At 41.3% G+C, this 128,307-nt stretch overlaps 9 protein-coding genes across 20 annotated transcripts; 3 read left to right on the top strand and 6 right to left on the bottom strand.

Moving 5' to 3' along the window:
- Window positions 1-38,879: 38,879 nt before the first annotated feature.
- mylk4a (myosin light chain kinase family, member 4a) lies at window positions 38,880-62,345 on the bottom strand. Of its 7 annotated transcripts, XM_030403240.1 has the most exons (16): window positions 62,019-62,345; window positions 60,671-60,906; window positions 47,348-47,548; window positions 46,439-46,535; window positions 45,817-46,249; window positions 45,334-45,695; window positions 43,877-43,982; window positions 43,337-43,430; window positions 42,854-42,963; window positions 41,965-42,106; window positions 41,805-41,875; window positions 41,596-41,724; window positions 41,361-41,513; window positions 41,188-41,266; window positions 41,038-41,092; window positions 38,880-40,750 (listed from the first exon to the last, which is right to left on the bottom strand). In XM_030403240.1, the coding sequence occupies exons 2-15, from the start codon at window positions 60,749-60,751 to the stop codon at window positions 41,039-41,041; spliced, it is 2,112 nt and encodes a 703-aa protein (XP_030259100.1). In that variant the 5' UTR covers window positions 60,752-60,906; window positions 62,019-62,345; the 3' UTR covers window positions 38,880-40,750; window position 41,038. The 7 variants fall into 7 exon arrangements, with proteins under 7 accessions (XP_030259100.1, XP_030259099.1, XP_030259094.1 ...); XM_030403239.1 differs by lacking the exons at window positions 60,671-60,906; window positions 62,019-62,345 and adding an exon at window positions 59,105-59,279; XM_030403234.1 differs by lacking the exons at window positions 60,671-60,906; window positions 62,019-62,345 and adding an exon at window positions 50,801-51,637 and having other exon boundaries at window positions 45,334-45,692.
- Window positions 62,309-71,175, top strand: wrnip1 (WRN helicase interacting protein 1). Its single transcript, XM_030403241.1, has 7 exons — window positions 62,309-62,980; window positions 64,509-64,703; window positions 65,676-65,914; window positions 67,299-67,513; window positions 69,078-69,233; window positions 70,298-70,377; window positions 70,493-71,175. The coding sequence occupies exons 1-7, from the start codon at window positions 62,339-62,341 to the stop codon at window positions 70,793-70,795; spliced, it is 1,830 nt and encodes a 609-aa protein (XP_030259101.1). The 5' UTR covers window positions 62,309-62,338; the 3' UTR covers window positions 70,796-71,175.
- Window positions 71,176-71,177: 2 nt separating this feature from the next.
- On the bottom strand, window positions 71,178-73,032 carry LOC115572793 (chymotrypsin-like elastase family member 3B). Its single transcript, XM_030403242.1, has 7 exons — window positions 72,976-73,032; window positions 72,691-72,862; window positions 72,353-72,478; window positions 72,048-72,184; window positions 71,567-71,709; window positions 71,331-71,483; window positions 71,178-71,246 (listed from the first exon to the last, which is right to left on the bottom strand). The coding sequence occupies exons 1-7, from the start codon at window positions 73,013-73,015 to the stop codon at window positions 71,229-71,231; spliced, it is 789 nt and encodes a 262-aa protein (XP_030259102.1). The 5' UTR covers window positions 73,016-73,032; the 3' UTR covers window positions 71,178-71,228.
- A 1,142-nt stretch (window positions 73,033-74,174) lies between these two features.
- Window positions 74,175-82,976, top strand: dhx30 (DEAH (Asp-Glu-Ala-His) box helicase 30). Its single transcript, XM_030402235.1, has 19 exons — window positions 74,175-74,346; window positions 74,549-74,685; window positions 74,785-74,895; window positions 74,986-75,249; window positions 75,337-75,486; window positions 75,571-75,723; window positions 76,046-76,513; window positions 77,187-77,570; window positions 77,666-77,744; window positions 77,836-77,940; window positions 78,037-78,212; window positions 78,299-78,505; window positions 78,612-78,693; window positions 78,795-78,988; window positions 79,090-79,249; window positions 79,363-79,520; window positions 80,582-80,685; window positions 80,773-80,912; window positions 81,735-82,976. The coding sequence occupies exons 1-19, from the start codon at window positions 74,175-74,177 to the stop codon at window positions 81,992-81,994; spliced, it is 3,504 nt and encodes a 1,167-aa protein (XP_030258095.1). The 3' UTR covers window positions 81,995-82,976.
- On the bottom strand, window positions 82,919-98,944 carry LOC115572309 (alanine aminotransferase 2). 4 transcript variants are annotated; one of them, XM_030402236.1, is made up of 13 exons: window positions 98,291-98,944; window positions 95,814-96,135; window positions 87,934-88,023; window positions 87,753-87,842; window positions 87,530-87,638; window positions 86,507-86,640; window positions 86,182-86,425; window positions 86,009-86,088; window positions 85,768-85,904; window positions 83,865-84,039; window positions 83,634-83,789; window positions 83,427-83,539; window positions 82,919-83,097 (listed from the first exon to the last, which is right to left on the bottom strand). In XM_030402236.1, the coding sequence occupies exons 1-13, from the start codon at window positions 98,449-98,451 to the stop codon at window positions 83,007-83,009; spliced, it is 1,902 nt and encodes a 633-aa protein (XP_030258096.1). In that variant the 5' UTR covers window positions 98,452-98,944; the 3' UTR covers window positions 82,919-83,006. The 4 variants fall into 4 exon arrangements, with proteins under 4 accessions (XP_030258096.1, XP_030258097.1, XP_030258098.1 ...); XM_030402237.1 differs by having other exon boundaries at window positions 86,182-86,422; XM_030402238.1 differs by lacking the exon at window positions 95,814-96,135.
- On the top strand, window positions 89,521-95,584 carry sharpin (SHANK-associated RH domain interacting protein). The gene is made up of 4 exons (XM_030402241.1): window positions 89,521-89,818; window positions 93,977-94,151; window positions 95,221-95,313; window positions 95,424-95,584. The coding sequence occupies exons 1-4, from the start codon at window positions 89,555-89,557 to the stop codon at window positions 95,567-95,569; spliced, it is 678 nt and encodes a 225-aa protein (XP_030258101.1). The 5' UTR covers window positions 89,521-89,554; the 3' UTR covers window positions 95,570-95,584.
- Window positions 98,945-99,153: 209 nt separating the features above from the next.
- On the bottom strand, window positions 99,154-104,157 carry gpaa1 (glycosylphosphatidylinositol anchor attachment 1). Of its 2 annotated transcripts, XR_003982073.1 has the most exons (14): window positions 104,041-104,157; window positions 103,557-103,667; window positions 103,269-103,448; window positions 102,962-103,073; window positions 102,692-102,839; window positions 102,502-102,603; window positions 102,189-102,385; window positions 101,871-102,067; window positions 101,592-101,745; window positions 101,348-101,419; window positions 101,044-101,240; window positions 100,132-100,302; window positions 99,738-100,046; window positions 99,154-99,363 (listed from the first exon to the last, which is right to left on the bottom strand). XR_003982073.1 is itself a non-coding variant. In XM_030402240.1 (13 exons), the coding sequence occupies exons 2-13, from the start codon at window positions 103,628-103,630 to the stop codon at window positions 99,803-99,805; spliced, it is 1,848 nt and encodes a 615-aa protein (XP_030258100.1). In that variant the 5' UTR covers window positions 103,631-103,667; window positions 104,041-104,157; the 3' UTR covers window positions 99,154-99,802. The 2 variants fall into 2 exon arrangements, 1 of the variants encoding a protein (XP_030258100.1); XM_030402240.1 differs by having other exon boundaries at window positions 99,154-100,046.
- A 1,154-nt stretch (window positions 104,158-105,311) lies between these two features.
- On the bottom strand, window positions 105,312-108,094 carry exosc4 (exosome component 4). Its single transcript, XM_030401866.1, has 3 exons — window positions 107,861-108,094; window positions 105,959-106,165; window positions 105,312-105,846 (listed from the first exon to the last, which is right to left on the bottom strand). The coding sequence occupies exons 1-3, from the start codon at window positions 108,029-108,031 to the stop codon at window positions 105,487-105,489; spliced, it is 738 nt and encodes a 245-aa protein (XP_030257726.1). The 5' UTR covers window positions 108,032-108,094; the 3' UTR covers window positions 105,312-105,486.
- Window positions 108,095-108,955: 861 nt separating this feature from the next.
- Window positions 108,956-119,881, bottom strand: prkacbb (protein kinase, cAMP-dependent, catalytic, beta b). 2 transcript variants are annotated; one of them, XM_030403461.1, is made up of 11 exons: window positions 119,283-119,881; window positions 116,208-116,216; window positions 115,513-115,574; window positions 115,313-115,441; window positions 114,853-114,951; window positions 114,678-114,760; window positions 114,463-114,589; window positions 114,274-114,369; window positions 112,849-112,971; window positions 112,532-112,696; window positions 108,956-110,477 (listed from the first exon to the last, which is right to left on the bottom strand). In XM_030403461.1, the coding sequence occupies exons 1-11, from the start codon at window positions 119,326-119,328 to the stop codon at window positions 110,352-110,354; spliced, it is 1,065 nt and encodes a 354-aa protein (XP_030259321.1). In that variant the 5' UTR covers window positions 119,329-119,881; the 3' UTR covers window positions 108,956-110,351. The 2 variants fall into 2 exon arrangements, with proteins under 2 accessions (XP_030259321.1, XP_030259322.1); XM_030403462.1 differs by lacking the exon at window positions 116,208-116,216 and having other exon boundaries at window positions 119,283-119,880.
- Between the last annotated feature and the right edge of the window lie 8,426 nt (window positions 119,882-128,307).

Genomic DNA, 128,307 nt, shown 5'->3' with positions numbered 1-128,307 from the left:
ATCTCCTGTTCATTACCAATCTTTCAGGTTAGAGACTGTTCTCTTTCCCGAGCAGGGATTTAAAAAACAGCCTGTTGGCCTCATATGTACTCCAGTCCCGCTCACACAGCTGTCTCCCAGGCTACAAGCACAGCTCCATCACCTGCATCCAGCTGCAAACCACAAACAGATTGAAGTATTCCCCTGAAGGGGGATTTTGTGCAGTCAGGCCATCATCGGCACGGAAGATGAAGAGGCAAAATATTAAGTCAAAGCGGCCTCACTGCCCATGAATAAAGGACAGTTTGCACGACTCCGAGCTTTTGTGCCAGTGAGGGCAGATACAGTAGTAGCTTGGAATGCTGTCTGAGCATGTGACAACATTTCCCAGACCGCCAAACATTGAAAACAGACCGACGAGGCAACATGTTGCATTAATTTAGTAATTTTGACAAATAGCTTTGGTATGAGTATCCACGTCCAGTCATTTGTAAAGCAGCTGCCATATAAGTAGTGGATAAAAGGAAAACATGGTTTCTAAATTTAAGAACAGGAAATGAGACAATGACAGGAGACAGACTTATCACACATTGAGACCATTGTGGTAAACGTGGCAAGAAAATGCTGTCTGGATGGTGTCTTTATTGTCTCTGCGTGCTGCGATGTGGTCATCCCCATACACAAAGATTTTCATTGCATCTGGTAAACTGCTGCAGCCCATGTCCACATGTTTACAGAGCAGGATCACACTATTTACTGTATTTGTACCAAGAATTTTTCGCAATAAATAACCTGAAATTAATAATATCCTCCCGTTTTGTTTGTCTCACAGTGATTTTCTGCCACATTTGTTCTAACGCGTGTGACGGTTGTTTCGTCTGTCTCCATTTTACCGCAGTTGTTTTGAATGTGCCAGGTTAGCCGGGCGTTCAGAGAGTCCTTCAGCTAAAAGACTGAGAACCGGTCTTTTATGGCAATCTGAACTCCTAAGGTATCTTTGAGCTCTGAATCTTTATACCAGTACTTGGACTCTGGTGTGTTGCCAAGCCTGTACTCTTGACCCTGTTGGGAGCAGGCGATGGAGCAAGAATTTCCGTGTGCATTACTGTGGTGTTTTTCTTTTATCTACCCTCAACATGCAGTCACTATTGGTAGTGTTTCAATTAAAAGGTCATATGTACATGTCCAGCTTTTCAAATCCCCCCCCCCCCCCCAGTGTTTCTCGCGGTATTACTGCAGTCGCAAAGACAGTGTTAGCAACACGGCTACAGTCCAAAGTCAAAAACAATAGTAACAATCCCAATATGACCTGGAAACCTCAATCTCAGTATAAAAAGGTAGAGTAAAATACTGTGTTAGAATGCCAGTTGGGGGAACAGATCCACAGGGAAACAGACCTTGACACAACACTTACACTCTCCATCACCCTCCTCCATCAGCGGGGGTCTTTTGCTGTGTAGAGTTTCATCAGTTAGTCCCATTCTTCCACTGTTACCTTGGAATAGCTACCAGGCTACACAATTCCTCTTACTGTTTTGAGCGCACAGTGGCAGACTCCCCTCCTTCAACCTTATTTTTTTCTTAGGGATAATTCATCCCAAACAAAATACCATAGTAAAAACAAGACGTTCAAGGACCAATCTATGAGAGGATTGTGTCATTTTTCTACAGCCATTGACCCACAGCAGCCATTAATGCCTTAATGTATAACAAATTGTTATCAATTTACCACTTACCGGATGACCATCAACTAAAAAGATGATGGATAGTGAAAATCTGAAGGGACAGCGGGCCATACCTCAAGGTAAAACAACATATTTGATAACCCATTAGCAAATGTTAGCATTCAATGAATTCCAAGCTAACGTTACAGTGCGATAACATTTGCTGTGTTGCCTTTCCAGGCTTAAATAAATGTGTCCAACAAGTAATTTATGTCATGCCTTTGCTATCGTATCGTATAACTATCAACAGTATTGTTAGCAAGGAGGTGGTTTAATGCTAACGTAAGCTGTTGGCTAACGAAAGGTAAGAGTATATTATCCAAAATGTGGGTCCATTACCATAAAAAATATTTGCCAGATTGTCTATGTTTATCTGTCCTGCAACCTGAAAAAAGCAGAACAACATTTGAGTGTGATGTCATAGAGTAGTGGTCGCTGTAGGAATATGGTAATATTAGACTGTGCGATCAGTATTTACTTAAAACTGATAAGGTTGAGCAAAAACGGTATCTATTGCAAGTTTGAATTAAACCATAAACATCACATTTTAATTTCAAATTTGTCGACTGGATAATATTGTATGCATGAACACAAGACAGGCTCTTACACCCACCAAGCTACCATGGAAGGCTTGCAGAGTTTGGCTCATCAAAACACAGTGATTGCCCTCCATTAGATTTTCCTAAACCCTGCAGACTCCAGTGTGGAACCTCTGTCAGCTAGAGCAGTGCAGTTGAGAAAACAAGATTACTTGCTATGGCAACACCTGGAAGCAGCACGTGCACGCAGGAGCGAAAAATGATCCTGGTTAACTGGTGCAGATAATGACACTGCTATATTTATATTTGTCTTTGGCGAGGGACAAACCCAGCCGCTTCGCCACTAACCGCAGCCAGCTTTTTTTGTCTAAACAGTGCCAGTGTGACTCTTGACTCGGCGTCGGGGTGAAGTGTAAGAGAAGAGTTTCCAAATACTAACAGGGTCAGTGGTGTCAAGTGACTTAGAGTCCTCAGAGTTTCTAATGACTGGAAGTTGCGCTCCACAGCATGTCAGTGAGTCAGTGCAATAATGTGGTTGACAAAGAAGGAGTCCTGGAAAGTGAAGACAATAGAGGGTGTTTCATTATGTAAGTGACATGGTGATTAGCCCATGTGTTCTCACGGGGTAACACATTAAAGACACATTTCTTGATTGCGCCGTAGCACCTGCAGAACATCATGTTTCTGCCGGAGATCGCTGTTTATGTTTTGAAACGGACTGACATTAGTTTGATTTGTTAGGTTTGTCTGATATACTGACATTTTCCTGGGTAAGGACCCAACTGAGGAAAAGCTCCGAAGCCAGAAGGCAGTAAGTAATTGTGTGTGGTTGTCGAGAACACATCCTGATGTACTCATGCATGTAGGCAGAGTAGAATGAGCTTACAGATGCAGAAGAGGTGTGCCCTCATGTTTTATTTTAATCAGAACAAGAATGTCTGAGGCACAATTTAAGGGGAGAGCAAAATGTGAGTGCTTGAGGTAAGGTTTGACAAAACCCAACCTCTTGCCCTGGCAATATGGCCACATTTGAGCTGCAAAAGCACATTCAGTCTACGTTTAATATCTTAATTATTCATCTATATCAGGGAGCCCGAAGCGATGCCCATGGGCCAAATTTGGGCCATCAGATGTTTACAGCAACAAATGCTGAAAATCTGTTGTTAGGTAAATATGCTTTATGTAGGATGCCTAATTATGAATATTTTCACATTATTTTAACATTGCAGGCAGAGTGGGACTTTGTGCAGGAAAAGACAATTAAATAAACTTAGGAGCCTAGTATATCCACAAGTTTGCATCTAAACAAAACAATACGTGCTTGCCTTTAGCCCATTGCACTCTTTTGGCCCTTCCGAGGAACATGTTCGGCCACGCTAATGTGACTAAATATGTGGCAAACAAAGTTACAGATCCCTTGCGAACATGATTTATGTTACATAACGTATTTTCTACAAAAAAGAATATTTAACCAGCACACTTCAAGATAAATATGCAATTATTTTTTGTTTGGACGCAACATATCGCTTACTTTACTACAAAAACTCTATCCTCACTGGTGCGTCTATGTGCAGGGAAGCTTTCGACATCACACTTTGACAACGTTTGATGTCACAAAATCCCACTCATACCGACACATGTTAAACTCCAATTTAAACAGGGGCAGACAGAATTTTTTCATTTTGTCAAACTCTGCACAAAAATTCTGTGTATCCAAGTTTAGTATTGATAAGAAAAACACATTTTTGTGTGGCTTATTGGCATATGGGTGTGTTTTGCTCAGATTTGATTGGCAGCGATACATTTGTTTGGATGTAGACAAACAACCGATTAGATTCTGATTCTTATATTAATTGATTAATTCATATATTAGGTTACTGGGTCATCAATAATAAAGGTTGTACAGCAGTCTGATTTGTCGCTGCATGTTTTTGAAAATGGAAACCACGTAGAGACATCTGAACAAGTTATGTGGAAAACCACAGAAGCGTCTCGTTTCACTGATTTCTCAAGGACGACCCTCCTGATTTATTCCTCACTTCCATCCAATGCTACTGATGATGCCTGTTTCTACCCTCCCAGGTCTCAGGTCACATTCAGGTGGAGCCTCTGTTTGACGCCACAGGGCCACGATCCCAATCTGACGGACCTCTTCTTTTTTCATAATACCTCTGTGACCCACAGGCCCCAGACAGTATCCCCAGGCTGTGTACTGTACAAGAGCACGCTCCGCTTTTGTAGAGGCTTTTCCGGTCCATCGCTGTGCGCATTGTGCCAAAAGGATGGCAACTATCAAAAGAGACGGAGAGCCCGAGGTGAGAAAGGGCAAAGAGATGTACAAACAAAGGGAGCGAACGAGAGATAAGGCGTCAGACCAAGAGATAGCGAAAGCAGCGGCAGCGAGGGACGTGTTATCGCCGGGGCCTGTTCGTCACAGACTCGGGTCAGAGGGGTGTGAGACATGAGTTGGCAGAGCTAAGAGCAGAGGCTTGTTGGAATATGTGTGGGGCCGTAGGAAGTGCTGTGTGGAGGAGATAACGGCGTGTGAGTGTGTGTGAGGAGGCAGGCGGAGGGGGGTGGTGGGTCGAGAGAGTAACAGTGTCCTCAGCCCTGCCCTGCTTTCCTCTATTCACTGCCCGCATCCTGTCTGTGTGCTGCTCCCTAATGGCTTTTAATGAGCCACCGGTGAATCCCTCTCCTTCCTGCCTTCACACAACATGCCAGGCGAGAGAGAGCGAGTGAAAGGAAGAGACACACAGAGAGAGAGAGCGAGAGAGAGAGTTATTGAGGTTGAAATATTGACATCGCTGCCTCCAGTGGCGGTCACTTGTTCTCTCCCGCTGGTCGGCTAGGAAACCACCCATGAAGGCAAGATGAGTCCACGTCAGAAAGGGTACACAGGGTAGTCCCAATAAACTGTTAAAGTCATCTTAACAAGGCAGTTAATAAACTATATATTAGCATCTAATTCCCTTGAGAAAAGAATACAATCAAGAGCCAGTGGTTATAATTATTCTTCCCATTTCTTCATCAGTTTCACGTGTTTTAATAAATGTTTTCCTAATATGCACAAAAGTTGACAATACCTTGGTTTGTTTTGGGGGAAAGCAACTCATTCCTGAAACAAGGACATTTGCAGGGAAAAGAAAAATCAGATATATTGATGCGATATACAGGTATTGATAACTAACACATATGTTAGGCCTTGTGGATCTTTTATCAGTTCATCCCGTTATTTTTTTACTATTCAGGAAAGTGTAATTGTTCTTTTTTGACTCTTTTGCCCCGTTATGCATTTACAGACTCCCTCTGCAGTACACCACAAGTACTTTTGCAGAGTATGTGCAAAGAAAAGAGACAAAAAACACAGTTAACAAAGTTAAAAAAATTAATTTGACAGATAGCTTTTCACATTCTCTATAGATATTGTGCTTTCATTATTGTGATTTTTTTTTGTCAATGATGAATCTGATGTTGTGACATCTCTATTGACAACTGTAGAAGTGTGGTCTCTGCCATGTCTATCATCCACAATCTTATTCAGATGGATGTCCCTGAAATTAAATCTTAGGGATCAGACAGAAAATGCACTGTAGATACAGGTTGAACATTTGTACTTGCTCACCCATGTAGAAAGGCATGACACACTACTTCTCGTGGCCGGCAGGAATCCATGGCTGTTGTGTGAGCTGTGTCTCGTCCCTGTGATAGATGACAGGTGAGAGAGTCTCTCTGATCCCCCTGACACTCGGTAATCGAGTTAAGACGACTGGATTAGAGGCTCCTTTTGAAAAGGGCTGAGGTCAGCTCTCCATTCTGCCTGATGCATAGCTTCAGAGAGCGAGAAAAGGTCTGACTTTGATTGCAGGAATGCCAGTGCATGAGAGACATAGATAGATGGAGGGAGAATGGGGGAGACAGTTACAGTGCTTGTGGAGGAGATTGTGCGGGCTCTTGAGGGTGCTCGTAGGTTACCATAGGAAACGAAGTGTGCGGCCCTTACTGTTTTGCCTGTCAAGCTTTCGCCTTCACAGGTACGTAGCTTACAGAGATAAATTTGTGTATTTACCGCTCAAAAGCATCCATTAAGTTTAGGTCATAAATGTTACGAAGATGTAAACTAAAGCAGGCTTCGATTTCTGAGCCAACAGCTGTAGATTTTGTCAACCGAAATTACATCTGTTGCTATATCAGATTTTATCAGCTGTAGCAAGTCAGTGTAAGCTAGTGCTAGCATGAAAACATTCTGAGTTGGTTGAATTTGATTTGTGTCTAGCTTTGTTTTTAATGTTTTTATGTATTTGTTTTAAACAAGTAGCCTGTATAAGACTCTTAGAATTGTGCAATAACTATAATAACTATGTGTTCAGTAATGCTAAAAGACTGAAGGTTAATCTACATGTTCCAAAAAGTCAGCTTTCCCACCATCTGATGATAAAGGAGCAGCCTCATTCATGTATTGCAATGTACAACTTGTTAGCTGTGGATTAATAGTACAGTAAACTATTGTCAATGAAAACTGTAATAAGATTATTACTTACGTGCTCAGATTATCATTGGATGTGGTTGGCTGCATTCTTTGTATTTTTGAGTATGCTTCACTTTATCGAGACAACAGGATTTGACAATGAGGAACAACCGATGAGTTTGGCTAACATAAGGCTGTCTGGCTGGAGTTTCTGGCGTGCAAACGTCTCCAAACTGTAGAGGCTAAAGAGCAGGACAAAGACGCTATAGATGATATGCTTGCATCTTGGGTGGATGTTTTTAACCAGTATTTGTAGAAACTATAACCTGACAAAATAATGCTCCTTGCTTTTTTGAAATAACTCTCATGGACTACCAAGTAAACTAATTAGCCGGATGTGGCTAACATTTGTAGCTTACATTGGAGCAGGTAAATTTGCTGTTTGATTCATTACTTTTGTTCAACGTGTATTTTTATTTTCTGCAGCCTACCATAAACAACTTTTATTAATAACTTTATTTTCTGAAAACAAATAGAGGGTAACATATTACCAGAGTAACTCCAACTGTAGCAATTTGCTAGTTAGCTCAGTTAGCCGCGCAGCTAGCATTTCTGAATGTCATGTCATTATCTGTAACTTTATCCCTTTTATGGGGTCGCGGGGTTTGTTGCTTGAGCCAATCCCAGCTGTCTCTGGGATAGGGCAGACTATTCCCTGAACAAGTTGCCAGCTCATTGCAGAGTCCTCACTGATGACACTGATGCCAAGTGCACATCAGGAGCAATTTTGGGGTTCAGTATCTTGAATTTCAACAGGCAGTTCAGCCGAGCCCGGAGCCGGGATTTGAACCACTGACCTTCTGATCACTAACCGACCTGCCCTACCTGCTGAGCTACAGCCGCTCCCTGCTGTTCTGACTGTGAGTGCTAATTTTTACACCGCTAGCAAAGCAGTTTTGGACTGGGATGGGCTAGCTGGTTAGCATGCTAACTTAAGTAGATATCTCTGCAACACAATACAAAGACATCATAATGCTAAAACTGTTATTTATTAACATTCTGTTGATTATTTTAGTTAACTTATTAACTTGTTAACTGAACTAATTCAAATCCTTACATATTGCACGTAGAAACACAAAGCAAGACAATAAGGCCAAAGTTTCAGTGATATTATCCTTGTTTTAGCGGGACAAAATATGCAGTATTTCATCCTTAACTACAGTAGAAAGATTTGTTATGGGCCAACAATTGAGTAGTGACCGCAAGAGTCCAGGCCTAATTCTTAGTGTGGGCAGTAGCAATAAGCCAGGTATGTGAGAGCCAAACAGGGTGATGTACGGCGGGATGTTTACTGCTCTGGCTGTTACACAGTTGCAAGAAAAACCTGGTGAAGCGGGACGGGCCAACCCCCCTGCTGAGATCTTAACCATTACAGCAACATCCACAGTGCCGACAGAAACATAAAAGCATTGCACTGTAATGCCCCGTGCTTCACAATGACAGACAGAGTTTAAGTGAAGTCAAGGAAGTCAGCGATAACAAATATACAGCACACCGTGGTATGACAGCATACTAAAATCCATCCACACAGCCCCTGCTTCCAGTGTGAGTAATAGAAGGAACAGTTGTCTTTTCATTCCTTAAAAATCACCCATCATTTCTTTAGGAAGATCTTGAAAACAAATGGAGCGGATTTCCAGTCAAGTCAGTGCTGTAGTGGTGACAGCACCTAACAGATGGTGGTTAGGTTAACATTAGTCATAATGCTCATGATGGCGATGATGATGACAATAATAGCCCCAGACGGTTGCAGGTGGGGGGATACATGGAGCAGGAGGAAACGTGCATATGTGTGTGTGTGTGTCCATGCAAACACCTGAGTGTCTTGGCAACCCTCAGAGGAAGGGTCCCGGTCGTCGGACATCCCTGTCCCACTCCCTGCAGCAGACCCCCTAATCAGTGGGAACAAAGGGGGGAGGAGAGTCTAAAAGCTCCAAAATAGCATGGGTAGCAGGAGGAGTGGAAGGATGTAGAGAATCTGATGCAATGCCTCATTGTGCACGTATTAGTTGTGGACTAACGACACAGTCCAACTGGTTAATATCTCTCTTATTAAAGCAAAAAAGCCTCGGACTGCACACAGGAGGCCAAAAGATTAAAGGAAAACAGACAGTGAGGCTGTTGAAATGAGTTGAAGGACTCACGGTTGAGGTCTGAGTTTATCATGCGTTTGATAATGTGAATCTTGTGGATTGTGTGTGTGTGTGCGTGTGTGCGTGTGTGCGTGTGTGCGTGTGTGTGTGTGTGCATGTGGATGCATGCGACTTCCTCAGCTTCTTACTATGAAGTGACAGCCTGACAAACTGTGGCTCTAGTGGTTTCATCAACTTCCTGACCCCACACGCCACAGAGCTTTTCCCTGATCGACTTTTCCTCTCGAATGCCGCACAAGATGGGGGAAAGAGTTTACAGTTTTATCTTGACGTGAATCGGTCATATTAACTACAGCACATATGCAATTATATGTATTTTATGATTATTTTCTTCCATATTTCAAAGAAAATACCTTCAGATGTTCGCAGAAACTTGATGTGATGACACGTGCGAGCTTCCTTGTAAGCAGCTCCCGGCTGTCTCCTGTGACTCTTTTTCATGATAAGTCCCTGTCTGTATGGAGAAAGGCCCATCAAAAGCTAGAGATGATAAAATGGACAATAAGCGGGGGCCACCAGGTCCCCCTCCTCTAGGGGCCACAGATTAGGCCTCCTGCACTTCCTTTGGAAAACAGGCACCGGACCCAGAGGAAGCTCCTGTCAGCTGCGCTCCCTCACCTCCCTGGCCTCTCCTGCTCTAACTTCTTATTCCCTCCCTCTTCTCCGCCACTCTCTCTCGCTCTAATTCCCTCTGTCTGGGAGATTAAACGCAGGCCTTTCCATCCACAACTTGCCACCATAGTCCACCCGGATACCACGGGCCAGGCCTCATCGGGCTACGGCAGCATGTCACACTGACACTATCCTTTTTTTTTTTTTTTTTTTTGCTTTTTTTGCATTGCCACAGGCTTTGGTGACTGAAATTTAAGAACCTTTTTGTGGATAGCCTTCATCAGTACATCTTAAACCATACCGCTTGCGACGTGTGTGGTGGGAGTGTAATTACAGAGCAACACAAATCTGTGAATAGAACAGCGAATCCCCTGCTGAGAATATCCTGCTGCCAGGGTCGGACAGTCAGACAGTGGAAGGGTGGAGGAAGTTGGGGGTCAGGTGGTCAGCAGTGACTGAGTATGGACACTCCCTCGCCTGCAGGGCCAAATCGCTGTTCAAGTCATCCTCCACCCTTCTACTGTCTTGACCCAGACAACTCTGCCAGGACTAGGTGGGTCTTTAGCCTTGAACATCGACACCAGTCTTTCCTTCACAAATGAAAAATGAATAACCAGTAAAACACATCTGATTCAACTCAATACACTCAGTCAAATTCTATTCAATTCAATTTGCATTGATTTTCTAAATCTACTCGCTCCTACTCAGGTCACACAAACCGACCTTGTCTTTTCATGACCATTGAAAGCACTGACGAGAAAACTTGCGATGGGCTCACACCAGCTGCGACGCCAGCCAACAGGTTTGCGTTTCCACCAGTGTCTACTCAGTAATCATTACATCACTACATTAATACTCTATACTCATTGGTAGGGCCAGACCCATCTTCTCGAACTGCACCTTAATTTTGATCCCGGCTGCACACCTGTAGTTTCATGACTCCGTCTTGCACAGTTGCGACTCTGTAACTCCATATCAATAGGTGTTTCCAGGACAACATTCATGTTTAAGGCTGCCGTGGCCAGCAAAAATGAGAAATGGAACAAATTTAATGCAGTGCCTATTCTACAATCAGCATGCATCTGTAGAATCACACATTGACTCCCCTTTGTTTTCTAAAAAACGTCCTCTTCCAGCCTGAAATATCTCCTTTTTCTGAAGTTACATTTAACTGCTTGAACTGTGGGACTAATGAGCAGCACTTCGGTGACAGTACATCACTCCCAGTAATTTTAGCACACTTTACTGGTTCTTGGGTGGAGAAAAATGTAACTGACATAAGGACTATATTCATGTACGATCCCCGTGAAAATTTGCCAAGAAGTGGCAACAAAACAGCTGCAGTTGATCACGCTGCTCCACAGTGAAGATCATATAGCCGCAGCAATGCCAGGTGAGCAAGAAGGACAGGGAGCGAGTAGCTCTGTTAAAACAGCAAGAGTCTGGGAATGACAGCTTGATTTACCGAAGAGAGTCAGTCTGTTGAAATGTCCACTTAGCGTGTAAACCATTTCCAGTCTGGTACAAACAGTACTTTCTCTGCTAATCCTGTAATAGATCAGGAAGAATCTTGAGCAATGAAGGAAACATGGCGGTGCATTAATTGCTTGAAAGTGTTATATTTTGAGGGGAAAACCAAAGATGAACACAGAGTTACCATCCAAATCAAATGTGCAACTGTCAAATTTTACAAATAGTTTTTAATAACAATGTTATCATAATTGGCCCCAGACACAGAAAGGAAACCTAAATTCTAACAAACTGTACTTTTTGCAGCATATTCAACTTCACTCATGACCAGACTTCAACTGAACCTCGTGGCTGTATTCGAGGCTGTATCCTGTCTGGCGCATGGTACCAAAAAATCATGCTGAAGTCACAGACCCCGATGATTGACATGTTTAGTGTCACGTGTGTGGTTATTATTCCATCCAGGGGTCGGGTTCTGCTCTTTGTAGACATGACAGGCATTTCATAAGACTGCAGTCCTGTAGGTTCTATTTCCAGCAGAACCGCCACAGGCAATTTGGATCTCCCGCTGGCCGAGTAGTGCGCCTGGTGTGGGCGCGCATGGAAAGCCTAAGTAGGTAACTCTGTCAGGCTTCCCTGCAGGCCCAGTGGCCACTGAAGGCTGGCACACAGTGTCCTCTTCACCACAAACATTGCCACAGGTAATGTTTTCCTGAAGCCATGCCAGTGTTTTAAGAATTTCCATGCATCGAGGAAAAAGACCCTGAAATACAAGCAGCCTTTTCAGCCAAGAACGGCACTAATGTAGTCTGCCTTCACAGACGGCGCGCAGACTAAAGCTCTCCTGTCTTGGAACCGAAGAGGTGAGAGGATTAGGGCTTGCCACAACATTTAACGACACCAAACCTTGTTTGATTCAATCAAGCGTGGTAAAAAGCAGGCGCAGAAGACTCTGACCCAAACCTCCTGTTTTTGACCCTGCCGTGCAGTGGGTGATTGCGCACATGCGTGTGTCCGCTGAGCAGGAGACTCCTGGCGCTCGGCCCGCAACATCAGCGAGCGGAGAGGACAGATTGATCTTGGAGCAAACGTCATCATGTTTTCCCCCTGACAGATGTGACAAATTCACAGGAAAATCCTCTCACCGGTAGTCAACGTGCACCTCTGATGAGATTAAAGGTGAGACACTGGTCCTTTCAGAGGAGCACTTACTTCATGTCTGAGTGCTGAACAACCCTATGCTAACATATATCCATGAGTCATTTTGTGTCAAAAAAAAAAGTTTTGTTTTACTGCTGAATGTGTCAACGCTTTAAATGCTAGATCAACATTTTCTTAAACTATGCTCCCAGGAGTCACATGCCAACCTTGCCACCTAAATACTCATTCCAAGTGAGTTTCCTGCATGTGATTTACTGAAGTAAATAAAAAAAATAAAACATTTAAAATGCCCCCCAAACACCACTCGCCACTGAACTGAGTTCCACGTTTTCAGCTCCTGACTGAGATGTGTCTCACTATCATTCCTTCCATTTCATATGAGCCAAAAGCCAGACCTCAGCCAGACACCAGTACACCCTATTCCTCTGGAGACAGGTTCCGTGATTTGACAGGGTCTGGGCCTCAATCTGGTCAGGCCCGAGCCGAGCGAGCCGCAGAGGAACGACATGTGATAAATGAGTCTTATCTGGAGGTTGTGGCGTTGGGAAGCTGACTCTGTTTCCCTCCGATTACATTAACAGGCAGGAAAATAGGACGGGGGGGGGGGGATGACTGGAATTCCATAGAACGAGGGGCAGACGCTCGTTTTCACTTGTTTGCCGACTGATAAAGAGACCAGGAGGAGGCACGGAGGAGGTGTGCCGGACACAGTCTGAGCCCATATGACTGTTAATTGCCAGCACTGTAGTTTTTTATCTGATGACGCATAGTATACAGTGGAATTAAATCACATCAGTTTCGGGTTTAGTTTATCTGTGAGTGCAAAACCCCCTCACTCTCATTTTTAGGTGTTTTTGTGTTCCTGTTAATGAGCCACAGACCTTCGCAGTGGTGCACAATTTGGTTCGGCACAGATGACACAAGGTCTTGTGTCAGCAAGTTGTTGCTCACAGAGCTGGACAGAATTACAGTGACCCAATTACACACAATGAGAACTTTAGTAGGTTCGGCTACATGGACCCAAAAGGCAGGTGGGCGTGTCAGTGGCACAAGTTTTATTGCAAATGAGCAGCAGGAGCAGGCAAACACATCAGACAACTCGTCAAAGACTGAACTGAACACTGGACTTACGTGCAAACTGAACTGACGAGGGGATGAGCTGCGGGTGGAGGGAGGTGGGAAAACACAGGTGAGGAGAGAGCGAGGCGAAGGACAGGAGAGGAGCGGATAAGCAGAGGGAACAGGGCTAAGCTAATGAGGCTGGTGCAGAGCAGGTGTGGAGGAAAATCAGGCTGAAAAAGAGAACAGAGACATAGGAAGGAAACAAAGTGCCAACAGCGAAGACTCCAGAAAAACACAATAAAATCAGACCAACATGATACAGTGATTGAAAACATGTATGGATTTATAATCTGTTGCTTATCGCTAGATGGTCCAGGGTTGGTGACTGTTTTGAATCACTTGCCGATTTATGTAAGTGTATTTATATTTCAGAAAGTAGCTAATAGGGAGCTAAATTACTGAAATGCTGCAAGTAATTAAATTCATGTAATTGTTGATTTGTTTCATCGTCATCTATTAAATAAGCATGTGCTCATGTCTTGACTTTAAACTATCTGTGGTTAAAACATTGTGTCAGTCACGTCCACATGAAATAAGTTTGTTTCTGCTTCGGACAGTCATGTTGAGGCGTGGCTGACCTGGGACTGGCTGACCACCTGCCTCTTAAAGATATGTGCACGATTGTATGGAACAATTTTTAAAAAGTAGCGCCATTAATGTTGAAAAATTCAACAGAGTGAAAGAAATTATTTTATTCCCCCCCCCCCCCCCCCCCAAAGAAAAATAAAAGTATACTGCATTAAACCTATTCCAGGTACAGTTTATTCAAAACAGCTAGTTACAGTACAGCTGAAAGCTAAAGGTATACCAACACAAATATAATCCCTCTCAATCAGCACTCATGACCAGCTTGAAGTATTGGACCGTATGGGTATTAGCCCTATTACAACATCTCTGCCTCTAAAAAGAAATAACATTGTTTCAAGATTCTGGACGGATAGAAAACACAGAGATAGAGTATGATATCGAGTGAGAGGGGAGAAAAAAAGGAAGAGAGAGCGATTGTGATAAGAAGTAGGCAGCGGCCCAGACAAACATGGCGTGGCCCTTCCTTACTGACATCCTGAGGAGGAAGCTGTGGTGCTCTGGCCCCTCTGCTGCGATCCCTCAGAGACGAGCTCCTCCAACGGGTCATCGAAGTGATCCAGGATCAGCTCTTATTAACACTTTCCCTTCCGCTTTTTTCCTCTCTGTCGGTCCCTCTTACTCATTTTTCTACTGTAACCACCCTCAGATGAAACGCATACGTGCCTGTCTGCCTTTATGTCTGGCTGTCCGTATCTCTGCCTGCATTCTTGCTTAGCTTTTTTTTCTGCTCACACCATTGTCTTCTTTCTACATTCTATCTCTCCTTTTTCCATATAATTTCCACCAACATGGGGGAAGTTCCACAACTTCCCCCACGTTCCCTTCCTTTCCACTCTCCAAGTCACTTTATTTCCACACCTGCTTGTCATGGCTCTGAATGTAACTCATCCACCAAATAACTGCAGATATCGACCAGACATGCAGGAGAGCAAGGCAGAGGGAAAATCCTACCCTCGCCTCCATAAATCACCATTCAGACAATCAGGCTAATTGCCGCTCGCATGGCCTCTAACGAAGCTCTAATTGAATAAGGTGGCTGGTGCGTTTAAGCAGCGCAGAGAGCCGAGTCTCTGGAAAGGATATCTTGGAGAGTGTGTTTTTTAAACGAGGCAGGCCCGCTGGCACCAGAGACACAGTGGTAAACGGCTCAGTTTAGCATTACAGCGGTGGCTCCCTGCGGGCCTGTCCTCCGCTGCAGCAGCAACCTGAGGAATTGCAGGCACTCGGAGAAAAGGGCTGGAAAATAGAGAGTGAGACCAGAGGAGAACCAGGTTGTGCCAGTAAAATATGTACACCGCAAACACCCAGGAGTAAGCAACGTACTCACAAAGTGCTTTTTTTTTTTTGCTGCAAAATATAAATGTGCCCCCGCAGCCCAGGTCCTAAACCTTTATGTAGTTTTTTTTGTTGTTGTTGTTGTTGTTGTTTAGAAAATTCATACTGTCAGCTTTCAAATACGTAGGAGTTGACAGATGTGTTTTCAACAAGGCGTCACCGTCAAAAAACAAAACTAGTCCAAAAAACAATGAGGTAATCGTATTTTGTTCACCACGCTGGGCACATATGGCTGCTCCGTGTTGTTATTCTCACATCCATTCATCCTCCACCTTGGTTATCTGCCCTCTGCAAGCCTGTCCAGCACAGCAGGGGTCCCCCCGGGAGAACAAACCCACACCGGCGGGTATAGAGCCGTCCCACAATCCCCTCTTCCTCCCCCCTACTCTGTCTGCCTCCTCCTGTCCCACCGTGTCCCTGCCTATATGCCCCGCCAGTCTGCCTTATGACCTGGCTGCTGATAAGACCAGAGGCCCCGCGGTGCCCAGCGGCTGGTGCCAGCACTTCCCTCTCATACAAAGTCAGTCGCACTGTGTCACAGATGGGATAGGTGATCAAAAGCAGCAGCCCGGCTAAAAAAAAAAAAGAGTAAAGACTGTGAGACAATAGAGGTCCATGACATGGTTGTGTGACCCTTTCAACCCTGTGTGCAGGTTCTTTTTCACTATACCGCTTTAGCCGTCCTAGTGGCATGACTATTGGAATAATCTGTTGTTCAATCCAACCACTTCAGCTGTAAAGGATATCAAACGTTTTACTGTTCCTGGATCATCTCAAGATTAAAATCACATCAGCAAGGTGCAATCAACAAAAAAGGTAACAAACCATGCACAAATTTATGTCACCTCACCATTAAAGTGTCTGGGTGTTTCAGTAGTGCATCAAACTCCAACAGAAACAGTCTTTCCTTATTACCAAAAGTCCACAAGATCCATTTAAGTGGCACACACTCCAAAACAAAGTATCTATTGATTAAACGGTGACTAAATGGTATTATAGTAGTATAGTATGTATATAAAAACATCAGCTCCCTCTACACCAGCTAGATCCTGAGATTGCAGCCATTTGATTGACAGCTCATTTGTGTCTGTGCCTGCCCTAGAACCTACAAATGCAAATGAGTGATGGTGAAGACCAGTGACCCAATCTCTCTTCTTTTTCCTCTGTCCTGAGCCACTCACACGCTAGCCTCCAGATGATCTATGCAGCATGTAGTGATTTCAAATCTGACAACATATAGTTTATTTAAGTTGTGTTTATCAGTAAGTTATTTTAACTCACTAACCGTAACGTAAGCTGTATTGGTCAAGGTCTTCAAGGACAACTCTGACTTTTTTCGCCTCACACTGACACCTATACAAGGAGGCACACACCTTCACACACGCACACTCCTATAGATACATGTTTACATACAACCCTTCACTCACTCCCCCACTCAATCACTCAATAATTCCCTTAAAAAGCACCCCTATAAAGAGAGAGGGAGAGTGTATGTCGTCTGGCATGGCTGAGTGCAGTTACTATTTGTCTGGACATATATAACAAGGCTCATCAATCTTCTTCAGGGACTGTTCGAGTTTGGATTAAAAACACCTGGGCCTCCGCGGGCTGACTCATGAGGTGGAAACATGCTCCTACCCTGTCAGAACAGCGAACAGCGGCCAGTCTAACACAACCTCAGACAGATAGAGATGGAGACCTGGGCAGGGTAGAGGACCAGGCTGGCGCTGGGGTGCTCTGGGAGCTGTCTGAAATATTATCCCTTCTTCCAGAGCGCCACTGGAAAGAAAAAGAAGGAGCGAGACAGCTTAGCATATGAATCTCTTCATTCAAAGCCATAATAAATCTGTTGGAAAAGATTAGAGGCGGAGGGAAGCAATACTCGTGAGCCAGCAGTCAAAAACATGCACGTTATTGATGATAAAACTGTGAGTCACCACACAATGCACCTCCTACTGGATGATGATTGAAGCAAAACATTAAAAAAGACCCAGCAGTGAGAAGGATATTGGCTTCCTTTGTGGTCTATTTGCCTTCCTGAGCTGTTCTTGGCTCTCACAAAGATTAAGTCAACTACAGAAACAAGGAAAGGTGAGACCTGAGGTAGACTTTAAAGCGTGCCCATGTTGAAAGGTTGGTATAATCCACGGAGGAAGGAAGAACAGGCGGTCTGAGGGTGTTTCATAAACACATTCCTGAGCAAAGCTGAAGCAGCGCCGACATTAAAAGGGAGAAATTGAAGGCAGTCCCTGCAAAGACAGATGATAAAGACATAGGCAATCATATATGTGTGTGTGTGTGTGTGTGTGTGTGTGTGTAAGACAGAGAGAGAGAGAGAGAGAGAGAGGTGCTTTGACCCCGGTCAAGTCACTTGACTTCTCGGCACCTCTGCCTACCCCAGCTGTATCAACACATCCCCGCTCTACCCAGGCAGGCAGGCAGTGGGCCGGCAGCGTGTCAGCAGCCTGGCTTCAGCCCATCACACGCTGACTGGGTGTTTGTGTGACTATGGTGGAGGGGTGGTGGAAAAGGGCCTGCACCCCTCACCACAGCTTCGCTCTACGGAATTTAAATTATTCCTCCCCCCCCCACTGGCAACCATGCCCTGAGTAAACAAGCAGCTGGGGTCAGGGGCAAAGCAATCAGCACCGCTGGGTAGCGCTTAATGGATTGCTGTGTTTGCTGACAGGTGGTTTGGTGGTGCCTCCAAATCTATGTGGAATCAGCGGAGGAGGGCCCTTTTAATGATAACAGTGTAACATCAAATGATTTAACATGAAAGAGAACTGGGAGTGTTTTATATATTTAATTAAAAGTTAGATTAACTAGAGTTGTTTGGTCCAACACCATTCTTGTTTTATCATTTCCCTACAGAAAAGACACTTAATATTACTTCTCTAGCGGTTCATTTTATAAGAACTTTGTTAGGAATGTGTTATTAAACGTAAAGTCAAGGTCTTGAGTTACTTACTGTCAGAAAAAGTTACTCTAAATATCGGAACCGTAAATGTTAACAGGACATTCGTTAAGCATTCATACATTAGCCAATCAAGTCTGCATTTTTTGATGACTGTTAATTAATGTATTTGTTCTCCTGGCAAAGTGATCAACTGTCCGTTGAGGGTTCTTCATGATTAATGGCACCGAACAAAGTGTCATGGAGGAGTCGCAGCTGCTGCAACTTGGCAGCCCAAAGGTTTTTCTCATAAATGACTCATTACCGCTACATAAAGCAGTAGCATAGAATGTATTGCCATTTGTTGCCCCTTACAAATGGTGTCACAATGGAAAGGTGTATCTATGACTTCTGTAGACTCAGGATGCACCGATTTATCGTTGACCGACATCGTCCAATCAGCAAATATGGCGGCATTCACCGATGTCAGTGGAAGATGTCTATCTATTGTATTTCTTTGATTTTAATATTCCATTTCATATTATAAAAAAATTAATACTTTTTTAATTAAGATCGGTTATCGGACAGTTTTTACCAGAAGCCGAGACCATTAAATTTACTGTCAAGAGGCGAGTCCAGTGGCCACAACAAGTAACACCAGATTACAAAAAGTTTAAATTAATGTTATTGGTGAGCTTTTATCTTGGAATTTGTACAGTAAAGGCTGTGAACACGTATGTTATAGATAAGAGATTACAGAAGATGGGAAAAGAAGCGAGCCCCGGGTGATAGCACTCTTCATCTTCTTTAAGTATAAATTGTAGTATAAATCAATACAGGGAGATTTGGTATAACCCCAGGAAACAAAAACACTTTGCGATTCTCTTCTTACCCACCTGAGATCTCGGGGGTTCATAACAGTCTTCATATCGTGCTTCACTCACTCACTGCAGCCGGTATACGGAAGAGGATGTGGATATTGGTGGAGGAAGAGAGTGGAAGAGGTGAACTCTGCAAGGGAGGTGTTCGTCTAGACATAAAATATGAACAGGACTATCTCACCTTCAGATGACAGATATAAAAACAATCAAATTATAGTATATAAGTATATAAGCGTAGAGAGGCTTCTTTAGTGTACAGTTTTAAAATATACGGTACCTGCACCATTTAGCAACCTGACTACCTCGCATAACCTCAGTATGGGCTGACTCATTTTCCATTTGTACGAACAGATTTGTTAAGATGATAAGACACGGCTTTCGTTTCAAGGGGTGACACAAAAGTCACACCACAGGAAGGCTGACTTTCTATACAGGCGGCTCTGCTTGAGCAGCTGTTAAAGATATGATGCATGTTTAATTTCTATCCACTGGGTCCCTTCTCAAATGGATTTAAGGATGTTGGATGCCCTCAGCAGTGACATTAAAAGAAAAAAAGTCTGCTACTTTGCTAATCCTCTCTGAACCTCTAATATCATTACTGCGGTAAATTCATCTTGGGGGAGGAGGAATGAATGGGCCTCTTTGTTTTATTATTATTATTTCTGGCAAGAGGAACCACACACACGTCTGTGCAGCGCTGACCGAAGGTCTTTACCCAGATGGCAGCAGTGCTACAACTTATTGTACAACAAACACATCTTTCAGGCTTTCCAGCCAGCACCGGCCTCACTATGGACTGGGACCAGGGCCAAACAATGCATTACCTCTCACCGCCTAACCTCCACTACTTCCATCCCACATAGTTAGCCCTTCTCTGAACAGGAGCATCCCAATCCCCAGGCTGATTTACTGTCCGGGGGATGCTGTGGGTTTCCTGCTCCAGAGTACACAGAAGCCACAGCAGGACATGCAGACAAATATTCTTTAACACAATAGTACTGTATGGAGAAGGGTTAGACATTCAGACTTTTGCTTATCAAATATTGCATGCTTTCCATTGGATGACAAATGACTATTTGGAGTTGAAAGCGTTGGTGGGGCCTTGAGTGCTTGGGTGTGCTGCTCTGTACAGTCTGTGTTCTGACAGCTGGCAGAGGAAAAAATTAACCTGGCAGAAACCTGCTCTCCACAAAAAAAGCAGTCAATAACAGGAACTCAATCAAACTGCCCTGGTTTCCGGTAAGCTATGCACTCTGGACTGCCTGGTCTGACAGAGGCTGGCTCGTTGAAAGACTGGTTGGCTGCAGGTCGGCCCCCACCGCAGCTCGGAGAACTCTCGGTTGGCTCTGTTGTACCACACTCATTTGTACCTCATCTGAATGAGGTTTCGTCTTTTATTCAGCGAGGTAAAAAAAAAAAAAAAAAAAAAATGTGCCTAGAGCTGCAATCATTTGCCAAAGAAAGTACTGAGCCCCAGCCTCAGGTTGGGTTAATGCAACATAAAGATTTGAGTTATCCTCTGCTTGCTTTTTAAGAGGCATGAGTGATTAAAAATAGAACTTTTCTGGAAACAGACACTTGCTGTATATGTCAGACAAATACCAGAATTGAGGAGTGCTGACTTTTTAAAGTGATATTCTGCCAAAGTGTATCATTTATGGAATAAAAGGGTTAGTGTGAGCAGAGCTAAAATGCTGTGAAATGTTAGATTACAAATGTAACATGTTAAAGAGCAGAGGAAAACTATCAAAACATCCATGGAAGCTCATCCAGCCGCCCCTGCTGCGTAATCTACGTCCAGTTCTTCCACAGTCAAGCCGAGGCCCGAGACGCTCTGTTGTGGTGGAACCCTGCCTCCAAGTGTTTGAGTAGCAGGTAATGTTTTGTTAAAAAAACAACAACACATGAACGTAAGTCATTCAATGCAGTGCCATCAAATATTTTTTACAGATACGTTCAGTATTTGAGACGTGGCAGATACATTTATTGACAATAACCAAAAACCAAAAAAATCAGTTTCCCAGCACACACCAGGATAGGACTGACACTATTTCAACAATCACAGTAAAAACAACGAGGAACTACGCCTGCTGCATGTTACTTCATCAGATTTGATTTCACTGACAATGTTTCCTTTCATGTTTGGATTTTTTTGGTTTACTTATTGCTCCCTGTTTTATTTTGAAAAGGTTCGTCCGAATGCGTCTCGCTGTGTTACTTCCTGTCTCTCTCTAGTTTTCCCTCCCTTGTTATTCTCCTGATTAGTTTCACCTGTCCCCGATTAGCCTCCTGTGAATTTAAAGTCTGTGTTTTCCCCTCTCCTTGCCAGTTTGTCTATTTTGCCATTGCACTTCAGCTGTGTAAGTGATTTCTCTTTAAGAAAAGGGTCGCCTGTAGCTGCTTTACCACCCCAAATAAAAAAAACAATACGCGAGGCACAACTTACTGAGTTGATCTTCCATATTTAAAAAAAAGTAGCTCCCTTGAGTCTATAGGAGAGATATAATTGGAATGCATGAACTGAATGCTCCCATGCTTCCCCCTACTTACTGTCCGTCTGCTACGCTAGGCTAAAAAACAAGGATATTTCACAAAAAGTCACATTTAAATCAGTATTTATTGATGTTTTGACCACTAAGCTGCAACAAAAGAAACTATGAACACAGCATCAATATGATGATCACCCTCCTTTTAGTTCTGTTGTTGGTCTCTCCTAATTCACAAGACAAATCTCTGGCTCTTTTGAAGCTAAATCCGCGATTATGTTCACTTACTCTTTTTTTTTTTTTGCTGGAGACTGCTGCTTGCTGAGGCCCAAATTGACACTTCGAGAGCAATGAGACTTTAAAAAAACAGCTAAGTTGCAGGCGAGAAAATAGAAACGGTTAGCAGAAAGACATTGAAATATTCGGTCCAGCTGATGGGAAAGTCCTTGCTAATATAAGAATATTGATTAAGTGCAAAAACTCTACGGTGTTAAAGTACAAACAGGTTGAAGTTCTGCATGAAGTGATGCAAAGAGAGAACGATGGCGGTCAGCGCCGGGGGTGAGGTGGACGCAGCTGTACACGTGGCATCCAATGTCACAGTCAGTAAACCTCCAGAGTGACAAGCAATGTTGGCAGGGGTGAGCTCTCCCTCGCTTGGATTCCACAGCTCCTGTCATCACCTCCACCTTGTTTAGTCTAAGTGTCACCGTCTATCAGATCACCGTAACACAGAAATGTTCCTCTTTTTTCCCCGCGGACAAAAGACGAGGCAGCGCTGCGAAAATCAGATCCAGACCCCGAGTAATAAGAGAGGTGTTTTTATGAACATTTAAAGGTCGAGGTTTTTTCACATTTTACCCAAACTGAGATGCTTCGCTGTGAGTTTGCCCCATTTTGATAACAGATAAACCATTGTTGAACTTTTGAACTCCGAACAAGAATGATAATTGTGGTTAATTTCCCTCCCGAGTTTCAAGAAGTTTTGTCTTTACAGTTGTTCGAAGGCACACAACGGATAAAGACTCACAGGTGGTCATTTTCTCAACAGTCTCCACCAGCTGTTTTACTTGTTCGTGGCTACTGTTTCAGTTGCGAATCGGCTTCATTTCATCAGCGAGCTCGCCATCCAGGAACCACTGCATCCTCAGTTAGCACGTGGGCTTTATGCATTTTTACCAGTCCTCCCGGAGTGAGTGATCAGTTGAGAGACAATTTGTTTAAAAAAATGCTTTTTAACTGCTTGTTTTGGAGTAAAATGGAGCTGAACATATTCATGTATTCCACAACAACACAAAACTGCAAGCACAAACGTTGTGTGTTTGGAAAGCGATCGATGAATTCACTCCGAAACGTACACATTACTCAACACAGCTCTTACACATTTAGTAATTTATTCAATTATTTGTGTGTCTCAGTTTGTACCGCATGCGCCCCGCGTAGAGAGGCTGTGTTCTCACCGCAGCTGCCCAGGATTCAAATCCAACCTGTGGCTCACTGCTGTCATCCTCTTTCTCTCTCTCCCCACTTTCCTGTCAGCTCTTCAGCTACCCTTTCATAGAAAGGCATGAAAATCCCTGAATTATAATAATAATAAGTGTTAAGAATTATTTTGTCTTCCAAAGAAGTAATATATATACAATTGTTTGGTAGAAAAATTATATTCTTACCTTTTTGAAATATGGTCAAAATTATGACTCAAGTTAAACACAACAAGAAATCATGGCAGCCAGACATCAGCGCCCTTAAAGTTCCTATTTGGGAGATACTTGGATTTTATCTCTCAATCCCAGTGTTTTCAAGTTTAAGGATTGTAGGTCAGGTTAGGCGAGTTAGGAATGAGACTAGAAAAATCAGCTATAGGACCTTCAAACTGCCGTGCTCTGGTGTGCTTCAGAGCAGCTTCGGGTCCTCTGAGTAAATAGTTTCCCCCATTCGCTGTAGAAGTAGCTCGATACACGGTGTGCGTATTTGAATCATTCGGACAGAATCACAAGTGTGATAGAATATAAATTTTCCTTACATTTTCCAAGTCTCATTAATACGGATGGACCCGCTGTAAATGGACATGTCACTGTACACAAAGGCTTTAGAAAACCACAGTGCTTGTAAGTTAAGCTTTGGCTGGTATTACTTTTATATGTTATATTATTAACACATTTAGACTACTGGTGTTGTTCTGATCTTTTGTTTTTATGTTGTTATTTGAGCCTCTTGTATTTAATTGTATCTTACTTGAGTCATTAATTCACAAGGTTCCAATAGTTAGAGGTGATTCTACCACAGACATGTAACATTCAGCTGCTGCTGCCTTTTGCAAAGTTTCCTTACGAATGGAATAAATGTGTTGCCATTTTTTCAGAGAAGAAGAGGAAGAACTTGATGACTTTGCAGAGAGCTGAAGTGCAAAGCTGGTGACTGCGGGGGGGCTCCAGGTACCTGACCAGCTGCCTCAGGGCGAGCGGTTTGGGCTTCTGGCTTAGCGATGACCACTCCGGAATGGGCCGCGGCCTCTCGTGTCCCTTGTATCAAACTCCCAAAGTTATTAACACCTACTTACGAGATGTCATACAGGCGCCACCCTCTGGCAGAAGACCTCAACTACACCTCTGTCACAAAATATTTACAGCCCTTTTGTCCGCCTGTCTCGGATGATTCCCGCCTCTTCAGTCCAGCGTGATAAAGGATAGAATAGTTAAAGGATGCAGAACGTTGACCTCCAACATATGCACACAGAGACCACCATCGTCCTCCATCTCCACACTTTCTCACACTCTTTCTTGCCCTACCATGTTTAGAGCCACGGCTTCGGACTAATTGAATAAGCAGCGACCCTGTGGACGGCCTCTCTGAGGGATTAGGATATGATCTCAAAAGAGCACTCCTCTGAGGGCAAACACAGCCAATTTAGAGCCATTTCATGCTCTGCGCTTCAGCACACGAGAGGCCGGCATGAAGGCCACACACACACACACACACACACACACACACACACACACACCAGAGAAAAGTAATTTATGGGCTCTCAAATCAAGCATGCCTTAAATTCTGGTCTTTCTCTTATGAAACACAGCTGTTTTTTCTTTCTTTTTTTGTCTCTGCCGTGCCTCCCTAAATACTGCAGAGAACATTAATTATCATAAAATACCTCAGCATGAAAGACACCTGAATTACACATTCTCATAAACCAGCAATTAAATGTTGAATAATTATCACCATCAGGATCTCAAAAGTGATACTGCTGTATTTAAAAAAAAAAAAAAAAAATCAACTGTAGAAAAGCTTGCGATTTTGTCCATTTAAGTCTGTTTTTGATTTGATTGTATTTCTCGAATCACCCAGCTGTGACCCCTCGAATGCTTTCACCCTTCTGGCTCAACGCCAAGGCTTTGTTTCATCAAATTAATTGTCTGAATCCTGTTTTTAATGATGCCTGCTCCCAGGCCCCTCTGCGGACTGTTTCTCGTAATTATAAGAAGTGAAAGGATTTAATTTACAGATACGAATCCCCTGGAGATCTTATGACCCCATATTTTATTTTGAAAAACCACTGCAGTCTGTAAGCATGGCGGAGAGGAATTCCAGCTCTGCAGCCTTTACTTAAAGGTGCAATGTGTAAGATTTTTTGTTGAAAACTATCTGAATTTAAATAATTGATCAAAAGAATCTCAAGTTTTTTTTATTAAAAATTGACTTTTGTGACCTACATGTACTGTCATGCAGAGATATTTACTGATGTCAGCATGCTAACCAGCTAGCCCCACCTTGTCTCTGTCCAGTGATGTAAACACCAACACTCCCCCGGCGCCCTGAGCTCCCAGACTCATCTACTAGCTGCACAGCTAACTGAGCTAACTAGCCAACTAACTAGGGAGCTATAGTAGTTACTCTAGTAATATGCTGCCACCTTATTGTTTTGAGTATGAATATGTGGCTAATTCTTACATATTGCCCCTTTAATTATAGACATCCTGATTAGTATTGTCCCGGATAAGAGAGGTTTATATTCTTTTGAACAACTTATCAAATGGAACTAATTCAAAAGAAAATTAGTTGCCAACTATTTTGATAATCGATTAATCATTTTAGTAATTTTGCAAGCAAAAATATCAAACATTTTAAGCTTTTGCCTTTTTGTCATTTATGAAGAGTATAATGTGAGGAGTTTGTTTTGTTTTTTTGACAGTTTCTTGAACCAACAATTAATCGAGAGTAATCAGCAGATTAATTGATAATGAACACAGTCATAACATGCCACTTTATCCCAGAATATAGTTTAGAAAATGCTCTATTTTCATCCTGATCCATCCTGTTTTATTGAAACCACAGCTGCATCTAAATAACGTCATGATGTGGCTTTCATGCGAATGTTAATTCAATGATAGTAACAGTGAAAGAAGTTCTGTAATCCTCCATTCTTAGAAATATGAAATTCATAAGCATTCCCATCACCTTAAACACCGTTTCTAGGGGCTCTAGGGTTCAGAGGAAGCAAGTCAAACAGTGTGTGTTTTATTACATGCCTCAGTAATCCAGGAAAGGGGAAGCACATGTCCCGGTGAAATACGATCGAATTCAGATTATCTGTGGATATTTTGCCCCGTTTTAACCTCTCACATAAAATGAATCATATAAAAGTCTGTCCTAATTCAGCGTAGGTTATTTGTTATGTGGAGAGAGAGTCGTCCTCTTCTTCTTCAGAGAGCAGCCAGTGCAGTAGTTTATGTCGGCCTCTCTTTTTCCAGCTGCCTATTAGGATTGTGGCTTCCCCTGTGGCTGTGTATTTCTCCCCCCGGGCAGAAAGAGAAGTATGCCATTAGTTCACCAGACCTGCCATTGCTGTCAAAATACGAGTGGGGAGTAGATCTATTAGATACCTATATTTCCTGGTAGAACAGCCTCAATCTCTGCCTTCCCCCTTGGCACATTAAATAGAGAGACAAAACCCAGATGACTGGTTCTGAATCTATGAAAACACGGACTAAGTACACTGCTTTGGATGTGGATTCTCAAAGAAAATAATGAAAAAGCCACTCACTGCTGGAAAAAAAAAAAAATGGCTTCTCAAAGGACAATTCAATTGAGAAGACACAGTTCGCTGTCATGCCCAGCCATGATGCCAACTGTTGATCTGTGTCGTCTTTTTGACTTATTACTCTTGATTTTATTAGTTTCACGCTTTTCTCATTGTGTCCGGAGAACTTTTATTAAAGAGGTTTGCAAGAGTCAAACTTCAACTTTCCTACAAACAAACTTAATCATTTTTCCGACGACAGTGCCAGTTGCGAATCCTCCACACCCCATCAATCTCCATCACGAAAGTCAGAAACAGTTGGACGCCATCTATGGTATTTAGCGCTGGGTTTCAGTTCAACAATGAAGCGAGTCTGATTCCTTAAGTAGCAGGAGGGAATGGTGCAAGAAAGATTTGTAATAAAAGCCCGCTCAGGTAAATCACTTTTCAACCTGTCATCACCCGCAAGGGTAATATTATTGGAAACAGGCGGTGTGTATAACATGTGGATATTGGCTACTCGTTTCACGGCCCCTTAGGAATTGGGCACTGATGAATTCCACACTTCTTTATGAATTATCTCGAAACTGGATTTGGCAGAAATATTGATGTCTTTTCCCTTTTATGTATAAACATTCAAATTGCAGCTTATAGCACCTTAAAGTCATCATTCATTGAGTGTTATTGTTTTTTTGGTACGCTTTTTCATGGTTACGGACGCTCTCCATCTCCCTACAGTTGTATTTTGATGGTAATTCATTTGCCAAAATGAGAACAAAACACACAGTAAACAACGCTAAAGACAAATTTGAGTGTTATCTTTTCGTTTTTTTCTAATTTTTATAGATGTGGTATTGTTGTTGTAATATTGTATTTGCTTGGCACAGCTTATTATATATCTGGTCTTCTATAAAGCACCAATGCAATGCAGGGTTAACTTTACCCAGCACTAGTAAGTTGTTTTGACCCATGTTATTTATATTTATATAAAAGAAAAAGTCAGTCTTATCAAAGCTTTGTGCAATTATTTTTAGATTTCTATACTTTTCTTTAGTATATCACTACTACTACAAAGTGTGTATTACAATTACTGGTGCATCATGTACAATTTTTGGTCACATCTGCATGTGAAAAGTGAATAGAGTAAATCTTTATTATTTGTATTTTTTATCCTTTTATTATTTTTGTCTGGCTTCATCTTGTTTGATTTGTATCTGTCTTTTAAACACTTTTTTCCCTCATAGCCGCTGTATCTCTTGAATTGCTGTAACAAATAAATGTTGTTGCATCTTTACGGTTATTTTTACCCAGTTTTATACACAAAAAGCTGAAGTTTGGCCTTAAAACTGCGACAAATGTTTAGTTGTGCATACCGATGTGGATGTGACACTTAAAACTGACAGAGATACACATTAAAAATCAGTAAAATAACTGTGACATGTAAGTTTAACAGGAACTAGAGGACATTATAGCCGTTCACAACTACAATTCAGTTTATGTAAATGGCCAAACAGTAACGTAGAAAATAAGACAAAAACTGGGTCAAAACAACAACACATCCATGATGACTTTCAAACCATGAAAACTAGTTTTACCCGAAGTTAACTCAATATTGCAGTGTTGACCAAAATTGTTGTAAAGTTTTAAAAATGTATTATAGTTTGTAAAATCATCTTGTGTTTTGTATGTAAAATCTTCATCTGCAAAGGAGTTTGTAGTCATAGCTGTCAAAAAATATACAGTGGAGTCAAAAGTACAATATTTACCAATAAAGCGTGGGGGGAGTTTAAGTAAAAAGTCTTATTTACAAGTACTTCCAACTTTTACTTATATATGATCATGAGTAAATGTACTCCATTACATTCCACCAATGCAGGAAACAGAAAGTTAGTGGTGTAAATAATCAACAAAGTAATTCGATTGCTGAATCATCACAACTCAAACAACCAGAAATAGTTCTCTCTGATAAAACAATCAGATCTAGTTAATTGGCTTCTGGTGAAAAAGTCAAGTTTTTGCTCTCAGGAAAATTAATTCAGCAGATATTTGACTACCCCCTCTGTCTGGCCAAAGCCTTATCCCCTAAGCTGAGTCTCAGGGCGGTCCACTGTCTGTGTGAGCTCTGAATCTTTGGGCTTTACAGAGCTTTCCTCTTCCCCGGGCATGGCGGAGAGGCTGCTGACTCCACATTCTCATCCCTCTATCCCTCTTCCTCCATCCCTCCATCCCCCAGTGTCCTGTTTACTCTCTGCAGCCCTGCGGCCGTGCCACCTCGGAGACACTCCAGACCACCAAGGCCCTGGCGGCCCGCCTCAGATTGCCCGGTGACGGCGCTCACCATGGGAACAGCAGGGAGAGAGGTGCTGGAGTGGGTGGGGGAGTGGTGCTGACGGTGGCTTAGCGGTGGGGATTTTTTTTTTATGGTGTGGAGGGTGAAGGTATGATTACATATGGCCAAGGCCTTGACATTGAAAATATATAGATGCTGCTGCATTGTGTGGCCAGGTGACCTTTTTAGAAGGCTCTTTTACTGAGAAGATGTTGTGCCTCAGTTTCTTCTTGCAGACTGAACTGTTACATTTAGTCTCAGCTCGGGTGTGCAGGAGGCTTTCATACCATCCTACTTAAATTTCCTCCGTAGCCATGAATGTAATGGGAGATGTTATTTTTGACACTCTGAGAAAACGGGAGGGAGGTCACGCTGGCCTAATAACGTCCCGGGATTCTTTCCAGAGCTTCGGTCGCCCTCTGCTGGCTGACAACCTGCACTGGTCTCCTTCTCCCAGTCAGCAGTAATGTCCTGGTTTGCACAGAACTATACAGCGTACCACAAAAAAAACTCCATCATGACATCTATTTTTGCATGGGTGGTCCCCTTTACATCGTTGAACTCAGTGACAGCGAGCTCTTGCGAGTGTAAAATAAAATTTTTGGGCAGCAACTCAAGTTCTGCTTAGGTCAGTCTGTCAGCGACCCGTCAAGGCAAATAGCACCGGCCAAGCAGTGCATGCAACTATTGAGACGTTTCTCAAAAACGCTCACTGGCAGGACATTGTATTCGGGAGAGGCTGCCATTGTGGAATGACGAGGGAGTGAAGGGGATATTTGTTTTCGGCATTGGACGCGTCGAATATGAGGTGTTCGAGGGCTACTTTCTCGGGGCAGACATCCAGACGAGGAGAAAGGGAGGCCGGGAGGGGAAGAGAAGGAGGGGAGGGGGGGATACAGGTGTTTGTGCATTAGCCTCAACATGGAGCCACTCTGCACTAATTTTTCTGCTGAGTTTTTGGAAAGTGGGTTCCTGCTCTGAGGCAATCAGGGTGTTTTCCCCATGCTGATGTGTGCCGATGTGAGCTCTACAGGTTGTGATGGCCTCTCCTTTTTCAAAAGGGAGGGAGGGGGGGTGTCTGCTGAGACAGCACATTAAGAAGAGGGGCAAGGCTCGGAAAGGTCCCCGGGTGAGCGAATATGTAGAAAGTGTTGTTTGTGTACTTCTAGTGAAGCGCTTTCCTAAATGGATCTGCATAAAAAATGGATTTCTGGACTGTATTCCGCTAAGATTCCTCAATTCCCCAGCGAGCAATCCTCACTTGTCTCCAAAAAAGCTTTTCCAACTGAGGCAACAAACAATCTCTCATTTCAAGACAAAGGAAACACCAAAACAAAAAAACAAGTTTTTCTAAAACAATCCATGTGTCTCTTAGGAGAACAAAAAATGAAAAACAGCTTTCAAGTCTCTGCAGAAACTCGCCCCAATCCGAAAACAAAACCTGGAACACTGGAGACGGGAGCCCACAATTCCTCCTTTTCCCCTCAAAGTGTTTGTGTAGGGTCTTCAAGATTTTGACAGCCACAGGATATGTGTGGGCCATTGTTAGTCACTCAGAGTGCTACCTCAGTGGTACAACTTCCTCCTCCTCCACTGACCTCCATGCCCACACACACACACGGAACACGCACGCATCAATCACGGCTTTCTGTTGTGTGTGTCTAAGTTTTATTTTGAAAGGACTGACACAAAATATATGATATTCGTAACTTTTTTCTTTGAAATTTGAGATCAAATTAGCTGTTTCAGTGACAATAAAGCATTTACATTAACATACTAATCAAATGTTTTCGTCATTAAAACTAAAGAAAACATTTTGAGTGAAGGAGTTATAATGAACCAATATCCCAGAAAACTGCTCAAAAGTCAGATGCTTACTTTCAATTAGATTAAACAATTAATAAATATAACTTTTAAAATGAAAGATATAAAAAACTAAACTACGATTGATAATGGTGTATAATGGTGATAATGGTGTATAAACTAAATACTTGATGTCAAGCAAGTGAATTTCCTGTATGAAACACAACCCTTTTAGAATCACATGAATTAATAATATATTGAAATTTTGGTGCAAAAATAAACTCGGATTACAGAAGAGGATTAGGGTCACTGCAAAAACAAAAACATTAGATATCAGAATAGTGATTTCGTTCTCAGAAATGTGAGATTAAAGTCGGAAATCTGACGAAAAAAACTCAGATCTGGCGAAAAAGTCAGATTTCTGAGTCATAACTCAAATGTTTTTACAGTGGCTCTTACCCCCTTCCATATAAAACTTATGTAAAACAGGTGAAAAAGAATATTAAAGAATAAAAATCTCATAAGTAAAGTAAGTAAAATTATTATTATTTTCCTTCTTCCAGGTTGCCTTTGTACATGTGTAAATATGTATTAGACCGACCTTAAACCTGTGTTTAACAGGATTTGGACCACAGGATTCAGAATCACAGAGATGATTGTATGTTAACAACCTCTCGTGGATTGGGCTGTTACGATATAACACATCACCGTTCAAACATCCACCTGATAATATTTCCCAACTGCAATAAATCCCCGGGCCTCTACCAGTAAGAGCATGAACATCATCCAAAACGCCCCTGAATAGACACAGACACAGTAAATCTTTTTGGGCCTGCGCTGCTGCCTGCCACACAACACATAAAATGTCTCCCTCAAAATGGGCTCTTTGTGTGGTCAAGTGAATATGGCCTGAAGAATGAACCGCAGCACTGTGACTCTTTTCCTGTTTCCCCTGTCTAAAAGCAGACTGGACTAAAACGAAGGCAAGCTCGAGAAAAGAAAAAAAGCCAAACCAAGAAGTAACCAGCAATGCATTTTAAGCTTAAATATGGTCAGATATCAGTGATTCCCCCTCCAGGTTTACCGACCTCCCCCCGGTGATCAAAACCCCACTGGATGTTGATGTTGGTGCACAATAATACAAATGAGGTTATCTGGCTGCTGTGGTTGTATCGTGTTTCTCTAAATCTGCAGCGTTGCAAAAGCCGTACACATTTTCTCTATCGCCGTGCTTCTGCACATCTCCCCACTCTGAACCTTGTGTCTCTCTCTTTCAGGGTCATCCATGGAGTCCTGTCTCAATTTCGTGGGAAACGTTTCACACTACAATAGCAGCAAACCGTACGCGTTGCCATTTGGGTGCCTCGCGCTGTGTTTTTGTTGGCCATGGGAGCTGCTTTTGGGAGTCGGACGGAGAGGCGGGCTAAAGGGTCTTTTCCCCTCAGCACGGTCGCTGCTGCAGAGAGACCAGCTCATCGATCACTGAGCGCCGGGAGGGAGGACAGACGCAGTGGGTGGGATGGGAGAACACGACCGAGGGATGTGCAATATGGATAAGTAAGTCTCTTTGCTGTAAGATATGAGAGTAAGTGTAAGTAAGTGGGGTGAGTTTGCGGGGAATAAATGAAGAGGACGCGGTAAAACATGACAGGCGTATGTTGTGGGGATGTTCGCACAGCTACAGGGTCAAGGAGGAGTTCATTTGTCTGAGGTCTGAAGTGATAAAACATGCACACAAGCAGCATGTTTCGTCCGCCCACGCCTGCACACAAGCTTGTATTAACACACTAACCTCAGACAGAGAACATGCTCCTTCGGTCTGTTTGAACAAGACGCTTGGCTCCATTTAGTTCCCTCAGCAAAGGCTCCTCAGCGAGAGCTAAAGCATAAAAGAGCAGCGCGTGTACACACACAGAGGTCTGATGGATTGCGGCTCTCTCGGCCACAGAGCCCTCTCAGCAGGACTGGCAGACTGAACAGAGACCCCGTGCGGGCCGAGGGCTGAGCCAGAGGGACGAGTAAATACAAAGCTGATAGAAAGGGCCCCATTGTGGGACCGCCTGACCAGCAGCAGGGCCCAACCTGGAGGTGATATGGAGCCAAGCAGATGACCCGACAGCGGGGAACCTCCAAGATCATTAAAGGCTTCAGCGTGGCCATTTGATCAGTGTTGAAACCACCGACAGAAAACACTGGACACAGCAAGCTGCTGTGTTTCCCCCTCATCTGGAAATCAATCCGCGTGTGGGTGGGAGACGGCTGTTTTCATTTCAAAAGTCAGGTTGGACTGTTACTGAAAAAATGGGTCGCAGAGTAAAAAATCACATCATTGCTGATCTACTTCAAGCTCCTGAGACTCATTAGAGCATTTTATGAATTATACAAAATTATTCAAATACAGAGAATCCCTCATAAGAGTGATACTCAGGTTGGGACACTTGGGATTAGAGGAGACATGCTGTAGAGGCAGCCCCAAAAATTCTGACGCTGTATAACATTTTTTTAAAAAAAAGAACAAGATACAAACATTTCTAAAAGAACTCTGTTGACTGACAATATTTTTACAGTGTTCCTGAGCCCATGTAGTAAAATCCTTTACACATTTATGTTAGACCATCCTTGTTTGCGAACGACCGAGCCTTTCACGCCCAATCACAATACTATCACCTGCTACAAACGGACCTGTTTACCTGTGTAATTTTCCAGTGTTGCCCCTATCCCAACGTTGTTCGAACAAAATTAATAATACGCATATCTTTTTGCACATATCACTCAGCCACATGGGCCCGTACACACCTTTAATCATCTACTCGCATCTTGTGCAAAAGAACTGCCACCCTGTCTTTTTTAAATAAGCCTTCACAGACACATCAAATACATTCAACTCACACACACAAGCTCTTACACGAGCGAGAAGCACCTTATTTCTCAGATCTTGATGTACCATTTCTTTTTTTAAATCCGTTTATGATGCTTCTGGACATGATTCTGGCCCCATTTCCCTCTGCCTGGCCCGACAGTCCATTGGTCCAAAAAGCTGGGTCCAAACTAAAGCAACCGCAGCTTTCTATCTACAGGGCTGACATTCACCGTGGAGGTTGGATGGTTGCATGTGTGCTTGTAATGGAATGCAGAAATCATCCCATCCAGATTCTACCTCAGTCTAAATGTCACACTATTTCCCTGTAATAGTAATAGAGTAGGTACCCAGTAGTTGAATAACTACAGCGTAAATTCCCTCTACGTACGGAGCTGGTGCACCATAATTCCACATGTGGTACATTGAGGGCTGTTACTGAGAGCATGGGGTGACTTTTATTGCTTATGATTTTAACTTTTCACTCGGAAAAAGATAATTTTTTTGTTCTCTCAAAAGTTGAAATGTTTTCAACAAGATCCTTTGTAAAAACTGGACATTATGAGTGATTTTGGTGAGGACCATAAAGGGATAACTGGACGTTGTGTTCTTATTGGTGGCAAACCTCAGCGGTGTTAAAAACAGATCACTCACCCAGCATGTTCCCACCACTGGACGTGACGACACGTGTACTGCCATTAACTGAACATAAACGTGGTCTGTTCGCCCCCCACCCCTCGCAAATCAGAACCACCTGCCCCCCGGGCCCTGAGAACTGGCTGGTCCTCTCTTTCGGACCTCCTTGGAGAAAGAGAGCGTCTCATGTTTGGACAAACGTCAGGGCCAGCTCCGGGGCTCTTACATGAAACGAGGAGTGGAACAGGGGAATCTTAGCCTTCACATAGCCTCCTGCAACCCCCTGGCCCCGTCCCCTCCTTTCTGAGCATGGCCCAATATTTTTTAATTACGTACAGGAAACTCCTGTTACAAAGGACACTTTCTTAGTCGATCTGCAGGGAGGCTGTGAAGAGTTCTGGGGTCACCCACCTCTTTTTTCTCCCTCTGTCATTTCTTACTAAGTGCGGGTGTGTGGGCGGTAGGTGTATCGGCTAACAAACTGGAGAGCATGCCACCCAGTGATTCGGGTCACTGCCGACAGCCTACCTTCCCGAAGCAAAGATGGCACCTGGTCTTTTGAATGCAACCCCCATCTTAACACCAACACCAGAATTTGCCAGCCTCACTCCAGAACCTTGGCTCCAGATTCTCGGCCACATTTACTGTACTATAATACTCGTCAATATTAATAATATTTTTTTTACAGCAGGACAAAGAAGTCGACTTGTCAGTAAGCTTTTCCCCTCAGCCTCAGCTTCTTAGCTCCGGTGGTCTCTAACTGACAGGAACTCAGGCACTATTTGTTATCTTTAGGCTCAATAAGTCCATCTGGTTTTGGTTTGGCTCCTCGAGATCGCCCCTGGAGATGAGGATGGAGGGGACTTAGGGGTGAGGCGGGGTGGTTGAGGGGCAGTTCTAGAGGGCTTTTTTTTCTCCTCTTAAATTGAATTTCTCACCATTCCAACCTGGGCCGCGGACCAGGGATAGAGCGAGAGCTTGCGTTCGGCTTCCAACCCTCAGGCTCCTGAAAAGCTATGTTAAAAAAGTAAGGGGGAGGGGGGATACTTGGAAGAAATCAGTATCACCTGTTTTGCCAAACGACTTGCATGTTCAGAGAAATTGGCTATTAACTGACTCAGACTGTGCCGGTGTTTGTAATTGAGGAATGCATGAACTCGCCCTGAACCATTTCTGACATTAAAACCTTTTTTTGTCTGATGAAATGATGTGTGAACATTAACAAACAGTAGACTAAACAAAGCTGTCAGTCCTCAATCGGAAAATCAGGCTGGAACGTATTTGAAAGTCACAATTAGGGGTGTTATATTTAAATGTTTTATTTATGTTTATTTTTTTTATGCATGTGAGCCAGGGGCCAAATTAGAAAAAAAAGGCAACTTCAGTAGCGAAAGTGTAACAAGTGTACAGTAGCCAACATGAAAATAATGAAGCTAGCTAGCCACAGCATGCTAGCCAGATGTGGTCAACTGTGTTTCCTCATCACTGCTGATGGAATATAACCAGCCACATTTACTCAAGTACTGTACTTTTTGAAGGTACATATACTTTACATGAGTATTTCCATTTTCTGCTAATCTACACCTCCACTCCATCACATTTTGTGGGCAAATACTCCATTACATTTATTTGATACATTTAGTGACAAGTTACTAGCAGATTTCATGGTGCATCAGAGCATACCACATTTTTAAATTGATTCATTTATTTTGCAGTTGGATTTCACTAATCAAATACGCTCAATATCAGATCCAATAATCCACCAGAACAATAATCAATCGACCCATACAATACAGTAAAAACATGTCAATATATTTTGGATTTTACTTGTAATTCTACTTTTGATATTTAAGTACATTTATTACCAAAAAATACTATTGATAGTTAAGGACATTTGATATCGATACTTTAAGAATTTAAGGACATTTGATATTGATACTTTAAGAATTTTACTCAAACACTATTTATATGTCTGACTTTCACTTTTACCAGAGTCACATCTTAACGTAATATGTTTCCCTTTACATAAGTATGACTTTCGGGTTCTTTTTAAAACACTCATCGCGTTATCTGCAAAGGTAAGGTGAATTAAAGGTGCAGTATGTAAGAATTGGCTAACTGTTAAATTCAATCTCCAAATATTCGATACAAATAAGAGGCAGCAAATCAACCACTAACCACTAATTGTAGTTGCCGTTAGCTACTTAGATCAGCTAGCCATGCAGGTAGTGGTCCAGACTGGGAGCTTAAAGCACTGGAGCTTTGGACCCCAGGGGGGAGGAGGTTTCACATTCTATTAATAATTTTACTTAAGCTTTGTATTGCTAAAATCCTTACATATTACACCTTTAAAGTCTAAAATGATTACCTTTCACTTTTAAACCTTTGTTATTTTGTTTTTCAGTGTTTAAGGAGACTCCAACTTATCCACCACATAACTCTTTACATTTTCTTTCGCAGCCGGTTTAAGGCAGTTGCTCGTTTTTAGCTGCCCATCTGCCTCCTCGTCCACTTTCTAAGAAGAGATTCCACAAAAGCAGCTTGAGCTCATGGCGATTTCAGGTTTTCATTCTGATGGAAGACAGCTTGTCTTTCTCATCCATCTCTCCTGTCACTGTCCAGTGCAGGCTGTAGCCTATAAATCAAAATATAATGAAAATAACCCAAAACTGTGAATTATTTTGCTGGCCCTTACAATTTTATGGCCATGACAGTCTGAAAGTACTGGATGTAAAAGTGGTCAACTACTGGGTTTCTATGCTTTTTGGTGGTACAGTTTGCTTTACTGGTATTTCTGTACAATTAAATACATGTTTCTGAAGGTACTCCCCCATAAAGTCTGCACTTATCCCTGACTAACCCTGTGGGTTCTGTAAAATAAGACCTTACTGTCTTTTGAAGGATAGAGCAGGCTGAAAGTTAAGGTATACTTTGTGGAAATGTAGCTTGAAATGTGTCCTCACAAACTCACATTGTTGTTTCCTCACTGCCATTCTTCTTCATTATTTTCCAGTATCTCAAGCCTTCCTGTGACCCCTGTGATAAAAAACCATGGATACCCACTTGTTTTTCTCTGAAATATCTGAGGAAAATCCCTGTTGCCCCCGACATCATCATCATCCCACACACGCAGTTTATTATCTCAGGTGAACAAACTGGATTGCTCACACTGGCTCCCTCAGTGTCTCTTTATTAGGCTCCTGGAATCAGCTGTGCTTTCATCTCGAGCGAGAGCGTGTTTGCGTGTTCAAGGTTTAAATAGTCCTGGGTTGAGACTGTAAAAATTCTCACCAAAAATAGTTCACTACAGTGTCACAGCAATAACAAATCTTTATGGAGATTGTGGTTGGTTTTAGACTTTTGGGGGTTTAGCATCAGTGGCACAAAGCCCCAGAGCGTGCTAGCTATAGTTATAAAGCGCACACACACACACACACACACACACACACACACACACACTGCTAGGAATAGCTTACCTAGCAATGACTATGCCAGTGCTTCTCAAACTTTCTACACAATGCACCACCTCAGGAAATATTAGGCTTTCCAAGTACCACCATTATGACCAACATTAAAATAGAGTAGCATAGGTCTACTCTATTCAACATAACTGTTTTGCACCGTTTGCTGCTAACATGCTAACATAACATGCCGTTTGCTGCCATGGACATTTCAGCGGCGTTGCTAAAGGATCCATGAGCGCTAATGTTCAGGTAACTATCCTCAACTTGAGTTCCAAAAGGGACTTGCATGAACTTCACTTTGTTGCAGGGTGAAACAAGAATTTAATTTATTTCAAATTACATTTCAGTTAAGGTTTTCTGCAGCATTTCGAGAGTGTTAACTGTATGTGTTTAAATTATCTAAGATTCCTTGTGCATCACCAGTGGTAACTAACCCAAGCTGTGGCTGAATATATTCACCAAAGTGTATGTATAACCTGTGTTGAATTATATCCAACACAATGGCCAAAGACCACTGAGCTCTAGAATTATAACCCGTCTCAATGACCGCTCACTTGTGTGACAGTCTTGACTGCTTGTTCTCGCTCAGCCTGATCGCTCAATCTGTTTTGAAAGATTCTCTGCCTGAATCAGCGTCTGTACTGTTTATCATATCATCACATCACACGATCAAACAGAGAGACTTGACGCTGGACAACATTCATACGTATATATTACACAGCAGCCACAATTGCATCTCTGCTTATGACCAAATTACCAAAGAAAATAAGGAATTATCAATTTAATGTGATATCATTTGATTATTCTATTTATATTTTAAAATAAGATTTTTATTTTGTTATAGATTGCGGCTGGCTATTTTACCAAAGTAAAAATGAAACCCATGACGAACGGGTTTGCATTTTCGAGGGCCTATTGCAAATAGTTTCCTTTACTTCAGTATGACTGGTTCTGTGAACACTACAGACGAGTTACCAAAGAAGATGTCTGATTTGTGTGGAAGGCTTATTTTCCTCCTAAAATAAAGAGCCTATTCCCACAATTGATCCCATGTTCCTCATACCAAAGGCTTTAGTGCTCCTGTGATACCGGACTATGCTGTATATACACTCCTGTTTAGCATTAAGAGTATAACACCACCTCAGTAATATACCAAAGTTTTTGAAACATATTGGCTAGTTATCCGTTGCAGGGGGAATTGCAGCAGATAAAGCGATCCCCTTTCACAAAGACCTGGATGCTTTACACTGTGTTTTTGAGCTGAACTTCAAATAACAGTTATAAAAGGAAACAATGCTCTCATTAAAGACACAATTTCAGTTTAATGGATGTGTACACACTTCTCAAATACATGCTCAATTTGAAACTGTTAACACTCTGTGAGGACAACTTCTTTTACTAGCACTCGGTGTTCAACAACAGTTAAGGTAACATTCATCATAAGGTTAAATTAAAACCACATAAACGTAGCTCTAACAACATTTTATCAACGTAGGCAACAGTAGGTAGGTTGTGTATTACTTTCAGTTAGTGGACCTTCACAGAAGGCATTTCAAAGACAACACTGTTTTGTGGAAAAAGCCTCTACAGTAGCATGAATATGCGGCTAGAGTGGTGCTAGAGGAGTCAAGCATACAGTACAATTTAAAAAAAGAAGTTTAAAAAAAAAGTCATTTCTCTGTGTATCAAGTTAATGTCTGCTTTAATAAAACACAAACTAATAGAGACATGCAACAAAGAATTAAAGTAGTATACTAAGCTGATAAGACATAAACTGTGTTGGTGAACGGTTCTTTATAAAGTAAAAGCAGGACGAGAAAGATCAGACCACACAAGCTTCTTCACTGGAACTATGATAGCTTCATGTATAATCTATGTTTAAATAAATAACATTATAAAGTGCAACATACTACAGCTCAAGACACCAACCACACGTTTCCTTTTGTCCATACATACTCTATATCCAGCAGTTCTACCCTGTACGATACAAGAAAAAACTGAATTTTATTCTACAGCTCAGCGTTTATTTACAGCCCACAGAAAGATGTTGGATGATATTAGTAACTGAGCGGGGGAGAGTCGCATTAAACAAGTCACGCCGTAGCCTTTCTTATCGAAGCAGTTGAGGTATGTTTCTAAAGTTCTTATCTAGCAACAGAATGAGAACGAAAGCAGCAGCAAACACTAACAGCACAGTGTTTTTGGTTAGAGATATATGAGGGTGGCTCACGGTGTGGATATTTCAAAGTGAAGTAGATAGAGTGCGATGTGCACATGCGACTTTCAAGGCAAAGGTGCAACACACAATCAAGATCTTATCATATAATACACATCTGACGAAACTAGGTAAGATTATGAGATTAGCACCGTTTTGAAATGCCAAAAACACAAGAGGATTAAAACACCTTACAATATAATGCAATCCGATAAAACACTGCAACAAACCACCAGAACAGGTGAGTTGCGATTCCTCCGATACAGTTTCAGCTTGGGCTGTAACTAATGATTATTTTCACTGTCGATCAACCCACCAATTCTTTTCAAGATTAATAGATTGACCATTCCGTCAATAAAAAGTCCAAAAACTGTGCTCTTAAATTTACAGTCCAAAACCCAAAAGACTGGATTTTGATTAATGTTGTAAGGTGTTCTTGTTATTTTTGTCGAACAATACAGATATGAATTGTACATCATTTCAAGAAAAATACATTTTCATCATGAAGCTTCAACCTAAAGCATGATGGGATTTTCCACAATCAAATTCCAATCACAACCGTGACCCCAAAAAAGTTGGACACTGTGTAAAACATACATAAAAACAGAATGCAATGATTTTCAGATATATATATTTTTTTAATTATTAATGTGAATCTGAATTAAAACTGAAAAACGTTCTTGTTTTTTGTAAATATAAGCGCAAAGTGAGAAGAACCACAGCATCCCAATTTTTGGGGAGAATCAGGGTTGTGAGCAAAACTGTTTTTGTCCATACATCATTTTTGTTTACTTCTCACATAGACGTGACACAGCGGATCACATGTCAGGAAAATGGTTTGCGGGGTAGCCAGAATTTCAGCCCGTGCTTTAGGTGTGTGGACTCAAATTAGGTAATTAACATGGACAGGAGGGTTGGTCCAAGTGGCCACAGCTGGAGCCATCGCATCACTGTAGCCCTACAAATAAAAACACAGTGTAAAATGGTATTATTCACTCTCAGGTCACAGTTAGTGGTATATCTGTGACAGGCAGGGAGGGAATCTCTCTTGCTGCTCTGCACAAAACTTGAGCGATGCTGCCACCTGGTGGATATTTAAGAAATATTTCTGTGAACGTTGAATGTTTCACAATCTGGTCGCTTTTTACAAAAGGGCCCAAAAAAAGACAAAAAAATACTGAAAATTAGCCAATAAAAATACAAATGAAAAAGAATAAATAAAGTAAAAAGATGCAACAGACTAACCTCAACTATCAGTTGTGGGTACACACGATGATCGCCGTGATCTGCACATAGTTTTCTGTGAAATAAAGCATGACACAAAATTTAGTTAGTTTAAGGACACTAACTCAATGTTGTTTCTCAGTTTATGTACGATGTATGTATGTATTCTACCTTCATGTTAAGGCGATGATGAAGGACTGGGTCAGATAGCCAGGGATGTCTTAAGGCCTCGGATGCCCCGATCCTCCAACTGATGAACAAACACAATAATATATTTTTTAAAGCCACCACATGTTAACATCTGCACACAGAAAGATGTTAAATCATGGTAAAAAGAAAAATACCCTTTATTGGTGATGAGCATCCTGGAGATGAAGTCTTTGGCTTCGTCGGACGTGTCTACGAACTCGGGTTCGTCAAAGCTCCACTTGCAGGCCAAGATGTTATTCAGAGTCTCGTTGTCATCGTCACCAAGGAAGGGACAGAGACCGCTCAGACTGTCAGGAAAAACGGGCGAGAGATGGTCATTATGGTTAGTGTATGGATGTGTTTGTGCATGTCATGGTCATGTTTACTTACAGCATGTAGGTGATGACGCCGAGGCTCCACATGTCAGTGTTGAACGACACAAAGTCGTAGTTGATGACTTCAGGAGCGAGAAACTCTGGAGTGCCGAAATTCACACGCAGTTTCTCCCGTGGTTTATATCTATGTGGAGAATATCACTAAAGTCACATTTTGAATGATGACAGAATTGAATAAAAAGAGAAACAAATGCTGGTACTTACATCCTTGCCAGACCAAAGTCGATGATTTTGATCTTATTTGTGACTCTGCTCACACACAGAATGTTCTCCGGCTGAAATTTACAACAAAACCCCGATTAACTTTGAAAATGTATATTGCCTAAAACTATTACGACATACAGTGTATGAGTTGAATTGTCACCTTTAAGTCCAGGTGCAGGATGTACATTTTGTGCATGTGCTGCAGGCCTTCACAGATCTGCCTGATGAACACTACAGCGTCCAGCTCCATTAGCGTGTAGTTTTCATCAATGATCCTGTCAAACAGCTCCCCTCCACCAACACTAAGGTCAAAGGGGCAAATGCATTAAAAATCACCAATGAAACAGTTCAAATCTGAAGCAAATGTAATGCTTATTGTTTTATATTTGCACAGTTAACCAGACTATTAATTTTTAGCAAAGTTAAGAATTACATTTATCAAAATTCTACTAGCTTTTATTGAAGTTACTCTACTTTAAAGGTCCAGTGTGTTGGATATTAACAACAAGTTTGCATAAAACATTTACTTTGTTTATAATACATGTCTGAATAATCCAGCAGAGATGTTTGGCCTGATGCATCTTTTGTTTATGAGCTCATCTGGTATCTTTTTAAGAGACATTTTTTTTAAGTTATGGTTACAGACTCTCTCCACCTTCTTATGCTTGAATTTCGGGATTTTCTTCCGAGACAAAACACACAGTAAACAAAGTTAATGAGAGATTTGATTGCTCGCTCGGATTTCAATAGATGTAGTGATTAGATCACAATCATATTGACTCCATTCTGCCACAATAATTGTCTAGTGAAAATCGGATATTGTGAAAGCCCTAGCCTTGCTTATATCCTGCGTTCGGCCCGCTCGAGAGCCAGTGTTTGGTTTGTCCGCTCTGGGCTACTGTAGAAACATGGTGGCACAACATGGCAGACTAAAGAGGACCAGTCCCTCAAATCCTACACACTGGACCTTTTAACTACTTGCAGACGTTCAATAAGCTATCTAGAAATGAATAAACATATGTGCTGAAAATATAAAAGAAGGAGCATACTATTCAAGTACAAGGATGATGTCATTCCTTGACTCATAAGCTGCATAGAGCTGGATCAGGTTGGCATGGTCCAGATTATTCATGACCTGGATCTCATTCTTCACCACCTCCTACCAAAGACACAGGTGCAGACACACAGACAGACAGATGCAGAGGCAGACAAACACACACAGAGACAAGTGGTCGCGCGCACACACACAGACACACACACAGACACACACGGACACACACGGACACGATGAGAGGTGTCAGCTGTTCTCTGCTATGAGACAATGCATCTTCTCTTCTAGGTCAAATATTTCTCACCTAGGTGAGAAGTATTCCCTCTGCTTCTGTTCCAAGTGGCCTTGTCATGTACTAGTATGTACTAAAACTCGCATGTGAGCCCCTGCTTTTTATATCATGCGGTGTGGCTCTCACTGTAGCATCAAAAAAATAGGACTAATTCGGTATCACGACACTCGACATGAGGCGCTCGCTTACCTTTTCCTTCAGGCTCCTGGCTTTGATGACCTTCGCCGCCATAGTGAGACCTGAAGAGTTTTCAACACATTTGTGCACCTGGCCGAAACGACCCCTTGAAGAGAAAAAAAAAAAAGGTTTCTCTACACTTTAGTTAAATCATTATGAAACAGGACAGGAGATGTATGTTTCCATGACAAATCAGAAAGTGATCTTCCATCAAACGGAGACGTTTTATTGTAGGACTGTGTGTGTGCTTTATCTTTTATTTCATTAAATCTGAGCTGGGCTGTGTCTCTTCTTTGAAGACTTGGATTAACACTTAGTGATTAGCTACCAGCTGGCACCAGGGATACAGTTTCACATACCACCCAGTCCTGATGTAAAAATAACTGCCGTGACTCTGAAGTTATGACCCAGGGGGGGAGGAGGAGGAGGTGGTGGAGGAGGAGAGGGGCGTTACGCAATTAGGCCTCATGGGAATTCATGCCTTTCACCTGCGATAGATCAGCTGGTCATCAATAGCTGTTTTTTTTCACAACATAGAGATTTGATGCTCACCCGCCCAGGACCTCCTGCCAGTTGATGGTGTAGAAGTTGACGATCTGGTTGGGCTTGGCCGAAACGAGGCGGTGGTTAAAAGGAGCCCCTGGAGGAGGAGAGGTGTCTGAAGGAGGGAGGGGGTGAACCAGAGAAAAGATATAATCCGTTTTAATAAGTTATGAGGAATGTGAGAACACAGGAGCAGCAGCTACAGGAACGGCTACTATAATCAAGTTATCACATTGTGCATTAGCGCGCGATGATAAACATCAACCACAGGAGCAGTTGTTGTTTAAATACTACAGAGGAGCAACAAAGTTTTAGCACAGCACCTCATTTAGTCTGAGTGCCAGAGCGTCTCGGGGGCTTTATCTTATTTCACACTATTGTACAGTACTATTGTTGGGATTCTCAGATCACTGATAGACAGACAGATCCCCTACATTTTTTTTTTGTTAAGAAGTGTAACCAAGACAGAACAACTATGTCCCCCAATCTGTGTGTTTTTTTACTTTTACTTGTCATTATTATCAATATTACTATTCAATTTGTGAATATATCCTCTGTATAAGACTATTTATATAGGTATATTTTTGTATGGCTTTCTGGCTGTATGCAAGTTTATTAATGGCCCAGTACTTTGAGGACATGTTGCTTTTTTTGGGGGGGGGGGGGGGGGGGTTAAATTACATCAACCTTTCCTGATATATTTATAAAAATTAAAAAAAAGACCTCGATCAAAATGGATGACCAAGACAACAACTTGTCAGCACTGATGAGCACACTATAAAATGGGAACACTATTTCTAAGATAAATTATTAGTATTTATTATTGGTGCCTCCTTCTTATCAGTGACAGATACACCAATACAAATACATCTGCCATAAACTAATAGTAGGGTTTGGTAGGAGCGGATTATATGTAATCAGGGTTACCTAATCAGATATTTTAAAAAAATGAAACAACTTTAATCAGCCTTGATTACATTTGAAACACTGTGTAATAAGATTATAGTTACATTGTCAAGTGTTGCTCGAAAGATTTTCGATTACCTATTTGAAAGAACACATGCTGTAGAATATATACTGTACATCTGTAATTGGTGGCGTTACTGTTTTTGTAATGGTGATTTGATTTGACTCATAGTAAATCCAAAATGTAAAATGCATTTTATTTTTTAAGAAATTTGTGGAACTCAAGTTCTAATAGTTGGGTCCATTTACCGTACACTGTGCAGTGTTTGATTTTGAAGCAATCCAAAAGTATTCAGATTACAATACATTTTTGTATACCTTCAGTTTACTTCAAACTACTGAATTCAAGCTCCATGTACAGGTTCTTTAACATGTGGAGTTTGTAATGAATGATCAACTTATTCTGGCACTGCCTTTTATGCTGGAGGACTTAACTGTGTTAAAACAGGATCAGGATTTCAACTTCCTACCACAATTAGCATCGCGGGCTCCTGACTCACCAATGAAGTAGCGCTCTGCATCGTCATCATCCTCCTTTTCCGCATCCTGCTCTGCATCATTGTCCTTTCTCGCAGCCGCCACTCTTTGTTTGAGGTTTAACTGGAATTCAACTCCGTCCGCCCTGAAGACCGCCCAGCCTTCTGACTCAAGCCTCTGCTCATCCTCCTCGCTGACTTTCTTCTTTTCCGCCTCCTCCTCCTCCTCCGTCACCTCCACCACCTCCACCACCTGGCGCCTCATGTGTTTCTCGACGACAAAGTGTTCCTTGCTCACAAAAGACTTGGTACTTGTGCTGCTGACCTCTGACATCTGGTCCTGCTTGGCCTCTGGAGGTGGGGAGGCGTCTTTGTGGTCATCGCTGCTGGAATAAAACAGTTGTGTTGTTTATTTTCAGTTTTTTTTTTTTTTGCAGATCATCTTATGGATGAATCGATTTATTGACAAAATATTCCAGGCACCTATTGGGATTAAACATTTACTACCTCGTAGTGGTCGTTTCTTCCTCATCTTCTTGTGCAACAGGTAACTCTGAGGCTTTGGCTTCTTCTTCAGAAGAAATAACCTCTTCCTTCTTCTCCTCTGCGACTGGGAGCTTTTCTTCTTCTTTTTCTTTCACTACATCCTCCACCTCAAGCTCGGGTTCTTTCTCTGTAACCAGTGCCTCCGCCTGCTGCACCTTTTCCCCAACCATCTCCTCACTAGTCGCCTCAACAACCTCATCTTTCTGGGAGTCCTCGCGCAGGAAGTCCACCAAGTTGCAAGCAGAGGCATCGGGCAGTTGGTCTTTAGGGGGCACTCCAGCCTCAAGATCCAGATGTCCAGGGGTGAGCTGCTGACCTGATTTCTCTACATTCTCCTTGTTGAGTTTCTGCACCTCCTCCAGAAGCAATGCCTGCTTCTTCAGGGAGACATTTTCTACAAAAGAGAATTTGGATTTAACAATTAAATATTCACCATAGCTTCCCAACATATTACAATGCGCAGGATTTGGCTGTTCATGTAAAAGAGTAATTGTGCCTCTCATGGAAGCTTTGAGGGCAAATTCATGAGTCCAAGCACTGACACATTTTTGTAACATTAAACACTATATATTGATCTAACCACCTGTGGTGTCCGGTGGCTTCATCTTCTTCTGAGTTTTCAGAACCTTGGGGCTCAAAGAGGGCTTATCTGTCCCATCTTTAGCTTTGTGGTCCTTCAGCTGTGAAATGGAAATTAAAAAGAAACAATGTAAAGAGAAATCTGGGGAATATATCATAATTACATTTTCATATTCTCAAAGAAATTATTGCAGTTATAATGTTATATTAAAGGAGACCTATTATGCTACCCCCCTCAATTTCAGTGTGTTATATGGGTGATTGTGCATCTCAAAGGTCTTGAAAAGTTAAAAAATCCAAAGTTTGAACCAACAGAAGCTCCTCTCTCCTGCAGAATTAATTCTGTGACTTTGTGACATCACAATACATCACCATGTCAAAATTAGCTATTAATTATGTATATTTGGTAAATTTCTAGTCAAAATATCTCATTCCAATAAGTATAAGAGACAGTCACAATACATATAACATATCAGTGAGATACAGTATATAACATTTGTTTGTAGACAATTTGCACTTGTTCCATTGGCAGATTTTTTTAGTTTTTACAAAAGAGAAAGTTTTCATTTTTTCATTTCATTCAATTTTTTTTTTCAAGTGGCATTTTTGCAGTACAGAACTTTATGCTTGCCTAATTCTGTCTAAAATACACTATTTAGCTCGTTCACATTGGTAGCATTTACACAATAGTTAAAATTGTGTTGTTTTCTTTAGAAATTGCAAATTGGCGTGGCTCTATGTTACACATTTCTCATCAGGAAAATCAGTACAATAATATCTTTAGCTTAAGGGCCATGATGTATTAAGAGTTTTTGTAATTGATTCTCATTGCAAAAGTAAATTATGGAGGCAACATGAGGAAAAAGGCGCCAACCTGAAGCCAGAAATGTGAAAGCACATAAAGTATACTTACGTAATATAAATAAAAAAGGACAAGTTCCTGTATACATACAGACTGTAAGCACAAAAAACGTACAAAGTTTCCACATTTGCGAGAGGCGAGGAAATGCTTTGGTCCGTGGAGCTTTATCTTGTGAGAAGGCTGAGGAGAACTGGGCTCACATGCAGGAATTATCCCATGATTCCCTTTACTGGCTTTATTAGAGGTAGGTTTCTAGTAGAAAGACAAGATGGCAATACTTAGTAGGGTTAAAGGACTGCACATTGAAGGATGGATCAAATATCACATGTTAAGAATAAATGTCACAAAGAGAGACAGTAGGTAAGTCACAAAACATGACAGATTAAAAATGAAATGGAAAATTGAATTAATACATGAATGAAATGAAAACAACAGGTTGATTTGATCAAGTTAGCGTCACATGTAAAACACACAGCACGACAACAACAACACATTAATCACATCAATGAACTGACAGTTAAAATACTTTTTTAAAAAAAGGCAAAATACAGGGCAGACTTCCTCTGTTTTCAGCTTACACATTAGCACATATGCACGTCTCCATGCACAGACTGACACGTCTAATGGCATGCCTTTGATTATTCATGGCAGATGGATAGACAGCAGCAGGGCAGTGAATTTATAGCTTATCACTTGTAGCACTCGGCGATGGAATGCAATGCCGACCCTGAGCGGAAAATATTACAAGAGACCGTATGGCTGTTGTTCAAATTTCTCTGCTGAGGAAACTCACTAAACACTCTCTGATCGGGTTAGCATGGAAAAACCTGTCTTGAACCCGAGGGTGTCTCACATTTGTTCTCTGGATGCTGGCGTGTGGTAAACAGCGAGGGGGATATTTCGAGTGCAGTGTTTCCCCAGTGACAGCAGTTTGAAACTCTGATTGGGAGATTGGGGGAAAGTGTGGAGAGGCCTAAATAACAGGGATTACATGTAAGATATTTCACGCCTCTTGAGGTGGAGGAAGACGGGGGTGCCACCTGACAGGTGCTCTGACGACCACAAAAACCCCCTGAAATGCGAGTCACAAGCAAGCCATCAGATTGGTATTCGGTCATTAATCATTCGGATATAATAAAAGCCACAAAATTAAGACCAACTTTGAAATTGGCTTGAATCCAATCATTTAATTTATCTCAATTATGATACTGAACTGTGATGTGATATGAAGTATGTGATAACCTTGTCACATTACATCACAACCACTCAGGTGAGCTTGTTGGAAAAGAGATATGGGTCTAACCTCGGGAGCTACGCAAGCGATTGGAGTGTGGTGATAAAGTGCTTTAGGGTGTCTGAATGCGCAATGCATGCCTTCAATGCCAAGCACCACTTAGTGAACTTTATACAGGGTTATGATCCGTCCAATGATTGTATAATGAAGACAAAACACATCAGGTGTGATTTTGAGGTGACTTCAGTATCACAGGAATTAAAAAGAAGGCTTTTTAAAGATATAATGTGTAAAATGGAGTGAGCCGATGTCCCTAAGTGACTCATTTTACTCAAGGCAACAGTGTGTCTTATTCAATATTGTTCCTACAACCTCAGGGGAAAAAATCAGACGATACGTCAGAGAGAGAAGTTTGACTTAACACAACTGTAAAATATTTCTATGCGTGTCGTGGCAGATTTTCATTAGCATTAATGGTTGCTAAACACTGATCCTATGATTCTGCGCTACTTATATCTCTTGTTTGTTTTGACTGAGAGACCCCTAGTGGCAGGAATTATATATAATGTTTGGTGACACCGAACCAAAGTTGAAACTAAAGTCATTACACTTGCAATTAATGCTTTAATGTATAATCAAAAAGTGAATGTTGATCGCACAATGTAACTGCTACAGAATGACGAGACCATCGGTGCTTGGATTGGTTCCCTATTTTGTCTGCAGCCAGTTACAAAATCTGGAAAATTGAAGACTGACTGGTGAGTCCAGGCTGACAGCCTTACAAACATGTTTTTGTTTCCACTGACGCTGGCAGTCGCCACTATGACAAATAGCAAAACAACCCCGGTTGTCTTTATGACAGCGCCAACAATATTACCATCGGGAAACAGGAGAAGCTGGGAGATTACTGTTTCATTTTAAGGTAAGTAATAAATGTATGATTCGCATCCTGACATACAAGTGCAAAGCATTGTTGAGCTACAGTAACCCCGCTGAGATTATTTTTACATACATATATTTTTACTTTTCTGAAGTTGTACCAGCAATTCCTGAAACCCAGCGTGCCGTGTTATATACAGACGTTTACTGGAACCTCTAAATCAAACGTACTGTGACAGCATTATCAGGAGGACCGCCAATAACATTTTATATGAAGAGCTATTTTGTGCTGCAGGAAGTTAAGTAATTTGCAAAGAATCACATGGCGGAGACTGTAGGCAGCATCCGCTGTTACCCATTTTACAGCAGAGGGGTAACTACTGGAAACACACATGTCCTTACTGGCCCAGACTCGAATTGGACAATTGAGACTACCGTAACAGATACGGAGCACTGATGTGTCTTGAATGAGTCACTGAAAGAAACAATCTGCTGAGGAAAGACAGGGAGGAAGACTGACTCATCACAATTTTTTGTCGACACCTGACTCCCGATGAGCTGAAGGGGTTAAAGCCCTTTTAGACCACAAACAAGACAGCCCCCTCGATCCAAAAACAGCATTTCTAAACCAGGCCACTCGCATTTCACCCCTGGCCTCACACCGGCCCTCTCGTGCCCCGCCGGGGGGGTCCCAGAGTGGGCCTCATGCCAAGGAGGCCATGTCGCACTTGGCATTAATAGAGATCCAACATGTGTATATGTGAGTTAAAACTGGGGTTGTGATGGTGATATATTGATTGCACAGTGACGTACACAACACTATATAATTAGCGTTCTTAATTACTTTACCTTCATTCAGCAGTTGGCAGGCGTAAATCCCAGAAACCACCTATTACCCCATCACATTATATGAGGGAATTTAAAACACTAGCCAAGCCACATTCGTAGGCAAGGGGAACTGCTGGAGTGGTCATCTTTGTTGCTATGATCATTTTCACATGTTCTGCCAAGGCCAACAAGATCTTTGTAAGATCTCAGAAATCAGGGTCAGCATTTTGCAACACTGAGAAGAACATGATTAGTCGTCCAGACTGATGGGTAGACTGTGATACCTGGAATGTGGACTGGTATAATACTAAACCCTCAGGATCAACCAATATGGTTTCTTCAGGGAGGATAGTAGCGTATTTTTAAATCAATTAGTTTTATAGGCAATCAAACAAAAAAAGAAAACCACACAAATTCTGTAATCAGAAAAATGCTGAATATTTGATCCGATAATTGGTGTATCATTACTACAACCTTAATCACTATAAACAACTACCAAATTTGGATTATACTTCCAAAAACTGAGGTAAAGATATTTTTGAGTTTCAGCATCGTCGCCTCACCTTGTCGAGCTTCTTGCTTATTGTGTCTAAAGATGATTTTCTCTTAACAGCTTGCTTGCCTCTACTGTCTTTGTGTTTGGAGCCCTTCCGAGCCGCGTGGCCCTTGAACATCAGCTCGATGACCCGGGAACTCTTCACCGTCTCCCCAATGAAGCTGATGACTTGCTGCATGCTGAGGACCAGTTTCTCCATCCCCTCGAGCTTCTGAGCCTGCTGCTCGGACCGCTGGTTCACCACCGACATTATGGTGCTCATCTCCCGGCATATCTCCCTCACCTCCCGCCCCACGACCTGGGTCTGGTTCATCATCCTGGGTGGAAGATGGATCTCCTCCTTATCAACCTTCAGAGTCTCCATATCCTTTTCGATGTCGTCGATGTCATGAGACATTCCGTCTAGCCTGTAGAGGACCTTTTCTTGAATGTTGATGAGTTTGTCCATCTTGCTGCTGAGAGTCTCGATCCGATTTTGGATGAGGTCAAAGTTAGCGCCATTCGCGTCTCCTGCTGTGTTCTTTACCGAGGAACTCATGGCTTCCAGTGATATAAAAATCACGTTAGGACACCAACTTGAGACAAAAATCTGACAGAAAATGTCCGTGAAACAGACAAAAAGTCTTTTTCAAAAATCGTAGCCAGCTCTACCCTTCAGTGCTCCCCGTTGGTGTGCAAACTAATAAAGGTACAACAAAGGTGGAACAATGGAATAGAAGTGATTCAGGATTGAAAATCTCCAATCACCAGCAATGGAGGTGATGTTTTTAAACCTCTACAACTGAAACTGAGCTTGTTTCTTCTCACACGTTACCCCCCGTGCCTGCTCCTCTCCACACTAGAAATAGTATTAAGAATGGAGTGAGCCGGTGTCCCTAAATGTAAATGGATGGCCTACGTCAGCAGGGGTCAAGTGTTTGGGGAGGGGGCTTGGCACTGCTCTGGAGCTATGAGACATTTGAGAGCCTTTAAGTGTTAAGCCCAACACCGTCACTCGCCTGTTAGGTGTCAAAATGGTCACTGTACACAGAACGTCTCCGGTGTGTAAGTGTGTCAGTGCTCATTCATTTGTGCAGATTTTCCTATTCAAATGACAATGACATTAACTCGTCGTAACAGATGAACACGTCTGGTCCACATTCTTTGGGTGGACTGCACTGGAGTCCAAAAAAGGAGAAGCAGCTCACAGGTGGGTTTAATTTGTTTTTTTTAAAGTCAAAGGACTACTGCTGTACGTGCATTTGTCTGTGTACAGTTACGAATGAGAACCATGTTGCAATGTAAATTCCCCGTTGATCTCCTGGATATCAGTAGGTTACTTGCACCTAGTGTCATGGGAAAGGGGAAGCCTGAGATTCCTAGCCACAGGAAGATGTTTAGCCCTTCTGCTGAAAGGAGAGAAGGTTGACACAGATGATTTATATGATGCCTAGTCACTGACCAAACATCCACTGATAACCTCCCTTAAAAGAGTAAGGGATCAATTTCAACTTAGTTCTTGTAATATGACCAGAATTTATGTTCCCTGTATATCAGACTATGCATGATTTATTCATGTGTCACGTGTCAACTCACAGGGTATTAAAATATATCAAATTAAGCAAACACCGAACTACAAGCTATTTCCTGACAATTTTGTCTTCACAAACTTTGAAAACTCAATTTGTCCCCATTCATTCATGGATGACGGAGCTTAGGAGGAATCCAGCTTTGTTCAAGCCACCATGAAACACTTTTGACAACACAGGCTGCAAACTGAGCCACGGTGACCCCAGCCAAACTCGCCCCACTCGGATGACTCAAGCCAAAATCTGGGCTCACGGGTGCAGTAGCCGAGAAGGGATGTGAACCTGGCAGATAAAGTGCAGCTGAGCAGGGTAAGGTGAGGGAAGGGAAGGATTTCACCTGTCAGATCACGACAAGTCACCGCATGAGCTTGCACATTACATCTCTCTCTCTCTCTCTCGCTTGCGCGAGTTAACCACAGCGGAAAGAACAAGTGACTCTGACGGGGTCGAAACAGATGGGAGCGAAACCAACCATCAATCACTTGGGGAGAGACAGGGACGCTCACACCTGTCCTTGGATGCCAACAGATGACAGACAGCGTAGGTCATCTGCAGCATGTTGTGTCAATTTGAGGGGGCGCAGACAGTCATCTTTCTTATGCAGCCGTGTGTGTGGAACAGAGATTTTTGTCCACACGCACTGCAGGTAGAATGTAAAGTATGTTTGAAAAGACAACAAGAAGGTACTGCTGTTTGAAACTGTTATTTTGCTGCACATTAAAGGTTAGCAAACCATGAAGGGGATATAAACAGACTCTTTGGCCTCTCAGGCTTATGACACAAAGCAAATATCGAGTGTATATCACTTACACTTTACAGTGAAACTAATGCCAAAGAAAGTAACGGCATCATGATCGCTGCTCCAAGTCCTCTCTCGCCTTCGTTGCCAAGCGCAAGTATGCCTGCTGGCAGCTGGAAAAATCACTGCCCTGTCTACTGGTGCACGACTGAAATGTTGTTTAGTTAATGTGACAGCAAAATGATCAGGATGTTTGGAGGCATTTCCGACTGCATGAATGTCCAGAAAGCAAATAATAAACAAATAATTTCATGTTTGTGTGAATGTGTGTGTCCTGGCTGACCTTGTAGTTTGAACACCGTCTGAATTACAGACATCAAGAGTGGAAAAATTTAAAGGTAAATTGATATACAGCTCAGGGCTTAGCCCCTTCAAACTTTTAAGGTCACCATGCTATGTACATAGAACTGTCAGTCATGCTAATGGTGCTAGATGAAAGATTTCAAGTTTAAAAACATTAAAAAATTAACAAAATTTGAACGAATAAGAGATTGGACATTATGTCACAAAAGCCTTTGTATTATGTTGCAGCGATATCTACAGAAGTTAGCATGCTAACCACTAACGCTAGCCCATCCTTTCTCATAACAACACTCAGGGCTCCCAGTCCAGACCGCTAGCTGCACAGCCAAGTGAGCTAATTGTTAGCAGGAGTTAGCTGTTAATCTGGGACAAATAATTATTTTTTGTGTATCTGCCAACTATTTATTAATCTTGATGAATTGCTTTGTCTATGTAATGTCAAAGTTCAGTGGGAAAAAAACGTCACCAGAAGATATTCTACAATGACAGACTGAGAAGAAGGGCAACATCTGTGGAGCAGGCACCAGATAATATTTGACATTTGCGCTGCACCCGATAAGATAAGGCTGTGGCCAAATAAATGGAATCCTTTGGCACATGTTTATGCATGCAAACAATTGTTTGAAGTCTTAAACAACAAGTTGAGCCAGGTGGTATTGCTCTATATCACTTCTTGTGAGATAAATAATGCACTTAAATGCATACATGGTTTAAGTTTAGATCTTATCTCCTTTTCCTGAACAATCAGTACTTGTGGGAGGTTACGCAATTAAATAATGGGGGTTGCACGGCCTTTATCAGGCTATTTGTCCAGCGACGGGACAAGGTGAACTGATAAAAATGGAGCGACGCCTCCCTAACGGAGAACACAATGTCCTGGGAGGCACTGAGGCTGTGTGCTGTGGCTACTGTCCAGTCACCTCTCCAAGTCTCCACACACACAGACACACACACATACAGACAGAGCCTGCCAGCTCTGGCTACACTTTCTCTCGGAAACTTGTGGGCTTAAATGTGTGTGGCAGCCGTGAAACTTAACTCCTCTTGCTAATGTCTAAGACGTCTCTTCTGTTCTTTCCCCATCATCTCATGTTTGCTCTTGGCATGTAAACACATTTTGCTGCCATGCTTTGAGAGACCTTTTGGTTTTGTTTATATAAGGTCATTAAAAGCTACATTATGCTGATTAAATTCATTGAGTCTCCATATATATGTATATATATGCATAGTGTTTGCCTTTTAAAATGTGTACATTTTATGTGTATGTGTAAATTTGTCCAAAAGAGACTGCAGAGGATATGGACTGATGCCTTTGGGAATCGGCTTCATTATGTGAAACTGTACGCGTCTCGTCCAATTAGTCTCTGACTGAGTTTCTGCTTTGAACAGCAGGTGGAATCTGCGCAAAGGATGAACAACTCAACTCAAGCGCAAATGTCAGACCTGAAGTGACACTCTACTCATTATCTTTTGAGCTTGAAAAACCCAACTCATTAGCTACAAAATCAGGAAGGAAAAAGTCTATATCCCTAATAGGAGGGATCCTGCAGCACATTCCTTCTCCTAATACAGATAAGTCTTCCTCACCAGAGGAAGGGCAGGAGGCGTTCACTACAATGTTTGCAAACGAAGATATGTAGCTACTCTTGAGCTAGACATCTAGACTTAAACCAAATTAAGAGACACATGTACAACAGAGAAGTAAGGACTGCATTTCAGGATCACCTTCATGAATGCTTTTAATTAATGTCATATTGTGATTATTTTGACAATTGCGATATGATTCATGATTGAAAATACCACATTAAAATCAGATCAAGTGACATTTGCTGGGGTCTGTACTTAAAAAATATATGTTTTCTTACATGTGGAGAACATGATTTTCAGTCCGGGGGGTCTCAGGAGCACTACATTACAATGCTTTATCCAACAATCCCAGATTCTGAGATCTGGATATTGCACTTGTTTTACAATTCTGATCATATTTTGTGCAGCCCTAATTTTCATTACAGATTAAATAATTTTCTTGATAAGATCTCTGGTAACTGTAAAAGAGTTATATAACAACTTCTCATTGCCCTATTTAACATGTTTAAATTGCCAGTCGTACTCAGTTTACCACCACAGCGGACTAAGAAATGCAGCTAAAAATTAAGTTTTTCATATTAATGCAAGATTATGTAACTTTTCTACCTTAAAATAACAGCTTCAAAATCATGTTGATGGTACAGTGTCTTGTAACAGGGTGAATGGTGTCTCTGTCTCAGCCACTCAGCCCCCCATCACTTGTTTCTGCATTACGTAACTTCAGTGAGAGGGTGGGATCACAGCGTTACATACATGTTTTCAGCACATGACATTGTTATGTTATGCTCTTCTTTTTGCTTTAAAATGCTTCGAAAAACAGTAAGAAAGAGCCGCTCCCAATCATTTCAAACTACCATAGTACTTCTATTTCTATCCAGTACAGATAATCTTCCTTGTATTTGAGAAAAACTCTGAGTCAAGCGCAGTGCCTTAACTTGAGTAAGGTATTCCGAGATGCACTATTATTATCAGTATTGAAATGTAAGAAGCGCTATACATTGGCGATGTCATAAAGGGTATTAGAGGTCAATGTCAGAATGCAAAGAAAGCTTAGTCACATACTGGTGGATCTACTACAGTAAATGTCAGTGTGTATCTCCAAAATGCCAAGAGAGGAATGGAAACACGAGAGGGCGGGCACTTCGGCCTGTCTCTGAGGGAAACTGTCACGGCATTAAGGATAACGACAGCATGTGTGTATTTATAAAGATATGTACTGCATATGTGTGTTTATATATATATATATATATATATATATATATATATATATATATATATATATATATATATATATATATATATATATATATATATATATATATATATAAATGTGTGTGTTTTTATCGATGTGTTGTTTTCATCTCGATGTTTGTGTTGTTTTTGTTTTTGCATTGGTGTACCGTTTTATCTTGCTCTGTAAATCACTTGTTTTGTGTCGAAAGCGCTTTTCAAATAAAGTTCATTACTAACATAAACGTATCAGTATGAATTAGTGCTCTGTGATGTGACTTTCTAGTGGTTATATCAGACAAACAGAAATAACAGTGAGCATGAAATATCAAAGCGCAATCGAATGCTAAATATTGGCTTCAGGTCGGTTGCTTTTCCCACATAGCCATCAGGGCAAAGTGGAAATTTTTAGTCACTAGATGGCAGCAACAGCAGGATTTCCGAGCCTTGCTTCTCCACCTTGAAACAGTGCAGTGTGCCTGTCAGGCTCCACCACTAGAGCTCACTATACCTCTGCGCTCATAAACACCAACAAAACCCCCTATCTCAAGTTTTATCCTCCCTGCTGCTATCCATAACATTGCAAAGCGCACATGCATCATAATTACCCGTCTCGCCTTTCATTCATGACATTGCCGCTGAAGGGATTACCCCACCATATGTTGAGTAGACTGATTCAATTAAACATGGCATTTAGCCGGAGAACAACATAGGAGAAGCGAGTGCAGCAGCGAGCACTTCAATTGCCCAGATGATGCACAAATAAATGCTTTGCAGACAACAAAACTTTGCAGTAAGTGAACATATATGCGGACAAGAGACAAGAGTAAAATATGTACAAAGTAACATGTGCATTAAATAAAAATATCCAATCATTATATGTTTAAGTATCATATAAAATTAGTAAAGAATGGACTAATTGAGGTTACAAATAAACACACACGACAGAGCATCTGTGGTACATGCTTGTTTGTTGAGGTTAAAGTAATAATTACACTACGATTAAAGAGGAAGCCCACTTTCATCATGTCCCTCTCATAAGTAGTGGCTGAGAGTCGACCCTACATGAAATATGATGCCACACAACACAACAGCACCATGCCTCTGCTCCCTGCCGGCATGTGTTTCAGTGTGTATGATAGAACTCGTGAGCTGGATGTTACCCACAGAATTCCGGGTGTTTTCGTGGATCAGTTATAAATCATGTTAGGGCCAACGGGGAAAACTAAGAATAACATGTCATGAAAAGAAACAGAACAAATAAAGTGGGAGCAAGAGCATTGCTGTCTCCGGTGTCCATTACTGTAACTCACTGATTGCTTGCTTCTCTGAACGTAAACCGAGAGGTGAAAACAGGGCAAATGATGTGCAGTACAGGAAAGAAAAGCAGGAAACAAAACAATGTGTCAGTAAACACTTTGTGTAATGACTATTTGTCCAGCTTAATGGAAAATTCCTGTGAGGATAGCGAGATTATCAAGTAAGGGGGGTTATTAAAGGATGGAGGTCCAGACAGCTGGTGCTGCCATCGCCTCTGAAGACCGTCTAAAAATGTTAACAGGATCTATGATTTTAGTAACTGATCAGGGCTTTAGAGGCCACCACCAAGCAATCACACAACCATTCATCAATTGTTTCAGAAAATCAGCAAAGCGAGCCCCTGATGTGAACATTTCATGTTATAACTATCCTGTCCAACATAATATATTCCAGATAATCATCAATATTAAAATGAAAAACACTTGCACTCAAAGATACTGGAATCCCTCTAACCTTAAATGTTGTTAGAAAACAAATATTTTCATTGCATCACAGTGAAAAACAATCGATCAAAGAATGTTAAATGAGTAATCATAGATCTTAAGGTTTACTTGCACATACAAAAGGATAAATATCTCCTTTGGGGGGAGGGGACAATGTGCAACTCAGGCTTTCAGCATTGGTGCAATTTAAAATAAATAAGGAAACCAGTATAGATCTGTACATCAGCAAGCTAGACAGCTTTTCCAAATCATTCACATGAAGATATTCACCATTATCTCAATTCACAATTCTGTGATTCTGTGATTCTGTGATTCTGTTCCTTCACTATAACTCATTTGAAAGATGCGCAGGCTCCACAATAGACCAAAATCCATATTATTCCATCAATTACAATGTGACTTAGATAAGCATGTTTACACAGAGTATTTCACTGCGGGCTAAATAATCACAGATCTGGAAGCCCTTCAGAACTGGCAACACAATACACGTAATGTTATGTTATGTTCTTCCCGATCGAGCTTCATTAAATAATTCAACGTAAGGCATCACTGCTCCTGAACCTCCTTTCTCACCTGGGTTAGTTGGATGGATGAAAAGTCCTCAAAAAATTAATTAAAGTTATTCATGATCAACCGATTGTGGGTATTTCATCTTATTTACTTACATATTTAAAATAATTATGTGTTAACATGACCCAAACACGTTTTTCTGCTAAAAACGTTAACTTTTGCAACAGCGTGGCCATGGTAGACGTGGCCTCCTGAAGACAGCCATTTCAACTTAAATTGAAAAAATTAATTTAAAATATCTTTAGCTTATCTAGCAGTTCATTAAAACAATTACACAAAGACACACTACACAACTACAACATGAAATACAGTTTTGGGGAAATTCTTGATCCATACATGGTATTAGAAAGTGATAGCTTTACGAAACCGCCAACTACCATTGCGACAAGGTTAGTCTTCTAGTTATGTTCCTTTCAGAAAACAAAAATGCATCAATGTTCCTCAACTGATATTTAAGTATTATTCAACAAGTCAAACAGCCTTGTATATACCTGAATGGCAGGTGCAGTAGATGCTCGGTGCCTCCTCCTATAGCAGAGTAAATCACACAGCTTGTGCCAGAGGTAGGAGGCAACCAGACACATGCTGTTGACCAGCCAAATGTCCCAGCCTGTGACAAACTTCTCCATGGCTTTAACTCTACTCTTCATGCGTCTCCTATAGCTTCTCTTTTCCTATCTTTAACTACAAAGGACCTCTCGGAGCTTAAGAAGAACAGTCTCAAGTGGTGAGTCAGAGGAGATGACAGTTCCTTCCCGGGTTACGGACCGCCCTAAACATTAATGCTACACTATCCTCAACAGGCTCTATTAATTCAGTAAACGCCCCGCTCCCATCAGCACTTAGATCCGAAGGACGCACAGTTTGTCCTCATGACAAAAGAGTGACAGGTGCCAGCAAAGGGTGTCTGTGATACAAGCTCTCTCTCTCTCTCTTTATTTAATCTGTCCATCGTCACCAGAAAGTTGGACTTTTATTCCCTTTCCTCTGAATAAACTATGAGAGACAGTCCCACAAAGGCATAATTATTCTTCAGCTAAGTACTGGCAATGAAAAATGAGAGAATTTTGACAGGGGATTTGGTCCTCCTGTCAACACGGACTCTTGGATGTGGTCTAAATAAATAGCCTGTGCTATTGGATTACTGCTCCAAATGTCACACTGACTATCACATGGGTGCTTTCACTCAACGTTCTCCACAGAGCCGATTTTGCATTAACTTATACATTTTGAATCCTAAATTATAGCATGTTGTGTCAATACAAATAGATCCAGGCTCATAAATTCCAACCCAAATTAAGGATTAATGCATAGATTATTTAATAAATGATCGATGGTGTCTCTATGGAATTTCTCACTAAACCCTATAATCCATAAATGTGCAACAATGGCACTTTGGGTGTGAAAGCAACATGGCCAAGTAAGTATCATCTGGCAGACAGTGGCCAATCAGAGCTATGTACAGCATGTCTGGAAATCTCTCCAGGCTTCTTCTGGCTTCACCAGCAGCTCTGCCAAATACAATAATGAGTTCACTTCTGGATAGGCGCTGCGGTCTCACTGCTCAAATGAATGTCTTGGCTGCCATGGAGAAAAAAAAAAAAAAAGCAAAACTGGAGTTTGATTACTCACAATGTCTCAGTTTGCTTTATAACAAGCTACTTGAGTTACAACTGCAACATAATTGAATCCCAGACTACATGCTTTACACTATTTTTGGCACTACCGCTTGGCTGGACACCATAAATAAAATTGTACAAATTCAAAGCTATAAATTGCATTTAACCTTTGGCACTAATGTGATGTTCTGAATGGACGATCGACGTCATGGTGTCATATTTTGCAACTTTATATGAAGTAAATATCATGTTGTTTGTTTTGATGGTCAGGGTAAAATCTTGTTACAAAACGAAAGCTGCATCAGTGTAGCTTCTTCTGAAAGATAATTGTTACAGTATTCCTGTTATTTAAAAATGTGACTTTTACCACCCTCTTCTGGTGCTTCTGCAGACTTAAAATGACAAAATATAGATGTCATGAGCTGTACACATAGATACCTGTAGTTCAAACTTCATCTCCCAGAAGCAACGCATGGTTCTCACATTCTCCAAGTAGGGGAATAAGGCCAGCTTGATCATGTTTCGGCTGTTGGCACACTTATGCACTGACTTCAGCTTGGCTATTCTCCCTGAGGGGGACACTTGGCTGCCAGCCCTTTCCTTCTGAGCGATCTCTCCGTCTTCCTGGCCTTGTTGACCTCTCTGGTGTGTTTTTTTTTGACCGGGTCTTTTATCTGAGAGAGAGACAGAAAAAGGCAGCAGTAAAGTAACAAATAGCAGGATAAAATTTGTTCAGTTTTATGTTAAAAAACACTTAAAATGCAATTACATTGTTTGTTCACTGTATTATGGAGAACAACGACGGTCTGGCATGGTCATCAAGTGACTATAACAGACATTTAGCCAGAGACCGTTGGTGTTAAAATAAAGCAAGGGGCTGTATGTGTTCTTATTTTCTAATTTAATTATCCATTTTGAGGTCATGTAAATCCCATTTTTGTTCAAATACCTAAGATGAATTTAACCTTCTTGTCTATTGCCCTCTTTCCTCTTATTGTCAGTGTAATGTGTACAGTATTATGCCATAATTTTACCTTCTTCCAGATTTTCTGTGTAGTAAATTGAAATTTTTAACAAATGTATTAATGTCTCAAAACTAGATTTTGACCCATGGCTATCTTCAGGAAAGGACTTACAGCAGTGTTTGATTGATAGATAAATAAAGAAACTGAAACAGGACAAAAGCAAGACGGATTAGAAATACACGTTAAAATAATGGAAGGAAAACAAAAAACAACAAAATACTTATGTTGATTTTAAAAAAAATGACTATACACTCTATTCACCTTCTACATACAATTGACCAAGAGGGACAATTACAAAGCATAATTGCACCCATACATTTAATACACATATGGTGTGTAGTGATATAGACTGCTAAAAAATATGATAATTGCAAAGAGACATTAGTTTGCACAGGAAGCAAACAGGAATTGCACAGGATAGTTGCACAGTGCACATATGGAGGATGTACTGTATGCATACATGTACATATGTGCATATACTGAAAAATGAATATGCATAAATAGAATATAACCTGAGATATGTAGTACAAATAAGATATGATTAGAAAGTAGAGAGAAGACATGATTACAATAAAATGATTGCTTTAAATTCGGATTTTTGTCAATGTAGTCTCGTTTCCTCCATACTCGAGAGGAACTGTTTACAGACTTGATGCATTCACGTACTATAAGACAAAACCACTTCCATTTAACCCCCATTCAAGTTTGGATAATACTTTTAGAGTCACACTTAAGCCAAATTTACCATTCCAACAGCTTACCCTAAAACAGAACCAAGTTATATTTCAGAGTGTCCATCCTTATGTAGCCTTGCCCTGAAAACCAGAGCTGAACCACAAACATCCTTATGTCGGACCGTCCCAGCAGCACCTGAACGCACACAGACGGTGACATGACAGGAAGTCCACTAAAAAGCTTTAATTTACTGATATAATTTTGGACTAAACTTAACATTTAGCTAGTAAAACGGGAAAGAGAGACCTTGGCATAACTTTAAGGCAAAAAAAAAAAAGCTAACGGTTCGCCTTAAAGCAATGTTTGGTCACGTGATGAAAGGTCAAACCGTTTCGCGGGAATCAACATGGCGAACGAGATGACACCCACGGCACCGGACTCGGTGCAATGTCCGGTTTGTTTTAAAGACTTTAAGGCCGCCACAATCAACGGACACCTCGACGTGTGTCTGCAGAAGACGGATACCGACGGCAGCAGCCTGTCGGCAAAAGACGAAAGCGAACCTCCTCCGAAGAAATCTCGCATTAGTGGGGAGGCTGTAACACCAACTGCCACTGTCAACAGACCTGTGGCCAGCTCCACCTCCTCCATGGCTGGCACACCATCATCCGCGGTACTTTCGTTTTTTCAGCCCAACAAGAGCAAAGTTTCAGCTCAAAGCGAGTGGAGTGGGTCAAGTTCAGGTAAACAAACAGCTGCCAGTAAGGGATTAAAACGCAATGTGCCGAGCGAGGCGGAACCGGGACCAGCAGGTCCAGAGAGCCAGGCCTCTGGATCAGACCAACAGACTTTGAAGTCATCCAAAGGTTTATCTGCACGGACACTGCTGACGATAAACAAGCCTCTGGCGGAGATACTGAGACCAAACACGCTGGAGGAATACTTCGGTCAAAATAAAGTTGTGGGTCAGCACACACTTCTGCGGTCCCTCCTGGACACCCAGGAAATACCGTCCCTGATCCTGTGGGGGCCGCCGGGATGCGGGAAGGTGGGCCGGTGACGTCATCCATAATAATACAGCATCCTCTTGTCCCTGATTTAATCTGTGTTCTGTTTCATATGTAAATCATGACGTTATACAGCTGTCCCTCGAGTTTAAGGGAAAAGAAGTTGCCCTTCCCATTTATCATTCATCATTAAAAACCCAATCAATAAAAATGTAAAAGGTAATCTAACATTTAGACTTATATGAACAAGTTCATGCAGAGGTTTCAGCAGTTTTTAAAGGGGTTATTGCCCATTGTTTGTCTCCTTATTCTTTAAGAAGTCAAGTCTCAGTACTTGAAGTTTTTGCAATGAAGCTTCAACATCAGTTCTTTAAGTCAATAAGCTTCTATAGTTAGATTTAAGGTTAGCGCAGAGAAACTTTCCACAGCGGCGCATGAAAGTGAAAAAGTCTCTGCACGTCCAAAAGAAGTCCAAACACCCAATTAGAGTGATCACCCATTTATTTATGTATTTATTTATTTATGAGTGGATGGGATTTAGCTATATGGATGCCACTAAGATTATTTTGACTGTCAGTTAATCAGTGGGGTTTTTTTTATTTCTTTTTTTATTAACTGACCAACTGAAAATGATAATTTTTCAGTTATGTATTAATTAATAGAGCCGAACCCATACTGGATTATTGAGGCAGATGCTGTTAGAGATATTAGGGAGTAAAAAAGTATGATGTAGATATATCATCTAACATTCTTATATACACAGAATATTTACATAAACAAATTTCCCCGCCATTATTCCTCCAATGTAATTATATTTTGTAGGATAAGTAGGAAGTTTTGCAGTTAAACATTGATTTTCAATTTACAGTTCTTTAAAACTGACAAAAGCAAAGCTGGATCTGTGAATGTTGTACATTAGAAATTACTTAATTGACTAATTAATGATTAAAAACTGTGGTAACAACAGGTAGAAAAATCAAGAAAAAAAAAACTGAAAAGCAATCTTTCCATAAACAATATCTGACAATAATTAACAAACCTTACTGACATTGCTTTTTATTTTATGTTTTATTCTTTAACTAAAAGATACTCCAGCTTCACTTTGCATACATTATTATTGCTCCATTGAACATTGCGAAGCTTTTAAAGCATGTGGATTCAATAAGTCATCACGTCTCAGGCTGCCAGGTTGATGCTTCAACATTTGTTTGTCTGACCTGAATACCGCATGTTAATCGCTTCCTAGGTATGGCATGCCATGAGTGTGGATTGTCAGACAGCAGCTCGCCATACTTAGACTTTGTCAACATGCTTTAGGGACACTTGTCTTCTTTAACTGCCTCTGTCGGTTGTCTTACAGCGGTCAGGTTTATGTTTAGGGCTTGTTATAGGGATTTACAATGAAGATTAGATTCACGATGCTGTCAAACAAAGATGCCTTATATGACTGATAATTGAATGAAATGATCAAAAACTGGAGATTAAGGATTCGATATTCAGCAGGTGGTATTAATTGTTAACATAAACCAACCTTGTTAAGTAGAGAATTTTTTCCGTGTTGTCTTTCAGACCACTCTAGCTCACATAATTTCCAGTGGCAGTAAAAAGAAGGGAACAGCTCGTTTTGTCACTTTGTCTGCCACCAGCGCGTCCACCAGTGACGTCAGAGAGGTGATCAAGCAGGCGCAGAATGAGCTCCGACTTTGCAAGAGGAAGACCATCCTGTTCATTGATGAAATACATCGCTTCAACAAATCCCAACAGGTGGAGTATTAAGCCAGAAAGATTCTGTGATCAGTATTTGTACTGTAAGTTTCAACTCCAAAATCCAGACAGGGTTTAATATAATTACTGAGGCCGACTGACAAGACTGGTATTTAATAATGCAGTTTATCAAGCTACTGTTTGTATTGGGAAATATGCTTGTTTGCTTTTCTGCTGTGATTTAGAGAAGACGATACGCACCACTCTCAAGTCTGTCAGTTATATCTGTAGCTACAGACCGGAGATCGTTAAGGTAGCTTAGCATAAAGACTGTAAACAAGGGAAAACAGCTAGCCTGGTTCTGTCCAAAGTTGAAAAAAGGAAAACAAGTTTAGAGATTACATGCTGGGCTTTTTATATTATCCCTTTTTATGACACTGTTCCCCTTGCCAAACCACAGTTACTATTTCTCTACAAGAGTAAGCTCGTATCACAGTCGGTCCAGCAGCCTTTTACGAGACTTTGCTCACTCGAAATAAACACTGAGTTTATCCTTTTGAAAACCTACCAGCTCCTTTGGTTTTCTTCTTTTTGTATTGGACTCAGTAGAAGAAGAAAAAGACTTTATGTGTGCTTTTAACACTGCACTGTGCAGATAAGCCTCTTTTTTATTTACATTTTGAACAGTAATCATGAGTAGCAATTATTGTTTTTGAATTTTGAATTGAGGAAGGAATCTGTGAGATTTGGGCTACACTTTTGCTACAAGACTAAATCCCTACAGCAGCTTGCAATGAAGCCCAGTCAGGCTTAATGAGCTCCTAAGAATCAAAGCATGAAGGACATAGCTGAGTAATGCCAATGTCAGCAGTTACTTTGTCTTATGATCCTAGTAGGCACATAAACTAAAGAAGCATTACAGTAGTCAAACACTTACTCTTGATATCTTGTCCTCTGAGAGATGGCCATTATCTTCACTTCTTTTCCTCCCATGTTCTCTTTACTCTCTCCAATATGTGTGTATATCTGTAGGACACCTTCCTTCCTCACGTGGAGTGCGGGACAGTAACTTTGATCGGAGCAACCACAGAAAATCCGTCCTTCCAGGTGAATGCTGCCCTGCTGAGCAGATGCAGGGTGCTGGTTCTGGAGAAGCTCTCGGTGGAGGCAATGGCTTCAATCTTGGACAGGGCTGTCGCCACACTGGGGATCAGAGTCCTGGAACGAGATGCAGCGAATTCCAAAGATCAAGACCAGTCAGATGAACACGAGTAAGTGCTCCCATGTGGTCACTCATCACGACCGTGTGTCACCCTGTATCTCAAAATCCTCTGGTTTGAGTGGGAGGCCTGGTCTCTTCTTCTGTTCCTGGCTTAAGTGGGTTAGATAATATACAGGATGGGAGGTAGTAGTTGTCGGAGCCACAGCAATCCCCTCAGCTCTGGCCTGGTCTGATATGATGACAGAAAGAGTTGGCATATGAGTGGTAGACAGCGAGACAGCTGTTAACTGCTGGCTGCGGACGGTATGTGATGATGAACAGAGATATGATCAAATATTTTTCAGATGTTTGTTTGGGATGCACTGGAACACGTAGCGAGATTAAACGGTAAGCCATCTAACTTGGGGTTTAAAACACAATGAAGCTGGCTCGCTTTTATCTGGGCTGAATCACTATGGTAACTCTGCTACAGAGCTCACCCTACTCAGGAGCAGGTTAATTTCAGAGGAATGGATTAAAGAGCGTAAGCAACTTGCCTGAGAAAATGAGTCATCATTCCTACATTATCCAGAATCATTTTGCTGTACATGATTATTGTACCAGAGTGATATGAGAGACTTTTGTTATACAATACAATAGAATCAAAACTTCTTAAGTATGTAGCTATTTCAGTCAGTCAGGGTAGGGTAAATAACAGAAACATTTCACTGTATTACACAGCATACTTCAACAGCACCAACTAAAGCCTCCCAAATGACCACAAGGTTGAATCATCACCTTTCTCAAACAGCAACAAGAACCTATAGGATTTGACTGCATTAGTTACAGATCTATTAGGTAAATAAAGTTAAAACTAAGTTGATATTATTTACAAGTATACATATTTTTTTAAACTGGGAAAAACGGTTGTCTCGTTCTCTTTTCCTACGACTAATATTGTGTTTTGTTTGTTTTTTGCTGTGCGTGTAAAAAAAGGTATTATTTTGCAGGTCGGCAGAGCAGATTAGATATTGTTGCAGTCTTAGCAGGCACCAGGGATATTGAAGATGCTTTCAGTACGTACTTGAAATAGCTGTCATTTTGTCACCATTTGAGCTGCTCGGGTTTTCTGAGGAGCCAAAAACAGTGGCACCCTACGGAGGGCTTGTCAGCAAGGACAGTTGAGAAGAGGTTGATAAAGAAGACTGGCAAGGATGTCAGATATTTTGGATTTCTAGTAATCCTAGTTGTCTGAGTTTGCATCCTTAAATGTATCTTGTGCTGCTCTGACCTTTTGACAGACTAATTAAATATGTTCAAACACTGAGCCTTAACAATTGTGATGAATTACATCCTATCAATACTCATTCATCATTTCTTATGTATTACCTTCTTTAAAAAAAACACTATAGGTTGGACAGTGATACAGTATATGTGATACATGTTTTCTGTAGGCCAAAGATTTTCATCGAACAAAAAGCTCTGGACACCATTGCCTTCCTTTGTGATGGTGACGCAAGAACAGGCCTCAACAGTCTGCAGCTGGCTGTTCAGGCTCAGGTGAGCTCGGCCCGGCCCAACCAGCTAGATGGATCTCAGGAAATTCTGGTGAAGGAGGAGCACATCAAGGAAGGTCTTCAGAGGTCCCACATTCTCTATGATAAAGCTGGTAAGCGCAGATGTACTTATTTCTTCAAATGTTGTGATTTTTACCGCAAAGCCCAGTCGTTTGAGAGGTGGCCTGCGACACTTCACGGCACCTTTCATTCACCAGTAACCTCAAATCTTTATAGGATCACTCGCTAGCTCGGTTAAGTAAGCTTACTAGCTATCAGCAGCTACAGTTAGCAGGAGTTAGTGGCCATGTTTGCAGTTGTTTCTTATATGAACTTGGAAGTTGATCAGTTCTTACATATGGCACCTTTAAGCTAGTTGATCTTTAGTGACTACATCACTGTACGTAACATTTCTACCATGTCATTTTTGTATATGCTCTTGCCATCATATAAAATTGCCTGTCAAGGATATCCTAGTGGACCAGACTTGAATCTTTCACCCTCTGCTGTCTCAACAGGATACAGTTCACACCAGGAAAGCCTGTGATGTCCTCAAAATACATTTTTACAATGACTTTCAGTGAATATCTGAGCCTGTAATTTCAAAAATGATCAATGTGCTTCATGCAACAGTATGCCCAGAACAAAGGTGGTTTCAACAAATGAAGAAGTGTGTTTGCAAGGTTGTTAAAGGGCAGTTGCAGACAGTTCACGGCAGTATTCCTGCACATTAACACATTGCTGAATAATTCACAAATCCACAACGTTGGATCCTCTCTGTAGACTCAGCAGAGCACCTGCCATCAATATCTTCTCTTTAAATGAGATCTGAATAACTCAGCAGCCATATCATATTACTTCCCAGAAACAGTGATCACTATCGCACTCTGTCACGAGGCTCTCATAGAGTATGACATGCATTGAATGAGAAGAGGGGGAAAAAACTTGATAATGAATGCATATAACCTGGGGGTGTTTATAGCTGTGCTCACAGTGCTTAGGAGTGCTATGTGTTTGTTTGTTTGTGTGTGTGTGTGTGTGTGTGTGTGTGTGTGTGTGTGTGGGTGTGTGTGTGTGTGTGTGTGTGGGTGTGTGTGTGTGTGTGCGTGTGCGTGTGCGTGTGTAACACTGGGGGTATTACATTACACACATTTGAGTGGAGCTCCAGTGTCCTACAAAATAATATATTCAAAACAATGACTCTGCTAAAGATTGGTATGCTGTTTATCCATATAAACAAAGTACTACAATTTGATCTTAATGCTATAGCTAGCTAATGTATACAAATATGTGTTTACTCTTTCCCTAGTTACAGTATCTACACAATGTAGTTTCAGCTAGTGAGATTATTGACACTTTCTGCTCCCCGCTGCTCCCTAGGAATCCATGGATATCTCACTCTTTCATCCTGGACTTCATTAGTCCTCCACTCTGTCCTGTTACATAACACATCAGCTGTCCCAAAAGATGGAGATTTACTGTTCCCTGCTTGACAGTGTGATGAAACTGTCCCTCAACTTGACTAATGACCCTAATAGCGAAAGTATTCTTCCATTCATTATGGCTCCTGATCATTTTTTGTGTGTGTGTGTATGTGAAACAGGTTGATGAGATGTCCCGTGAAGATGCTGTGTCCTTTTCTTCATGTGTTGATATATCTGTATGTGTTACTCAAAGGTGAAGAGCATTACAACTGTATCTCAGCATTGCATAAGTCGATGAGAGGCTCGGATGAGAATGCGTCTCTGTATTGGCTCGGCCGCATGCTGGAAGGCGGCGAGGATCCTCTCTATGTGGCTCGCAGATTGGTCCGCTTTGCCAGCGAGGATGTGGGTGAGTGAAATGATTACTAGATTACTACTAAATCCCAGCTCAAGACTAAAGGTGGCCGCTGGCTTTTTAAGCTTATTTTAATGCCAAAGTATTTTGTGATTGGTTTCTTAACTTTAATATTTTTTTTATTTATTTTTTTTTTTACGGTTTTATTTAGCTCTTTGATTCTTTCTGTTGTTTTATCAATTTATTTTTATGATTATGTTATTGTCAGACAGTAGTTTCATGTAGATTCATGAAGTGTAAAATAGATTTGTTACAGTTATTCATTACGCTTTATTTATTTTTTTGGTTTCTAATTTACTATAAAACATTTTTTAGCAATGTTTTGAAAAGTAAGAGATTGTACAGATACATGTACTAGTAGCAGTAGTTGTAATAGTATAGTTGATTAGTGTACAGCACTTTTCTCTCTCAATGCAGGATTGTACTGTTGCGACTGATAAAAGATTCACTTTCTTTAAATAGCCTGTTGAATCTGGCGAATTCAAATATTTCCTGAGTGAACTGGAGCTTATTGAAATGTCTAAAACCATTACATGGGAACAAATGTTGGGACCAAGGACTGCCTGTACTCTTTCATTAAAGAAAATAGAGATACTAATTTAGCTGAAATGGAGACATAGAAATGAAAAAGAGAAGATTTTGAGCAAGAAAACGTTTATTTTACTGAATTAAATCAAATATGGACAGTTTCCAGGTCTGAAAAGTAAAGCCAACGCTGAAGTGTCTTGAACCTGCATTTCTTTCTGATGGCCAGCAGGGGGCAACTCCACTCGCTGCCAAAAGAAGTCGAGACAAGCCTGCTTCTCACCTGATTTATTACCTCAGTAAAACGTTTCCTGATGTGTTTACAGTCTCAATCGCTAGTTTCAAATCTTCTTCAACACAGCATGATGTTCACTTTGTACATCATGGCTTCTTTTAGCAACCATCAATCAGGATAGAGGTGTGACTGTCTTGCTACAAAAAAACAAAATAGCGACAGCCTTAATTGGTGAAGTTGTGGTGGGCTTACTCTTGAGTTAGACTGGCCTCCCTGTTTTGTCTCATGTGTCTCTCAGGTATGGCAGATCCCTCTGCTCTTCCTCAGGCTGTGTCCGCCTTCCAAGCCTGTCACTTCATCGGCATGCCTGAGTGTGAGGTAGGCTTACCCGACCAATCAGTGATGGTTTGGACAACCTAACTTTCAGTCAGTCTTGCAATAGCTGTATCCTCACCTCTGTTGCCCTCCTTTCTTTAACCTCGCTGCCTGAAAGGTGATCCTGGCTCAGTGCGCGGTCTATCTGGCACGAGCACCCAAATCTGTGGCCATCTACAAAGCATATGCTAACGTAAAGGCCAGTTTGAGGAACCACAAAGGACCCCTTCCTTCTGTCCCTCTGCACCTTCGCAACGCCCCCACTCGGCTGATGAAACAACTCGGCTACGCTAAGGGCTACAAATACAACCCAGCCTTCAACGGCCCTGTAGAGCAGCAATACTTACCAGAGGAGCTGCAGGGAATCGACTTTTTCACCTTGGACACCTTCAGAACCATGATGATCTACTGTAATGACTGACACAGCTCGCTGAAGTAGGTTAAAAACCAAACCAGTTGGATGAAAGCATTTGTGGTGAATGATGAGTTCCTGGGATAAAATGCAACTTACACGTGGTCAATCAGTTAATCATCATGATATGTTCAAATTTATCAACAATTTTACTTTAGTCTGTTGTTTTTTAGGATACACAAACCATATACAGTTAATTTACCTAAAGATATGTTCATATTAAAGTCATTCTGCCTCTGTATTTACCGATACTTTACCATGTTTACCATGTTAAACACTTACATTTGTCTTTGTCCTGTCTTTGTTACATTTTAAAACGTTGTTTAAACTGATTAAAATGTTATAATCTGTATATATTTTGATAAAATACAAGACAATTATGAAATTAATGTTTCATTATACAGTTTATTGTTCAGTCACTTCATGTGTCGTTGAAACTTCTTCAGTTTTTGGCCATTGTCTGAAGGGAAATAACACAGAGTTATGTTTGAACATTACACTTTTCCTGTAAAGGGATTATGGCAGTTCACGTGGCTCTCCTCACCTCACTGATCCAGGAGATGAAAGTGGCCACACGGGTAAAGACCGTTGGCCTCTGAGGGGTGTTACAGCCTCGTCCATCAACAAAACTAGTCACTCCCTGTACGTACCACCTACCATCTCTGCCCTTACAGTTCAGAGGGCCTCCGGAGTCGCCCTGGAAGATAATGGCAGACATTAGAGCAAAATAAAATGTTTTATGCTTCAAGCGAAGAATGGAGCTGCGTGGTTGTTCCTCACGTGGCACGCTGACTTGCTCTCTCCACCTGCACAGACCATGGTTGTCTTTGCTGAGCTGCCCCACCAGTCACTTTGACTACAGACACTGTGATCCACCACAGGAAGTAGGGCCTGCTGTAGCGTAGTTGCCTGAGGACCACCAGCTATAGAGAAAGTAACATAATTGAAAAATACTGGATGCATTCAAATCATTATTTACACAGCGGTACACTCAGTGGTGAGAGTGCCATGGGTTAATTATTTAAAGTAACCACAAGCCTCGTGATTGTTCAGCTATGTATGTGGCTGTGTTCATAAACTCAGTTAAAAAAATGTCCAGATAGAGTTGAAAATTAAAAGAAGTGCAATTAAAAGTTTATAATATTGAAAAAAGTGACATTTAAAATACAAAAGCTAAAGTGGAGAAAAAAAATGTGTTAATTAAAGTGGGGAAAAGAAAAAAAACATGAATTTTGTTTGTGGACTTGGCGGCAGGTCTTACAGTAGAGACGACCCCAGCCTGTGACGTAGCACGGCTGGTTGTGGGCGAGCGTCGCACCGTGCTCTGGCAGGCAAGCCAGCTGGACTTTGTCACTGATAGCAGCACTTTTCTCCAGCTTGAGCAGGGCAATGTCATTGCTATATAATGAAAACAGAAGATGTATTTATTTACACTCACACACTCTCTATTTAATCAGTTGCTGTTCTCTCGGGGTATATAGTGGCTGTTTTTAATGGCATAATTACTGTGTTTCTGAATAATACAGCACAGACCTGGAGTTATGTTGAGAAGGGATGGTAACCTACCCACAAGACACACAGTTGTCGTTCCATTTGGGGTGAATGAACATTTTTGAGACCATAATAAATTGTTCAGGTCCTTCCTCTTTGTTCATGTCATGTTCAGCAAGAACCACCCTGTACGTGTGGAATCTGGATTGGGTGGGGGGAGGAGTTTAGTATTTTACAGAAGGATTTTAGGCAGTGGTGTGGGAACCTGCACCCTGGATCACTCTTTCCCTAACTGACATTTAAAGTAACCGTTGCAAGAAAAAAAACATATACATAAAGGAACCCCACATGCCATTGATTTTAAAACATCTGTTTCTCCAAGATGTAAACGCAACCAATACATTTTCCCTCACGTGATGCAGTGTGCAGCAGTCAAGACCCAGTTTGGAGCAATCAATGTTCCTCCACAGGTGGGGAAGAAAGACTCCAGAGAAATCTGCCACGGCCAGCTGTAAGGGCGGGCTTCTTCACCGTTCACCACACGGCCAGTGTTGGGCTGGTAGGTGGGTACGCCACACCCAGACACTTTAAACCCAGTGAGAGACAGAACCATGTGAATATATATGTGATTTTCTCTCTCGTGGAATATAAGATTCACTCATATCACTCATAAACAAGTGCATTTAATGGGAACTCACCAGCTGTTACAACCAGGAGGAGGACAAGTATCAGCTCCATCTCTTATTCATCCAGAGGAGCTGGCACATGATGCAGGGCTATTTATGGGCAGTATTCCAGTTGATACCAGACAGCGTGGGAGTTTTTCTCAAATTTTCCAGGTGGACAAACCTGCTGCATGCAAGTAGAATAAAGTCTGAAAATAATGGTAAAAACAAAACCCCAAATTGATCATAAAGATCGTCCAAATTAACACATGAGGAACAACTTTTTAAGTGAGAGCTGTGACTTTGCATTTATTTGATGTCCAAAGTGACTCAAAGTTATTCACACATACACTGATGGCAGTAGCTGCCATGCAAGGTGCCAACCAGCACTTCAGGAGCAGTTTGGGGTTCAATATCTTGCCCAAGGGCACTTTAACATGCAGAACTGGGGAATTGAACCAGGGACCTTCTGATATCAAGGCACTGGCCTACCTCTGAGCCACAGCCACCCTTTGCCATTGAGCATTGCCAACTCGATAAATATATTAATTTATGAGTCAATAAAATTACAAACTGATAGTTGACGGATTTGACAAATATTTTTAATCTTGGTGTCAATAAAGGGAAGTCAATACCCATTAAAATTGAAAAAAAAAAAAAAAAACAGCTTTAGAATTTAATGGTTATTGAAGAGGTTTTGGTTTTGCCAGATCCTTGTGTGTTTTTACCAATCAATCAATCGATTAATTAATCAAAAATTTTATGTAGCACTTTTCAAACAAATCAAAATACAATTCAAAGTGCTTGAAAAGTAATTGAAAAAACGGGATATTGAGGAAACAAAAATGGGCTTAGACAGCTGTGCGCCATTATTATATTGCACCACTTGCAATAAAATTAGTTGTTGTGCATATATTGATACAGCTGATACAGAAAGAGACAAATATTCCATATTGTTCTCTATTGTTGTGGAGAGTTTTGCACCCTACAAAAACTACTTAAACTGTTAATGAAAGGATCGCGTTTTTAAACGTTCGGGACATATCTTAGATTAAGTATCAATTTATGTTTATTATAAGGTATTCATCACATTACTTTTTAATCTACCGTGAGAAGTTAGTTTTATAAATTCACAATAGTGACAATTCACACTCCTTGCCGAAGGGCGTCGCTGTGAGCACGCGGTGTCTATGTCACCACACTTGCGCAGAAGAAGAAATTGTAGTTTAAAGATGGCGCTACCCGGTGTTTCACTCGTGCGCCTCAGAGCGCTGTGCAATACTGCCAAATGTCTTCATACAGTGGGTAAAACAGCGTCAAACTGGGGCAGAGAGATGCGCTGGTACAGGACAAAAGCCCGGAACTTTCAGGACTTCGGTTCGTCACATTTACAGGATAAACGAGGTGAGTGCAAACGGCCGTTAGCCAGATTAGCTAACCGGGTGACAGCTCTCTCAGTGAGGAAGCTCAAGGACATCCATCACGTAACCTAACAACAAACATCCCCGTTGCTGTTCTTTCTTTTACAGTTTACATAAGGTTAGAGTGGGAATAAAACACGGTTTAACCCTTATTGTGTGTCCGACATTTTTGTTTTTCTGTTTAGCTAAGACGAACCCAGACCTCCTGAAGGAGTTTCCAAACCCCAAAAACCTCTTGAGTAACACCCTCGCCCGCTCACTGGGAGTCAACGACCTGTCCCAGCTCATCCAGTACAACTGGACGGAACAGGCGGGTGTCAAGGTGAGAAACAAAAGTAGTAATGGCACACCTTGTCATGAAATGGTCATGTCTATGTAGAGCTGAATTAAGTTCTGTCTCTGTATTGTTTTCTTTGTGTAGAGAGCCACTGTCACGGTACTGTGGCCCTGCAAGATTGAAGAGGAGGGTTTTGCCTCGAAAAAGCTTGATGCAGAGCGATATGCTGCGGCTGCTGCTTGCCTCAAGCTCAGAGTAAGCTGCAGTGACTTGTCTCCTTTTTGTCCCACCAATATGTTGTGATTTCTGCTTATTTTCTCTCCCCATCTTTCCTTTTGTGCACAGGAAATGGGTGTCATCGGTCCAGATAACAAGCTCCAACAGAGCAGAGCTGGCAGAGGCAGATGGCCGCAACACTCAGCTCTTCATGACACTGAGGATGATTTGGTGACCGAAAATGTGTTTAGAGCCAAATCAGATGCACAAAAACAATGGCTGGCCCCTGAGGAAGACAACTCCACGATCCATGAAGCTCTTTCCCTGTTTCCACAACCTAAATCCCTCCTCACAAGGGTCATCACCGTGGCCACATCATCCAACAGAATAAGGGTTGGTTGCCTCTCAACCATCTCTACAATAAAGAGGTATGCACTCTTTAATTCATCATGTATTCTAAACTTGTCCCTATCTTTATAGGAGCTACTGCAGTTCAGAACAACAGGAGGAAAGCTAAAGAAGTGTGAGCTGACCGTGCGCTGGCCAGAGAAGATGACGTTCTCCGCCACAGCGAGAAACCGAGTGACAGCGGAGAAGATGGCTGCAGCTCTCGCATGCATGAAACTGAAGGTCAGGATCATTCTAGAAAAAACACTAAATGTGCATCTAATAGTCAGAGCTGTGTTAACATGTGTATCCTCTTGCCTTGTCCAGGAGCTGGAGCTGCTGGATAAAAACAACAACCCGCTGACTCATGCCAGGTACCACCAAGAGAAGGTGAGGGAGGCCGGAGAGCGACAGAGGCGTCCAGTTCCCCTGGAAGTCCCACAATGCCTGGAGGAACAGATGAGAGAGTACCTTGCACAGGTTGGTCTTCGTATTGTAAAGAAAGAGGAAATTTAAAGTGTTTCTTATCATGTGCATATATGTATGTATACATTGGGTACTTTTGGCCTGGGGCTGTTTTTGGCATATTACTTAAGAGCAGTCTCAGTGCAGTTTCCAAAATGATGTAGAAATTCTTCTGAAAAGTGTGGAGGCTGTTGTACCAACAAATAACTTCCTGTGGGTTTTGCTTCAAATGTTCATTATGCAATAAAGATGTCATTTTTTAAGGGTTCCTAAACTTTTGTCCACATCGTGATGTACTGATATCATGTCTGTCCTAATGCCTCCATCTTTCAAACAGTACCCAGTGGCAACAGAAGTACAAAACCTTTGGGAGGATGAGGAGGCGAGAGAACAGCGGACAGTAAACCAGGAGGAGGAAGAGGAGGCGGACTTGGTGACGGACGCCATAACTGGCAGGCCATATCGGCCTCTGTCGAAGCAGGAGGCCCAGCAGCTCAACACCTACCTGCAGGAGGAATGGGAGAGAGCAAACCCCATGCTGAGTGCGGAGCTGCCAGTCGACGCCCACCGTGAGCGTGTGGTGTCTGCGGTGCAGTCCTCCAGGGTGGTTGTGATCGCTGGTGAGACTGGCTGTGGCAAAACAACACGGATCCCTCGATTCCTACTGGAGGGGAGTGTGAGAGGTGGCGAAGGGGCCAAGTGCAACGTCCTGGTGACCCAGCCCCGTCGGATCAGCGCTGTGTCTGTGGCTAATCGCGTTGCTCAGGAGATGGGTCCAGCTCTCAAACACTCTGTGGGCTATCAGGTAGATGCAGGTTTATGTTCTCAGATCTTGTACTTAAAGCTCCTGTTTGTAAGATGGTAAAACTGATGCTTTGGGTTTCCCAACTCGTCAGATACTGACGCTTTAGGATTGTAGGTCGGGTGGGCCACCATCTGAAAGCGTCAGTATCTGACGAGTTGGGAAACCCAAAGCGTCAGTTTTACCATCTTACAAACAGGAGCTTTAAGTAAAAGTAGCAATACCACAGTGTAGAAATTGTTTCTTACAAGTAGAAGTTATACATTTATTTTTTACTTGCACATAAATACAAAAGTATCATCATCAATAGATATACTTCCAAGTAACAAAAGTGAAAGTACACGTGCAGAATGTTTTTTTTCAGAATAATGTACGGTATGTTATCAGATTTACAGTTATTGCATGCATTATTATGTGTTAATATTGCATGAATATGCATTTGTTGACTATATTTTGTATTATTAATCTGAATCTAGCAAACTTAAATTGTCAAATACATTTAGTAGAGTAAAAATTATAATATTTGCCTCTTTATTGTAGTGGAGTATAGTATAAGACTGGATTTGTGTAAATTAAACTCAGTTACTTTTCACCACTGAATACAACTTCTCAGATAAATCGATGAATATTTTAGCATTTTTGTGCAAGCAGTACATCAGTTCTTTTCTGTTCATAGGTGAGACTTGAGAGCCGACCCCCGGAGCACAGCGGAGGAGCCATGCTCTTTCTCACAGTGGGCGTCCTGCTGAGGAAGCTGCAGTCCAACCCATCGCTGAGGGGAATCAGCCACGTGGTGGTGGACGAGGTCCACGAGAGGGACATAAACACGGACCTGCTGCTGGCTCTGCTGCGCTCCAGCTTAAAGGAGAACCCAGACCTGCGAGTGGTGCTAATGAGCGCTACTGGGGACAATCAGAGGCTGGCTCAATACTTTGGAGGCTGCCCAGTCGTGAAAGTGCCCGGGTTCATGCACCCAGTGAGGGACAGATTCCTGGAGGATGTGCTGAGAGAGATGGGACGGCGAATTCCAGTCCAAGAGAGAGAGGAGACAGACAAGCAGGTGAGACTCGAGTCTGCCAGATTTGTTTATTTTTGTGCAAATGTTTCTTTTCTTTTGTTCTGCTTCTCATTGATTTTTATTTTATCCCGATTAAGGGAAGAAAACAGGAGGTTGCACCCGATCTAGATTTAGTAGCTGATGTAATCGAGCACATTGACAGACATGAAGATCCAGGTAACTAGCAGATTACCTCTCATATTTGCTTTTTTAACAATAGTCCTAAATGGTGTTTGTCAAAAAAAAAATCTTCCCTGTCATGCTACAGGTGCAGTGTTGTGTTTCCTACCTGGATGGCAGGACATCAGGGCTGTTCAGGAGAAACTGGAGTCAAGGTCCCACTTCTCTTCAGGCTCACAAATGATTGTACCGTGTAAGGCAGCACCCACAGATTTTCACACAGACTGAGTTAGAGATGGGATTTCTCTCCAATGGATCGAATGCATTTATGATATCTCTTTTCTTTTAGTGCACTCCAGTTTATCAGTAGCAGACCAGCAGGTGGTGTTCCAGCGCCCTCAAGTGGGCCAGAGGAAGATTGTCCTTACAACTAACATTGCTGAGACCTCGATCACCATAGATGACATCGTCCACGTGGTGGATACAGGAACTCACAAAGAACAGAATTATGACCCTCTGACTAAGGTTAGTGTTTCAGATCAGCAAAAAATAAGCCTTGGATTTGTTGTGTTTTCTGATGGAATCATGTAAAATTGGAATAAATCTTCCAGGTCTCCTGTCTGGACACAGTTTGGATATCTCACTCTAATGTCACACAAAGAAAAGGGAGAGCAGGGCGATGTCAGCCGGGACAGTCCTACCACCTGTTCCCACGGAAACAGCTGGAATCCATGACTCCCTTTCCCGTCCCAGAGATTCTGCGCACCCCACTGGAGAGTTTAGTAGTGCAGGCCAAAATCCACAGCCCAAACTGCAAGGTATTTCAAGAGAAAAGTGGCTTTTATCAGTTTTTAAACCTGTTATTTTCTATATTTCTGACATATTGAATGATGATGACCTTTGTCAATTTGCGTGTGTGTGGAGGCTGTGGATTTCCTATCCCAAGTGTTGGACAGTCCAGAGCTGGAAGCTGTGAGAGATGCTGTCCAAAATCTTCAAGACATTGGTGAGTGACTCCGAACTACTAATGTGTGATTTGAGCCACCACATGCATCTTACAATACATGGTCAGTGCTGGATTAAGATATAAATGTTTTACTTCTGTAGGAGTTCTGGACAAGACAGAAGGCCTGACGCCACTAGGAGAGCGTGTCGCCTGCATGTCATGTGACCCTCGTCTGGGCAAAGTGCTGGTCCTGAGTGCTATGTTCAGATGTGTTCTGCCCATGCTGTCTGTAGCTGCGTGTCTGACCAGAGACCCTTTTTACAACAGCCTGCAAAACAGAGCACAAGTCATCAAGGCGAGATTTTACATCACGCACCTTTTTTATCCATGTAGTTTTATAATAACAGGAAGTATAATCGTGTTCTAATTAGTCATATCTGTGTTCTCTTTTTCCAGGCGAAAGAGGCTCTGAGCGGCTCCAGCTGCAGTGACTATTTGGTGTTCATTAGAGCTGTGTTGGGCTGGAGGAGAGCTCAGCAGCAGGGGGACAGAGAGGAGAGAGATGAATATCTGGACACACACAACCTGTCGAGGTTCAGCCTTCGATTCATAAATGGTTAGTTTAAGACACACACACACACACACACACACACACACACTCATTTAGACATGTCTCAGTGCGTTTTTTAAATCACTTCTTCTGACCCTTTTTCACTTTTTTTGCTGCAGGTCTGATGTCTCAGTTCAGCACAAACCTGCAGGAAGCCGGGCTGGTGTCTAATTCCAACGACTGCCAGCGTCACTCTTCTCGCTACAACGAGCACAGCAACCAGGATGAGCTGTTGAAAGCTGTACTGCTGGCTGGACTCTATCCCAACCTCATTCAGGTACATGGCAACAACAGAGTCTTGTATAATTCTGACATGACTATTTCTTGCTGTGCTCCTTCAAAAGTTGTTGCCAGAATTTTGAGATGTGTTGTTGTTTTAAAGTGACAGATGTGATTTTGTTATAAAAACAGTAGATCTATTTTTTGTCTTTCTAAAACCTAGTTGGGCAACACTTCATATTAGGTCATTATGAAGAACACTTCATAACGACCATTAAGTCATTGCTTATTAGCACCCATATTAGTAGCATATTGGCTCTGTATTAGACATAAAGCGTTAATTAAACAAGACCTGTTAGGCTTTTTAATTTTTTTTCCCTTTCCTTTAGTGTTAATATTTGTTCTTGTGCGTGTAAAAGATCTTGAAATCACACTGAATCACTGAGTCACACATTCACAGAATTTATGCCTAGCAGCTAGTTTGGCATGTAAGAATTGATTAAGCACAGCTGCTCTGTTTTTGTTGTTGTTAGCGGTGCTGGTTCAGGCTGCTGTTTAGGCGACCTGAGTGAAGGAGAGTGGGTATTCAGGAGGGGGGAGCTTAAAGAGACGAGAGCTTAAAGTTCTTAACAACTAACTAGTAGTTTGACACTTATCATCACAGACAGGTTCTACTAGTGAATTATATTTGAGCAAGACATCCTTTTAGAATGTGGAACATATTTTGAGTGAGAAGAACTTAAAGTAGTGATTTGAACATTGTCAACACTTTTAATTTTCTGTTTTGCTCCATAAGAATATACCATATTTACGTGTTACTAAGGGAGAATAAATATTCTTGTAGTATCACTACCTTATAATGCATATACAAAGCATATTATGATTGTAATTCATGTGCAACAACTTCACTGTTTACTATCAATAAGCACTAATTTGGAGGATATTGAGGGAAAACCCAGAAAGTGAATTAAGTGAGATAAATGTCAGAATGATTTTTAAAATTAATTCTCTGATCTAAAGTGTTACCCCAACTTGCACCTGTTTGAGTCAAACCCTTCATTAAGCGTTGAAGCATAAAATGGATGAGACAAACGACACACTTGTGTTTTTCTTTCTCAGGTGAAGAAAGGTGTTGTGACCAAAACAGGGCGCTTTCGCCCCAACAGTATCTGCTTCCGCACGTTCAGTGGGCCGGTGCTGCTGCACCGCTCTTCAGTGAACAGGTTTGAATGTGCTCCCAAATTCATTCACAGCCAGTATTTACTATCCTAGTACATATGTAAACTTGTTGTCTTCCATTTGTGTTGTAGAGGAAAAGAAGATCTCCCCAGTCGCTGGTTCACGTTCTTCAGCGCTGTCAAGTCCAGTGGGAATGTTTTCATTAGAGACTCTTCTGCAGTCCATCCACTCGCCCTGCTGCTGCTCACAGACTGTGACATCAATGAGACAGGTAGGACATGTACTGCTCTCCATTTAAAACAAAAATTAGTTAAAGTTAACAAAGGTGCTGGTCTTTGTAAGTGCTTAGATCTGACATTGTGTTCGTGTTAGCCGTTGTGTTCATGTTAGCCGTTCTGAGTGTGGGAGGAATTGTTATTTTACCTTAAAGCAGCTATAATCAATAATTGAAAGGGGCTCTCAATTAGTGATGAGCCTACAGGGGAAAAGTCACCTGAATTTGCAGCTCCCCTCGGCTATATGGTGCTTGGCTGTCCGGCTGCAACTTTACTGTTGTTTTACTCGCTCACTCTCACAGCACCTTTTTGGTTTCACCATTTTTTTGGGCTCTGGCATAGAAAGATGACCATCGAATGGTAAATTTCAGCTAATTTCTGACTCTTGTCAAAATGGTGGTGGAAATCCAGAGTTCCTCCAATGGTCCTTGGTCCCTGGGGAACATTCCTGTGGTGGAAGCACGACTCTGTATTTCAGGTGTTGCCAGCCATTCAGAGGACTGGAGCAAGGTTACCCAGTCGTCTGTGCTGACTGGATATACAGCTATTACTGTTTTGTTAGTGTAAAAATGCTTTTTGTTTTATATTTTTGCACTCCCTCTATGAATTGTTCAGAGGCTTATTTTTTCACCTTAATAGCACAAAATGTAATTTTTCTCTGGACTGTGCACTTAAAAACATTTGGCTTAACGATAAGTGAACAAAATATCATCGAGGTGTTCCTCATAAGCACTTAGATATTATCACCCTCTTAGATTTCTGACACGGTAAATCCTCCTCTTCATGAATGACTCTTTGTCCTTTCTCTTATGTCGCAGTCAAAGGAAACAGAGTGGAGGTGTCACTTCCTGGACACTCGCTGGTGCGCTGTGAGTTGTCAGCTGAGACCTGGGAGCTGCTGTGGGAGCTACGTACTTCCATCCAGACCATGTTATACCGCAACCTTAACAATCCCAGCAGCGCAGTCACAAACTCCACTCAAGACGGAAAGCTCATCTCATTACTTGTGGAGCTGCTCAATAATACGGACTCGAATCCTTTTGTTCAGAACCAAATCAGTGACAGTGAGGTGGACTGATGATATGGACCACTTTCTAAATGTGCATGTTGGATCTGTTGGCTGGTACAGAGGAACCAGAAAAGATGATGGTATCTCATGTATATAGTTAGATTTTGTTTTTTCAAAGTGGCAATAAGCTATGATATGTATATAAGAATATCAGCTTAAAATATTTAAGAAATTACTAAAATGATTAACTGAATGTGAAGAAATTACAATTTTGAAGTTATGTGAAAGATAACTGTGTTATGCCTCGTAATACCACTTTGTACCTCAAGAAGCTGACAGCGCAGGCCCCCCACTGAGATGTTTGCGAGAGGCTATTTTGCTACGTCTAACAAGCTCTCAGCTATTTCTCTCAGAACGTCAAAGTAAATATTGTCACATAGTTTCCTTATTTAAAAAAAAAAAAGGAAAAATGTACACCCTCTGAATTCAAGTTTCAGAGTTAATTTATGTTGGACCATTCAGACATGAAGCAACTCAAAGTGCATTACAGAGACATGGAAATGCATTAAAATTATGAAAATGCTACAATTGTATTTAACCAAGACGAGCTTAATTCCCTTGCTAACTCGGCTTGAAACACTCTGGTTTAATGCTGAGCCCTATTTGTATAGAGTTTGAATTCCACAGGAAGCCAGTCCTTGCACATTACACCTTTTTGTTCCACTAATTTTTGAGTACTTGAGTCTGGAGTGAATTTGCTGAATCAATCATGACTCATGAAGAGTAAAAACACCGACTGGACTGTTGTCTGTTACTGTTATTTTTTAGGTTAATGATGAACTGTGTCAAGAGGAAATGCATTCGTTTGGATTTTGGACTGTGGTTTATCATTATGTTTATTTTGCTTTATGAAAAGCAGAAGTTGAATTTTACTCAAATGAGTAAAGACAAAGGATCAGTGGCCAAAGGTCATTATAAAAGAACAGACTGAACTGTAAGATGTTCTATTTATTGCAGTTAAAGTCAAGATTAAAATGACAGAAGAAAACAATTCCAACTCTTTCTGTTTTTTTCCTTTCATTTAAGAGAAATCCTTCATAAACTGTTTGTGAAAGCAGGTCAGGCGTGTCAGTACTTCTTCCATAATTTCCGCAGAGGTTAGAATGCAAAACCTGAAGAAAGAAAGGAGGTTTTAATTCATATTTTTTTCACACATCCATTTACAATGTGCACGTATTTACAGGTTCGTAAACTGCACAACTCTAGCTATTAATGAACCATTTTTCATTATCAAACCATGATTTGTCTGACAATTTACATGCTTTGTGTGTCAAAGCCTGGTGTAACTATCGAAGTTGATATATTTATCATTCTGTAACACAAGGTTGTAGAATAAAATCAATGATGTGTTCAATCAATGAAGTCCTGTTTCTCACAAAGAAGATTATATAAATGAATAAGTCCTAATGGGTAGAGCCTGGGGGAAAAAAAACAGATGAACCTGATGTGGTAGGTGCCCTCCTTTTGTCCGTACTCGGTACCAGGACCGACGAGCAAACCAGCCTCATCTAGTAGTCTAGAACAGTAGAACGTATCTGGTTCCAGTCCCGCTTCCTAAAATAAACAAAAACATGACCAGGTCGATAATATTTTAATCACTGATACACTCTTTTTCATGATTCCATCTCTGGTTTACATCTACTTTAACCTTGGCTTTCTGAATGAATGAAGGTGGAAGGTAGACTTTGGGGAACGCAAACGCTCCTCCTTCCAGTGGTTGGCAGCACAAACCCGGCAGACTGTTCACAACCTCAACAGCTCTCTTCCCATTACCAGCCAGCGTGTTCTTGATGTTTTGCGTCTCCTGCAGAAGAAGGCAAAAAAAATTTATTTCAGTAGATGTGTAAGAGAACCTCGCTGTGTCCATCTCTGTCCTCACCATATGATAAAGTGGGTATGAGGGTTCTCCAGGTTGAGGAGGATTCAGCATCAGATCCAGGGCAATCTGGCCCAACACAGGTGCACAGGTGTCTGTCGAGAACATTGTGAAGATGTGTTTCATAACAGCGGGGTCCAGATTTACCAGCTCCATGTATCCAGTGCGCAGACCACATCTGGTGGTAAGAGAAAGGAGTCCAATCAGTAGCCGCTCTCAAGCTGCTCTCAAGCTCATCTTCCACACTTTTCTGGGTCGTCATTTCAAATTGTAGATGTTCAAATTTCTTTCTCTGGGACTTGTTGGCTTAAAAACTGATGTAATTGCTGACCCTGCACTTTAAGGACGCCTTGTGCCTTCAACCTTGTGGTGAGGACATCAGCTATTGTTTAATCAATAATGAAGAACTTGGTCAATAATGAACCTCACAGTGTATATTAAGTTTGTTTTTAGTTCTCTCAATTATTTCTTAAAGTTGCAACGTATGCATGATGCACTTTATATGAGAGCTGCACTGAGTAATTGACATGTTAAAAATTGTTCAGCTTCTGTTTTGATGCTTTTGATTTATCAATCAATCAATCAAATTTTATTTGTATAGCCCTTTACAATATCCGGACGGTACCCAAAGTGCTTTACATCAAAGCAATAAAATAGTACATAAAAACACAAGAAAGTGCTACAGTGCTACAAGAAAACACAAGAAAGTGCTACTAGTGCTGCAGGGTGTTAAAGGCCCTCTAAAAGTGCATAAAATAAAAACAGGCAAAATAAGTACACCTAAAAGCAGGACTACCCTAGTCAGAGTTAAATGCCAATTTAAAAAAGTGTGTCTTCAGCTTTGATTTAAAAAGGCTGAGGTCAGTAGTGGTGCGAATGTCAGGGGGCAGTCTGTTCCACAGCCTGGGAGCTGTGACAGCAAAAGAACGATCGCCCCACTGTTTAAGTCTTGAGTTTGGGACCTCTAACAGGATCTGGCCGGAAGAACGGAGGGCCCTGCCATGATCACGGACAGTTAAAATCTCTGACAGGTAGGAGGGAGCCAGGCCATTAATGGCATAAAAAGCAAACAATAAAGCAAACAATAAAACAATTCTAAAACGAACTGGAAGCCAGTGGAGTGACGACAGCACAGGGGTAATGTGTTCACGCCTGGACGTGCCTGTTAAAAATCGTGCAGCAGCGTTCTGGACAAGTTGGAGACGCGAAATTGCGATTTACTGGTTTCCGGCTTCTTAAATTGAAGGATTTGTTCACTATGCCTCTTTTCCGACTGGTTGTATGTCCGTATGTCTGTCTGTCCCATTCCAGTGAACACAATATCTCAATTTATTTATTTTTTTGACTCTGAAGTTGGCGAAAGGACAAAGGTCAAGGACACTGTGACCTCATGGCGCCAACATTTTCTTGAATGCGATATTTCAAAAATGCCTTGAAGGAATTTTCTCAAATTTGGTGCAAATGTCCACATGAACTGAATTTGGTGGCGAAAGGTCAGATTTCAAGTTCGCTGTGATTTAAAAAAAAAAAAACAAAACATTTTTTGGTCAACTCAAGAATTCATTCAAAAGGTACAATAGAATGTGATGTGTAATAGGACAAAATGATTAAGTTATGAAATTCTTATGACAAGTCGGGTCGCGTCTGTAGTTTTTTTCTGTCATTTATGACAACAGTACATGAAGAGTCTCTGGGTTTTGGACTGTTGTTTGGAAATAGAAGCAATTTGAAGAGCTCAGCTTGAGATATCGGATAATGTGATGGTGCATTTTTCACAATGTTTTTGACATTTTAAAGATTATGTGATGAATCGTGAAAAAAAAGACAGCGGCTGAATCGACAACGAAAACAATGATTAATTGCTTATCGCTAGATACTAAGATACTCGTCAGTTCTTAAAACTCACTCTCCCATCCAGCCTTTGGAGGCTGAGTGGAAGGACGCCAGTTCCACTGTGTCTGAAAGAGGAGGGCCCATCTCAGACAGAACCCTCTTATAAGACACAAACTCACTGTTTTCCCCAAAAACATAGTCCTGATAGACCTGTGGAGGCGAAAACACACAACGTAAATCAAAGCATTTGTTTTTTTACATTCATCTATTAAATTCATGGTGTCTAGATGACAACAGTGCTATAAGACATCCACCTCATCAGCCAGGAGGAAGAGCTTCCTCTCTGAGACAAACCGGATCACCTCTTGCATCGATTTCCTGCTTTGAACGTGACCTATAAGGCAAACATTGCACGGAAACAACCATGTCTTATCCTTTGCTGCAAAAATGCACTTGGATGAGCTCAATTCTGTTGAGATTTTACTACCGTCGGGATTCCCGGGGTTGACAATGTACAGAGCTATAGGGTTACACACTCCCTTTGCAGATTCCATCGCTCGATGAAGCTCCTCCACCTGCAGCTCCCAGCCCTGCTCCTCGCTGAGGTAGTAGGGAACGACAACTGCTCCCAGCCCGGTCACGGACATGGTGGTAGTGTTGTGACACGGCACTGGAGACAGCACACCATTTCTGGGTGAACTCTCTGGATTCAGCAAGACATGGAGAATCTTCTGTAGGCACAGGAAGAGATCAGGTTAACTTAAAGATGTGGACGGATTATACAGCATGTGTGTGAGTGATGGTGATGTTACCGAGAGTGACCACTGTGAGCCGGGGCTGAGGAAGATGTTTTCAGGGTTAGATGGAACTCCACCATCTCGTCTCGTTATGAATTCAGAGACTCTGATGAGGGTTTCTGGAATACCCCGTGTAGCAGTATAAGAACCTGAAGAAATAACACAGATTCAGAATAATTCTCACTGATCACACAGACTGATGAGAAAAGCTGAGATGACACCAAAGACACTGCATTTCTATTTAATGTCTTTATTACATCCTCAATCATCTTAAGCTTTCTTATTTCTATTACATAGATTCCTGTGAATTGTTAACACACCACATAAATAGTAACACTGTATACCTCTATACTGTATATTTTAATGTGTTTTGTATTTATTATTCACTTGTGGTGCTCGAAAATTGAAATATTACACTCACAAAATTTAATTGAAGGGAGAGAGGGTCTTAGTTAATCCAAATAAGTTAACAATAAGTTGTTGAAGGTATTTGCAATGAAAACTGCTAAGAGCTAGGTTTGTGAATTATCCATAGTAACAAGTACACTATTTCTGGGAAAAGACGTTGAATATCTATTTTTTTTCCAATTCTAGGGATAACTTATATCTCTACAGCTAGATGGATTGCCATGAAACCTTGTACAGACATTCAAAATGTTGCAACTCTTAGATGTATTACATTAAAGTGTGGGGAAGAGATGAATGGTCATGTTTGAAGAATTCCCTTAATTTTCATTAAAAGACATCACGTAAAAATTGGACTACTTTATTTAATTTTTTTAGCTCATTTTTTTGTTGTTGTTGCGGTGAGCTTTTAAAGCCTTACAGAGTTCTTAGCCTGGCTCTGTATTCTACGTGTAATTCACCTTTTCTGTGTTGCGATGGGGGCAGAAGTCTTTGAGACAGATGTACAAAATACAAAAAAGGGCTCAGCCCTGATAGCAGTAGAAACCAGATGAAAAGTAGGAAATTCTTTTGTAATTTGAGCGAGCTGACTCTTCAACATGTTCATTGTAATACCAGACGCACGGCCCTTACCTACACTCCCTCCATCACATCTACCAAGAAGCCGCTGAGCCCTCTGTCTGACGTCCGCCGGCAGTTTGCTGCTGTTCACAAGCTGAGGGTAAAGACAGGCTGCGAGAACCTGCATAATATAAACACAGTCCTGTAAGACAGACTCTTTAATCAAAAGAAGATGAATTAACTTGTACATGAAGTTTTAACACAGATTGAGCTATCCCTGAGGGTTACAGATTACCTGTCGAACAAATGACAGAGGCTTCACACCTCCTTTATGCGGGTCACCCATGTACACGTCCAACACTTCTTGGTACGGCTTTTTGACTCCCTACAGACAGGTGGATTTAAAGCAGAGGTTACAGATATCACAACACAAACCATAGTGCAGATATGAAAATTCATTCGTTTTTTTTCTTTACCTGTCTGAGCTCTTCCTTGATCTGACTTAATCGTCCGGCCAGGATTGAATACTCCAAAGGCTTCATGTTCCTAACATTAGGATTGATCTCCTGCAGGACAGACATCTTCATGATTTCTCGTGACTAATATCAGAGCGGCGGCTGGTGTTGAGCCGAACTGTGATGAGACAAGCTGTGTCTTGGGAGAACAATTATTGCCTCAGGATGGCTTGTTAAACATACACGCAGAAGATGTGTTGTGAGTAATATTTAACAGATAGATATTCAAGGACAGGCTGCTGTTGGACAGGGTGTCCTTTTATTTATTGCCTACAACACAATCTGATTTTAAAGTTCTTTATCACAATGTGCCTTTTTGTCCTGACCGTGCTAAGGTATCGGTCTGCCTTAGAATACTCTGTAGAAAGAAAATATTAAAAAGTAAACTATCTATCTATCTATCTATCTATCTATCTATCTATCTATCTATCTATCTATCTTCATTGCCTTCATTGGAGAATAACCACTAGCGATTAGTGCCAAAATATAAATTATGGTGTCCACATTCTCACACGCCACTGTGCATGAAACAAAACAGGGTTCATCACATAAAAACAATTCCTCCACAGTGCCACTAGTGGTCAAAAACTCAACCGGGTGCCTTTAAATTAAACAATAAAGTAACATTATTTTCTGTTCTCATTTTAACTCTTGGAATCCTGTAACTCATCTCTATAAACATATTTTTTCTTAATTTTGCCCTTATAGTGTTTCATGAATTTACTTGTATTTGTTAATGACTGTTTCACTTATGTGCTGATTTATTGCAACTTGTGTTCAATTTGTGAGTCTGCAGAAACATTTGGAGCTTAATTTAAATCCTTTGCTGTTTTCCTTGCCAATAAAACATAAAGGTGCATATGTTGAGGCAAAACTGGACTGTAGAAATAGCATGGTATCTGTTTTGGGGTAGTCTTTACAGTTATAGAGCATTAGTGGTGGGGCATTAGTGTATTATTTTCATTAACTTACTAAGGGAAATTATAATTGCTCTATTTTCTATATATGTATATATGGTTTAATCAAGTATTGCCTTTTACATAATGTTAATTTGCACCAGAAGGTTATGTTTAATGTGTTTGCAGTTGCTTATAATCGCTTGTTTTGATGTTATTTTGTTGTTTTTGTCATTTCCTGTTTTATTGTTTCTGAGTTTTAATGTGAAGGACAGGAAACAGTTTTAATCCACATCCGTTGTTTTCAGTTGCTTTGCGGTTAAAAAGATAAATAAAAAGAAAAAAAAATCAACATTGATATTAATATTGTGTTTAATATACTTTTGAGCGCTGCTATATTTTGACTTTAAGTGAGGTCGGATGCCTCACGCTCAAGTTTCTAGGCGGACATAAATAACAGACGTACCTCGGTACTTCCTGTTTTGTTTTTCTTTCGCTCCGTGCCTGCTCGGGTCGAGTCGATATGGAAGAAATTGCGAGGCGAGGAGACAACCGCAGCCTGTCCGTGAAGAAACACGGTCTCTCTGAACACTGTCGGACCTTATAAAGCCAACAGGAGCAGCGGGCAGCAGCAACACCTGCCGCGGTGCTTCCGACACCCTCTCCCCGCCTCTGGTGTCCGCGACATGGCTCTCAGCTCGGGCGGCTGGGCTCCTCCAGCCCCGGTCCCTGCATCGTCTCAACACGCTGCATGCGGCGGGCCTGCGCCGACGGCTTGCTGCAGTACCGTTTTAATGTCCGTCCGGGTGTCAGTGTGCCACTCCGGGATCCGGCCCCTGTGCCTCCCCGGAGCGGGCAGCGAGGCTCTGCGCCTCCAGCTCAGCATGGACCCGAGCCGGGCCGGAGAGTTCCGACTGGCGCTGCGAGATACGAGCGGAAACCGCAGTGTGGTGAGCTGTCACACGTACACCTGAGTGTTTAGACGTCGTGTTGTCGTTACCCGTTTAAAACATCTTTGTTGTGAACCACATCTTTTTTTTTTTTACATCACATGTATATTTTATACCTGAATAGGCCCGCACACGCCATTTTATGTAAACCCAACACATGCAGCTCAACAGATTGAGATTTGTGGATAAAATCACATCACATGTCATCTAATGCATGTAGATGTACTGCAACACAACCCGAGGCTTTCCTAGAAGTGTCCTGATGATCTACTTTCACGTAAATCCACCTAACAAGACTGTAGATCAACAGCATTTCATTCATCATCTGCTGATCTACTTTCACATAAATCCACCAAACAGACTGTAGATCAGCAGCATTTCATTCATCATCTGCTTCTCACTCACCGGACAGTCAGTCAGTGTTAATACATTTAAGCTTGTACCGCATCAAATTGTAACAATAGAATGTTTTCTCAGTTGCACTTTCATTTTTATACTTCCCATAACCATCACACCTTTTAGCTTTAATAGAATCATAACATCATCGGGGGAAATCCTTCAACTGAATGACAGGATGAACCACTCCAGCGATACCCTTCCAACTCATTTCCCTTTAATTGTCAACACAGGAACTCCCAGCTTTCAATTTGTCATAAGTGACCTGGTGATCTTAGAATACATGCGTCATCACAGTTGACACGTCTTGTGTCTTGTTGAACGTCTTCTTCATCCATTCAAATTTAACATTTAATCTCAAGCATGGGCATTGACTCCACCCCCCCCCCCCCCCCCCCCCCCCAGTACTCTTACCGATTCTTCTTACCAGATGGCAGTAAGACAAACCTGAGATGTAAAATCCTAGAGTCCTCCTTTTCGTGAGTAACTTTTAAGCTGTGGCTTGTAAATTTACATCTGGGGTGACGAAAAGAGCCTTTGTTGTTGTTGACAAGTGTATTTGTAATGGTAGACAATAAAACCCATATAGATACCAACGTGGAACATTAGTGAGCAGAAACAGGAAGCTTTGGCGCCCTACAGACCCACTTTCAAAATAGATCAAAAGTGTATTTAGCTACATGCTTTGCCACCACTTCAGCCTACACCAGAAACAATCAATGCAGGATTTACGGTAAGTTGTCTGTATCCAATTTTAGCAGGAGAAACTGCTTTACCGCCCAACGGGACCACCAGTGATTCACGTAAAGGGACACTCCAACAATGATGTAACATGGCACTTCTATGAAGTTGGGGTCTCAGATTTTTTTAATAAAGAAGGCTCAAACTTAAAGCAGCAGAGGCACAGGTGTCCTGATTTTTAGTTCCTACCTCCTGGTAAGTGTAAAAAGCGGCAGAAACTCTGGTTGCTACAGTTCACACAATGACAATAAATACAGTAATGTCAATGATTAGAGCCTCCCTGCCGGCTAATCTTTCTCTCCTTTCAAGCTCCACACTCCAAAATGTGTCAATAAAAGTGTCAGGCCCAATTCAAGACAATGTCATGATATGGAGCGTTGTCAAAAATGTTACTACATATAAGTTTGGAGTATTTTTTAAAAGGTTTCAACACTCGTATTTGGCCCTACCTCCTCCAGAAGTAAATTAACGCAAATGCTGTTGCTCCGGACACACTTTACACAGACTTTATCTATTTTTTGATAAAAATCTAAAATGTCATGCCACCAAAATTTCTCCCCGTGGTACAGAACATGGTTTCAAATATCAATATAGATACATCAAGATAGAAATCCCAGTAACGTGACAACACTGGTAACAAGCATATGGATCATCTGTGAAACTGGTGGAGTGCTCCTTTTTAAATGGCTCAGGTGATGGTCACAATCATAAAAAGATCGTACCTGTATAAGCTTTCCTCCCTGATATGACATGATAGAGCGGAGACACACACACACACACACACACACAGCCGCAATTTTTGATTATTTTCTCGACTAATCGATCAGTTGTTTAGTCTGTAAAATGTCAGAAAAAAGGTGAAGAATCTATCTGTTTTTTCCTCAAATGTTTTGTTTTGTTTTGTCCACAACTCAAAACTATTCAGTGAGTGAAGAAAACCAGAATTTTTTTCACATTCAGGAAGGTTACTTCAGAGAATTTAACCTAAAAGAACAACAGCGCTCAAACTGATTTAATCGATGATCAAAAAAGTTGATGATGTAATAAACCAATTGTTGCCACGCTGGACACAGTATCTTGTCTTGGTCAGGCTGGGTGTATTTGGGTTGATGGAAGCCTTTCATTATTTTCATAATTTTATCATCTTTCAACAACCAGCGCACATTTAAAAAAAAAATGTCATCTGTCCTCATTGCGAATAGGAGCCATTGTATCTCGTCCTCGACCTTTACAGCCTTCTTGCTGTTTCTTTATAATCTGTCTCTCTCTGAACTCACAGTGTGCTTGTTGAACAGCATCTTGAGAGGATAAATGTACTCTCAGTTGTAGCGCGGAGCTAAAGTGATGAGCTGTTTTTACAGAAAATCCATCTGTACATATTTTTATAATCTGCTTCTGTCTATTTTTTAATGCAAAAATGACAAACATTCACTGGTTTTCCTGGTCATAACTGATCGTAACCTTAATATTAGGCAGTTTTAGGCTGTTGGTCGAACAAAAAACATCATATATCATTTTGGTAATCTTTATTCAGTTCATCGAGAAGACAATGGACAGATGAATCAATTCTGCAACCCTGCTTAGTTACATTCAGTCTTTATACATTTGATATTAACTCTGGTTTTCTTTAGAGCCGCAGTGATCAGTCAGTTGAAAGAAAGTAAATTGCAGATTATTTTAATAATCAATTAATTGTTCGAAGCAAACATACTCAACCATTTGCCTGTTCCAGCGCACTTCTCTTTGTCATATATGATAGCAAATGAAGAATCCTTGTTCTTTGGACGGTAGGTTGGACAAAAGAAGACATTTTGAAAATGTCACTTTGGGCTCAGGGGAAGTTGTGATGAGCATTTTTGAACAATTTCTGACATTTTACAGACTAAGTGATTAATTGATGAACATTTGTGTTGGTTGCAACCTTAGTTTCCTATTAGTGTTGCAGAGAAAGTATTCTTCACACAATATTAGGTAATGGGATCTTTTAGGTGATATATGAAGGACTGTACTGTTGAGGGACTAATTTCAGTGCAGGCGCGAGTTTCAGTGTTATGGGTGATTACTGTCAATGACTCCCGACTGTCGACACACAAGCTCGATCAAGCCTGAAGTTGACCTCACAGCAAACTCACCCTGTCTCACTTTATCCCAACTTGACTCACAAATCTGTCCTTTGTTTGTCAAGTTCACTATGTGCTGTGTTCCTTCAATATGATGGGCTCGGGTTCGGCTTTTCATCTGTGGAATCTCGAGTCAGACACATTTCCCCCGCTGACACTTGAGATGCTTCTTGATTTAAATGGCGCTCCTTTGATCCCGGCTTCTTTTAGCTCGTCTGTCGGAGCTGGCAAACTTTTCGTACACACTCATATCAGTGTGTGTGTGTGTGTGTTTGTGTGTGTGTGTGTGTGTGTGTGTGTGTGTGTGTGTGTGTGTGTGTGTGTGTGCGCGCGCACTCTCTGGCAGCAGGCAAATCCCTCTTTGCTGCTTTTGTCTACTCGCACCAAACATCAGTGCCCTAATGACTCCCTCTGTACCCGCGGTGAATGTTAGAGGGCAGATTATGTGTAAAGTGTCTGTGTGCTGCCAAACTCAGAACTCCACTAGCTTTCTGACATATTTAAGAGGATTATTTCCTTTTTTTAAAATACTTTAATACTCTTGAGGTGCAGTTTGCACTTTATTTTAGTTTTTGTCAAATGTAATGGTGGATATAAACACTTAAGAAAAGGTAGTCAGCAATGTTCTACCATATATGTGTCAAACACTGCCTTAATTTGTCACGGAATTCAATGTAATTTTGCATCTTTCCAAAATGAAATAAAATGAATAATCGTTAAAGTAAATAATAGTTAGTTGTAGTCCAATCTTTTGAATTTGACTTTACTTGATACTACTGTTTCATTCTTTTATTTTTGTAAAAAGTAATAGAATAAATGCATCTGTCTTCTGCAAAGTTGCCTCGCAGAATAACAATATGCTAATCGAGACCGTGTTTTTTGTTTTGTTTTTCACCCTCAGTTCATCGCAGAGTTCGACCTGCGCTCGGTGCAGTACGAGGTCAAGTCCCCTCGCTGCCACGAGATGCGTCTTGCTGCTCCGCCCCACGACTGCATCCGCTTCAACTTCCGCTGCGACCGCGAGGCTGAGGAGTGGGCCACGGTTGTGATGTCATCGCTTAGAGAGGCACACAGAGGTGAGTTTGATGACGGCTCTCTTTATTCCTCACCTTGCTTTGTTTACAGTGAACTGTGGTTTCTATTCAGGTGGATCAGACATTTGTTGATATTTTAATGATACCAAAATGAGTAACAATTTATCACAGTGAAACAACATTGAACTACACTTTCATGTAAATTTTCAACTCTGTCAAGCCAAAACCGTTTGTTATTTTGTAATATGAAATTTAGCTTCTTTATTTACATTATATGTTCTTCCACTGTAACAGAGTTTATGTATACTGTGCTAGTTAAATACATTAGTGGCTGTCCTAGGATGGGAGTATGCCAAAGGGTGAATAAAAGGGATCGATAAAGAAATCTTGTGAAAAGTTTAAAAATGGATTTCGCCTGCAAGCCATGTGAACAGGGAGGACAAAGAGAAGGGACCAGATGTGTTGTACCTTAAGGTCTTCAGGCTTTTTATCACTGTCTATTCAATATTTTAGAAAACACACAGGCGAGGCTGGTTTGTAAAGTAACACGACATGTTCAGTTCGGTGGCTGTGAAGTTTGTTTCTTTCAGGTACAAGTACAAGTACAACACAAATAATTAAAGAATTACTTTTTAAGTCCAGTGTGTAGAGTTTGGTGGCATCTAGTGGTGAGTCCGCCCTAGAGCCAGTGTTTGGTTTGTCCATGCTGAGTTACCGTAGAAACACGGTGGGCTCCGTGGAAGAGGATTTGCTCGCTCCGTAGATATAAAGGGCTTTTCATAAGGTAATGGAAACACGGCTGTCCTTACTTTTAGATTGTTACAATGAAAATGAAAGTGAACATTATATTATTTTCTGCCCCTAAATCCTGCACACTGGACATTTAACGTGTAATGGGTGTAAATTAAATACACATGAGGAAATACTGGTGCGTCTGTGACCTTAATACGAAAGAGACTTGGGGGGGAAAAAGGTTTCGCTGATATGTACGATTATTTTATCAGCCAAGTACAGCTAGAATAAATACTGACATCGCTCATACTGGGGACGTGTTGACAGCCACGTGTTTTCAGCTCTTCTGTAACACAGTTTCTTGTTTCTCCTCTGACAGTTGCAAATATTAACACGTGTGAATCGGATGGCAGAAACAACCACACCGCAGCAGCTATGGAGCAGTGGAGCTCGGCCTCGCTGCCGCTCACCGGTGGGTTTATCTCTGTTTACCTTCTTGTGTTTTCATCTTTTCTCCGGGCTCACAACTTGCTCTAAAAATGTCACTTTTGATTGCTACCTCCTTTTGTTTTTTTTTTGTAGAGGAGCTTTGTTTGGAGCTCGCCAGGGCGATTGAAGCCGGTGACACGCAAGCCGCTTCGCAGCACGCATCCGCTCTGGCTCGTCAGAAAGCAGCGCTGACGATTCAACTGTCTGAAAAGAACTACGCCGACGGAGAAATCGGGTGAGAGATGAGTAGATTTGTTCAAGGTCCTTATGACTGATGCTTCTTCTAGGTTGTTGCGGCTCATATTTCCATGTCTGTGTTGCAGTTTATCCGTGGTCGTGGAGGATGTTTCGTCATCCTGTTGTGTCACAGTGAAAGTCTTTCCTTACATGACTGTCGCTGCACTCAAGCAACAGGTCAGAAATCTAGCAATCAACCAATGATTATTAAAAGAGTTTAACAGATTTTCATTCGCTCACACCCACCCTCTTCTTCAGGTGTTTCTCGAGTATGGCTTCCATCCTCGCGTGCAGCGCTGGGTGATCGGTCAGTGCTTGTGCACCGAGCCGAGGTCGCTGGCCTCCTACGGGGTGCAGAAGGACGGCGATACAGCATACCTGTACCTGATCTCTGCCCGACAAGCCAGGATCACTCGCCAGCTGTTCCAGCAGGACCTGGAGGGCGCCCTCCTCGCCCCACCTCTCCCGCCAGGCAACGGCCCCACATCCCAAGACTGGAGGGGATACAGCACCCTGCCCTCGAGGCTCCCCCACAACAACCAGGGTGAGTTCAACAAATGTTCCCGTCCTGTCACAGAACGTTTTTAGAATTTAAAACTCTGCTCACCAAATGTGAATATGAACACCCTTGAACATTCTTAAGGCGAGATAACAGAGTGTTTTAATTCCTAGTCTCTATGACAATAAAGCAGGAAGGTGGACCAAAACATACAGGCAGCGTGGGGATCTTTGAGTCAAACACTGCAGTTTTCTGTACTGACCCAATTAGTCAAGTGACCTCGATCCATTAGCTCATGTGTTTGACTTACTAAAGACCAGACTGAAGGCAAACACTCTTTAAAGCCCAGCTAAAGATCAATAAGAGTAAATATTAAGTATCCAGTGACATCTGTGGACACCGAGACAGCAGCCACACAGTGAACTATAGTTGAGGTTTGGTCAATAATTCATTAATTTCTTCATCCACACAAAGATGTGAAAATCTGAGAAACTCACTTTCAAGTTTTCAGTTTTTTCAGTCTTCTTGTAGTGTTTGAAAATCTATATAAGTTCATTCAAATCAGTCTTTCCTTGCCTGGTCGACGGGGTTAACCTTGCAGTGATTTGTGTGCCGAAGTACAACAGAAACACTAGACAAAATATGTCCCAACTATTTTCTGAATTTCATTCTGGAAGCTTTATTCAAACTAGAGAAAGCACACAGCTCTATAAACTTGTTGTTTTTGTCAACTTCAGGCAGCACAGGTGGAGGAAGCGACAGACCAGCTGACATCAAAGATGTCCTTGACATCGAGCATCTGCAGCTGAATGATCAGACCAACAAAGCCAATAAAACACAGGTATGTTGACAGTCTGCACTGATGGCGAAGCAGTTAACATGACAAGTTATAGTGTGATTTGAACTTTTGCTCCCCCTTGTACTCATCATGGTGCCTTTTTTGTAACATCTGTGTGTAGTTTTGTGCTGAATGGCAGCTTAAAGGTGCTCCGTGGACTTTTTGACCCCTAGCAGTGCTACCGAGCTGTGATTTGTTTGTATCTCGTGCACGCACACAAGGATGCCAATGAATGAGGGTGCACCAGGGACGGGAGATACAATCAGTTCTCTGATGCATCACAATTCTCTCTTGAAAGATTATTTCTAGTCACAGAAAAGTCAATAATCGATGGTGATGTTTGCCTAAGCTTGACTACTTAATGAATATTTGGTGAGGTTGGCTGAGCATGCACAAATATAATGGAGGTAAATTTGCCTGTTTATTTTAATTATGGACCATTACAAATATGTACATAAAGAAGCAAGTAGTCAGTCAATTAAAACGGCTACGTTAATATCACTCACTGTCTATTACAAGTTGTTGTGTTTAAATGGATTACAACATCTACTTTCAACAACATCACTGCTTAAAATCAATTCAAACCAAATTGATTGGTATATAGTATATAGTTTTAAGAGCTTCTGCAAGTTGTTTCTTTGTATGGTGCATAGTATTTTTAGATTTCCCAATCTCAGTATTGACATGTTGATCCTCAAGGACAAAACAGTCTTGAGATCCTGTGCTAGTTACAATACCGTGTATTACAGTCTAGTCCAGTGTAATAGTGCTATCTCCAAGTTTTTCACCTCATTCATTTATAAAGAATGTAAAGAGAAGTGATCCTAGAATAAAACCCTGTGCATATTTTTTTAGAAACTCCAACAATGGTTTTGTTCCGATTTTGTAAATACTTTTCCACCCCGACACTGGAGAAGCTGCTTCTTGATCATACAGCCAGGCTAGGCAAATACATATTGACATGGTTTGGTAGAAATGTTTCCTCTTTAAAGCTGTGTGAACTCACAATCTCCCAGCAGACGGAGTGGGCTTGTCCTTCATGCACTTTCATCAACAAGCCGTCCCGCCCGGGCTGCGAAATCTGCGCTACAGCCAGACCTGACACACACATCCAGCAGGTACAGGTGCATAAACATCTGACAATCAGTACCTCTGCGCTGCTCTTTCTAACATTTTCCCTCAGTGATCGTCTCTTTTCCTGTCTTATATTCTCCCACACAGGAGCGAGGAAGGAGAGAGGATCGAGGAGAGTCTGGTTTAAGCAGCAGCAGCTGACTGCACATCACTGCTGTCTGGTCGCCGTGTCTCATCTACTCACACACGCATACACACACACACGGAGCGAGGATGCTAAATGTGCCATGTACATGTGGACGAAATACTCACATAAAGACTGTCAAGTGCACTGAGAGTCCTCTGACAGCTGGACGGCTGCTGAAGACGTTTGAAGCACTGTAGCATGACGCAGAGCGGCACTGGCCGAGGCTCAGACAACAAACTGCAGACAAGAGTGCGCCGGCTTTGACCGTTGGACATGACCATGACATACATTTGAGCTTGGCCTGATCTCTTTATTTATTTTACAGGGTATGTGTGGTGCAGATAACAGAGATGGCCTAATATTTATTTTAGGTGAGAGAGAGGTCACGCACGTTCTTTGCATTTGAAGGCAGCCGAAGACAACGGGGACGTTTCAGTTTCTGCCGACTGTGAAGTGAGAGGAGAGGTGAAGCCTTGTGCAGTACCCTGTTCTGTTTGTTAGTGCGTCACCTGCTGGTGCCATAAATAATGTTGGAAGCCATGGCTGTGAAGAGAGGGTGTGTTTACAGGGTTGTCAAGTGCTTTTATTTTTTTATAACATCGTATCGAGTGTATTATTTTTAAACAAGCTGCATTGAGTAATTGATGTACATTTTAGCGGTTGGTCGAATTTTACTCAATTCTGAGCTGTGACAGCAATGGAATGATTTGTTTTCAGTACATAATACTGTAAAAACTTGCATTAGCTGAATAAACATAATGGAACTAAACAAGTCCAGTTTGTCTGTTGATTTATTGTCCTCGATGGATTTTGGAGTGCACAGCTTAAAGGACACTGACTTTAGTGGCCTGTGAGTCTGGCCACTTAAAGGTATCCTTGTTTTATGTCCATGTTTTTTCTCGTGCATGTTCACACACGGAAGCAAATACAAATTCCTGCTAATGGGTTCACAACGTACGTTCCACAGCATTGAATCCACAACACAATCTTTAAACTTTTTCAGTCTTTTAATTTGGCATTTATAAATATGAAATAAACTAATTTCAAAGAATGTTATCAAAACAAGTATAAAAATATCGGACAAAGTGATGGCTCTTCTTCAACAGATGCCGATGTACAGACGTGTTAAAAGGAGGCGGACTACGAATCTGAACGAGCTGTTTCTTCCATTTCAACATCCGTTACATCCATCGCCATCCTGCCAGACAAAACACAAAGAGCTAAAAAGCAGTGCAGGCGTATTCTTTTTGTACCACAAACAAAGGCGATCGCAACACAAAATCCTTTAAAAAAAAAAATTTCAATTAAATTCTTTTACAGAAAGCAACTCAACCGTGAAAAAAGATCTCCCCGTTTTCAACTTATTATTTAATTCTGCTTAGTTTATCAAGAAAACCCTTATCTCAGGTTTTAAGAATGAAATACTTGGAGTTGATCTTGAAATACCAGCAAAATGTCCAAAAGAAGGCAATCACTGTATTCATTCCAACTCAACAATAGATATTCATCTTCTTTCCCAATCTCTCCAGTGGATTTGACTGTCATTCACATTCCCCCACAGTGAAGACAAACCTGAGAACACCTCAGAGAGATTTTCGCCCCCAAGAAAGCCTTCAGTAGTCCTGTGTAACCGGCCTTCACTCCCAGAAGAGGATGTTCCAGAAAAGCAGCCAGCAGGGATACACCAGCAGGGCTATGAGCGGGTAAACCAGAGAGCCGTACAGGGAGTGGTCCAGGATGCCCTGTGAGATGACTGACAGGTAGAGCACCCAACCGTCCTGGAAGCTGATGGGCACTTCCTGCAGCTCTTGGAAGAAAAAGACAGAGAAGAGGAGCGTGCAGGCCGGGCTGAGGATGACCAGGACGAAGGCCGATGGAACCCTGGAGGGAGAGGAAGAGGAGAGTGAGGGTTACCTAACAGATGTTGGTAAAGAGAGAGCAACAACGGCCACAGAGTGTGTTTTACTTTGGTACGTGGGGTGTGACGAAGGCAGCCACGGGCACCAGGGTGAGAGCCAGGATGAAGCCCAGGGAGAAGTTGATGAGGGCGGTGCAGCCCAGCAGCACGGCCAGGTACAGCACAGCGACCAGCTTCAGCACCCTCCAGCCATGCTCCGTCCCCTCGCCTGACACGAACCTTTAACAAGCACACAGATGAACAACTCACTCTCCTGCATCACAGCTGAACAAGTTCCCCAGGGTCTCAGCTTGAGGGACTGACACGGTTATTTGCATCCAACTGCCGGCAGAACTATGGGCTCAAGTAAAGGTCAGTTAGGTTCTGAGCTCGTGAATGATATTCAGGAATAATTTAAAGGCCTGTGGTTGCCAAAGAATAAAACTTTAGGTCTGTAGCCGTTGGGATGATATTTATAGGGTCTAGTGTTTACATGCAACAACAAATTTTATTGGAGCAGCCATGTGACAACCCAAGAAATGATGTTATGTCCTTCATTTCTTTTCCTCATTCAGATTTGATCTCTTTTTGCATGATCTATTGCCTATCCAGCGCAGTATTTTTCTTAGTAGCCACCATCTTTGGTTAGTGGAGAAACGTTACCAATGTCACCATGCATTTACATCAAGTCTGTGGGCATGCACAGAAACGGAGCTGAAAATAATCTGGTTACATGATCTGTTGACCCCTCTGCAACAGATTTCAATTTGGTTAGGTTTGGGTGTGTTTATTACGATTGCTGAGAGAAATCCTTTAGCAATGTGGACGACATGTGAAACAAATTAGAGGATTGTACTCAGTCAAGAGTCAGCTCAGAAAGCCGAATCACTCAACATGTGTTGCCGTCTTTAAGACTTACAAACATTAAAAGACAAATAAAAAATATATGCATTATGTCAAAAATCGGTGTGGTGTAGTTACCTGTGTGTGTTATGAGGCAAAGCCAGGCCGGCAGTGTAAACAGCAATGGCCGTCAGGACCACAGCCTCGGTGTCAGACACCGGGAAGTGTTCCAAAGCCATCTTCTGAAAGTGGATTGGCAAGTAGTAGAGAGCTACTCCGGTCAGATGGCTGATTACCAGAGGGGTCAACACTGACAACACGTCTGGACTCCACATCTGAGAGGAGGAAGATTTGATTAAAGTGGTGATTTATTAAACTCTAGACAAGTAAATTGTTCCATTTCTGTCCTTTGTTTGTTAAAGTGTGTGTGTGTGTGTCTAACCTGCTCAGTGTCAACCACTCCATCTTCTGTTCCTGGCGGAGGACTTGCAAGTTGAACCCACAGGTCTAAGGCCTGTATCACAGTCAAGGTCAATTGAGTAATTGTGAGTGTGTTAAAATCACACTGTTAACATCTAATCAGTAACACAAGAAGCCACAGGGTAGGCCTCCATGCATACATTTGGTTTTCTCCATCGTATGTTTACGATTTCATGAAATGGAGTGAAATAATTGCAAAAGGATACACGGAGGAGCAGGATGACGGCGAGGAGCCCGAAGGCTGGCATGTAGTAACCAATGGAAACGAAGTGAGAGAGGGAGGGCATGAGGTAGAAGAAGTAGGACTGGTGCAGGCGCTCTAACAGGTTATTCAGCTTACGATACATTCCCTCCAGGAGCCTAGAAGATATTTATGATAAAAAATAAAACAAAATCACAAAATCAGAAGGGTGTCACCTTATAAAGAGGATAAAAGAAAACAGCACATGAAATAACAAAATTCAGGATACTCTTCTCGCTCTGACCTGCCGATGGTGTTGGTGTCAGTCTTGTACTGACGGAAACTGTTTATGCCCTTGATGGTGGCGGCCTCGATGTGATACCGCAGGAATAGGCCATGATCCCCCCAAGGGCGCCCGCTGGCCTGCTTCATCACCATCAGCATCATGGTCTGAACTGAGTGGCTGTAGCCTGACACGCTGTCCCAGTCATTCCTCTGCAGCTGTAGGAACATCCAGAGAGAACAGCGGGATCAGAAACTTCCCCGCGCCATGACAGCCCGCTCACTGAACACACGGCAGAGTAGAAAATATGTTTCAACCGCATCTCATCATAAGCCTCACCTTGCCCTGGATGGTGCAGAGGACTCCGATCTTCTGACAGAAAGCGTAGAAGAGGTTCGCTAAATCCAGGTTGGGGAGCTGGCCGTTAAGACCTTCCAGGACCAGGTCCATACTGGTGATGACATCACTGCTGAGCTCCAGGGACAGAGCTGCCTGGATTGAACCCCCACGACCCTGAAGTGGGGACCAGTCCATACCTGGATGCACCATTATAGTAGATAAATCAAATGAGGAACACGGACTTTGTCTTCTTTTTAGGAGTTCTACATTAACCATGTTGACTAACAAGATACGCATTTCTGCTGGTGATTACCTGTAGTGTTGGTGTGGTGGTAGCCCTCCAGCCAGGCCTGCATACCAATCAGATCATGCTCATTGATGAGAAAGATGATGTCTTTGGCCCAGTAAATTTGATCTATTGAGGAACACAGCTGTTATTAAACAAGAAGTGCCCCCTGCAATGTCACTCAGATAGCAAAGAGAGACGTGGGTTCTGTACTCACTCCTGAAGTACTGTGCCAAGCCGAGGAGCAGCCCCACTGCCTGGTTGTTGTGGTCGCCCTGGGTGCAAGGGGCACTCAGCACCAGGGCTTCAGTGCGTGGAGCTCTGGGGGCCCGGAGGATCCCGTATACATTCGTGCCTTTCACCATCTGAGAGGACAGAGGATGGAGTAGGATGAAGCAGAGTCATGGATTATGCAGAGAGGTATAAAGAAGTAAAAAGAACGTGCACCTAATACAAGCACTTTATAAGTATTCAATCGCACACTTACATATCTCTCTTTGTTTTCATCAGGGAAGGGCAGCGTGCGAGAGAACGTCTGGGTAAACACCTCCAACCCTCGAGCCTGCATGGTCTTCACCAGCCAATCCACTGGCATCCCACTGCAGAGAAATATTTTGATTAGACTGGCGGACTGGGAGCAAATGAAATTTAAGTAAAAAAGAAAATCATACTGAGAATCCTGTTGAATTGTGAGAAGACTGAGATCAGGCGCTCTAATCTCTTGAGAACCAGTCATCACGATCAAATCTGCATAATGAGTTGATATGTCATTGATGTTGTGTTTTGTTCCTCACCCTACTTTCTTCTTATGAGCTGCAAACTCCCTGCCTGTGGCCAGCGCCCTCTCCCCTGATGGAAAGCGCTCCTCCACCATGGTAGACCCCATGGCGTTCTCTGACATGTACGTCCGCAGGGTGAACGGCTCAAATGCTAACCCCATGAACCAAACCACACCCGCCATGTAGCACACCACACTAAGATGGGGGGATGGAAATCATACAAGTTAAAAGCGCATTTAGGCTATGATAAGTAATAGTGCATTTCAGATTTCACTTAGGCTCATTCATCTTTCAATGACTCACCAGATTGGAGCATTGAGGCGGGTTAGCAGGCTGATCAAAGCCCGTCTTCTGTTTGGGTCAGACAGCAGTCCCATGTTGTTGTAGTGTGGTAAAGCCCGGATACAGTGGACCCTGAAGGCAGCACAGACACTGTCACTGTACCTTTCGACTATTTTCTTGAAATACGTGGTTATAGACCGATTGTTACTGAGGTACACAATCGCGGAACATAATATCACGAGTGTTATCTTCTATATCTGGCGGCTCAGACATCCACATGCAGGTTATTACACCGGTTTCCTTGTAGTCCGAGCTGAAAAATCGGTCTCTGTCACCCATTGTCATGGTATTGACAGCTAGGGTTAGCCTGCTGCTAGCTAGCTAGCCGGCTAGCTGCGCGGAACGGTACAATATTTTCAAGCATTTGTTCTCAATGAATGTGAAGATAATTAACGGTAGCGTAGTTAAATAATGTATATTGCAGATAATATGTATGCAGACATACCTTTTTTCAGGGTGCAGCGGATCACATCCACCTGCAGAGGTGGGGCTTGATTACAGCAGCCGTTGATAAATGATTCTCTATTTCCTTGTTCCTGTGGGAACGTTAATGCGGCGGACCGATTTCCGGTTAAGCAATAAAACAAAATAAAACACATAAATGTACACACAATGTCACAACTCTCATTTTTTCGCCAGGAAAATAAATTGGTTACTTTATTATACAGTTTTATTTTAGGGTCTTAATAAGGCCTGTCCTCAACTATCTAAATCATTTAAATCATGAAGATTCTGTGCTTTCGTACAAAATCTCACCTCAAAATCACCTCTCAAATGAATAAACTCTATTTATATTATTCTGACCTTTGACCTCAGGTAAAATCTATCTCCAAGTGAGTTCATTATTGTTCCAAAAATGTTCCTCCAGAATGTGTTTAGGAGCATGTTTCGCGAGCATGCATTTGAAGTTGATTGGTACCTATTTGTAATTTGTATTTGTATTTGTATTTGACACTTCTTTTGTGATCACACATAGTTGAACTTGGGGTTAGAGGCAGCAAACTGACTTCAGTCAGTGAATGAGGGTTAGACCTAAGATATTCGTGAAAAATAGAAATTCCTCCAAAACAGGTGTTTCTCATTCAACTAGTAACCAAAGACATTGTGGCATTGATTTTGAGTCAATGGGTCAAAGGACCCGGATTGAATAAGACGTGTCCCTATGCAAAGTGAATGGGATGGAAGTGTCCAATGTCCAATTTCAAAAAATGTTCCTCCAGAAAGTGTTCAGGAGTGTGTTTCGGGCCATTTGGAGTCAACTGGTACCTATTTGTAGAGACGATTTTTTTTTTAAAATGTTCACATAGCTGGACTTAGTTTAGGGTTGGTTTACTCTATATACAGTATCCTGACCTTTGACCTTTCACCAAACTAACTCCTTCATATGTCAGTTCAATATTGTCTTAGCATCTTCTTCCTGATAGTTCATAAATGTTTTAGCATCTTCTTCCTGATGCCTTACTCGATCAAAGGTTCAAATTTGGTTACATTTTACTGGAGCAATGTGGAAAAATCTCACCTCAAAATCACCTCCAAAATGAATAGACTGTTCCCTTTATCCTCCTTTAATTGCTATTTACAAACATTGCTGATGTACACAAACATTTGACAGCATATAAAATATATTTTTCTTGTTTCACTTGGTAGTTATTGGTTGTTTTTGAAGCCACTACCATTTTGTTTGCATTCTTAAAGGAACAAGCAGAGCTCAAATGATTCAGGGTTGACGTATTTATTGTTCGATTCTCTACATATATACTGTACAAAAGTATAATTGGCATGAATTCATAAAAAAAAAGTATTCACTCCATCATTCCTCTCCATAAAGTCCAACATTCTCTGGCTGGAGCCAAAACCACAGTCCAGATGTCCACCTCTCCTCCCGTCTTCTTCACTCTCCGGTGAGCACAGACACTTCTTGGAGATGTTGTCGCACCACCTCATCCAGCACCTTGCTCACACCTTTACAAGCCGTCATGGCGGCTTCGATCAGTGCCTCTAGATGGTCCTGATGAAGTCTGGCGTCCATCTGCAGCAGAGCGATCTGTCCGCCCCGGGGCAGCAGCGCTAAGGCCAGAGAGCTCACTCCTCCGCTTTCCTCTGCGTAGCAAAGGTCAGCGAGGGGCGTCTCGTCCACGAACCCGACCGTGCAGGCACACACGTAGTCCCGCATGGGGATGCCGGCGTCAATCACCGCCAGAGTGGCAGCATTCACACACACGCTGTAGTTCCCTCCGTCTGATTGCAGAATCTGTGTTGGGAAAGATAAGATTTCATGTATTTCAACTCAATAAAAAACAAATTAAATAAATAAAAAATCTTCATATTACATCAAATCCACCCTCACAGTGTCCCACTCTTACCTTGACGTAGATGTCTATTTGAGAGCGTGGGTACAGCTGGGTCATCACAGCAGCTTCAAACGTCTGCTTCAGGTGGAGGCTCATCTCGGTGGACTTGCGGTCACCATGCGGCCTCCTCTTCCTCTCTGCTGTGCTGAAGGTGGCCATGCTGTACTGACAGTTGATGACCGCTTGATCGTGACGAGTCCGGCTGCGCGAACCTCGCATCTAGGAGGGACAAGCATGGCATGTCTCAAGGCCTTCGATGACTCAATTAAGATTGTATCATACAATATATCATTTATAATATATTTATATTTTCAGTTATTTATGAAACTTTATTAAGAAGGCCTATAAATCCAATTGCAATCCAACAATTACAGTGTTCAGGTTTGACTGAAACTGTCAGAGGCATTCGTTTATGGATGACTCTATTATTGATGCTGTAGTATGCAGGGTGGGTGACTGCATTATACTGAGAGTTGAGGCCCAACCTATTATACCTATTTACCAATATGAGCAGGAAAGAATATCATGTTATTATTCTAAGATAACGCAGTCCAGGACAATCCACCACTACAATCTCAGCAGTAAATATATGGTTTAATTAAGTTGTTTAAAAAAAAAAGATTTAGTCTGTTTGTATTGCGATATTAACTCCAACAATACCATCCAGTCTGGATTTAATGAATGTGTATTTAGCTGTTAGGTTGACAAACAAGCCCTCAAACTAATTTAGGCACTAATGTGGTCTATGGTGACTTATAACTAGGGATCGACCAATAAGTTGTTGTTTTTTCCAGTGCCGATACAGACACCAATTATCAGTGATACAGGAGTCGGTATACATTTACAAGAAACATTATAATCTAAGGCTCAAAGTTGACAGTGATGGTCTACAATTTACTCAAGTACTGTACTTGTGTACACATTTTGAGATACTTTGCTTCATAATTTCCATTTTCTGCTACTTAATACTGTCAGCCCACTTCATTTATTTGATAACTTAAGCTACAAGTTACTTTGCAAATTGATCAGCTATCACTTGTGACATCAGACATCAGTGTCGTATACCCGCAAAACACGGAGTGGTGACCACTAACAGAGAAAAAGGATGCTGTATCAGAGCCAAACGTACTGCATTTTTTAAAATATACTTATTTTATCGGCAATCAGACATTAAAAAAGGAAAACACCAATACAGACGATCTGGACAATGCTGAATATCAGCTCTGTTTATCAGCCAGACCAATAATCAGCTCACCTCTGGTTGTAACAGGGACTGTTTGACATTTTTATTGTAAATAAATTCTTGATTGATCTGGTATTTTAGTCATGTTGACGAATTTTGAAACTTTAATGAGACCTTTTACAATAACGATCCATATATGGACATGACCTGAGATGGGACCCAAGGAAAAGTGGCTAAAACTGAATTGGCAGTGAACTAAACTTCTGTTCCATATGTTCGATATATAACTAACTGCAATTTCTGCTGACAGAGCCTGAGAGTCAAATGTATTGTGTGTATTGCGTTTTGTTTACAGTCCATCATTTCCTTCATACTAAGGTCTGAACATTTTTAATTGCTCTTTGAAAGGCTGTATTTGCATGCCATTATATCGTCATCATTAAATCTGTGACATAACATTATCTTTTATGATCGCAGTTATTATAAAAAGGCTTAGCTTTAATTCAGTTATTGGGGTGTTACTGAGCAAAACACTTAAAAACAGTGTGCTGGACAATGTTTTAATCCAGATGCACCTTTAATCCTAAAATTGGGTTCTTATGGAGTCGTTGTTCCTGTTTAAAAACACATGCAGGACTAACATTAATACGCGTAAATTCATTTGATTAACAGCAGTTTGAGGTTGCTACTGTCGGCTAACCCACAGCCCCTCCATCCATGACGCTCCTCACCTCATGAGGACCGTACACCACAGCCAGAGCCTTCGTGTTTCCCTGCTCTAGATACGCGGAACCGTCGGCCTGAGCGAACACCCCCATACGGGCCTGGACCTTCCGCAGTTCGGTGGCTTTTCTTCCATCCAGACGGTATCCCTGGTCCGACAGCAGCTCCAGTCCCGCCATGTTTCCACAAACTTCGAATGGACAGCGACGTAACGCCCCACGTGTTCGCCGCTGTACTACATTACCCATACACACACAGAGCTGGAAGGACTACGGCAAGCCACACGGCCCAGAATTAACAAGTTTGGGCGTACAATTGCTACAAATGGGAATCGAGAGAATATCATTAGTGTACCCGAATTAAGCGGTCGTTTTGTTTTGCGTAAGTTATCTAGGAGACAGTGTATTACTTGTCCTTACTTCTTACTTCAAATTCATTCCTACATACTACGTTTAAAATGAAAATGAAAAATTAAATGTTTTTTTGACTCATATAACCCTTTGAATATATTTAAAATATTATTTGGTGTTATAGCTTGGAATTTTGGAAACCTATTCTTCACCAGTAATGAATCCTCTTTTCGCATTTACGTTTTTTGGGCACACTTAATTTTATTAATTTGAGTTTCATGCTACCCGAATGCGTGTACATGTCTCGTTTCTTTTCTGTAAAAAATACAACAGCAGCTAAATGGTTGATTTGTTTCCAAATGGGACAAAAAAACCACCAATAGTAATAATAACAATAACTCTTTACACATCATCATCATGCATGAGTGTTCCTCTTCATGTGTTGGTACGAAACTCAAAAACTTCACTATGATAAACTATGCTTGCATTTGCTCTCATTTGCCACAATCCTAAGGTCTCAAAGTAAGTTCCTATTTTTCTTGGGACCCCTGGAAATCTGTCATCACCCCTTAGGATCCCTGAGGCACACATTAGGCTCCACTACCCTGCAACAAAGAAACCGAAACCCTGTATTTTTGTTCTTAATTATTCTGCAATCGTCTGAGGTTAAATCTGGTTATACAGTTTTTAGGCGAGTAAACAGAATTGCACAACAGTCAGTCTCACGATGCACGGAGAGTTACACAACTTAAACACTTTTAAAAATAAAATTTATTAGCATCTCTAATGTGTATAAATAAAAACATATATGAAACAATGTATATACGTATGATGTAATGAGTTTAACAATAACAGGGTTACATGTGATACAAAGGAGCAGTCTTTATTTTAGCCAGTGTATTGTGAGGAAAACTGTACCTTGAAATCAAGCTTTCAAATATGCATACCTATAAGTTGCAAATCTACATTCTCAGATAAGAATGAAATAAAGAAGTCAGTTCCGGGGAGAATATGGTAAATACGCAGTTTTGCTTTTCTGTTTCGTAAGATTTTAAAAACATCTTTGATTTAATACATTACAAATTCTGTACTCTTTTCTGCAAGGTTTCTCTAACAATGTTGAGACGGAAAGCCGCAACACTATTCACAACCACCTTCTCAACTTTACATTACACTCAATAAGAATCCTAAAAAGGATTTAACCTCATTCTTTTTCCTTTTACTGAAGTCACATTGTTCCACAGACTCATACAAAAGGGTCTTTATAAGCAGACCTGAAATCCAGGGACAATATGACTAGAATGTTAGACACAGCGACAAAAAAAAAAAAAAAAAGAGTAAAACACCAGATGACAAATTTTACATGTAACTAACAGATCCCAGAGGATCAACACAAATGCCTCAATTTGCATTTTACTAATGTAACAACGTTTGTCATCTTCTGCTATGGCTTGCTGTGCCAGGGTCAGAATACCAGTGACTAGATGCTTCTGTGGGGTTTCTCAGGGCTCAGCTCTCTAGGCAAAAAAGCAAAGATTGGAAAAGGATCTCTCTTTCTGTGTCACCCAATCGCTTCTATTTGGTCATGCTTTCAACACTCAACGTGTTCAAATGTCTTACAAAACTGACAGCTATGCACATAGGATGAACGCTACCTCTGGAAGCTGGCCAGAATTTTACAATAGCCAATATGATGTGGATTTGTAACAGACTGTTAAAAATACACCGCTGACTACTACAGGGAATATTCTACGACCCACATACCTGTGTGTCAAACTGCCACAGACAAGTCAGTTACAATGTGTGGACTATTATTGGCCATTGTCTCAGTTTTTCCTCATAAGTTGAAAAAATATTACATTTTAAAAAGGGGATAACAACATCCAAGACTAACTGCTTCAAAGTAAAAAAAATGGTGGGTAGGTACAAAAAAAAGAAAAAGAAAGAAGTGGTGTGTCTGCTTTAATACGCAGGTGTACGTGACAGTGAGAGGTTATCGGCACCCAAGGATCATGGCGACCTCATTCAGCCTGATGGAATGAAGGGACTATTTAGTAGATCTGAAAAACGATGGTCTCTGCTCCATCCCAAGTCTTTAGAAGAGTGCAAAGATCCCCTTATTTCCCTGATATATCCATGTTCTCGCATCCTAAAACTCTGCAAACTCCTTTGTGCACTTTTCTGTTAAAGAAACGCGGATCTCCTCCTCCTCGTAGTCGTCAAAGTTGCTGGTGTCCCCTGGGCCTCTGCACTTTGGTATGAACGGGGCTTCCACCTGCAAGAACAGGAGCAATACATATTTAAGCAGACGGGATTTATGTTTATGTCTGCACTGTCAATCACAAGAACACCCATGACAGAGAAAGGAAAGGCAATTATTTCTCTGAGGAAGGACAGAGAGAATTTGACATGAAATATCTTTCAGACAGCAACGTACCTTAAACTGTCAAAAGTTGTCTAGAAACTGGAAGGAACGATAGATGCTAAAATACACTGAATTCTGACAGCTTAAGAGAGGCTATATGCTTTAAAGTGAGTGATTGTCAGGTGGTCAGTGAAACCTTCCTCTACACCTTTATGACAGCGAGAATGGGGAGCTGGGTCCAACAATTTTTGTAAAAACCAACAATAAGGCCCACTTCAGGCAGCCATTTGCCAGGTAACACAGGATGCAGGATTTGAACTTCTCTCTGAAGCTTCCCTCTTCACTCTTACAACATGTGTCTTCTATATTCGCGTGTATAAACATGAGCAACACTATGAATTTCCTTTAGGTGGGACCTGCTCGAAAGTGTGTGTTTAAATGGCCATTTTAAAAATTATCGTGTCTCCCTCCTTTGTTTGACAGCAGGCTTTTCATCACACCTTAAAGCACTGTCATTTCGTAACAGCTATAAACACCTGTGCCTTTAGGCATATTCTGACGAAATTTTGTGCAAACTGTTTCCTCTCGAGCGCAGCCAATCTTGTTTTTCACATGCCTGAAAACCTCCACTTACCTACCTCTTAGTACCTCTGTTTGCTGTGGTTTTTTTCAAACTTGTAATGTTTGAGGTGAACTATCTCAAATTGATTAACCACACTGCATGATGCCAAATAACATTTTTTCATTCACTTACTCATATTTCTTGTTAACATGTTGTGATATTCACTGTTGATTAATCTGCTGATAATTTTCTTGATTGATCATTTAGTTGTTTGCTCTATAAAATCTGAAAATTTTGAAAAATTACGTCTAGATATTATGTTTACTGTCAGAGGCGTAGAGAAACCAGAAAATAATCAGAAATCAGAAGCTGGAAAAAGATAATTCTGGCTTTTAAAATGATTCAAACCAAATAATTGATCGTCAACACAGTAGCCAATTAATTACATAGCTGACAACTAACAGCGCTATGTACTTGCATCATGTTTAACTCATTAAAAACCTATGACTGATAGAAAACAGCTAATGAGCCTCACTGAAAGTCACTGAAATGCTCCTACACACCTTTAATTGAGCAGGCATGCTCCTGAGCCTTTTTTCTCAGGTTGAACTTCAATAAATGTTATTTCTATGTGCCTCACAGTTCTGTGTTTTCAAGGCAGCACCTAACGCAGATTAACGTTCGTATCCTTTGAGGCTGAAGCTTGACATTACAGAAACGCTAGTCTTTGCTGCACTATTTCTTCAAAGTTGTCAGTCCACCACCCTCAGCTGCGTATTTACTAAACATGTAGTGTGTTTGGCTGTGTGAGAAAAGACTGTGAAGGTGGAAAGATACAGAGAGATTTGGCTTCAGCTGGGATTCAAAAACACGCAGGGATGTGTTTGTGTGCCAACTGAGCCAACTGAACACCCCTGAAGCCCTCTGCAAAGTTCAGGAAAATTAATTGTTTTCAAATCAGTATCTGATAAGAAAGTGACAGTTGTAAAAGACCACAGTATGACTGTGTAATGCAAAGGTTAAACAGCATCAACAGATCGATGAGATTCAAGCCCTAGCTAAATATCTACTTTGATGAATCGAAGAACTCCATTATCATTGTCATCCTGCAAAATGGCATGTGGCACTGTTAGCTCACAGCCAGCAGTGGAGCTGGGTGATTTCCAAGTGGGAAAAAAAAATAATGACACAGGACCATAAAACAATAAGAAAGAATTGATGAGCTGACCTCAGATAACTTTCCCCAAAACAAAATAGTATAAAATAACACTGTTGGAGTATTATAACTGGGAACTAGCAAAAAATAAATCAATATCAACAAATCAATATTTAATTAACTTGTTTTTTTTATAGGGGTAACAGTGCTAATAGTGTCACTACAAAATATGCACTAGTGTCTTGCCTTTCTCTCGTAGATTGCGATCCAGTCTGTTGTGGCAAACCATTTGTGGCCCTTGATGTCATTGACTCCGTTCTTCAGGTTGCCGTAACGTTTTGTCAGATCGACCTGCAGCAGATTTCTCAACAGATCCTTCAAGTCAGAGCTGAAATGGGAGGGGAATCGCACCTATAAAGAAGAAATATATTATTACCAGTTGAAATATGGGTTTTAGTACATGTAACACATAAACTTGACTTGTTTTCAAACTACAGAGTGGAAGAACATCTTGAGTTAAAGGACTTAAATGAAGAAAAGTTCAAAATCAGAACCCTGCTTACCTTTCCAGAGACGATCTTCTCATAGATCTGAATGGGTTGATCTGCGAAAAATGGAGGGTAGCCAGCTGCCATTTCATAGATGAGTACACCGAGGGCCCACCAGTCCACAGCTTTGTTATAGCCCTAAAAAGATTCAAGACAGACACTGCTATAACTGAGGGGACTCCGACAGGCATTACTTACAATTAAAAAAACAGTGTGTAGGATTTAGGAGCATCTGGCAGTGAGATTGTAGATCGCAACCAGATGAACGCTCCAGAACATTATAATGCATTCATGCAGTGTCTCAGAAATGTTGTTACACAACTTGCCGACTTTGATGTCATATATGAAGAAAACATGACTAACGTTTGGTTGATGGTAGGTAGGTTTCTCCTGACATGTAATGGTTTTAGGTTGTAACTGTTAGTTGCTGTCCAGAGTAGAGTCACATAGATAATTTAGAAATGTAATTTTTTAATCATTAACCCTGATAACAAGCCAGATAGAGAATGTACTGGTAAGGCATCAATTCAGGAACAAAATCACTTTGTAATATAAAGCTTCAAACCTCAACTATCAAAATGTTGTTAAAAACATTTTCAGGATCAAAATACAACACATAATCCTTTAAGCCTTCATGTTGTTTCATCATTACGACTTAAAAGCTCATGAACACACCAAAGTTGGAAGAACGACATCCCAACAGGGGAAATGGGACCATCCAAGGAGCATGTAAACGTACGGTTATGATCCATTTCTGACAATAAATCCCTTTAAATCCTACACACTGAACCTTTAAAAAGACTTCCTCCTGCTTTCTTTTTATCAAAATGGTTAGTCATCAATAGTTTATGTTACTGCAATGTACAGTATAAAAAAAAAACATAAAACCTGCAAGCATTTATAATAAATTGGTCTGTTATTATGTTATTTGTAATTTCCTTCACCTGATTCATCTATTTTGACCAATGACTTCATATATTTAACAGAGACCTGTTGCCATAATGTACAGTGAGTTTTATAGCTGATAAAAAGTGAGATTGCAGTGTCTTTTTACTGCTTCATATTTAGGGTCTACTGAGGACACATGTCTTCCTCTTGTAGAGTAGATTCTGTTCTGTATGTTTGTATGTATGAAGTTTTGGGATCTGTCCATTAGATCGCCTCAGCTGGCAGGGCTGCAATGGCTGCAACGTAATCCTTAGCAACTCTGACTGTCAAAGTTATGTTCACTATGGTGCTAGTTTTCTCACTCATGGGTTGAGATTGTAATACTGAAGACATTATGCCATTGCAGCCATGTTGCGGCTGCCAGCTGAGGCAATCTCCTGAAACCAATTCCAGAACATATGCTACGTATGAATTATTTACACACCGAAACATGTTAATTGAAAAAATAAAAATACTGGAATTTCACTTAAGTGAAAAACAGAGGCTACATACTTTGCTGAGAATGATTTCTGGCGCCAGATACTCTGGTGTCCCACACAACGTCCAGGTCCTGCCTTTTACCCGCTTGGCAAATCCAAAGTCTGTCACCTACATGTCAGAAGTAGATATACACCTTACATTAGCAAAGCAGTGACTTTGACAAATCAGAGCAACATTATTCAATTGCTGGTTGTGGCTCACCTGAATGTAGCCGTGGTGGTCAATGAGAAGGTTCTCAGGTTTCAGATCTCTGTATATGAGATCTAGTGAATGGAGGTACTCAAATGTCAGCACTATCTGGGCGGCATAAAACCGTGCATGCGGTTCACTGTGGAGGAGGAGGTGCAAAGAATTTTGGTGAAACTTGAACGTTATAAAACACAGCAGAAATAAACTGATGGCAGTACAAAACTCACCTGAACCTTCCGATTCGTCTTAGGTGTGAGAACATCTCTCCACCTGGAACGTACTCCATAACCATGTACAAATTGGAGTTGTCCTACAGAAAGTAAAGCAACACTTACACCAAGCTAAAAAAATACAGGAATTTCAAACAGTGAATTTAATTTTTGTTTAAAAAGCACACTTTACCTTAAACGCATACTCAAGTTTGACGAGGAAGGGGAAGCTCACAGCCTGTAATATCCTCTTCTCATTTAACGTGTGTTCTATTTGCTTGAGTTTCACCACCTATCAGATAAACAGAGATAAGGTGACCTTGTCGGGTAAATCTTACTTTCTCTTGCAACAGAGATAGCAAAAACAGGAAAGTCAGCTTTCAGTTATTTATTTATTTTACTTGAGTCCCCTAGTAACAAAAACAACATTGTACTTACGGTTTTATTCAGGCTGTTTACTGATGCTAAGACAGTTTGTAAGACATTTTCAAGATCATTTCAAACTAAATTTAAGAGTGATATTTAGAAAAGAAATGACTTACCTAGTAAAATCTAAGCACAATATATTTATTTTACTCAACTATGACTTTTGGGTACAACACTGTTCTTTATTTGAAAAAGTTCCATGAGGCTTGATGAATGCTTCCACTGACCTTCTGCTTGTCCAGTATTTTCATGGCAAAGTATTGCTCTGTTCCTTTGTGTTTCACCAGCATGACTCTTCCAAATGAGCCGGTACCCAGGGTCTTTAATCTCTCAAAGTCATCTAGGCACGTTGTGCTCTGTGAAAATAACAACCAGTTAGCCTTAGTCTGTGGACACAACTACCAAAAATATTTTTACTCATTCCTACCTGTGCTGGGCATTCCCATTTCCGTAGGAAATCTTCTTTGGCTTTGGCTAGAAACTCTTTCACTAAAAAAAAGACCAAAGACAGACGTAGTTAGAATTCAGCTCCTGTCTTGATTATTGGCATAAAAACACATTATGGTTTTAGATTAAACTGGCAAAAAGACCAAGTGCTATCATACCAGGAGGGGAAAGGAAGAAATGTGGGTAAATTAAATTGTAAATCAACGGAGAAGAATACGGGCAAAGTCAACTCTCATCTGGATATAAATTAAATGGGATACTAAAATACTTTCACATACTTTGTTCCAAAGAATAAAGCACACAAACACGAGGAAACGACATACAAGACAGGCGGACTAGTGATGCATGCCAAGACACTCAGTATATTCATTTCTGTTATTTAGAATCATTACTCAAACAGGAGGGGGAACACAACACTTATTAGAGGAAAGGTTTTGTCTGAGCATCTTGTGCATCACTTAATACAGTTTAGGGAAAGGCTATCAAACAAAGCATAAAAATGGTAAGCAAAGACAAACCAATGTATGGGAAATCCAGATTGAGAGAATGCGGATAACAAAAACACAGACTTATTATCAAAGCACACAAAAGAAAAGCAAGCACATCTAGCAAGTCGTCACAATGAGACCAATGCCGTTATGCCATTCTGGTCATCTTTTGGAGAAATGATCATACCAAAAGTCTCTATTGATCACCAAGGTTTTGCAGGAAGGAACAATCACCCACATGGATGGTGATGATACGGAAGAGAAGACAGAGAGAAATATAGAGTTCATGTACATAACCACAAATATAACGCATCAACAGACATGAAGCATATGTAGTGTGAAAAAAAGCAACAGGAATGAAAACAGAGTTGACATTCACCTGAGGAATTTAAACACAGACTAAGTGTCTACTGAGATGTTTTTCTAGGAACAGGTGTACCATATAGCAGAAGTTCAGTCATGCATATTAGGTCAGATAGACAAGATAACAGTGAAGAACAAAACATTCTGGATGCTATTAAGATTTAGACTTCTGTGACACTTGCAATGACTTTTCTTTTCCTGCATCTTAGTCTGACAACCTGTCACCCTATAATAGTGTTAAATTACGATGACAGCTACAAAAATACAGCTGAAACAATAATTAAAAATCTATTTTGAAACTGAACTAATGCTACATTATTTACAATAAATTGCCCAAAGAAGTTGTAATTTGTCCATTCACTACATTGAAAGACTGGATCTTTTAGTCAGTTTAGTAATGTGAAGTTTGAACTGCTATATACCATTTATTAAGCATTTGTAAAGGTTGATAAGCATAAGTCACAACTTGCTAGACTGCTTTTCCAAACATTTCACCTACATTACTGTAAATTCAATTTAGCAGTTAGTGGCTTCGCTCGAAGCAATTCATCAGATTACAAGGTTTTATACTACTTTTTTAACTTAACTGATTGTAAAATTGATGGAGTTACCTATTATTTTTTCAAAGACCATCAAACTGTTAGTTGCAGGCAGCCATAGGACCACACAACATCCACAAAGGCTAAATATTCCCCAGTCTACTACAGAAACTCTAACCTGTTAAATAATAGGAGGTATTTTTGTTCACACAAAGTCTCTACAACATTTTGCACCTTGAGGGACAAATCAAATGGTCCAAAGCCGTCACAGTTGGCCAACCCTTCCTGACAGCAGTGCCAAAATTCAGACAAGCATAACATGGTTCAGTTATGTCGGCCTGTCCTGTTACACTACAGAGTGAAACACAATACATGGGCACAGTGAAATAAAATAGGTGTCATGATGGCAGCTGTTTAATCTCCCTGTGCAAGTGTGACTGCTTTGGTGTGGTTCCAGCTAATGGCAGCTATATACAGTCAACACAGGTACGCAAGTTTATATACAGCACTGTACAGTAGGTAAGCAGGTCGTCGTGTCAGAGCGGCTACACACCTGGCAAATCTGCAGCTCAGGGCACAGTGTCAGCTTAGACAGGTTTAATAGTTAGCCATGCCGCAGGATCTAAGGATCATTGTTACACTCAAAAGAAATACTTGGCAGTATGGGGAACTATTGCTGATCTAATCATCTCTGTCTGTCTCGGTGTCTGTGGCTGGCGCTACCCGGCTGTACCGGCCTGGTCTGTCTCAACAGGTCAATAAATCTTACAAGAGCGTAATTACTGCATCATAAAGTGACGCTACTTTAAACAAACTAAGTGAACAGATGCGTGTTTTTGAATATTATAAAAAAAATGCACGAAAGCGGAGAGGATTTCAGTGCAGGTGGGGCTGATTTTAAGCCATCAAACATAATCAATTCTGCATGAATCAATAACCACCTACAGCTTTTATATGTTTACAACCAGGCATAGGGAAACATTTCTGATTTATCACACAGGGATGCTCGATGATGACAAGCTGCACGCATCAAAGTATATGAGCGCAAAGTAACACCGGCCTAGGCCCAGTTACGTCAAACCTTTGAAAGCTTGTAATACCCCTTATCCTCTGACGAAGGTCTGATGACAAGCTGCTCCAGTCAATGACGAGCTGAGTGTGAGAAGTGAGCCGTGATGGACCTTTACCACGGCGAGATTAGAAAAGGGGCTCTAAATAAAACACACAGGGACACAATTCAAGTGCGTTTGCGTGAGGATGTGTGCGTGAGGATGTGTGCGTGCCTGGAAGACAGTAGTAAGGTCCCAGTTTTATGAATGGAAAGAGGGCATTTGTCATTTCTTCACCATATTTGGTCACGGTGCTGTACTGAGGGAAAGCTTTGTTTATGCAGCCCAGAATAAAAATGTGGCAGTGAAGCCCAAGGCAGAAACAGTCCCACACTGCCTTCAAGTTGAAATTTATTGCCCATTTATAAACAAATACTCACGGGTTTATGATTTATTGCTGCATATTCAAGATTTAACATTGCACAAGTTTGTGTCTGATGCAGCTAGCTGTGCTTGACTGAAGCTGCAGCTGAACAAAAAACACATCTAAAAAACGCATCCTGATTGTTTTTAGAGATGACACCACAGAGGAGAGGATGGAGATGTAAACCCATTATCTTTAAAGCTTTTTTCAGATAGGAAGCGACTGCACTGCACAGCGAGGCAAACTGTGAGTGTGTCTGTGTGTGCAGGCCTGAACAGCTACCACCATCAAGAGGCAATGAAATGACAGGGGCCTTGTAAGGGCTAATCCCCCCTCCTCATAGCTAAAGTTAGCAGGCTAGCTGGTCATCAAACCTGATCCTTCCGTGTGCTCCACTTGGTGTGCAAAACAGCCTCAAAACGCGTGAAACCATCGATATGTGGGGGATTTATCGATGAGCACTGCTTTCACGTTTCTCTAATGGGCTTTTATTGGCTCTTAACACTCCTGTCAGATGCCCCACCACCCCTCCCTTCTCCACCCCCCCACCTTTCAGCCAAGACAACCACAACATCCATGGGGTCTTGTTGCTGCTAGCTAACATAGCAAGGCCCTTTTTTCTGTACATTTCCGTGAAAAATAATACAATAAATAACACGAGCATGGTCATGTATCTTCAACTACAGGGCGAGTGTTTGCAGTAGCTGGTGGGGAAAGATGTGCGGGGAATGACGGACGGGGGACGGCCCTCCTCTGCTTTACTGTAGCTGGACAGTTTATAACAAGCTAGCTATCCACGTTAAAAGAGGCTTTGGTTGAGTGTAAAACCCCTAAATACAACATTAAAAAAACAAAACAATTGAGGGCAAATAACAGCCCGGACTCACCGCTCTCTAGCTCGTTGCCCTTCTTGGCGGTGGCAGCGTTCCCCATGGTGTGGAAAACACGGCGGTCGCTCCGACTGAGAAGAGATGGCGGTGGCTAGCTAACCTTCCTACGGCGGATACTCCCAAGCTCCCTAAAAAATAGGTGAACCACAAACTAATAGGAGTGTTTAGTCGGGTTCAAACGTACAGAGATAAAAGTCCCGTATCCCTCCCAGCGGGACCCCTCGCTCTCCCTCTCCGTCTTCACCGTGAAAGGTTTTTTTTTCCGCTCCTGCTAGTTGAGTAATGTCTGTACTGCTGACATGAAGCTAGCGGTCACTTGCGCTTCGGACCAGGCTGCTGCTGCTGCTGCTGCTTCCCCCTCCAACCGTCCACACTCAGCTGCATTCATGGCATGGTTAGGAGTCGGATTGGCCAGAGATGTCTGAGTGAAGATACCAAAGTTGACCCGCTTCCGCGTTTTTCAGGCTTCACGATTGCATTCGAAGATAATGGGACGACATTTGAATACTCGTTTGATGACTTTACCAGAGGCTAAATATAACGTCGTCTTTGTTTGACCTGAGCTTTGTGGTTGTTTAATAGGCGCAGCTGAGAACCACTGAGCTTTCAGGTGTGTTTGTTTGGCTCTGAGACTGACAGTCGTGGTGCCTTCATGATCTTATATTTTAATAGTCAGCAGGGATCAATGTTTTTAATTGGTCCTTGTTTGATGAAAAAATGTGACCTTGGTAAGTTGTAATTATCGGATAAAAAGTCAAATTATGAGATAGAAAGTGGAAACTATAACATAAAAATCGAAATGATGAGATAACAAGTCATACTTTGATTAAAACATTCATAATTATGAAGGAAAAGGTCGCAATTTTGAAACAAAACGTTTAAATACTAAATAAAAAAGTCGAAATTATGAAATAAAAAGTCATCGTTATCAACAGTCTGTTAATATAAATCTAAATTATGAGATATAAAGATCAAATTATTAGATAAAAAGTAAAAAAAAAATGAGATTTAAAGTCAAAATGATGAGAAAACAAGTCAAACTTTTTTGATGAAGTCAGTTATATAAAAAAAAGTCATAATTATTGTTTTCAAAAAAGTCATTTATACAAGGTCGCAATTATGATGTAAAAAGTCTAAATACATTTTCAAAAAAATAGAAATTATGAAATGAAACGTCATAGTTATCAACAGTCTGTTAGGAGATTACAAGACATCTAAATTATTAGATAAGAAGATAAAATTATGAGATTAAAGTTAAAAAATATGAGATAAACAGTCATAGTTATGAGATTTTAAAGTCAAAATGATGAGATAACACGTCATACTTTTTTGATAAAGTCAGCTATTACATAAAGGGTCATCACTATGGTTTAAAAAGGTCAAATATAGATAAAAATTCACAATTATGAGATAAAATGTTGCAATCATGAAGACAGAAGTCTAGATGATGAAATTAAAAAGTCAAAATTAAGTCATAAAATGTCATAAATAAAAACAGAAATATACAGTCTGTTATGGATTTTTTTAAAAAAATCCCAATTATTAGACTCAAACTCAGACTTATGGGATATAACATTGAAATTATGAAACACATAATAATCGTGAGTCATAACTATAAAGTACAAAGACTACATGGGGGTTAGGGTTGTTGTTGTTTGTTTGTTTTTTACCCCAAGCACCTTTTCCTGCATCATCATCTCTCTAAAAAATGAATTTCCATATATTAGACATAACAAAACAACATAACATATAGGCTTAGCTGAAACCAGTATATCTGTAATACGCCAATATCGGCCGATAATATTGGTCAACCAATACATATCAGTTTGGCTCTGTTGAATATGACACGCAAGAAGGATTTGACACAAAAATATATCTAAATAGAACAAAAAAAAAATCCCCAGACAATATCAAATGTTGAGCCAGAAACAGTGGTTGAAGTAGTCAAATCAGTTTTATTTAAATATCCTATTATTGCAAATTACAAGTTCTCAGATTACTTCAGTAAAAGTACTAATAATAGAAATAATTACACACACAAAAAAAATACTCCGTTACAAGCTAAAACCCTGGAACTGTTACTCAAGCCTCTTAACCGTAGTAGAAGTTGAGGTATAAATTAAGATAAAATTAAAGAAGGGAAAGCACATGAGGAAACCAAATAAGTGTCTTTCTACGACGACTGATCGAGCTGTGAATGGGCTAAAATAAAAATAAAAAATCACTTTTGTTTAGCTGCATATGTGATCAAGTCAACTTATTTATAGCATTTCAATTTATTTGTGTCAAGCCTGACAGACTTGACATAGAACCAGATGATATTTTGATAGAATTTAATAAAAAAGTTCAGTTAAAACAATATAAGATATCTAATAATAACGATGTAATGTAAAAAACAAAAAAAAAAAGGTGCTAGCCCTGCTGAAAGACCTGTCATTGTTATTTTACTAAATTTGAGATTTTACTAAATTAAAGATTTTATATTGAAATGAAAATAAAATATGTAATCTCTATGTTAAGTCTTAAAAATTTGACCTCATATTTACAATATGTAAGGGAGTAATGTATTGTGTTTAAACATTGCCTCACTCTCGTCCATTTATAGGCACAGTCTCAGCCTCCTCCTCCTGCCGCCTTTCACTTTCTCACAATGTGACATAAATGCATATATTTGCAACCTGATGTAATAAAAGATCCCTGCAGTGTTCAAAAGCACAGTAGGAGCAACAGTGAGCCCCACAGGTGCAGCTGTACAGCTTTTTTGTGTTTTCTTCATGCTCCATGTCAACTGTTATGGTCACGTTGAGGTGCAATTTTGAGGTGCCAGTACTGTACTTGAATATTTTTTCATTTTATGCTACTACTTCTGCCCTTACTGTGCAATTGGGATGTGTGAAGTTTTTACTGAAAGCCACTGTGAAGCCATTGGATGAAATATTACACATCAGAAAAAGGGGAGATACAATAAACACGTGTTAGGCCGTGATATCGCCAAAACCAAATAACGCAAGTGCAGTCATGAGAAAACTGAATTCACAAAAATATAGCCTAACAGTTATTTAAAGCTGGAGTGAGCAAATGTTGGTTTGTCAGAGATGAAGGTGGGAAGTAAGCTCCAGCATCTGGGAGCGTGGCAGAAAAATCTAAAAGGCATCCAACAAAGTTTCTGCTGCTGTAGATCAAAAAGAAGCTTAGCGTTCAGGGGAAGATTTGGAGAGATGCGAGCAAGCACACCTGTAGGCATCAGAGCATGATTCAAACAAACATTTTGATATGATGTTCGGGTTTGGGTCAGGTTCGGCCACATCAATTGACATATGATATATGTTTGGGGTGTTCCACAGGTAAACAGGTCAATTATTAACAGGTGAGTATCATGATTGGGTATTGTTGTTCACAAGCAACATGGGGGGAGGATCACCTCTTTGTGAAACATATGATTTGTGAGGACTTTTTTCAGGCCTATGACCCCCATGCTACGAACACTGCTCAGCTACAACATTGCTTAAGTCATGTTGTATATTAACCTGGACCAACACTAATGTGTAGCTAAATGGCCAGTATGTTTCAATAACATGCAGCCTAGTTAGCCTCACGTTCTCAACCCAGGTCATCAAGTACTGACGCTGCTTTTGTCGCTCCTTTTGAGTCTCATACAGATTCACAAATCTTTAGCATCTGTGTGCAACATGCAAAGCCTTCCTGCCAGAAACCTTTATGGGACAAGACCAAAGGTCTGTATTAGATGTTCTAGGAATGAGACCAGCCTGGGTTAGCTAGTGAATCGCTTATATTTATTTTTGTTGTACAGTTTGATGATAATATTTACTTTATATAAAGTTGCTGAAGTGCATCTTTTAAAGCAGTGCTGGGTGCTTTTACATCATGCCACTGTATTTTACATTTGCTTAATTGAACAATATGAATACTTGTATTACATAACCACTGACTATTTAAAGCCAGGAGGGTCAGCATCCCATGTTGTGAGGACTAACAGCAGCAAGTTAAGTTCAGAAATGATTGGATTGCAGGGGATAAGCCTGAGCATTCCTGGTAATGTAGAGTGTAGGGTCTATAGTACTTGTGGCTGGGAGGGCAGAATCGCTCATCCCTGTGCAGATACCCTGGGTCTAATTATCATCGACATGTGGGATGGGAGGTTCCCTCCTTCACTGACACCCTCGGCCAGCTGTCATATTTTGATAAGGTGTCTGAAGATCCTGTTTCCTTTTTAAATGTGGCCTTACTGCACAGCCTGATCTCAGTCATGACACTGCTCCTCAGATAGGCTTATCTATGGATTCTGCCCACGAAATATGTTACAATGGGTCATCACATGTGTCTTTATATGCCTGACCCAAAGGGAAAACCTAAAGATATTTGACTGACAATGAAAAATGAAAAGAGAATCATTTGTATTTCTTTTTTAAATTACTAAAATGAGTAACTGATTTTACTTTAACACTTTACTCTACAGAACATTTAAGCAAACTTCAAGCTAATTAACATTGTGTGTTTTTCACCTATTTATATTCAGAATTTGTGCCGGTTTCCATTCAAACTGTGAGACAATGAAACTCTTGAATGTCGCTTTTCTCTGTCATACAGTGATATATAGTGTAATGGATGAACAGAGGTGAAATGTAACTAAGTATTATAGATGATACAAATTTGAGATACTTGAATATTTCCATTTCAAACAACTTTATATTCCTTTATACTTTTACATTGTACTACGTTTATTTGACAGCTGTAGCTACAAGTTACTTTTCAGATTCAAGATTTTAGAACACATGTAATCTCATTATATATTATGCATTGCTCCAGATTATAGTGGTTTAATGAGAAAAAAAAAATCATAACAATATCATTTGGGTTATTTCCACCTCAACCAGCTTCGACAATTAAATGCTATTTACACATTAAAGATACAGTAATATAATAACAATCATATTTCATAAAATACTAAAACGCAGGATGTCATTTTTTACATTTGGATTATTTTACTTTTGATACTTTAAGTGCATTTGCTGACAGTGCTTATGAGACATTTTAAATGCAGGACTTTTACTTGTGATAGAGTACTTTTATAGTGTTATATTTCTACTTGTACTTGTAAACTGTAAACATAGAAGGAGTCCAGGTTGTCTGTGTGCAAATGTTTTATGAGATTTTCATTTTTCTCTGTTTTTCTGTTAATTTGTTGTTGTAACTTTGTATTGCTGACATTCTCGTTCTTCCCTGTAATAGAAATTTGTGATCCAGCCTGGCTAAATACAACAAATAAAAATCAAATGTGCAGTTGTCCATCATCAAGATGTGTTGAAATGGTCCTTTATGACACAAGAGGGCAGCAGATCCCCGTTACAGTATCTGTGATGAAAGCCTGTGTCAGTTCTGAGTGCAGTGCTGTTTTTTTTTTTTTTTTTTTTTTTTGCCTTGACCACAGTTGCAGGGACTTGATTTGATTTGTTGATTTAGGTTCATTGCGGTTGGTTATCCCTAATTACATTGCATTTGACTGATGCAAGTCTGCTGGTCGTCTGGTGTGTGAATTTTAGATTTTATAAACACAGCTCTCTCTTGTGAGCACGTTGCACTTTTTTTGCAACAAACATGTGACAGTGGTGCGTGTCCTGTTAGAGCTGTGGTATGTCTGATGGTTAGAGTAAAGCATTACTTTGTGCATCCGTAGCTGTCCAAGAGTTTTTCACTCATCAAATAAAGTACAGCCCTTCATGTTGTTGTTCACCGAGAATGCGTGCTCGCCTGTGAGGAGATATTTTGGATATTGAATGTGACGCTCATCTGTTTTCACTCTTTTATCTCCTCATTTCTCCTTTTCTTTTCTATTTTCTTCCCAAGAAAACAGCATGTCATGTTCATCCCAGCTGACCAGCTGCTCTCCATATTGCCTTTCTTGTGTTCCTTGCAAACAGGCTCGGCTGTGCTTCAAAGGGAATGATTTATGCCCTTAAATGAATGAATGAAAAGCCATATCTTTCCTGTGTTCGGATTCGGTTAGTTTGGATCTGTAACTATAGACCGGACCTGCGTTATTTCAGCCTGACACATTCTAACGACACGCACATGATAATTATTATGATGATCTCCGGCCGTGCATCCAGCTTCACTTGTTTACGAAAATGCCCTGCAATGTAACTCTCACACTATTTTAAGCCTTTATTTGTCCAGGCAATTGAAATATTGGGTAGAGTGGCTGCATTTCAGACACACCCTGCTACACATTCACACAGGAGCTGCCTAGTACAACCACAGATTTCCTCTGTTGGCTACCGACCAACTCCACTCCAGCGGTTGGGGCTTGAGTGCCTTCCTCCACAGCACATCAACTGAATTTATAGGGAGTGGGGTGTGTGATATTTGCAGCTCTCTAGCTCCTGCTTGTCACTGGATCCTTAAATTTTCTTTCCTCTTGCTGGGATTCAAACCAACAGCGATGCAATGGCAGGCTCACGTCTATCATTTTAAGATTACTGAGACCTGGAGAGTACAATTATTTGACTCATTCTGCTTAAAAATCAGTCATTTTATGTTTTTCTCTCTGGGTGTGGTGGGTTGGCACTGCTTGCATGAGAACTTTAACATCTAAACCTGATTTATTACAGCTTTACAGAATAAAAGAATGAGAGCAAATTATGCCTTAATGGGTTAAAAATCCAGTCTAATTCAAGGCTGAGAGGGTGTTAAAGGACGAACTAGAGAAAGAAAAGGTTGCAGGTTGCACAGAGACAGAGATGATCTGGTTATCTCCTTCTTATCAGTCACCAGCTCCTATTAGGATGTTCCATGTGGTTCCAGGACATTACCCATTTCCTCCTCGGTATATCAAAGCCTTGAGGTTCCCCCTCCCTCGCTGCACCTAATTCACTCCAGATGAGCACAATGGGACATTTGATTTAGTGTGCAAAGACACATGTATACAGCTGTGTCAGCCTGCCTCAAACAGCTGGCGTAGAGCTTCAGTACAACTTTTAATCATGCATTTGTTTATGTAATTAAGAAAAAAAAGCAGCGCTGGGAGGACTGTGTTGTATTGTCCTCAGCTGCAGACCGATCAGATATTTCAGCATGATGTAGGGCCTGTCTTTGTTGTAGCTCACAGCGAATGCTCGGGATTTAATGATATGCAGGTGATACAAATCATGTGCAAACTGCAGAAGGTCTTCCAAGTGTGTGTCAACACGCATGACAGCTCTCCCAGTGAATATATTCCTGTTGAATATGTACTTTGGATCCCGGACAAGAGGCTCAAATGACCTGTTGCAAAGGCCTGAAGTCTGATTCTGTAACTTACATGAAGCTAAATCTTTTTATCGGCTTTAATAAGACGTTCAAAACTTGACACAGGAGGGGAAACAAGGAGGGAAACATGAGCTGTAAGTCTGCAGGATGTGCCTCATGTTCACTTCCCATTTTTCTGTTTGGCAGCTGGGAAGTATTGATGCTTGGGTTTGCAGCTTGGTGCCACCTTCCTGTGAGCTCTGGGCATCTAGAGGTATCATATATATATATATATACAGTCTGAGGATGTTGATCTGAAAAACATACAGATTTGTCTCTATTCACTCATTTTTTCAGGTCTCTTTCGCAGCTTCACGCAGGGACTATCCAAGGCTCGGTGGCTGCACTACAACATAAATGCCTGTAATTTCACAACCGCAAGATAATGTATTCTTACCAACAGAGGATGGTCTCAAAGTGCTCAGACAGTTGCAGAGGCAGCTAATTTGGGATGGATGCACAATATCCCTTTGAAGTTGTGCTTTAGTGCCTCTCTGTACTGCACTGTTTTAGTTGCTGAAGGGAAGGTAATGTTGCATTTGATTAAGTGCAGGGTTGCCTCATTAACGAAACAGGGCATGCATGAGGATGTGTCTAAGTGCAAAGAACTGCAAGAAAGGTCCAGGTCACCTTGCCAGAGTCATACTTGTTTATTCCATTTCAAAGAATTGCATTATTGCCTTCTTCCTCGACAGACTGAACCAAGAGGGAGTTTTTGTTTTCTTTAATGTTCTTTTTTTTATGTATTCAGTGTTCCTTCAGAAGATTCTTCACCAGTTTTTATTCATAGATAAGGCGATTCATGCTTACTGCGAGGGGTGAAAATATTGGCCGAAGCAGCGCAGACAGTGGAACCCAGTCAGTGTCTTTTCCACTGCAGCGTTACAGAGATGGCAGAGATTATGGGAGGATAACACTGCACAACATGGCCGCCCCAAACCAGATCAAAGCAAAGACAATCAAAGCCAGAGTGAAAGCTACAGCAGTAAGCTCTTTTAAATGTCTGCCTCCCCCGCCCCGACCGAGCAACCGAGTGTTCCCCTCAACACAACTGTTTCCATCCCCAGCCTTTCCACTTCTGGGGCCGACATAAGCCCCTTTTGCATGAACACTGGACAGCGAGTAGGCCGGACATAAATCCTTCAAAGCTATGTAAACAGAGCAGTAAATGACCTATGATAATATTAAACCTGAGCAGTCGTGCCGTAAAGCCTATGTAATGCCAGAACTGATAAGACATGACACTGGTCGTAATCATTTATGGCGCTGGATTTAGACTATATAAGATCATCATGACAAACGACTTGTCATGACTCACTATGGTTTTACATGAAAGGGCGTAACCACACTGCGCGGTCGTACCGGAGTCGAGGTTTTTGACCCACTTTCTCACACAGGTTGTACAAATTTAGTGACAGCTCACCATAAGTCTCAGAAGTCAAGCCTCCTTGACTTTTCAGCCTTTGACCTTTGACCTCTCCTTGACTTGCTCCCATATGTTTTCGGATTGATGAATGCATTTTTTCTACCTCCCAGACAGCTACTGGTTTCAGCTCATTTCAGTATGGTATGGAAATCAACATCAGAGACTTGCTTGAAAAGGGTAATCCATCATAATGGACGTTTAGTCATCATTATTCTTAGTCAAGTATATGTTAATGGTTGCATGGTAATGCACTTGAAAGGATTGTTTTTAAAATGTTTTCAAGTGCTGATG

This window comes from Sparus aurata, chromosome 21 (genome assembly GCF_900880675.1).
Source record: "Sparus aurata chromosome 21, fSpaAur1.1, whole genome shotgun sequence".
NCBI lineage: Eukaryota > Metazoa > Chordata > Actinopteri > Spariformes > Sparidae > Sparus > Sparus aurata.
This window is presented reverse-complemented; position numbering and strand designations above follow the sequence as displayed.

Bases quoted from the DNA above. Each gene is read 5' to 3' on its own strand.
- gpaa1 (XM_030402240.1), bottom strand. From the start codon at position 103,630: ATGGGACTGCTGTCTGACCCAAACAGAAGACGGGCTTTGATCAGCCTG. The intron at 102,604-102,691 runs GTGAGTACAGAA...GTTCCTCAATAG, and splicing joins CTTGGCACAGTACTTCAGGA to ATCAAATTTACTGGGCCAAA. The intron at 100,047-100,131 runs GTAAAACACACT...CTCTCCCTCCAG, and splicing joins GTCACACCCCACGTACCAAA to GGTTCCATCGGCCTTCGTCC.
- mylk4a (XM_030403233.1), bottom strand. From the start codon at position 51,331: ATGAGTTCCTCGGTAAAGAACACAGCAGGAGACGCGAATGGCGCTAAC. The intron at 45,696-45,816 runs GTAGTAAATGTT...GTTTTATTCCAG, and splicing joins GAAGAAACGACCACTACGAG to CAGCGATGACCACAAAGACG. The intron at 41,725-41,804 runs GTAAGTACCAGC...TTCTCCACATAG, and splicing joins GACTTTGGTCTGGCAAGGAT to ATATAAACCACGGGAGAAAC.
- exosc4 (XM_030401866.1), bottom strand. From the start codon at position 108,031: ATGGCGGGACTGGAGCTGCTGTCGGACCAGGGATACCGTCTGGATGGA. The intron at 106,166-107,860 runs GTGAGGAGCGTC...TGTCCCTCCTAG, and splicing joins TGGTGTACGGTCCTCATGAG to ATGCGAGGTTCGCGCAGCCG. The intron at 105,847-105,958 runs GTAAGAGTGGGA...TTCCCAACACAG, and splicing joins AAATAGACATCTACGTCAAG to ATTCTGCAATCAGACGGAGG.
- dhx30 (XM_030402235.1), top strand. From the start codon at position 74,175: ATGGCGCTACCCGGTGTTTCACTCGTGCGCCTCAGAGCGCTGTGCAAT. The intron at 75,250-75,336 runs GTTGGTTGCCTC...CTATCTTTATAG, and splicing joins CATCATCCAACAGAATAAGG to GAGCTACTGCAGTTCAGAAC. The intron at 78,506-78,611 runs GTATTTCAAGAG...GTGTGTGTGGAG, and splicing joins TCCACAGCCCAAACTGCAAG to GCTGTGGATTTCCTATCCCA.
- LOC115572793 (XM_030403242.1), bottom strand. From the start codon at position 73,015: ATGGAGCTGATACTTGTCCTCCTCCTGGTTGTAACAGCTG. The intron at 72,479-72,690 runs GTGAGGGAAAAT...CACCCAATCCAG, and splicing joins ACTGCTGCACACTGCATCAC to ATTCCACACGTACAGGGTGG. The intron at 71,710-72,047 runs GTAAGACCTGCC...CTTTCTCTATAG, and splicing joins AGGCTGGGGTCGTCTCTACT to CTGGTGGTCCTCAGGCAACT.
- prkacbb (XM_030403461.1), bottom strand. From the start codon at position 119,328: ATGGGGAACGCTGCCACCGCCAAGAAGGGCAACGAGCTAGAGAGCG. The intron at 115,442-115,512 runs GTAGGAATGAGT...TTATTTTCACAG, and splicing joins AATGGGAATGCCCAGCACAG to AGCACAACGTGCCTAGATGA. The intron at 112,697-112,848 runs GTAAGCAGGGTT...TCTTCTTTATAG, and splicing joins AGAAGATCGTCTCTGGAAAG to GTGCGATTCCCCTCCCATTT.
- wrnip1 (XM_030403241.1), top strand. From the start codon at position 62,339: ATGGCGAACGAGATGACACCCACGGCACCGGACTCGGTGCAATGTCCG. The intron at 69,234-70,297 runs GTGAGTGAAATG...TGTGTCTCTCAG, and splicing joins CTTTGCCAGCGAGGATGTGG to GTATGGCAGATCCCTCTGCT. The intron at 70,378-70,492 runs GTAGGCTTACCC...GCTGCCTGAAAG, and splicing joins TCGGCATGCCTGAGTGTGAG to GTGATCCTGGCTCAGTGCGC.
- sharpin (XM_030402241.1), top strand. From the start codon at position 89,555: ATGGCTCTCAGCTCGGGCGGCTGGGCTCCTCCAGCCCCGGTCCCTGCA. The intron at 89,819-93,976 runs GTGAGCTGTCAC...TTTCACCCTCAG, and splicing joins CGAGCGGAAACCGCAGTGTG to TTCATCGCAGAGTTCGACCT. The intron at 94,152-95,220 runs GTGAGTTTGATG...CTCCTCTGACAG, and splicing joins GCTTAGAGAGGCACACAGAG to TTGCAAATATTAACACGTGT.
- LOC115572309 (XM_030402236.1), bottom strand. From the start codon at position 98,451: ATGTCATGGTCATGTCCAACGGTCAAAGCCGGCGCACTCTTGTCTGCA. The intron at 88,024-95,813 runs GTGGGTGTGAGC...TCTGTCCTGCAG, and splicing joins AGAAACACCTGAAGAAGAGG to GAGATCAATCCTAATGTTAG. The intron at 85,905-86,008 runs GTGGATGTCTTA...TCGCCTCCACAG, and splicing joins TCTTCCTCCTGGCTGATGAG to GTCTATCAGGACTATGTTTT.